This window comes from Lynx rufus, unplaced genomic scaffold (assembly GCF_022079265.1).
Source record: "Lynx rufus isolate CCGP_SWC_20201006 ecotype Redwood Valley unplaced genomic scaffold, mLynRuf1.p SCAF_7, whole genome shotgun sequence".
Lineage (NCBI taxonomy): Eukaryota > Metazoa > Chordata > Mammalia > Carnivora > Felidae > Lynx > Lynx rufus.
In genome coordinates, this window is record NW_025814889.1 from 73,362,453 (window position 1) to 73,497,818 (window position 135,366).

General features: G+C 40.9%; 1 protein-coding gene across 3 annotated transcripts; it reads right to left on the minus strand.

Moving 5' to 3' along the window:
• Nucleotides 1-27,618: 27,618 nt before the first annotated feature.
• SLC38A1 (solute carrier family 38 member 1) lies at nucleotides 27,619-98,230 on the minus strand. Of its 3 annotated transcripts, none has more exons than XM_047065243.1 (17): nucleotides 98,015-98,230; nucleotides 85,097-85,211; nucleotides 81,162-81,375; nucleotides 69,820-69,895; nucleotides 69,416-69,531; nucleotides 47,267-47,340; nucleotides 45,766-45,858; nucleotides 45,378-45,459; nucleotides 44,279-44,361; nucleotides 42,057-42,115; nucleotides 41,818-41,934; nucleotides 40,366-40,445; nucleotides 38,652-38,752; nucleotides 36,454-36,572; nucleotides 35,122-35,263; nucleotides 34,926-35,023; nucleotides 27,619-33,191 (listed from the first exon to the last, which is right to left on the minus strand). In XM_047065243.1, the coding sequence occupies exons 3-17, from the start codon at nucleotides 81,281-81,283 to the stop codon at nucleotides 33,090-33,092; spliced, it is 1,464 nt and encodes a 487-aa protein (XP_046921199.1). In that variant the 5' UTR covers nucleotides 81,284-81,375; nucleotides 85,097-85,211; nucleotides 98,015-98,230; the 3' UTR covers nucleotides 27,619-33,089. The 3 variants fall into 3 exon arrangements, with proteins under 3 accessions (XP_046921199.1, XP_046921198.1, XP_046921200.1); XM_047065242.1 differs by having other exon boundaries at nucleotides 97,678-98,230; XM_047065244.1 differs by lacking the exon at nucleotides 27,619-33,191 and adding an exon at nucleotides 33,220-34,424 and having other exon boundaries at nucleotides 97,678-98,230.
• Between the last annotated feature and the right edge of the window lie 37,136 nt (nucleotides 98,231-135,366).

Sequence of the window (135,366 nt, forward strand, 5' to 3'; positions counted from 1 at the left end):
TTGTAGGAAGGTGTGATTCCTATGAGAAGGAAACGTATGAATATGCAAAACAGTAATCTGATTTTTCAAGTGTCTGGTGGGTTTTTTTTTTTGTTTTTTTTTTTTAATTTTTTTTTCAACGTTTATTTATTTTTGGGGCAGAGAGAGACAGAGCATGAACGGGCGAGGAGCAGAGAGAGAGGGAGACACAGAATCGGAAACAGGCTCCAGGCTCTGAGCCATCAGCCCAGAGCCCGACGGGGGGCTCGAACTCACGGACCGTGAGATCGTGACCTGGCTGAAGTCAGACGCTTAACCGACTGCGCCACCCAGGCGCCCCTCAAGTGTCTGGTTTTGAGGCAGGTACTTTGGACAGGACTGGGATCGATATTATCCTTTACTGGAACAAAAGTTATAAGACCAAGGGGTCCCTCCATCTAGGTTGACTTATTCTGAAATAAAACATCCTTCTAAGGGCTTATTTTCATTGCTCTCAATATTTCAGGTAAATTTATAAAAAATGTATAATCTTTGCTTTCTGAGCACAAGCTTCTTTATATATATTAGACCTGCTTTCTAACCATGGTTCAAATCATATGCAATTTACTTTTGGCCAACTTGCTTTATCCATCTCTAAGAGAAGTATGTTAGAGATTTCCACTATAACTGAGGAGTTTTTTGACATCTCTTTGCATGCCCACCAGTCTTTCCCTTATTTATGAATGCTGTAATGTTAGAGACATAATGGATTTATGACTGCTCTACCCTCTTTGTGAATTGTTCTTTCTACTAATGTGAAATATCCCTTGTTCTTCTTCTTGGTACATTGCATCTTGAATGCTATTTTGCTTTATATGAATGTTGCTATACTTGCTTTCTATTTCTTAGCATTTGCCTGGAAAATGCCTGTATTTTCCCTTTTTGTTTCAAATGTGTCTCTTACAAATAACATGTAGTTGAGGTCTCTTTCTTTGTTTTATTTTGCTTTGTTTTAGACCAGCCTGAGAATCTCTGCTTTTTAGTAAAGGAACTCAATCCATTCAGATTGCTATGACTATTGATTATTATACTCCTTTCTGCCCTATAACTTTATTATTTATTTTTTGTAATAGTTTCATACTTACAGAATACTTGTAAGAATAGTCCAAAGGACTCCAATATACTTTTCACCCAGATTCACCATCTGTTAATATTTTGCCACATGCTTTATCATTCTGTCTCTTGATATATACGTAGCCCTATGTCATGGGTATGTATTATATATTATATAGTTATACATACATCGTTATTTTTCATTTATGAACCATTTGAGAGTACACTGCAAAGATCATATCCCTTTATTCCCGTATACTTCAGCATGAATATTCTAAGAAAAGGAAAATTATCCTACAGATCACAGTACCATTATTAAAATAAGGATATTAAACATTGTTATGTTACTATTCTCTAATCTACAATCCATCTGCAAATTTTTCCCAGTAATATGCATTATGGCAATTTTTTTCCATCCCTGCTTCTATTCCAGGATTGTGCATTGCATTTAGTTATCATGTTTCTTTAATGTTCTTTAATCCAGAACAGTTCTTTAGCCTTTCTTTTAATTTTCATTATTTTGACATTTTATTTATTTTTTAAAGTTTATTTATTTTGAGAGAATGCGTGTGCACACACGTGAATGGGGGAGGAGCAAAGAGAGAGGAGAGAGAGGATCCCAAGCAGGCTCCACGCTGCCAGCTCAGAGCCCCACATGGGGCTTGAACTCATGAACCATGAAATCATGACCTGAGCTGAAACCAAGAGTTGGACACTTAACCGACTGAGCCATTCAGGTGCCCCAATTTTGACATTTTGAAGAGCACAGGTCAGTTATATCCTAGAATGTGCCTCGATTTGGATTTCCTATCACCTTGTTTTGTGGGTTTTGTATTTTCCATTGCTTGTTTTCTCTTCTTCTTGGTCTTTTATTCAATTGTTGAAGTTTTCTGTTTGTTTTGGTTTGGTCTCAGTTACATTTAGTTTCTCTAGCTGCTTGGAAGTTAGAAAATCTATTTCTACTTTTCTAATGGTTATTTTTATATGTTTAATATGCCTATTCAGCATATTTTTAATCTACATCTGGTATGAGGCAGCATTTAACTTTGCCCTTAAATGAGATGAACTTTCATTTACTAGCTCCCTCTGCTCCAGCACTGAGATCATCTGGGATTTTAATTTCTGATGGTTATTTTTTTTATTCCTCCTCCAACAATTATTAAGGTTTAAGTATAATTTATTTTGGTTTCTTAACACACCACCCTTTCTTGTTTTATCTATCCTATAGGTCTTCTCTTTGGGTTTATTTTTCATTATTTGCAATTACATTCTTTACTAATTTTTTCAGAAACGATTTATGGTTGATAAATTTTTTGAGTCTTTACATTTACAAACATGTCTTTGCTTTCAAAGTGAAGTTATACTTTGACTAAGTCAAAATTTGGGGGTCAATTGTTTTCCTTAGAGCTTTGAAGTTGTATAATATCTTCTTGATTTCAGTATTATTGACGAGGTCTGATGTTAATATTATCTTTGTTCTTATGTAGGTTATCTGTTTTTTACTCTCTAAAGCCTTCATTATTTTTTTTTTAAAGTAAGCTCTATGTCCAGCATGGGGCTTGAACTCATGACCCTGAGATCAAGAGTTGCATGCTCCACTGACTGAGTCAACCAGGTGCCCCAACTCTCTAGAGCCTTTAGAATGCCCTCTTTATTATTTTTGTTCTGAAATTTCACAAGAATGGATCTAGATGTAAAGTCTTTTTTCATTTTTCCTGCTTAAATCCCATTAGACACCAATATGAATTTTTTTCTGAGAGAAATTTTATTTTATTAATTCTTCAATTATTTCCTCTCTTATGTTCTCTGTTCTCTTTCTGGAACCCCTATTAAATGGCTATGGGAATCCGTGACTCAATCTTTATGTCTGTTAACTTTTCTTTCATATTCTCTTTGTCGTTTCCTACCATGTTTTTTTTTTTTAAGTTTATTCATTTATTTTGAGAGAGAGAGAGAGCATGTGAGCAAATGAAGGAGAGGCAGAAAGAGAGAATCCCAGTCAGACTCCACACCGCCAGTGCAGAGCCTAATGCAGGGCTCAAACCCATGAAGCACGAGACCACATTCTGAGCCGAAGTCAGATGCTCAACCGACTGAGCCATCCAGGCCCCCCTCCTACTATGTTTTGAGACAATTCTTCAGCTTGGTATTTCAAAATGCTACTCATTATGTGTCCATTCTACTATTAACTCCCAAACTGATCCTTTTATTTTAATTATCAAATTTTTTATTTCTACAATATTCAGTTAATTAACTGTTTTAGTTACAGTTTCCTACACTTTTCCAGAGATATTTTTACACTTATTCTGAAACCTTGTGAGTTCTCTTACATCTTATTCTTCAAAATTCTTTATTTGTTGAATTTTGGCCTTTGTTGCAAGGTGTTAACTTTTCCTGAAATGTTTGCATAATCTTGGTTGTTTGTTTGTCTTTTGAGAATCAGTACATTTGTCTGTTCTGTTCAAACGCTGTCTGTGTGGGACAGGCAAGATGTGCTAGGGGTTCAGGTTGGTGCTGGTAGCCTGTCTTCTCCCACCCCTAGAGGGTGCTCTTTTTGGTTTCTTGCCCTGCTTCTCCAGCTCCAGGGCATAGCTTTCTGATTTAGCCAATGGATTGATACTACTACTTTTGTCCTGATTTTGTACATTTCCCTGTATCTTTCAGACCCTTACTTGGCTCGCCCACTGCCCCTTTCCCGCTATTGGCTGACATTTCCTGAGACGAAGAGAATTGGATGATGAGGTCTTTGCTACCCTCAGATTCATTGTTGTTTTAGCATCTCTTAGGAACTCAGGGAGTTACAAATCTCCACAAATTGGAAGAAAAAAAGAAAGTATGTTTAACCAACAAAGTTGGGATCCCTACCTCAGACTACGTAGTGCTGACTTCTTTAGCCTCCAATGCTAGTTAAAATGCAGGATACGAAATTAGGAAAACTGATAGGAGTTTCACTTCTGCCACTTTTTCTAGGTGTTGTGACCCATTTCTGAACCTCAATTTCTTATTTTTTCATCAAGACATTGAGGATAATAAGATTATCTGCTGCATGTGTTCTGTGAGGATGAAATATGGCAGGAAAGTGAACATACTTTGTGAGTGTCAAAGAGCTACTGAAAAGCCATTATTCATTACACTAAATAATGCCTCCTCAGACTCTGGGGTGGGGAGGAGTAGGAAGTACTACATGAAGGAAGGAGAAGAACATGAGAAAGTAGGAGAGCATGAGAAATGACCAAAACAACCAAGATGGGAGAGGAGGAGACTGCCACAAGGTCTTGCCCCAGACTTCTGTTTTATAATCACTACCCTCAATTCCATAGACTTTTTAAAACTAAAATTTTCCATGTGTCAAATCCAGAAAGCCTACTTTCTTTATGGTATAAAATGTAGTCAAAAGAATCACTGTGAAGATTCTCACTTAATCAGAGTTATGGGGGAGAAGAGGGGAAGGGATGGCTATTGATAATAATCCTAGTAGATAGCATTATAAACTCAGATTAACTTTTCCCTAGGACTTTTTCAAAGTGACAGTTTTATATATATCTTGCTCTCTGTGTAAAAGAACTTGGAATTATCTAAAATATGGATCTGAAAATATCTTCTATGAAGTGAGGACTTTGTAGTGGGGTTTTTTCCCCTCAATGATGAAAAACTGGATAGAACCATAAACACTTCAAACAATCTGAAATCCTTGTGGGCTGGACTCATAACCAGAGTCCCCACGAGGATCTCTCTCCTCAGAGGATTCTCATGCTCTTCCTTTCTTTAGGGAATGCAATTTCTTAGGCACTTCAGCCCAAGATGTGCTACAGTTACAGTACTGACTTTGGGGCTCAATGTTAAGAGGTCCAATGAGAATCGATAATACTACAATGCAATGGATACAGAGATTTCCTTCCAGTGTGCTTTCATATGGGTTATAACAGATGGCCTTAGCTAAGATTGGAATTCTGTGTTTTACTTCTTGGTTAAAATAATTCTTTGCCAAAACGTTTTCTTTACTAGTGTGAAAATGTCTAGCTGAATCAAAATGATGCTGCCTGCATACAGATTTCTTATGTTGGCTGATTATTGTTTTTTTGTTTGTTTTTTTTTTTCTTTAGGAAGGAGAGAATATTTGAATATTTGTTTCCCTCCATTTTCATTCAGGGATTATTTTGTCATACAGGTTTCAGCATGGTTTACCCAGCCCTCACTCACTATTCATAAAGGATGAGTTTGGTCCAAGGTTTCCTGTATTTTAAAGGGTGCCTGGGTGGCTCAGTCGGTTAAGTGTCCGACTCTTGATTTCAGCTCAGGTCATGATCTCATGGTTTGTGAGTTCGAGCTCCACATTGGGCTCTGTGCTGACCGTGTGGAGCCTGCTTGGGATTCTCTGTCTTTCTCTGCCCCTCCTCTGTTCTCTCTCTCTCTCTAAGTAAATAAATAAACTTTAAAAAATGGGTTTTTTTAATTAAGGAACCTAGTGATGGTCAGGATTCAGGGAGGGAGTGGATTTAATAGACCAGAAGAAGGACAAGAGACTGGACTCCATCTGGGGTCATTTTCAGCCAGATCAGCCAGATTGTTATTAACCTAAAGCTGGCAGCTTTTCTGTGGCCTGCACAGTATGAATATACTGAGCTCAGCCAATTCTCAACTGACTGACTCTCATGTTTCTAGGCATTCCAGCAGTGGTTCCCAGAATGTAGATTACATGGACAAGTGCAATTAAAAAAATAAAAGAAATATGGAGATAAATAGAAGACCAAACTCTTGGAATAAAAGTCAGCCCTTTAAATTTCAAATATATAAAAATTTTCACTGTATATCTTCCATTTTCTCATTTTTTTTTTTCTTGACCAATGAAAATCAGATATTGGGTCAGTACTGAGACACACAAACAGATGTGTGGAAACCCCTGTCCCTAGTCCATGGAGTAGCTTGTAACTTTTCAATCTGCAAATCCATTCCAGATGTTTAAACAGCACCTACTAGGGGCGCCTGGGTGGCGCAGTCGGTTAAGCGTCCGACTTCAGCCAGGTCAGGATCTCGCGGTCCGTGAGTTCGAGCCCCGCGTCAGGCTCTGGGCTGATGGCTCAGAGCCTGGAGCCTGTTTCCAATTCTGTGTCTCCCTCTCTCTCTGCCCCTCCCCCGTTCATGCTCTGTCTCTCTCTGTCCCAAAAATAAATAAAAACGTTGAAAAAAAAATTAAAAAAAAAATAAATAAATAAACAGCACCTACTATGTGGGAATATGAAAGTGAACAAAAGCTCTCCATTGTGAATACACTTGTGCAACTAATTACTCAGAACACTTCACCAGTAATGTCTTATTTGAGTTCACTATTCTTTCAAAAATATTTGTGCAATTATAATCACTCAAATAGCTGTTTATGGCTATTACTTCAATCACAAATCTGAATGATGCTGAGGTGAATAAAAGGCTAATGTTTAAAAGTTAAAAGTTTTTTGGGAGCGCCTGAGTGGCCCAGTCAGTTGGGCATCTGACTTCGGCTCAAATCATGATCTCATGGTTCCTTTTGGCCCCGTGTCCTGCCTGAAATTCTCTCTCTTCCTCTCTCTTTGCCCCTCCCCGACTTGCACTCACTCACTCTCTCTCAAAATAAAATAAGTAAACTTTAAAAGACAATTAAGAGTGTTTTTGTATTTGAGCTGATGATTTTAAATATCTGCTTGCTGAAAAAGCAAGAAAGGGGAAGTCTGAAGAAGCATGAAGTATGAAAATGAGTATGTATATCTAAGTGAGCTCATTTCTTTGGTGTTAAGTCTGTGTGCCTAAGAAGCTAGAATTTAGATAAATGAATTGCAGTCTTAATAGCATGCTCCTGGAAAACCAAAACTGCATTTCTCTTTTGTCAGGAATGGAAATATGCGTTGTTGCCCAATTAAGGAAAGGTTAACTGAAGGGGAAGAAGGTTTCACTCTTCTGCCCTTACTGCTCAAGGAGCTGGTTTAACAAGCTAAATGCGGAGCTGGGGTGGGGGGACTGCTTCACTCTCAGTATTATTGGGCAGTTGCCAAACACAGTTTAAAAAATAAACTGAAATAAAATTACTCAAGCATCTAATGCCGTGGAGTATAAGATTGACGTGTTGGGGCTCGCAGTTTTAGTTACAGCCAACTAATTACCACATACGTAATTTCTAGTTATGGATAAGTGGCCATTTGCACAGCATCTAGTACTTTTCATATTATCTCACCCAGGCATCTGCAAATTAATAGGGGTAATATATTATTATGGGAAAAGATTGAATCTGACGATGATCTCAGGCACTGAAGGAACAGGCTGTCCTACAGCACATGTGAATTTTTCATGTTTCTTGGAGACTAGTGTCCTTAAACTTCCACTGGCATTAATTTTTACTGTTAAGCTTTTGCCCTGTGGCCCTGTTTCTATGGCTCAGCAGACCACAGAGCTGATGTTACAGTGTAAGTCTCCCTGTCCTCTGCCAGGAGTCTCTGCTCTGTGCACACTTTCCCAATAAGATTCTACACTGCTTTGACTCTTGACTGCATCAGTCTCTGCCAATTACCCCTGTGAAAAGAACTCCTTCAAAGTGAGCGGTGTGTTTGGCTTTTATACAATGGTCTAGTCACAAACTGTGACAACTCTACCTTGAGTAGCCCATGTGGGAATCCAGAAGAGCTAGGGCTGCATTTGGACTCTCTTTAACTACAACATTCTTTTGGCTTTTCTTCTGGCCTCAAACATGGTATACACAGTGATTTTGTTCTTGCTGAGTAGAGTTTTCTCACTGGTTTCTGCCAAAACGTGGAATGCAGGCCCACAGATAAGATCATCACAATGATAACAGGTAACCTTTGTTACAGGCTTACTATGTGACAGGTACTGCACTGAGCAATGTACAATGTCCCCTCTCTTCCTCACAACCACTCTGTGGAATGGCTATGATTATTCCCATTTTATGACTGAGGAAATTGAGACTGAGAAAGATTAAGGAAACCTGCCCAAAATCACATCGCTTGTATGTGGTAGAGGCCTGATCCCAGCTAAGGTCAGTCTGAGTTCAAAGCCATGTACAGTTTCTCCAAGGCAAGACATTTGTCCTTGTTCTGTGTGGGTAATTCTGGAAGAGAAGATCAGGTATCACACTGACACACACACACACACACACACACACACACACACACACACACACGAGTCTAGGTTTGCTCCCAATCCAACATGGGATTAGTACTTGTAGAGTTGACTGAGGGAGAGTCTCCACTCTGCTTAGGGCACCAACTCTCTCCAAAAGACAGTCCTTTCCTGAAGCCTCTGCTGGTGGTGGGTGGCCCTGATACACCATTTTGTTCAGGGCAGTTCTCCACCCCAAGAATGAAGCTTTTCCCCTACCCAAACCACCTAAGGACCACTTTCCAAGTGGGAGACCCAAGCCAGTTTTCTAAAAAGCAGGGTCTCATGGATGCCTCTTTGGCAACATGGAAGACATGTTTCCTGTGTTATTCTCGTTTTCTGTAGAGGTTTGATCTAAGGCTTCTTTGGAGGCAGTATTGTAGTACTGATATGTAGGCGACACTGCCTTATGAGGACAACCTCCTTTGTCAATTAACAATTCTCTTTACCAACTTGCCATATAAGATGGACCCTGCCTACCAAATTCCTCTCTGTAGTAACTAGTGTTATGCAACCCTAGATTTAATAAATTTACAAAGTATTCAACCACCTCTCCCAAAGAGAGGAAAATTTTGAGAACTCACAACTAAAACGTTATACAGAAATAGGGATGCCTGCCTGGCTCAGTCGGTAGAGCATGTAACTCTTAATCTTGGGGTTGTGAGTCAGAGCCCCACGGTGGGCATAAAGATTACTTAGATAGATAGATAGATAGATAGATAGATAGATAGATAGATAAAATACTAAATAAATAGGAATTCCAAAATGGCAAACATTTCAGTGTACTCTTCTGAAATGGTGATTAAGAGAGCTTTTCTTTCTCAAGACAACTGGGTTCTGCAGAAACAGGGTATGTTGAAAGTTTCCTATTCTCTGAAAGGGTTTTGGCATTCTGCTTGATTGCCAGAGGTAGTTGGAGTATGATTTAGATAGTGAGATAACTCAACACCAAAAATGGGTCTGTTTGGAATTTTCCCAGAATCTGCTAAAGTCTCCTCAGCCTCAAGGATAAGAGAAATGAACTGGGCAAAAAGAGCTTCCTTTGAATGTCTCTTTGATGAAAGCTGACTTGTTTTATTTTAGAGAAAAGCTGGAATGATAGGAATTTTAGTACATAAATTTCTTCTATTGAACTTCTCTTTAAGAAATATTCTGGAGGATCTTAAGATTATCCAATTATTTGCTAAAATAAAATTGAGTGATAGCTTTTGGAGGAACTTTCTTAGATATGACCTTATATCTGTGCTGCTCAGTCCATGGGTTGGTCTGCAAGGGAAGCATAGCCAAGGACTGCGGTTCGTGAATACATTGTCGTAAATAATGGATGATGTCATAGATGACAGGCTGCATAATGACATGCTAGCATAATTTGATCTTGAACTAACTGATATCTGGAGTCATATTTTAGCTTTAGTTTCTTCTGTGTTCTTGTATTTGGTGTGAAGCTGTCCACTTTCTCCAAGAGGCAATCCTTAAATTCAAAGGAAGTATTGGTCTGGAGTTAGGGGCAAGGCAATTTAAAAGTTCAACCAGAAGAAAAGAGTAATTTGTATGCCTGGTTAGTATATGGATTGGTGCTTCTACTCCTCCACCTTCTACTCCTCCACCTAATAGTAAGAAGAGCAGAATAAAATGGGTCACAGAAATTATTGAATCAAGTCAATTTCATCCGTTAAGCTCCTAACTAATCCCAAACATGGGTTCTTTTCAAAATAAATTCTTCTTTTTTATGTTTTTAAAAGTGAAATAAGAAGTGTGAAACACCAAATAAAAAATTAAACAGCCTAGACACATTAAACTAGGGCAAAATAATCCCCTTCATTTATAGCAGTGTTTCTCAAACTTCAGTATGAATCAAAATTATGTAGGGAGCTTATTGAGTGTACATGTTTCTGGCCTTACCACATGATTTAATAAGTTTGGGAAGGACTCAGGAATTTACATTTTTAAGAGACATCCAACTATTCTGATTCAGGCAACCACAGATCATACTTTGAAAGACATTGAAATCATTCAAGAAAAGATTAATGTCTGTAGATGCTAATATAGTCCTTCAGGGAGAGAAGCTTCAGGGAGAGAAGGCTGAGCAGAGAATCTTGGGAGCAGAGATTTAGATTCCTACTCTAAACCAGCAGGATTAGATTCTTGGGAACCGTCTTTGGTCCATTCCCTCTGGATTAGATAAACCACATCCAGGGAAAAATGGGAGCAACATCAATACACACACACACACACACACACACACACACACACACACACACCCCTACAATTTCTAGACTTATTAATATTTTCTACAAATATATTCTAAGGTACTTATTTCATCATTAGCAAAGTCTTTCTTTACATTGAATAAACCTTTGACCTTTCTTACTTTCTTCATATCTGGACCATGTAGAACTCTGCAAACTCCAACCAGGACTGATAAGGGACCTCTCAGCTAACACTTCCACTTCTTCTCCAAGCTTGTGGGGGTGTAAGGGAGCTGCTGACCTTTTTTTTTCCTTTCTGTACACCTACTCTTTTCTTTTTTTTATAAAATTTTTTAATGTTTATTTATTTTTGAAGGAGAGAGAGACAGAGTGTTAATTGGGAAGGGGCAGAGAGAGAAGGAGACACAGAATCTGAAACAGGCTCCAGGATCTGAGCTGTCAGCACAGAGCCGGACGCGGGGCTGGAACTCATGAACCACGAGATCATGACCTGAGCTGAAGTCAGATGCTTAAGTGACCAAGCCACCTAAGCGCCCCTCCTTACACCTACTTCTGCACTGATTAGACTCTCTTGTTCAGATCTGTCATGTAGACTTCATCTATAAGCTCTGACCTGGCCCAGTTCCCGATCCCATTTTGTCTGAAATAAGCAGGATGTTAACAGATTTAGGTTCCTACTCTAAACCAGCAGGATTAGTTTTTAAATCACTTTCAATTCATTCAACAACATATGAGTGCCTACTCAATATCTGACTGCCTACTATGTGCTAGGCATTGTTCTAAACATTTGGGATACATAGTGAACCCAGCAGAAAGATCGCTAATCTTGTAGAGTTTATATTCCAGTACAGGAGACAGACAGCAAACAACATAATTAAGGCAATAAGTGCTATGAAAAAATGAAAAAGTAGAGCAGGAGGTTCGCACATGTGTGTGTATGTCTGTGTGTTTTCACATGTTTTGCATGGAGTGATGTGGGTCAGCCTTATTGAGAAATTGAGAATTGTGCAAGGATTAAAGGATGGGAGGGAGTTAAAGGATATTTGTGAGGAAAGCACTGTAGTCAGAGGGATGAGCTAGGGCAAAGACCCTATGGCAGGGGTGTGCCTGGCCTGCTCAAAGAATCGTCAGGAAGCCAGTGTCACTGGAACAGATTGAATAAGAGGCTAATAGAAGGAGACAAAATAAGAGATAATGGTAGGGAAAGTCAAGAAAAACGTCAACTGTTTTCTGCCAGTTGCTAGAAGACTGGAGTTGACATCAGCTGAGGCAGGGAGGGCTATGGGTAGGAGGGCTGACATGGAGCAAGTTTAGGGAACAGGGAGAAATGAAGAGGTTTGTTTTGGAAATGTCAGACCTCCAAGTGGAGACTTTGAGTAGGCACTCGAGTTCTTGAGCTTGGAGTTCAAGAGCAATGGAAATATGGAAATCATTAGCATATAGTTTTTATTTAAAGACATGGGACTGATTTAAATTATCAAGATAAAGATAAAGAAGAGGTTCAAATTCTGAGCTTTGGGGAATTCAAACATTAAGAGGATAAACTAAGCAAAGCAAACAGCAACAGAAAGGAAGCAATCAGAGAGATAGGACACAATGAGAAAATGTGGTATGCCAGGAGAATATTAACAGAGAGAGAGCACCATAAGCTGCTAACGGGTCAAGGTCTGAGGTCTGACCATTGTAATTAACCACATGAAGGTCATTGATAATGCTGCTGAAAGCAATTTCTGCAGAGTAATGGGGGTAAAACCTGATTGGAGGGGGTTCAAATGGAATAAAAGTAAGAAAAGTGGAGACAAATAAATATACACAATTCTTTCTAGGAATCCTGCTACAAATGGAAAGGAAAATAAATGAGGTAGGAGCTCATATGGGGTTAAGAGAGGTGTTGTTATCACCATTGTTTTCAAGTGGGAGAAATATAAATATGCCTATATGACTAATAAGAACGATCCAATAGAGAGAAATGGGTTGAAGTGTGGGTGAGACAAAGTAAAATTGCTAGAGTAACATCCTTGATTAGATGAAAGGAGTAGGAATCCCAAAGCCAGAGGGACTGGCTTTGTAAGAGAGTTCACGTAGTTCATCTATGGTAATGGGCAGGAAAGCCAAGCATGTAGGAGATGATGCCATTTGGGCACATGAGATGGTATGAGTTTGGGGAAGTTCTCTTCTGATACTTCCATTTTCTCAGTGAAGTAGGAAATAAAACCATCTGTTAAGAATGAAGATGAGGATGAGGTTTTTGGGGTTTAAGAAAAGAAGAGAAGGTGTGAAAATGTTATCTGAGCGGGAGAATGAGTGATCTTGACATATATGGTATGATTGCCTGTAGGTGTCAGGGGCCCAGTTGTGGTTTCTGGGTATGAAGTTAAAGTACAACTTGTCAGGAGTTTGTGGTTTTTCTCCAGTCATATTTAGCTACACAGGTGTAGGCACAGAATAGGCTGATGATTGGGTTTAACCCAGGGGGAAAAGGGAAGGCACTTTCAAGAGGAGTTGATTGAAGAAAATGTAACGGAGGGACAGTTTTCAAAGGCTCCAGCAATGTGAAGGAAATCAGCAAGGGTGGTGCAGCACCTCAGGGTTAACAACAGTAGGAAGCCATTACCACCTCCAGGCTGAAAGGGCAAGAGATGAGTAGTTATCTGAACCCTGTGAGAGGTGCAGTTGCAGCAGAAGGACCTGTCAACCCAGGGATGCGACCTTAGAGCAACACAGCCACTGCTGAACTGCAGCCTGACCTGGAGGGAGCAGAGGATTAATACCTCTTCTCCTTTTTCTCCTCCCCTTTCCTGCTGGCACCTCTCATTGGCTGAACCTAACTGGTAGCTAAAGGGTAAAGGAGCCTCGTGGACCCATCTGTAAAGGGCAGCTCTTAACAGACAGAGCAGAGTGGAGAAGGATGGAGAGTGGATCTGGAGGAGCAAACACAGCTGGACCAGAGTTGTGCTTTCGCTGAATGAGTGCACTGGACTAAGAGAGGGGCAAGTGAGTCAAGCCAATATGCAAGGGAGTGATTTTAAGAGTTGCCTATGGAATTCAGATGGGTAAAGAGGGAAAGGAGGACATCAAGGGCATGAGGAATGGTGAGAATACAGAGGAATTGCCATCAGTGAGAGTAAAAGATAGCTGGCCTCCAGGTAATAGAAGGAGTAAAGACAGGAAGTAAAGGTAGAAGGTGGGTGGCGTTCAAAAAGGTCAAAAGTGAGATCATGGAGGTATTGCAGGTATTGACAAGGAGATGGTCTGGATATTGTGCTGTGAGTGAGTGGTTAGGGTAGGGTGAAAGACGAAGTCATCAAGGGTGGGGATGTCAAGGAACTAAGAGGTCAGACCTGGGATCTGGCGTTATATTGGCCACTGGGCTCAAGAGCTACTCCCAGACCACTGCTTGGTATTATCAGCTATGACAGCGAGGTCCTCCTGTTGCTCTGCCTGCTTGCTGCCTCAACCAGTGTCACCTGTTTTTGCCTAAGTACTGGTTTCTAAGTTCCAACCAGTACCCTGTTTAGTACTCTGGTCCCTTCTTGGAGACTTGCCCTGAAGTCCAGGACAGTTGACTCTGGCTCTGTTTTCTTTGGAAAGTTTCCTGGCCAATGCCCATAGTTGTCCTGACCTGGGAATCACTTCTGATTTCCTGTTGTAGAGTTGCACCACTAGGAGGAACCTAGCCACTTTCCTCTTGGACTCCGTCACTTTGACAGATAGCTGATCATGACTGAAACTGGTACAACACTCCTTCTGGGCCTCCCTCACCTCCCCAAACCTTCAGAGTCAGTTTTGACAGCTGGGTGTGTTCCCTCAAGAGCCTATCCTCACGCAGAACCTCTTAACCTCCCTGCCTGTTCAGAATGCTACCAGGCCATTTTATAACTTGAGTCGGAGGACTGAGTTAAGAAATACTACCAAAGGGGGGATCTATAAATGGACACAGGAAAAATGGCAGGTACTAAACACATAACAGTCTTTTTCAGAGGAATCCTAGATCCAGCTCCAAATCCTCCACACCTAGAAATCTTTCTCATAAATATTTGGATCACATAACATTCCTTTAGTCCATGGCTAAAAACTAAGCACTATGTGAAACCTTTCTGGTAAAGGAAAATCATATGAGTTATATATAAAGCACGTAATATAAAGCAGAAATAGCTTACCAAATGTACTATAGATTTTCAGATCTAGAATAATGATAATGCTAAAAAGAAAAAAAAAATGTCAGTGATAATTTGACAATGCTGGGAATGAGGTGCTTCTAACTGACATAATAAAACAAAGCATCTGGAGTCTGCTAATAATCAGAAATAAGGACAGAAAAATACTCAGTTTAAAATAGTGACAAGGAGTATAAAATTCTTAGGAATTAACTTTTTTAAAAAGGATGGTACAGGACCTATATGAGGCAGACTAGAAAATCCTGCTGAAAGATACAAAATAAGATTCACATGAATTGGGAGATATTTTTGTTCTGGGTGGGAGGGAGACTTACTATAAGAAAAATGTCTATTCTTCCCAAATAAATAAGAGTCAAGTATTGGCATTCCAGGTTGAATCCCAGTAAGTTTTTAAAAAGCTGGGCAAAATAATTTAGAGTGAAAATAGAATCTAAAAGTGACCAATAATGTTTTTATTTTTTTCTTTCTTTTTAAATATTTTTAATGTTTATTTATTTTTGAGAGAGAGAGAGTGCGCTAGAGTGAGAGCAGGGGAGGGGCAGAGAGAGAGGGAGATACAGAATCTGAAATAGGCTCCAGGCTCCAAGCCGTCAGCACAGAGCCCAAAGCAGGGCTTGAACTCACAGACTGAGAGATAATGAACTGAGCCAAAGTCGGACACTAAACCGACTGAGCCACCCAGGCGCCCCATCCAATAATGTTTTTAAAAGAAGGACTGAGGGGGCATGCCTCACTGGTTATTAAAATACAATATGAAACAACTGTGACTGTAGTTAACACTGTATTGTGTAATTAAAATTTGCTAAGAGAGTAGAAATTAAATATTTTCAACAACAACAAAAAGATAAATATGTGAGTTGATGGTTGTGTTAATTAACTAGATGGGAGGACCCCTTGCGCAAAGTATATACGTATCAAATCATCATGTCGTACACTTTAAATATCCTACCATTTTGTCAATTACAACACAATAAAGAGGGGCACCTGGGTGGCTCAGGCGGTTAAGTGTCCCACCTCTTGGTTTTGGCTCAGGTCATGATCTCATGGTTCCTAAGATCGAGCCCTGTGTTGGGGGCTCAGCACTGACAGCACAAAACCTGCCTTCAGTTCTCTCTCCCTCTCCCTCTCTCTCTGCCCCTCCCCTAGTTGTGCTCTCTTTCTCTTGATATAAATAGACATTTTTTAAAAAAAGTACATTAAGTCAATTGAAAACCAAAAAATAAAAATTAAAAAAAGACTGTAATTCAGAAAATTTTAGCACAGGACTACAAACATTGATAGGAAGAATAGAGTCCAGAAACAGATCCAAATACAGAAACTTCATAAAAAATGGACAAATCGTGGTTTATATAATAAATGGTGCTGAGTTAATTACATATTCATCTATAAGAAAAGTTCTAGTCCCACCTCACATACACAAATATACTACAGATGGATTAAAACCTTGAATATTATAAATAAAATGATAAACATGTTAAATGGAATTAGGAGGATATGTTTATTACTACTAAGAGAGAATTTCTTATAAAGACTATAAATATAGAAACAGGAAAACCAAAACCCATACAGTAAAGGTAGCTTTATTTGACTGTGTGAAAGCAAAAAAAAAAAAAAAAAAAAAAAAAAAAAGGATTCCAGATATCATAAAGTCCCAAAACAAACATGATAGACTGGGGAAAAATTAATATTTTACAACACATGCTGTGAACAAAGCATTCCTTTGTCCCTTTTACACAAATTAATAAGAAAAAGACAAACAATCCTATTGGACAATGGATAAAGAATTTGAATAGGCATTTCATAAGAAAGGAAATGAAAATGGCAATGAATAGGGGGACCTGAGTGGCTCAGTCGGTTAAGTATATGCTTGATTTCCACACAGGTCCTGATCTCATGGTTTGTGGGATGGAACCCTGCATTGGGATCTGTACTGACAGGTCGAACCTTGCTTGGGATTTCTCTCTCCCTCTGTCTCTGCCCCTCCCCTTGGTCATGCACCCTTTTTCAAAATGGAAAGGTAAACTTTAAAAAAAAAAGAAAGAAAAGGGCAATAAATGTATGAGGACAGGGGCGCCTGGGTGGCGCAGTCGGTTAAGCGTCCGACTTCAGCCAGGTCACGATCTCGCGTTCCGTGAGTTCGAGCCCCGCGTCAGGCTCTGGGCTGATGGCTCAGAGCCTGGAGCCTGTTTCCGATTCTGTGTCTCCCTCTCTCTCTGCCCCTCGCCCGTTCATGCTCTGTCTCTCTCTGTCCCAAAAATAAATAAACGTTGAAAAAAAAAATTTTTTTTTAAAAATGTATGAGGACAATGATCAATTTCATTGGTAGTTTAGCAATTTAAAATAAAATAAAAGCAACATCCCATTTTTTGGTCATCACTTGACAAAAACTTTCAAAGTGGCACAACTTCCATTTCTAGTGAAGAGGCCGAAAAAGGGGCAGATTGTATATGATTTGTGGGTGTGTGGATTACTACTAATAGTTTAGAAAGTAATTTGGTAATTTCTATTAAAATTCAGTAACAGACCTTTTGGTCCAGCAATCTTAGCTTTGGGATTTTTATCCTAGAGAAATAATACACCAATTTATAAGGTCCTACAGTCATGGATATTTATTGTAGCATATATACTGTAAAAATCTTATGTCTATCTTAGGAAAAAGATTGAAAAAATACACATCCCTGGCTAATTCATACCAGGGAATGCTAATGTACCTATTCATAGAAGGAGTTTAATCTGTAGGTACTGTGTTGGAGAGATATCCAAGATCTATTGTTAAATGGGGAACAAACTAGATAATTTGCTTAGCATTTACATTATGATGTATACTATTGTGAGTTTCTGTTTCTATTTTAATTAAGTCAGTTAATCCTCACAGCAATTCTCTGGAGAGGTTCTGTTATTACTTCCATTTTACAAAGGCAAAATCAGGCATTAAGATACTAAAGTAACATGTCTGAGCTTTCAGATCTGATAAATTTGAATCCACGCAGTCTGACTTCAGAATCCGTGTGTCCAACCACCATACTGAAAGTCATATTTTGGATGTTTAGTATATCAATCTAGTGTTCCAAAAGGAAACAAACAAAGCCAGTCCTACATCTATGTACATCTGTATGAGCATAGGGAATAAAGGTGATAATTTTGGCTACCTCAAGGTGTGGGATTATGAGAAGATTATTACCCATTTAAAAATTTTGAGTTGATTTGATTTATTTTTCTTTAGAGAGAGATAAAGAGAGTGTGCACCCATAAGTGAGCATGAGCAGGGAAGGGGCAGAGGAAGAGGGAGAGAGATTCATTAACCATTTCTTTTTTATTTTATTTTATTTTATTTATTTTATTTATTTAGAGAAAGAAAGAGGGCACAATCTGGGAAGGGGAAGTGAGAGAGGGAGACAGAGAATCCCAAGCAGACTCTGTCCTGTCAGCACAGAACCCTGTGCGGGCCTTCAACTCCTGAATTGTGAGATCATGACCTGAGCCAAAATCAAGAGTCAGACACTTGACTCAAAATCAAGAGTCATACTGAGCCACCCAGGCACCTGTCATTAACCATTTCTTAATACATCTCTGTAATGTTTGACTTGTTGCAAGGAGGGGTTTATAAGTTTTTAAAACCCTTATAAAGAAAAACATCTTAAAATTAAACTAAAAAATTTTAAAGGCTTTTAATTGCTATTTTGTACACTTGAAACTAATATAACACTGTACATTAACTAAGGGGAATTAAAATAAAAACTCAAAAAGAAAATTAAAAAAGGGAAGAAAAACAAGTCTGGGAACATGATGTTGAATCCTGCATCTAATTATTCCACTTACAGAGGGAAAGTAACTTAATGTAATCCCTTTTATTTATTCATTCACTCATTCAACAAATATGTTTTGAACACCTACCCTGTTCCAGGTACTGGGGAATATAGCAGTGAAGAAAATACACATAGACCCTGCTCTGACAGAGTTAAATTCTAGCTAGAAATATACAAATAAACAAGCTACCTAACACATTTCAGATGGAAATAAGGGTTCTAGCAACAAAAATAAAACAAAATAAGGGGTATTGGAAGTGAGGTATGAGTGAGTGCTGTAGGTAGGTGAGCTGCTGTCTGTTGTAGAATGGTCAGAGAAGGTCTTAGGGATAAGTGGTATTTGGGAGGAGAACTGAAGGCAGTGAGGCTAACTGCCATGTGGATAACTGTGGGAATAGTGTGACAGGAGAAAGAACAGCAAGTGCAAATGCTCTGAGGTCAGTATGCTTGGTATATTCAGGGACTAAGAAGATCATTTTGGGGTGGGGGTGGTAGGGAGGAAGAGATCATGGGAAAACCATGTAAATAAAGGATTTAGCTTTTTCTGTGAGTGGTATGGGAAGCCAATTGGAGGATGTCGAACAGATAATGACATGACGTGACTTACTAACCAATGATGGATATTAGTTGGTCATTTCAAATTTGAAGGTAGTACAGTATTTGCCATTTGCACACACAAATGCTGCAGTGATTGTCTCCTGAGAGCATTATTTGAAAAGAGAATTTTCAAATGGCCTGGGAATGTTTTCAGGGTAGTCTGAGAGGGCAACCAGGTGGGATCCCAGAGAGCGATTAGAAATCCCACCCTCATTTGAATGGACCCTACTTGACAGAATGTGCTGTCCTGTGGCTTGTTTTGTGGTTATCCCATTCAGAGAAAGAATCTTGGAAAATTGATAAGGACATTTTATTCCAGAAGGAGGATTGTTTGTTTGTTTGTTTGTCTTTCAGCAAAGGTGAGATGGCTTCACAGGACTTATCTAAGGCCTGAATTCTTCCCCCCAAAACGAAAACAAAACAAATAGCCCCCCCAGGATTTTGATTTGTCAAGAAAGCTCACAATGATATGGGGGAAGTGATTATTTCAAATATGTTTTACACACTGTAGGCCCAGGCAAGCTTAGTGTCTTAGGTTGGGTTCCCCAGAAGCAAATCTTGAGGCTGATTTGTGTAGAAGTTATTTATTGGGGAGTGTTCCTAAGAAGAGCTACAAAAGTGGGGCTGGGAAGGGATGGAACTAAGCAAGGAAACATCTAGTATCAAGTCTGAGGGGAAACAGGCACCATGGCACAGGAGAGTTCTGCAGACAGGAGGCACACCTCCATGTTGGCCCCATCAGGGCAAGTTTGCTGCGCTATTTAGCTCACACCTTAACGTCAGTGACACCTTATGTCATCATTGGTCAAGTGCTGTAGGAAGGGAGGAAATGCTAAATCCTAAGGCATACAGATCACAGAACGGACTCCACTGAAAATCTCTGAGAGAAAAAAGGTCCAGGATAAAGACATCATTTGACTGCCATAGGAGTCTTTGAAAACTATTAGTGGAAAGTATATCTCACTCTTTTCCTTTCATGCACTTCCGAACCATCACGCTTCCACAGGAAAATAAACCTTTGCCTCAAACATCAACTTAGATGTTTGAAGAGTGAAAGCAAGATGCTTCTCTAGCAGAAAAGACAGCTTTTTTTTTTTAAGTACTTAGAAGAGCTGTCTTTTCAAAAGGTATAGACAGTATATAATACTTTCTCTGATGCCCGATATCCAAGTTCATGCAGACTTGGTTGCCAGTTGCCTGACTGAGGAAAAAGGCACCCACTAGTGGTCAAGAACCTATCCTGCTCTCAGACATGCTTTGTTTGGCTGCTTATGTTTAAAAATTGGAATTGCAATATTTGTCTGCATATATCTTGCCCCCAAAGAATGTATCAATTTATTCTGTGTTCGGAGTGTTCATATTATGAATAAAAGGCTGAGAATCAAAGATATAAAAGAAGCAATGCTGGTCTGGGTGGCTTAGTCGGTTAAGTGTCTGACTCTTGATTTTGGCTCAGGTCATGATCCCTCAGTCATGGGATTGAGCCCCAAGTGGCGCTCTATGCTGACAGCGTGGAGCCTGCTTGGGATTCTCTCTCTCCCTCTCTCTCTCTCTCTCTCTCTCTCTCTCTCTCTCTGTCTCTCTCAGCACATGTGTGTGTGTGTGCACACATGCTCTCTCTCAAATAAATTTTAAAAAAATCCTTAAAAAAAAAATAACCTATGCTAGGGGATAGTGAGTATGGCAATATAAAATATCACAACAGAGATAGGAATTTCACATCCTTCGGATAGTTTCCTTAAAAAACATAATAAGCCAGGGGCGCCTGGGTGGCGCAGTCGGTTAAGCGTCCGACTTCAGCCAGGTCACGATCTCGCGGTTCTTGAGTTCAAGCCCCGCGTCGGGCTCTGGGCTGATGGCTCGGAGCCTGGAGCCTGTTTCCAATTCTGTGTCTCCCTCTCTCTCTGCCCCTCCCCCATTCATGCTCTGTCTCTCTCTGTCCCAAAAATAAATAAACGTTGAAAAAAAAAATTTTTTTGAAAAAAAAAAAACATAATAAGCCAAAGGTAACACACAGCCAACCTGGAGTAAGATGGTGAAACCAATTTAAGGGGCATTTTGAGGAACTGATTGTTTATTGGCCTTTTAAAAGGGGTGATAGAATAAGATTGCTAAAGTAGATACTAAGGTTTTGAGGTTGTATTTCACTTGGACAAAATCATTTGCACCTCTATTAGACAAAAAACGAGAAGTAAACATTTAACATGCAAAGTACACATCCTAACATGTAATATTTACATAAAAACATATATGTAATTATGTTATTACATATTACAAACCACATATGTAAATATGTAATTACATATTATATTTAAGTATTACAATATGTAATATCACAACATATAGGTTTATCACAAAACCTGGGCCTTTAGTCAATAGTAAACAGTGCATCAAACAAAAGTACATTCCTCTAGGGGCGCCTGGGTGGCTCAGTCTGTTAAGGGTCCACCTTTGGCTCAGGGCAGGATCTCACAGCTGGTGAGTTCGAGCCCCACATTGGGTTCTGTGTTAACAACCTGGAGCCTGTTTCAGATTCTGTGTCTTCCTCTCTCTCTGCCCCTCCCCTGCTCGTGCTCTCTATCTGTCTCTCAAAAATGAATAAATGTTAAAAAAAATAATAGTTAAAAAAAAAAGTACATTCCTCTAGATGATTAAATAATGTATGGGTGGGATTGGTAAATAATGTCCTGGTCCAATATTATATCCTTCCTTTGTCTTATTTTTAAATTTGGGGGTAGTTTTTAAAACATTTCTGGCCGTGCCACTAGAGATTATAATTTAATTGGTCTGAAGAAGAACCCTGGCATAATTATTTTTTAAAAGCTATCCTAAATTCATAAAATACATAAAACCCTACCCACCACCATTTTGGAACTGGCTATGAAGAGCCAAGCTGTGGTTGAGCAGGGATCTACCAACAAAAATTTTCTGATGCATAAGGCCAGGAAATGTCTCCAGTTTCTATCTATGATATGGAGCTAAGCTAACTGGGAGTCTGAGTATGGAAAATAAGGGCTGGGGGCTGGGTTTATTTGGGGGGAATGTTAACATACGGACTGTCCTAGGGCTTATTAAGAGAAGAGATGAAGAAACAGAATAAAGGACAACAGAAACAGTAGAAGAAAGACCGGAGTATGAATTGAGATAAAGAGAGAGGAAGAGAATCTGACAGTATATTGTTCACATATTTTTGTACCTTCTGAGTTAGAAAAATTCACAGACAGAATTGATAGGGCAAAAGTTAAGAGCATTTACAATATTAATAGATTTTGCCAAGTTTCTCTCCAAAAAAGTTGTAGCAGTTTACACTCCCATTGGCCAAATATGAAAATGGATGTTTCTTAAATCCTTACCAGAACTATAAGAGCAACTGTTTTGATTTTTGCCAATATGAAAGGAATAATTTTAAAAGGCATACACAGATGTTCTAACTTTCATTGATTTGATATAAACTTTTTAAAATGTTTGTTTATTTTAGAGACAGAGAGAGAGCAGGGGAGATACACAGAGAGAGGGAGACACAGAATCCAAACCAGGCCCCAGGCTCTGAGCTGTCAGCACAGAGCCCGACGTGGGGCTCAAACCCATGAGTGTGAGATCATGACCTGAGCTGAAGTTGGACATTTAACCAACTGAGCCACTCAGGTGCCCCCTCTAATTTCCATCTGTTTACCTATGACTTAGACTGTTAGATTGAACATCTTTTCAAGTGTTTCTTTTTCTGTCAGCTTTTTATATCTGTGGATCCCATTTTTCTACTGGGCTTTAAATTGCTTTTTTCTTAGTGATTTTTAAAACTTGATTTATTAAGGAGATTAGCTCTATGCTGTGTAGTCAAGGATTGTGTGGGCAGAACCTTAAGAAGCTTCTCAGTACTTCTTTTTGAAGACAATTTAGTCACTTTTAAACAAGGAAGACTCAACTGAATGGCCCTTCTTAAGTTCTATATAGGAGCCAAACTGGCAGGCATCACCCCTAGGGAAAGATGTAACTGGAACATTTTGTGGTTTAACTATGACTGTCCAAAACCACACATCCCTTGGTGTGTTGACACAGGAACTGTTGAAAGGGTCAGGCAAATTTGCAGAGGCACCAGGAAACCTCCTGGGAAGATAGTGTTGTATCTTCTACCCAATTCCTTCCCTTTTGAGTTTCACTAGTTTTCAAACCCCTCTTATAGATTGAGATGGTCTCAGAAGGGGCAGGAAACAGTCCTAAGAGTCTCAAAGGGAAACTCACCATAAGGAACATTTGGAATTGAGACCTGAGATCAATATCAGGTTTAAATGCCCATGGATTCTGAAAGGGGAAGGGTTGGCTCTGATACAGTGAGCAGCTCTAATTGGAGCCCCTTTTGAGCCAGATGGCCTGGAAGGCATGAACTGGGAGGAGATTTCTGGCAAACTGAGGAGCTATTCATTGCTTGAGCTCTCAAGGTGACAGCCACCATAGCACTGCATGGATTAAAACCATCCTTCCTCCTTCCTATGAGGTGATGGAAGGTGACCTGTGAGGGCACCATTGTTGCAGTAGACACATGTAACAAACTGTGCAGTGCTGGTGTTCAACAGTGACCCCATGTGGCAGCAACAGAAGCTGCACTGCAGTGGGGAAAGGGGCCTGATGTGAACGGATTAAATTCACCAGTTCTCTTTTGCCTGGAATTTGGAAACAGGCAACTCTGGGATCAAATGCCTCAAGGGTTTTTAGACAATTTGGAGGTAGGAATATCAAGAAAGAGATGTTGAATAATCTGGTAATTTGACGGAGGGAATATTTTGAATAATTTTGACCTTAAACTTGAAAGACGTCTTACCTAGTGCAGCATATGTGTGGCGAATGTGTTTCACCTCTAATCTGGGATTTTTGTTTTTGTTTTTGTTTTTGCATTTTGGCACTTTTATAATCGTAGAGAGTTTTAAAATATTTATTAGTCAGTTACTTCCTTTGTGACTCTTGTGTTTTGTACCAAGAAAGGCCTTCCCTTCTTCTAAGATTTTATATATATGAGATACAGAATGATAGTGCCAGGAAAATTGTGAAAGACCTTGAAATGAGTAAAAAAGATTACTGAATGATCTTTCAGTGGCACATTGCCCGGCTTTTCAAGGTGATGTGGAGGAATACCTATGATAGAATGGATGCCCATTAATTATCATAGTATGTTAGCCATAGCATTCAGTCTCATTATCAAATAGGTTTCTGCTTCCTGAAACTTTGCCTGAAGTTCTGTAACTAACTACAGGCCAAAATCTGGTTCTCAAGCAAAGACAGACTCCCCCAGAATCTCATGGAGTTGGACTGTACCAAGTACATTAAATTATTGATGCTTCAAAGAGTAGACCCTTGGGTACAAGCTTGAGCAGCCACAGCTTTGACAACTTTCAGTCTGTACCTGTGGCAGGAGCGTGGACATCCAGGACTCTATTCCAGAAGCGGACAACTTGAGCAGAATGCTGAACCCAAGATCCCACGGAATAGAATTTCACAGGATGAAATGAGCTGATGAGGGAAATTTTATTGTGGTTGTGTTGAGGCTGTTTCAATGCTCTATTTTCTGTATATATGAGGAGGCCATTCCTCTTCTTAAGAGATTTTTAATCTACAATCCAGTAGACTCAGCTTTTGTAAAGTGACATTAAAATTTTTTTCTGCCTCTCACTGAACTTCTTACCACTCCTAAATTAAAAAGCTCTGAGTTCCCTTACTTTTTCACAGCAATACACTTATTTGCATAGGTTCAACAAGAATATTTTCCTTTCTTCTGGTACATAATTGGAAAAAATTGATGGTATAACCATGGCCTTTCTTGGAATGTCATTTTTGAGAATGATGCTCATGTAATCAGTTATGTTCAACAACTCAAAGGAACAAAGGTTGATTTTGCTTATGGAGCCAATGCCTACAAAACCATTCCAGGAAAACTGGCCCAGTACTGCCCTTAAAGGTGGTAAGAAGTAGGGGGGTACTTTTTTGAGGGACTCAAGTAGAGAGGAATTCACCCAAATTTACAGATACTGCAAGTGAAATATGGTAGAGTTTCTTGGGCTTGCTTCCCAAGTCTTGAGCTAGCAAACAATAGAAACTTTTAAAAGTGCAATTAGCTGTGGCTCCAGTAGCTGTTCAATACTGCATTGGCTCTCAGTTTTCAAAGCAAAACCAGGGAATCCTATATGATTAATACTTGTTGCACCTATGAAAATTATCAGGCCAAACCAAATGAGTCCAGCCTTTTTTTATGACCAAAAATAATCTTTGGGATTTTTATGGTCACAAAAGGAGAAGTTGTTAGGAAAATTGGAGACTTTGAAAGGGGCACAAAAAAAAAATTACTGGGAATACTTTGATGGTATACCAGATATCTCTTCTGGGTTATCTGATTCTATACACATTTTGCTTTCTTTTTTTTTTTTTTTTTTTTTTTTTGGCCTTTAAGTTATTTTATAGCCCTGTAAATTACAGAAAATTGATGTAGAAATGAGCATTGCCCAGAGAAGTAAAAGAATTCTGCTGGTGGAGATACAATTGATTTCACTGTGGAGGCCTGTTTTGCATCTATTAGCAAATTCATTTCAGCTCCTGATTGCTTATGTATGTGTCTGTTCTTTGAATTCTCCTTTGAACCATTTTGTTAAACATCTTGTTCTTTCATTAATAATGAGCTAAATAAAATTTCCAATACATGGCCACTTTATGAGAGTCATAGATTTACACTTGTGAAAAGACATATTTAATGCATGTGTTGTGTTTAAAGTCTTAAATATATTTGAGCTCTTTAGATATAAGGGGTAAAACAGGGACCTAGATTTACTTTTCTTCTAAAAGCTAGTCCTTTTTTCAGTATTTATTGAGTAACCCTTACTTTCCCTATTGATTTAAAGGCCACTGTTCTGATGTTATTTGGGCCATTTATGTGCTATTATGATCCAGTCATTTATTTCCACATCAGTAAAAATCTGTTGTAAATGCAATAGCTTTATAATACGCTTTGATAATCTGACAAGTTATTTTGATGTTGCACTGAGCCCATAGAGAAAGAAGAGATTACCCTGCCAATTTGGATTAGTCTAAAATGTAAACCATTTAAAGATAAAACATTGGTATACAAAAAGTTGGCCCAGTTATTTGGGCCTCATAACTCCTTCCAGACTATCCTACTCAGACAGAATACAACTAGAGGTCCAGAAGGTAGGTGAATAGGTCTTCTGAGTTGCAGGGTTAGTAAACCCATAGTTTATTCCCTAGGGGAGGTAGAGAATAACTCTTACCCCAACAATTATATATAAAACAGAGCAGACTAGAACGGTAATGGCAGACATTCATGGATAGTGGAAGAAGTCAGAACTATCAAAACCACTAGTGGATTAGACCTTTTGATTTAGAACAAAACCTGCTCGTGCACTCAATGGCCTTTTGGGTGTTCATACTTTTAACGACTGCTTGAGTTTGAAAAGTAATAATGACTTACACCCTTTACCTTTGGAGTTTTGATCAATTAAGACATAGAGACAAGAGGCTCATATGCATAAAAATACCAGCTTTATTGTTAATGAAGCTAAATTGGAATGCACAGCTTGGACTCCTGTGCCCCAGATTTCCACCTTGAGATCCGCATGTGCTCTGCAGAATTGGCTATCAACCAGGCAGCTCAGGGAGAGTCAAGAAGGGCCTCATACCCAGTTATATGAGGTTGTTTTTGCAGTAACCCTGTCCAAAAAAGGAATTTGGGTATCAGACTCTGGCCATGTTGCTGGTCTGATAAAACTTTCCTAAGATCATGGAGAGGAGGAGTCAGTGATGGACAAAGCAAAGGCCAGGCTGCAGAAGCTTTTGTCTTAATAGTTCCTGGAGAAATGGAAGTACTAATAGAAGTTTCTGTTTTGTGATGGCTACAATATGAGTAGAGGAAGATTAAAGTCTTGATTGCAACATAGCACAGAAATTAATATTCATAAAGAAGAACCTGAGTTTAAAAAGAAAGAATTATGTTCAACCTACTCTGATTACAAGGAATGGAGAAATATGTAATGTTTCAAATCAGATAGATTTCTATCAGAAGTACTTTAAGTTTGGGGAGGTAAATATAAGCTCTCATGAACATACAGTGTTCTAGAACACTGACAAATGTGTGCAAATCTGTCTCCAACAACCAAATGCCCCCATTTTAGTATTGCATCCCAAAAGAATGAAGGCAAGTTCAAAAATACTTTTAGTTCACATTTTTAATGTTTAAAAACTATGTTAACAGAACAATTATAGAACAGAACTTCTTATATTTCTTTATTTACACCACATCCTGGGGGGAAAATAAACTATTTGATTAACCATGAATAGCAAAATTTTGTGACTTGTGACATTCACTTCTATCACCCATCTGAAAGTCATTTACAAGTTTTTACATTAATAAAACTGTGGTGTGCTACATATATTGGACTTATATGAAGTCTAAAATACAACTGGACTCTGGAGAGTGGATTAAGTACCAATGATCAAGATTCAAATGTTTTGGGTAAAAATGGCTTCAGACAGTCTATGTTGGCGTCAACACTGAAAATGAAAGGCAGACATGCGAGATTTTCAAAAACTTGATAAAATGGTCCTTCCCCGCCCCCCCCCGCCCCTTCAAATTCGTGTTCATAGTTAATGTGCAGGTTTTCCCCCCTTTCAAAGATCCCAAAGTTTGGGAAATGCAGCAATTCAATTTTGGAAAAAATTCTCCCCAACTTCTGTTTTTATAAACACTGTATAGTGGTATCAGTGTTAACAGTGAAAGAGCAGTATGAAGAAACAATTTGTCATTTTGAGTATATCTATATGACAATAACTTGGGTTTAAATATTCCTTATTTGTAGCTCAGAGGATTATCTCTTAAATAACTGAGCTTAATACCAGTATAAGAAATCAATACAGCTATTTCTCAGACATTTTGCTTTCTAAAACAATTAAGATTTTTAGATTCCAAGTTTACACTGAGAGAACAATGTTACCTGGGAGAGAATGTAAATTTGTCTAGTTCCCAAACAAAACCACTAATATCTAGGACAACATTTATTCTTGATATGTAGACTAGATTCTTGATATGCAGACTTCTATTTCAGTGTGGACCAACGACTGAAAAAATATACAGCCTCCTGTTTATTTACAACATATTTACATACAAACGAAGTACTTCCTACAATAAACCTCAGCTGCATAGATTCTTCCTTTTAAAAACACAAATTCAAACTTGTAGACAGCCAGGCCCAGTTCAAAGCCCTTCCTCTGAGAAAACCCTAAAGAAGGAGAGTGTCTGAGCCTTGTGAATTTTATAATTTTCAAGAACTTTCCCTTTTAGATTTAGTGATATTTTTCAGTTGTTAGCCACCCCATTCCCAATTTGTACCTGAAAGCCCTATGTCATCATAAATAATCCACTGTGTGTATTTTAGAGGAAGTGTGTTCTTCGCTAAAGGATTCTCAGATCTGCCATCCCTAAGGAAAACCATGTATTAGCATTGCTAAATGATATAGTCTGTACCTTCTTTGTTTTGAGAGCAGCTACAAGTTTACACAACCAGAATGGAGGAATTCTATTCTTAAAGCTTCCGCCCTTTCTAAGCCTCAAGCCATTTACATTGATAAACTGAGGGAAACTAATGGCTTTTGCTCTAAGGCATAAAATCAAATCTGATCTTATCATCAACTTCCTCCCCACTCCAATAAATGTGCCCTTCAGCATTCCGATCTATTGAAATGGAGCTGGGCTCTACATCCTTTTCTGAGCAGCTTGGAGATGCTTATGAAGTGCAGAACTTTCTAGAGAATTCAATTTAAAAGAGGGACAGAATGAGTCATTACACAACGCACACCAACACTGTGGAGAGCTTACTCATGACACGAATTCAGTATCCAAGAATGCATGTACAGAGTGTGTTTTCTTTTCATTCTCCACATACACACACACACACACACACACACACAAACACCTCACCTCCTTCGCAGCTTCAAAAAATGTAATCTTAGTGTGCCTCAGCCCAGATACCCCCGAGTGCAGGTAGCCTTCCTTTATGATTGTACACCTGCACCAGCGTTTCCTAGGTAACATACTCTGAGGTAGGACTAATGGGGAGAACAAATGAAAGACAAAGTGACCTGGAGTGGCTCTCAAACTTGATGTGCATCAAGATTGCCCAAAGGGCTCATTCAAACCCAGACTGCTGAAGGTTTCCACCTTGACAACTTCTGATTTCATTAGTTCTGGGGTGGGGCCCAAGAACCTGCATTCTGACAAGGCCTCAGGTGATGCTGTCGCTGCTCATCTGGGGGCCATACTTTGAGAACCACTGGCTTAGAGGCCTGAGTCCAACTCCAGAAAGAAGTCCGTTGCAGGGCAACTGTCTCATGTGTCCCTTGAGACACTGAGGAATCTTACCACAGCTCCTTGTCCACCCCCAGCCCCATGACCATTACCCATGTGCACCTTTCTCAACACGGTCTGGAAGTATAAAGAAGGAAGGTCAGCAGAGAGCTTTTTTACACCGATCTGATTACTAGGCAGTTAAACAATGGTTTGTTAGCACTAAACCCATTAAAAGTGCTGTGTGCTTCAACGACTGGCATATAGGAGAAGCTGGGCAGCAACATCCTGTTCTGTAATGGGCTGGGAAGGAGACAAACGATAGGAGCAACAGGTCCTACGAACAGAAGAGTCAGGCCAAGCCTGAGAACTCCAGGCAAAAGAAAGGATAGCAGGGGAGGCACGTCCCTGGTGGTTTCCAGCCCACAAGAGGTCCCCTCATCCTCCTTCATCCTCCTTCTACCACCAGGCTCTCTGGTGGCCCTGGATTTGTTCTCCCCCTCCTGTGCTGGACACCCTGCTTCAGGCCACTGTGGTCACCACTAACTGGTGGTGGCTCTACCCCCACCACCCAGCAGCTGGTGTGTGGCTGGCGTGGGAAGTCCAGACTTCATTCACAGGAATGACATATTCTTGGCAACTCTGAAAAAATACTCCTTAGAAACAATATTATTTTTGGTGGTTAGGCTTTTTAGCAATCATGTTACATTATCCTATTCTGCTAAACCATGGGTCTGATCATCTTTCCTAGCTGCTCTGGGAGCCTAAACACCATGTATAACATAGTTCCTGGAGGAAAATACATTCTGGCTTGCAAACAACCAACTAACAGGGCTTTGTAACATGATCTGCTTATAAATTGGGGACAGCCCGTGTTTAACAAGACTAGATTTCTTTCCTGTACACAGTTTACTACTCCACTCCCAGTAAGTAACGTTAAGTAAATTAGGGATTTACAGTATATTGTGTTATAAGAACTAGAGAACAGTTCTAAATCCAAAGTATGAAACTGGCACTGTTCACTAGTGTTAAGGTTCTATCTACCAAAGGAAAACGTGCTGCTCCCAATGGCTAAGGTATAATATTCTTTAGTCTACTAATTTAGCAGAAAAAACTTCTATAGCACTTGACTGTTGTTTAAATTCTACCTAACATCTGTGATACATGTATTTTTGGCTACCAGTTCACTATTCTGAACAAGAATTATTGCAGTACATTGACAGCTAATCCCACACAAATGATGTAATTAATCAGCGGTATATAACAAATGAACAGTGGGGTCTATTATATTCAGTCGATAATGAACTTAGATCACACACAAAGAAGATTTTAAAAACCCATGGTATCACAGACATCAACAACGTGCCTCCTCTAAATAAATATTTTAAATAATAATAAAAATTCCTTGTGCTGACACATAAAATCCAGAGATCCAAAAATACCACTACACATCCCAAGAGTTCATGATAATTTTCTAAACTGACTTTGTGAGTGTAAAAGAAATTGTTATAAATTAATGAGGAAAATACAAAGTAGCCTAATATTGCTTTGTAAACTAAACTGTGTATTTTTTTATGGAGGGTCAGTCCACTACCTGGCTATTTCACTACTCGGTGCTCTAGACAAGCCTCCAAGGGCCAAAGGACTTGCTTTGCTTTTCATCCAATATGGAAGATACTGCTGAAAGGGACAGAGGTGGCTGTGGATTTTACTAGGTTAGGTATTCGTGTATAGGTAGGCATTCATATCTAATTACCTGGACTCTGTCTGACCTAATGTGGATGTAATTCAGGAGCATTACATTAAAAGCTATAATGATCCTACCAGGAAATGCAGGAAACAACCTTTCCTCCTCCCAAAGAGGATCACAACAAGGTACTTTGATGATGCCTTTTCTATGGGACATTAGTCTGTAAAGGGGGAGCGGACAGTTCCTTGTTACTTCCAGTGAATGGTGAGCAGAGGCCTTTGGGGATTTGAGTGAAGGAGGAACAGAACTCAGAGCTACGTGCTTGGAAATCCTGCTAAGAGTCTGCAGTTAGATTCTGATCTCTGGATAAGAAATCCGTGCTCGGTGAACTTAGGTGTTTGAGAAATTCAACCAGAATATAAATGAAATACAAATCCTGTTTCAAGAGACCAGCTCACAGAACACAAACATTTCTTACTGTGTGATATAGACTGTCCAATCACAGGTGATTGTCCAGCTTAGGGAACATGTGGTTCTAGGTTTCCTTACTTTCTCCCAACTTTCCAAGCTGTGTGACTTGTCCCCAACTCTCTTCTTTTTCAGTCTCTGTGGATTTTCCCTCTACCCTGTTTAGGGGACAGTGGGGCTGGGGTAAGAGTGTGAGGCAACTCTGTCCTCTGTGTGGGTCACGTCAGGCAGGCAGTAATGGCCCACTCCTTGGTTAGGGACAAGAAGAAGAAACAGCACAGGCACCAGAGTCCCCATCTGAGGGAAGGAAGGTACACTGATTTTGTCACAAGTTCTTCTCAAAGGCTATTTCTGAGGGTGCTATGTTTCTTTTCTTTTTTTCGTTTTGTTGTTTTTTTTTTCAAGACTCTGGGTGGATTGTTAATGGAGAAGAAATAGGAATGAGGCTTATATTTAAGGTACAAAAATCTTGTATTTGTAATAACCTAAATTTATAGATATAAAACAAATCTTTTAAAGACCCCCCTAAAGTACCCAATATAAAACAGGAATTACTTCTCTTAGATCGTCCTTGGCTAGATACACATTATTCCCTGTGCAAAAAGCTGGTGGACATGAGTAAAAGCTGCTGGGTTCATAATTTAAGAAAATGTTTTTTCTTCTTTCAACAATACAGGTGTAGGGTTGAAGGTTATTTGTATCAGAGGAATATTTTCTTAAGCATTTTGGATACTCTTGCTTCTCAATTTATTACAAAGGTGTCATGGGTCTCCCTCAGTGGAAGGTGACTCAGCTTAGAGTAACTTTGACACAATTTGCCAAGAGAGAAACAAAACTTCACTTGCTAGGTAACCCAAATGTGTGGTTTAATATGTTTACCAAGGTAAGAAGTCATTCTCACCCCCTTCCCAGCTGAGAACACTCATTGGAGAATGTCTCTGCATAAAGCAGGATGTAGTACCAATGAGGCCACTGGACTGCTAGAGCCCCCGGCTGCCGGGTGATCAGAGCCACCTCAAATATTGGGCAGGTTCTGATCCAGCAATGGCACACACCCTGTCACTCTCTTACAAGTATCCCTGTGTGCTATGTTAACCAAAGTAGGCAAAATACTTATGAAACCATTTTTTTTTTCTGTAAAGCAAAATAACTATATACAATTCAAGATTCTTTTCTAAAAAGGTACAGATGATGTGAGTGGAACATCGGCAGGAAAATTATTACAGAATCTGGATGTGTAATAAATAAACATGATTGATGATCATGTTTTCAAAGTTTTAAGGGACCAGGAAGTCACAAAAAAATAGAGTTAGAAGAGTGAAAAATAACTGTGAAGAGCACGGAGATACACAATTGCATGAAACTTAAAAAAAAAAAAATATCCACAATCCTTAAATTGATCTGAAATCTTAGAGGGACTGGAACCATTATAGAAACTGGTTTCTGTTTTGCTACCAAAATGTTATTCCATTTTAAGTATCTTGTGAATTTCTGTTTGCTTCTGTAAACTTGCAAAAGAAGTGATGAAGATTGCTGATGTGGGGTGACATGGCCGAGCAGCGGTCTGGAAATGTCTCCTGTCCTCAGCTGGTCTCAGTGGCCTTCGTCACTATTTGATGAGCAGGCCCAGTCATAGATGACCAATGGGATGCTGACCAGGGAAAACAACACCCCCAGGCCCAAGAAGAGGGCAGCCTGGAGCAACACAAAGGCAAGGGTTATTTTCAGTGAAGCCAACCACATACACCTGGGAAAAAAATAGAAATGCCTTCCCTCTCTTTTTGTGTCCCCTTGTATTTGGGGTTTGTTACAGCCATTGCTGACCTGTGAGAATCATTCCAAGGCTGTATGGATCTGATTCTCCAAGGATGGGGAAACGAGGACTAAGCTATGCAGGGCCATCCTCTCCACTCTAGTTCTTTGACTTCATGGTCACCTCAGAATGAATCCATTCTGTAACGCACTGGGTATCCTTACAGTTTCTTTCACACTCAGACTACAACTAAAAGGGAAAAATGGCCTTTAAAACCATACAGGTCATTTTGTTGCTTTTTACCAACCAACCTAGGTTATCGCTGGCAGGCAAACATTTCTGTTTGAAAAAGTGGGGGGAAAAGATATATAAGAGCAAAGTAGATTTGATCAAGTGAAATAGGAAATGAGTATCCACAACTAAGTTATTTTAAGGGTTGAGGAAGGCCAGAGTGGGGATAGGTTACTAAATCCAGAATCTGAAGAACATGAGGTTAGAAATTGCTTGGCCTTAAAAGTGTCCAATGAGAGCTTTGCAGGGAGAAGGATAAAGCAACAGAAGAGCCAAGGGGCTGGACTGGAGCCTGGAGGACAGAGCTAAGGGAAGGAGAAAAGGTGAATGGTGGAGTTGTACAGACTTCACCGTCAGAAAGCTGGTCTGACTCCCAGTGGGGCCCCACATGGACAGGATCCCTTGTCTAATGCTGTCTGGTAGATCCTATGACCAGCTTTAACATGGGAGCAGGGTTGGGGAGGCCCAGCGAATTCATGGGCAACAGGCCTCTACCATTTTCTGATTTAATCTGAGTATATTTTACTGCTGTGCCAAAGTGACTGCTCCTTCTCTGTCCTTGTGAAACCCCTACTGGGAAGGTTTAGAAGGGTTTGGGACATATGGCTTCGGGGATAATCCTGTTGGGGAGGTAGGTGCTGTATCAGCATCAATGCTGCCTCTCCTAAATGTACAAGGATGATCCCTCCTGCCTACATCTCTGCTGACTCTGTAATACGTGCAGTTGGAGCGCTTACACTATTTGGGAGGGCAGCTGAGAAGCCTTCTCCGAGGCCAAACAAAATGGTGCTCCAGAAGGTACTCATGTAGCAGCCACTTCACCCCTGCTTCCCTCACTTTCTCCAAGTGCACCACCTCCAAGATGCCTTTGAACTTCACCAGACCTGGAAACAAGAATCCCAATATAGAAAGGTAGTTTCTGAATCCAGGTCTGTTGTTCCAAAGCATTTTTGTCAAATCATAAAAAGGCTCTTTAAGCTAACTCAGCCACCTTAATTAAGGTGTCCCATGTTCCCTGGGTTGTCGGAAAGAGTTGCATGACTAGGAATTCTACAGAAAACAGTGGGCTACATGAAATCTTTGAGTCTCTTTCCCTTTCCTGTCTTGATAAAGACAAAGCATTGCCTTACAGAGAAATAGGATGACAGCTGGCCCTAACCCTAGCTCAGAGCAAAAGCTAAGGCACAGTAAGAGTAACACATTTTGAGAGAATAGAGAAGATTCTGATGTGATATTTTAAATCTCCCAAAGGGGAAAACTATAGGACTGGTGTCCCCTTTTCAGGTCACTAACAGTAGGATTAGGTGGTGGAGATGGACTATTAATTTGGTAAATTTAAATGAAAAACTAATCAGAAAACTTAGAGTAGCCGGCATGAGACATACCCAAATTCTTTGAGTCCCTTTATCTCCATCCTGACTTGTGATTTTTAAATAAAGAGATGAAGGAAGAATGAAAATAAGCATATTAGCAGATGTAACTCCTGTAAAATAAGAAAAAAAAAAGTTTGAAGTTGTTACGGTGAAACTGTAGCATTCTAAGCAGCTGTTGTAGAATGAGGAGCATAAAATAAAGCCATACCTACGACTCCAAAAATATCCTTCATGGAGGGTATGAAGATCACCAACAAGTTGATAATAACCAAGAGTATGAAGGTAACCAAGACATGACGACATAAATTAAACTTTGTTTTCTTAGCCAGTTCAAATAAAGATGAACGAACCTACAGAATCAAAAAACAAAGACTCTGTGAGGGCCTCTGGCCCGGCAACCCTCACATTCTCAGCAGAAACGAACATACTGGTGCATGGGAATCTGTGAAGTGTTTTCTAAGACCTTGTGCAGTATTACAACCAGGGGTCTTGATTTCAGGCAGGTATTTTTATTTATAAATAGGTAGTTTTCTTTTGTGGGGAATAATTTCTGTGTGTGTGTGTTTTTTAAGTTTATTTATTTATTTTGAGATAGAGAGAGTAGGGGGAGGGGCAGAGAGAGAGGGAGAGGGTGTGAGCCTCATGAGGGGCTCAAACTCATGAACCATGAAGTCATGACCTGAGCCGAAATCAAGAGTCAGAAGCTTAACTGACTGAGCTACCCAGGGGCCCTGATAAATATATTTTTTTAATGTTTATTCATTTTTGAGAGACAGAGTGCAAGAGGGGGAGGGTCAGAGAGAGAGGAAGACACAGAATCTGACAGGCTCCAGGCTCTGAGCTGTCAGCACAGAGCCTGATGTGGGGCTTGAACCCATGAAGCACGAGATCATGACCTGAGCTGAAGCCAGACACTTAACCGACTGAGCCACCCAGGTGCCCCCCACTTTTAAAAAAAATTTTTTTAATGTTTGTTTATTTTTGATAGAGAGAGAGACAGAGCACAAGTGGGGGAGAGGCCGAGAGAGAGAGAGAGAGAGAGAGAGAGAGAGACAGGGAGGGAGAGGTAGAATCCGAAGCAGGCTCCAGGCTCTGAGCTGTCAGCACAGAGCCCAACACAGGGCTCAAACTCACGAACCATGATGAGATCATGCATGACCTGAGCCGAAGTTGGACACTTAACCGACTGAGCCACCCAGGCACCCCTGGGTGTTTTTATCTATGACTAAGTATTCTCTTCTGGTCCTTTTATGTTCTCTCATCATGGACAATCAAGATTCAAACATTCTATCTACATTTCTCTGTAAAGGAGGAACAGATTAATTAGAATTAAGATTCATTCCATCAAAGGCTACCCTATCTCACTGATCCTACTTTCTTTCTGAAGAGCCTCAACCGAGTCTCGGGGTCCTTTCCTGATACAGTTTCAGTGACACAGGATAGTTACCTGCAGCAGGCTTTCTCTGGAACAGCCTCCTTAACACAGAAGGAAAGGCGAGACCTCAACTTTTCTCATATTGCACCGAGGCCTTTTACTCACCGTGAAGAATAACACCGGCACTGTGAGGATGACAGCAACAATTACAGCCAGCCGCACTGTCAGGATGAGAATGTCATCTTTACTCTGGTACTTGTGAAGGAGGTCTGATTGCACATTTTCTAAACCGAGGAAAAGAGAGTATTAGAAAGAAAGCACATGGCCGAATGACAGTTTTTCTGAACATCAAAGAATTTATAAACTAAAGGGCAAGGAAAGCAATGTTCTGGGTGTTGAAATAACTATTAAAACAATTTATAAAGTTGAAAAGAAAAATCCCCGGTGTGAGACATGCTCCACCTGTCCATATGTAACTTCAAAAGGAATTTATAGTAATCACTAGAAAGAAGCTACACAGTGTAGGGATGCTTAATTTATACTAAATTCAACCTAGGTGTGAATTGGGATTAAAAATAACATACAGCTGAAGAACAAAACCCTTCTGGAGCACCTGAGTGGCTCAGTCAGTTAGGCGTCTGACTTTGGCTCAGCTCATGATCTTAGGGTTTGTGGGTTTGCGCCCCGTGTTGGGCTCTCTGCTCTCAGTGCAGAGCCCACGCCAGATCCTCTGTCTCCCTCTCTCTCTGTCCCTGCCTCACTCACACGCACTCCCTCTCTCTCAAAAATTAGTATTTAAAAAAATGTTTTAAAATGCTTTAAAAACCCTTCTAATAATCTAGATTTTCCCTCCCTTGTTGCCACTCATCAAACAATGCCAAATTGCTGCAGTCTTGCTGAGGGGACTATGGGCTACATAGAGCGTTTTTCAAACCCTCCTCTTTTCACACAACTTCCAGTGGCCAAGCAACAGAGGTTCTAATGGAACTTCACCACAATCAGGAAGTAATTCTCTTTCATGTATGGTTTTCTTATTTAAAAAAAGTATTTAGCTTCTGTACCACTTTGAACTTTTTCTTAACTCTGAGCTTCTGAATGTTATTTCAAAGACAACCAAAGCTAGAATGAACCAATCTCAAGAGTCTGGGGGTGGGATTCCAATTCTATGCTGGGCCATAGACTGGCCTCAGTTTTGGAAAAAGGAGCCTAGGTTGTAATAAAAATCTCATTGGTTTTAATTTTCTTGATTTAAAACTCATAACCATCTAAAAATAGCTGAGCCTTTCGCTTTAACCTAAGAGTATGAAAGGGTTTGTATTCTACTTTATGTGGAAAAAGAAATGGATTTGCAAAGAAAACTCAAAGCTTGAACAAGATAACAGTGAGACTGTTCAACTAACATGAAGCTCTCCCTCCCTCCCTTTACCACCCCCTCTCCCAGGCCTGCAACTCTGCAGGAAACTTAGAAACACCCTTTTTATGCAAAAATTTAATGTGGCATTTATGGATTCATCAGACAATGCTGTCTGCCACTGCTTGTGAAAATGGTAATAATACAACTATATAATCAGGGTAGCCTTTCTCTCCAGGCTGAATTAATCATCTCTATACATGTTTAAATTTTGAGGCGTTTGTGTTTATGAAAAAAAAAATGCCCCAGAGAAATATTATTTAATAGAGAACAATGTGAAATATATGTATTCAAATTTAAATCAGGTCCCAAATTATAATAATAATGAAACATGTTAAATACAGCTGGAGGATAATTTGAATAGGAGAGGATGAAGACTTAGTAAAAGAAGGTAAACTATTCATACAAGGTCAATAAATTACAAATGAAATACAGTATATCTCTTTTTCAGGTTTCATTCCTTTTAACCTTCTCTTCCATTCCTTCAAATCTTTGCAGGGCTCCAAATTGCAGTGAACAGTCAGGCGTTTTATTTTTAATTAACACAAGTGTCAGGAGGGTAGCACCCTGCTCTTTCTCACTTGCAAAATCTGTCTCTGTCTCTTTTCTATTAATGGAATCTGACCCAATTCACAATAGCAATTAAGAAAGCCTCCTCTGGTATAGTTTTAAACTTTCCTCGGTAAAGGTGGAATACTTATAAAATGCAATTTCTTTTAAAGACAGTAGTAGGAGAAAAAAAAATACAGTATCTTGTTTCAGTAATTATTATACTGTGCAGTCTGCACAGATATATAAAGGAGTCATCACCATTTGTATAAGGAAAGACCAGCAAAATCAATGGGTAGATTTGTGGCTTTTTTGGGCTATCACGTTAAAAGTTATTTGGATACTAATTTTCGCTGATTTATTTACAAACACCTCTATTTATGTGCTAACAGAAGCCACTTACCATAGAATGTCAAGTAGCCAAAAATGGCAGTCAGGAAGTACATAACAAACATGGCGAAAAAGGAGATGTTGGAAACCATCTGCATCTTTTTCTGTGATCGACTATGAACAAAGATAAAGGAATTTTAAAAATTAACAACCATGTTACTGAATTTAAGCGCCAGTGTTAATACTGAAGAATAATAACAGCCTTCTATCAGGCTAGGACAGATCTGACCAGCTGAAATTACCTCCCTTTCCCGAACCCTCCCCTGCCCCCTGCAATTTCGCCAGCTTAGAATAACTTCTTTTATACCAAATGGGTATTGTGACAGAGAGATTCATGGAACTAACAATCCCTTGAGTGTTCTTCCCCATTCTTTTGAAAGAATATCAGGTTCTCATCTGAAGGGCAGAGAATATTTTTTAGTATTTGTTTTTGATATTATCTCCATACTCAGCATGTACGAGGAAAAGGGCAGAATAAATTCAGATGCTGTTCTCCCAGCCCCAGAAATCAGGGGCAAAGCTGGAACTTGACCTCAGGTGTTCTGTTGCTAAAGCTGCAGTTTAGGTTCCTTTTTCCCCACTGAGTAGCCCAGGATGCACCAGAAAGTCTCCGTTTCCAGAGCGATTAGTACACAAGTGGTCATGGATACGATGATGAAGGGCTCCTAACTCTTAGGTCAAGTTTACCCTGAGAGTTTGGACAAACCTGTAAGTTGCTTTAATGGCCCAAATAATTAATCTACAAGACTTGTGCTCAATAAGAGACCATGACAGTCCTAACTTTTGTTTGTGTCATAACAGGAAATACGGCAAACAAGAAAAATTAAGAATTACACACATCAGAAAATTACAAATTAAAAGCTGGACTATTAAATTTAAAAGATGTTAAACACATATGTAAATACCCTAAGTATAGGATCATAAAGTATGATTGATGTACATTATGATTGATGTACACATAGGTAGCTGTAGGTATTTCAAAATTTACCCATATATCAATTAAATATGAAAGAGTCCTGAGTGAATCAATGCTAAATGACATCTATTTTATTTTTGTTTCAAAATGGAAATAGACAGCTATATTGTATACATTTGCTGAGCTTAAGACTATGCCATGATGACTATTTTTGTATGGAAAGTCTGCTGACAGTGGGCTAAAAAGAGAACCCAGGATGGAATTTATAAGCAGGACTTTAATTTTCTCAAGAAAAGCAATCAAAAACATATCTATAGAATCATCTTAAGAGTTTAAAATGAATAATAATATACTTTTGTCCAGTTTGTGGCCTTAACATTAATTTCTTTCTGCCTGATTGAGCAGCCTTTTCCATCTAAACCAAGAGGCAAATCAGACACAGCGCATTTTGCAACCTGATTATTATTATACACTTATAAAATAAGCATAAGTTACGTAAAGCAACACAAATACTTGAACTCGCCTAAGTAACACAGTATCTGAAAAATCAATTTAACAAAAAAGTCCACACACTTGGCCGCTTTATATATTTATGGTCAAAATATGCTGCAGCTTTCTGATGTTTCTTGCTCTTTTTTTTTTTTTTAAATATACTACTTGCTCAAGAATGTGAAAAAGTAAATGCTGAAGCTGGGTGATTAGTCTGTGGGGTTCATTATACAAGTCTATTTATTTTAATATAGGATTTTCCCATTAATGAGGGAGATTATGGGGAGAAAAATGATTAAGGGGAGAAAAAAAAATCTCTTACTCTTTAAGTTCACTGTAAATCGGCAGGACTGATGGGTGGCAGACAAAAGCAAACGCAATGGTTGGCAAAGCATACACGGTCTATTGGGAAGAGAGAAATAAACATTAAGAAAAAGCATTCTTACCATAAACATTATTCAACTCCAGTATTTTTTATTATTATTAATATGTTTAGTTATTTTTGAGAGACAGACAGAGAGTGGGTTGGAGAGGGGCAGAGAGAGAGGGAGACACAGAATTTGAAGCAGGATCCAGGCTCTGAGCTGTCAGCACAGAACCCGACCCGGGGCTCGAACCCATGAATCGTGAGATCATGACCTGAGCCCAAGTCGGATGTCTAACAGACTGAGCCACCCAGATGCCCCTTTCTGAGCTGTCTTTTTGTCTGATAGCTCTTCAGAATCCCTGGATTATTTGGTTATTAGGAGGGCTTTGATCTCTAAAATAGAAGCAGCTTTTCTAAGAGGTCTTATCTAGCTGGAGACATTAGGCACTTCGCACAGAGGGGTTCAAGGTTCACCTCACCTATAGCATATTTCACATACTTCAGGCATAGCATCGTGCTGGCTGGTCACACAGCATGTTTCCTACGTTATTTCACTGAGTCTCTACAACCACACTGATTAGTAGACAGACCACTGCTTTTCTCCTTACTCCCTCCAACAGGTTAGGTGACATGCCCAGGACTTCCGCCTCTATTTCACTGCTCTTTGCTTTATAGGGCGTGTCAATCAGACATAAAAGATGGCTCTAAAAAGAAAACTACTTCCACATTCACTACTTTGGCTGTATCATTAGAGTTGAGAGAGAGAGATCTATTTAGTTTTCTTAGATAAGACTTTTTAAAACTCAAACTCAGTGAGACTTCTTATGCAAAAAGAAGGAAGAAAAGTAACAATATATCATGCTCCAATTCTGCCCGAGCACTATACCAGGCACATTCTAAAAAATCCCATAAGATACAGAACAGAATCCTGTTTTTCACAGGGTTTGGTAACTTGCCTAAGGATTTAGATCCAAGCCTGCCTGGTTCTATAGTCCACTGTTCCCCCATACTATTAACAATATCTCAACAGTAGGCAAGTTTCTTAAGCGCCAGTTTGTGGTGGTATCTGTATTTCTGCCACCAGCAGATAAGGCGCAGTCGGCTAAAGATGTTATTTATCATTTTTAAAGATCTACAAGCAAGAGAGGAGCTGAGACAATTATCCAGAGAGAGATTTTCGCAGAGAAAGCTTAAAGTTGCCCTATGTGTAAACTGGACAAGACGGAGCATGAAATATAATATTTGTCTATTTCCCAAAGGTCTCTAGATTGTGGGAATTTGGAAGTACTGGTATGCTGTTCTATCGAGAATGAATATTTTCATCAAGGCAATTTAACTACAAGTATGAAAAATATAATTCCCTCAATAAAATGCTCTTTATTATATTTAAAAGATAGGGAAACTTACCTTTGAATTGAAGGTAACATATTTTGGTGTACACATGTCAGGATTGGTTAAATTAGCACTTGTTGTTGAATTTAGCTCTGGAACAATGCAGGGAATTTGAAATTTCTTGTAGATAACCTGGTATTAAGAAATATGGGAAAAACAATATAGACTTTATCAAATAAAGCCAAACAATGAAAAATTGCTGTGTGGCCTTGTACTATGGCAAAACCAAGCCAACCATTTTCGTCAGCACTTACCACTATTAGGAAAAAAACCATACAGCTCAAAGAAAAGCCACTGGTATAGCCAAGATACCCTAAAAGAAAAGTTGAAAAAATTTATTGTTATTATTTCACACATCACCTTGTTTCCTCCAATGCATCATTTCAAGCATAGTTCCAATAATATACAAATATGCTTATGTAAATATAAGACTTATTACTTGAGAGTGCTACTTGATTTGGCAATATAATGGTGACTTTAAATAAAAACATCATATTAATGTTCTGATTCCAGTTTTCGCTGATAACACCAGACAACGCAGATTCCCAGATCTAGGGAAAAAGAGACTCCCAAATGTGGCCATTGCTCTCTTTTGCTATACTCTGATGGATTCCTATTGCCAAATCCATTTACTCTTTGACTCTGATCTACTCAATAGTTCTTTACTATGCACCTATTGTGCACGTACTGAATATCAGCTATAATGCTTCTCTTCTCTGATGAGGGGGATGCACAGAGGAGATGAAGTGATTTCTAGGAATAAACTGAGCATCTGGGGATCTTCACACTGGCTGCCTTGGAATCCCCCAACCCCTATAACCTCCACATGGGCAGAGTTAAGTTGTTTCTGGGAGGATGCGCTATTCTTATCCCTGGAGAAGAAGAGGCCTTCCCTCCTTAAACTGCAAAGAGCTACGTGTATATACATAGAAAAGCCAAAACACAGACCTCAAAACCAGAAAATTAAGTCATTTTTTAAGAAATATACCTATTTATAGGGGCACCTGGGTGGTCAAGTGGTTAAGCGTCCAACTCTCAGTTTTGGCTCTGGTCATGATCTCACAGTTCTTGAGATCGAGCCCTGCAGTGGGCTCTGCGCTATCAGCAGATTGGGATTCTTTCTCCTTTCTTTCTGCCCCTCTCTGGCTTGTGTTCTCAATCTCCCTCCCTCTCTCTCTCTCTCTCTCTGTCTCTCACAACAAATAAAAACATTTAAAAAAAAAGAGAGAAATATCTATTTATAGATTTTACAGAACAGCTACAGAGGCTTGATATTTTTCATACAAAACACTATGGTTAGCAATCATTTGGGGAAGAACGTTAATCTAAAAATGTCTGCCTTGAGGGGTGCCTGGGTGGCTCAGTTGGTTGCATGTCGACTTTGGCTCAGGTCACGATTTCACAGTTGGTGGGTTTGAGCCCCGCGTCGGGCTCTGTGGTGACAGTTCGGAGCCTGGAGCCTGCTTCAGATTCTGTGTCTCCCTCTCTCTCTGCCCCTCCCCTGCTCACACTCTGTCTCTCTCAAAAATAAATATAAACATTAAAAAGAAAATGTTTTTAAAGGCAAATGTCTGCCTTGAGTTAGCCCAGAATTAAAGGAAATGCATTTTGGATTGGATAGCAGTTTGGCCATATAACTCAATGTGTAAAATTCCCATAACATCAGGCACGTTTGTCTCTGAATACACACAAAAAAATGTCAGAACCAAATGGATGGGACTTAGTGATTATCTATTGAGTTTGACTTCGCTTCTCCCTTCCTCCTCAGTAAAGCAAATAATTGAAAATGGTTAGACTGATAATTTAAGAGTGATTCATAATACTTTTGGGGATAAATATAAGCAACTTTCTGTCTTGATAACAGATTTTTTTTTTCTTAAAAAATTTTTTTAACGTTTATTTATTTTTGAGACAGAGAGAGAGACAGAGCATGAACAGGGGAGGGGCAGAGAGAGAGGGAGACACAGAATCGGAAGCAGGCTCCAGGCTCTGAGCCGTCAGCCCAGAGCCCGACGCGGGGCTCGAACTCACGGACCTCGAGATCGTGACCTGAGCTGAAGTTGGGCGCTTAACCGACTGAGCCACCCAGGCGCCCCTTGATAACAGATTTTAAAATCTACGTATCTATATTATCAGGATATATAAGATCTTGTGTAAGGAGAATTCCATTTTTGGAACTTTTCTCAGAGGAGCCTGTAGGTTATGCTATTGGACATAGCACTGTGTGTGTTCCTGACCCCAGAACCTCCCTTTTCCCTCCACAGCCTGGTAGAGGGATTGCTGAGGAGGTCACATATTGACCAGTGTTTTTATCTCATATTAAAGTAAAGCCTGATTAATACTTGTAATTTATCACTCACTTAATCTTGACCCTACAAGGGAAAGTAGAGGGCAAAGTTGTTCATTTGTATTAGGTTTCTGATTCATCTGGGTTGGGCACTGTAGAGACTATGATAAAAGCAAGATCTTTCCTTACCTAAGTTCTTCAAGAGACACAGAGGGAGGATTATGCCAAAGGTAACTACCACCACCAAAACACGGCCATCCACATACCAGGCTCTGAAAAAGGCGTTTAAGTGGTTGGGTCATATTTTCTTAGAAAGTATTATTTTTTCTCAAATGTAACATTTCACAATTTTACTAATTTTTTTGCTATCATTATTTTCTATTATTGCTATTATTATTTTGCTATTTTTTGCTGTTATTAATTTTTACCATGAATTTCTATCATTATTCAGGCTTACCCAAACACTATAACCCAACCAACCACTCCTGTTTACTACAGTCTCTCCCAAGTGATGGAAGAAAGGGATTATTTCCCGTCCCCCCATCCGCTAACTGTGGCATTCCTTTGAATTATTTACCTGGTTTCAAAGCTGAATGCATACACTGCATTCAGTCAGATTACAACATGTCTGATCAATTATTTAAGGAGAAGTTCCTTTTTGTTGTGTTTGGCTAATACCATTGAAAAACAAGTCACCACAGGTAGGCATTGCTTTCTCCCTAATCTCTTGTACTTGACCTTGAGCCCTGGTGCTACACCACTAGGAACTCTGGCTTCTAGGATTCTCCCTTGAAAGAAAACAGAGAAACTAAGACTAACAAGAGCAATCAAAGAGGAAGTCAAAACAAGGGATATGTCAGGTGCAGCTGTAGCGTTTTCCGGTTGGCTCATGTAAATTTCGCTCTCCAAGACAGAGACTAGGGTCTTCATGTTGTTCCATGTTCCACTTCTGTGTTAAATATACTTCTGTGTTAAAAATACTCCCTATCTGTTCTATTTTCTAGAAACCAGACATAGATTTTAGGCACTTGGGGAGATGTAGCATCTATTGTTTGCAGCATGACAGATAAATCTACCTTTTAAATGTTCATATTCAAATAGCTTTCCCTGCTTCTTTCATTTACATAACCCCAGGGAAATTTGTTGGAGCTAGGAAGAAAGAGAAAAACAACCTAGGGAAAGCTAGGGTTTCTGCGGTTTTCAGAAGACACAAACTTTGGTCAGTCCACATTTAAGTTAAAAATATTTTAGTTATCTCACAAAGGAAAAAAAATGGTCCGTAACTTACGAAAACGCCTCTTCCTTTCCCATCAGAAACTTTATGGCAGAGGGTAGTTCATTTTTGACGATGAAGAGGTAGCTCAGCATTGCTAGAGGAAGATGAGAACATTTTTAGAAAGGAGATACTAAGGCTCACGTTGCAGGCTGCATAAAAGGCTAACAGCCTGTTCTTACACTGACCTTCAATAGGACACAAAGACAGTTTTAGATACTCAGTATACTTGGTTTTGAGTAAGTGATCTCTCTGCTTCACTTTCCATGTGCCATTTAAGCAATGAGAAGGACACTGCTTCCATTTTGTTAAAATTCATGTGGCCACCCAACCACCAGAATTAGAAAAGATAATAATATTCACATACTTCAAAGTTATGTATAGAAAAGCGAGTTCTTTTTACCTCCAGTGTTCTGTAGAGAGGTGGCTCCGAAGATTACGAGCTTCCCTGTGGTGCCAAAGACCTGTTCTCCCAGCTTCTCATAAACCATGCAGCCTATTTAAAAATCATAGTTGAGGACACAAGAAATGACAGCGTTCTAAAAGCTAAAGAAAGCCAAGATTTCATCGTTCTATTGACTATTCCCCAAGTTATTCTGTGTCTTTCTCAAAATTACACAAATGGCCTTTATGGCTTTGCAAGGGTTAAGGTGTTGCAACCTCTTGACATTTTAAAATGTCAGACATGACCACTATTTCTCCTTTTTCAGGTTGGCTACAAAAGCATTCCACTTAAATTGTTAGGTCGTAAGGCTTATTTTTGACTATCTCAAAGAGTCTTCCTACTTTACTGGGGGGAAATTCCTACTCTGACCTCATTCTCAGGTTTGGTGCATATCATTAAAATAAAGATTTGATTTAAAAATAAAAATCCTGATGACTGGGATGAAAGTTTCCTTTTGAATTAATTACATGAACTGATTAGGCTAACAAGGAATTATCTTAATAATATTCCATGAATGCCTCATGTGTCCTAAATAGAGTAACAAACTTAGAAACATAATAGTCAACACCAGAATTTTGATCATTTGTAAAATTTACTTCAAAGATATGCCACTCACAAAAGAGACCAATAGATAAATCTGTCAAAAGAATAATTTGGCTACAGCAAAATCCTTAAGTGTTCAACTGGCTCATCTCAGTAAATACTAAACTGTTAAACCATTCATTAAAAAAACATGTTTATATTTCTTTATGACGGTTCAGCTCATGTTTTCAAAATGTTTACAGAAAGCAATATGGGTCAGACTATAATTAAAACTTTGTTTAATCCTTCATAAGACTGGTGTTTAAACTAGACAATGGTAGATCCTCCATCTATTACAAAATGTCCCAGTTAAATGGAGCCGTCTATGTACAATAATAGCTGGCCAATGTGGCTTTAGCCAATGTAAAAGTCAGAGTATTACAAACAGAATCCATTCGTCCCAGGAATAGAAAATAAACACTTCAGGTAGGACACTGCCCAGAACTTGGAGCCTTTCCACAGTACCCTCGCTCCCACGTTGCCTTGGGAGTAACATTTTCTCCTTGGAATATACACAAAAAAAGAATGAAAGCTCTGTTTACTTTTAAAATCATGAAGGTTATAATATCAAAACATGGGATCCTTGTTCTGAATTTACAAAGAACTAAGGAAAAACTGAAGCCTTTCACATGGAGTCATCTTAAACTAGAAAAACAGGTATAATTGAGGGTTCACTTTAAATGGCAACGCTATTTTCTCAATGTTCATGACAATTTAATTTCTATGGTGCTGTATCTATTTCTCTGGGTAAATACCACTAGAGGTTTTCGAGTGACTGTAGGCCAAAGTGCTCTTCAATAATCAGTGGCTGAACTGGGAGGGTATCATTTGTTCACAGTACCCTGGCTTTCACAAAATAGACGTATTATCAGCTTACCTGTTTCCTTTGAACAGATCAAAAGAAGGTTTATTGAATATATAGACAGCAGTGTCACAGAAGTCAAAAGTATCCTAAAGCAAAGAAAATAAGTCTTGTAATAACTATAAAAGAACATACTCTGACCTTACATTTTTTAGAAGGGCAAAGGCTTGTTTATATTGTTAACACTATTCGTTAGTAGCACCCAAATTTTGGGAACTATTAGTCATGCCCTCTTTAAAATCCTGAATAAAAATGTTCTACCCAATAAAGAACTGCTATTTAGAATCAGAGTAGCCCTAACAGTGCAAATCCCCTACATAATTCAAAGTCTAAATAGCTCTCTGAGGTCATTTCAGTTGAGATGACTTTCAAACAATATTATGAAAGATAGCTTTTATGGTCTATGATGCACTTTCCCTTACATCCGAGTGAGAAAGTGTGAGAAAGGGGTGAGGGGATAGGGTGAGGGTGGGGGCTGAGGAAAAGGCTTTTGTGACTCTTAGGTCAATGACCATGTGACTTTAGGCAACTTGCTCAATTTCTCCCATCCCTAGATTCCTTACCTATAGCATAGACACAGGCTCAATGATGTCTAAGGTACTTTTCATCTAATTACTCTAATGACTCTGTGGCTACTTTTGAATCTATACACTGGACCACAAAGATAATCCACTTTTTTTTGCACCTGGTACCTTACTCTTAAAGAAAAAGCACTTCTTTTAACTGATGGGAAAACTTTGATAAGAAAAATAAAAAGACTTTTTTGAATGACGACCTCATGTTTTTGTTTTAGTACATCCGGCTCATTATCAAACCCTCCTCAAGAAAAAGCACAGTTAAAATGATGCAGGAGATTACACAGATTATTTCTGAATCATTTGGTTCATATTTAGTAATTGAAAATAAAGCCTATTTACTAAAAAGAAAAAAAATTCTAGTCCCCGTAGTGAAACCACTCACTTTCCTGAGGTAGGGAAATATAACCTTAGAACAATACGTTACTGCAGTTGATTCAACTTTTGAGTAATTAAGGCAATGGTTTTTCTAGCAAGTGCCATTGAGAGGTACTTGGCACATCATGTGTGGGCTCTCTCTTCCCAACCCTTCCCCCACCTTGCACACCCTCTGAACCACTGCCCTTGGGCCCAGCTCAGATGTCACCTCCTTGGGTGCCTTCCCTTGCCCCAGGCAGAAAGACAGCTCTGTGGCTCTCTCTTGTCTTATATCTCTCATGGCAGTTTGCTTCTCTTGTGTGCAGTGTGGCCATCAGGAGATAAGTGGGGACTACAGAATGGTTAACTGCAAAATAGATGGAATGCCAGAGATTGGCCACAAAACATAAAAGAGGGACAGAGCTCAGTAGAGGTAAAACAAAACACTGGGAGAAATAATAGAAAAACCTAACACTTTGGGTGAAGACCAAACTGACCAGCTAATAAAAAGGGGAATTTAGATTAAGATAGGATTGTAAGAAAGTGCATTCAGACACAGATTGACCTAGCTAAGATCCTTGAGTAGGAGGGTGATTAAGAGGGTAAGTCCCTTATTATCTATTCTGGCTGAGGGACTCGAGAAATAGATAGTTTCTCAAGAAATGAGAGCAAGCATTTATTAACCAATCCAGTAGTTTTGAGATATGGTAATGGAACATGATTTTATATGCTCTGTCAGATAGGAAGATATAGGACACAATTGTGGTATGACTTTTCTTTCATCTTGAAGAGATAAACAATATTTATTTTAAAGAAGCAAGCTATGAAATTCACTCAGAGCTCCCTCATACTTTTTGGGACACTGAACACACACTGGCAACTCCTACATGAGCATGCAACAAGCCACAGAGAAATTCTGTGTGACACAGAATAGCATGGACTTCCAGTTGGGGACAGGATAGATGTCATTTTAGGAATCGCCATGGAGTGACCGACATGTCCCCCATTGAGTCTGTTCTCCCGCAACTGACCTGGGGAGGAGAGGGGATATTGCCACTGAGCCCCAGGCTAATGAGTAAAGAGCATGGCCTTGCAGGAACTATGTGCCTAGCAGGCGAGAGACTTACCAACGTCTACATAATGATAAACCAAAGGCCCTAAGCCTAGAAGAACTGGGTATTTATTAGCAAAAGAAACATTATCCAGGAAACATCGGTTACTCAGCTAAGTAGCCCCTGGGACCACATGGTTTTTACACATTGTTGCCTCTTAACATGTTCTACTTGGTTGAATCTCTTTGTAGGTGATGCTCGGCTGGCCTGTGGCCCTTGGCAAGAAGAAAAGGATTTCTTCATAAACTCCTATCACCTCTTTTTCTTTTGCAAGTGGGAGAAAAGTGTTGGTCAGGGAAGATATTAGCAGGGAGTTCACCTATTTTTTTCCCCACACTGAACAGCAGCACAGCAAGGTCCTCCCATGGTGAAGGAAACGACCCTCCCACTCCCATGTTTAAGAGACATAGCATTGCACCCCCACAAAAGGACCTGTAGTAAGAGCCTGACAACCTCTGCCTTTAACCACCTAGTCTCTAAGACTATCTTCTCCATTCCTCCCAAAATATAAATCTGCCCTTCGAAAACTGAAAACTAACATAAAACAAAGCCCTTTTTCTATCAGGTCATAAGAGACAAATTCTGTATGTAAAATGTTAAGACTGCTTTAGGCTGTAAGAGAATCTGGTGGTATTCACAGAATTAAAATTTAGAGAAGGACACCTTCTTGTCTAGATTCTTAGAAACACTGAGTTGTATAATTGGCTGTCATAGATCCTAGAATAGTGTAAGGGGATCCAGAGATGTCAAAGACACAAAACATAACATCAACAAGAGTAGGAAGAATGAGTTGGGAGAGAATGTAATGACTTACTTGAACATTTCTCCTGTCTTGAGCATTGTGATTGTGCCTCTGTTTGTCCAGTTAGATATTTGTATACAGTTGTGGTTTGTTGGAAGAGAAATATAAGCTGGAATTCGTGTTCTGAGAGGAACATGTGATGCATTGTTTTCGTCTCATGTGGATATCTAGACACACTTCTCATATTGACCAAAAGTTTTAACATGGTTATGGCAAAAGCTGCATGCTGAAAAAGGTGTCCCGGTGGGAACTAAACCTCAGCAATAGGAACAGAGCTGTCAATGTTGATATTTCAGTCTTATGTTTAGCCTTGAAGAGAAGGGGATTCAGAACATGTGACCGGCTGGACATGGGCACTGGGGAAGCAGTGGCAGGAGAGTTCTCTTGTTAAGAATGTGGTCAGGAACTTCTGAGAACCCTTGTGTCATTAACACTTTGAAGATATGTATGGTGTGGGGACATCCTCGGAGAGGATGTTTCCTGTTAGGAAACAATTCTAGACTCCTGGATCAGGGAGACAGCTTAGAGGCCACCCTGTCCAGCTTTGCACCCAGCACGGGAAACATCTATGCTCCATCCAACACACAGACATCCAGATCTATAGAGTTATCTTACAGGGGACACATATGCAACCCATCGTGTTTCTGGAAAGTGCCATGCACGGGAACTGAGGCTGAGCTGAAACTACCGCTGCTATTTCTACCCTTGGGTCCTCATTTCATCCTGTAAACCTACTTGAATCTGCTTGAAACCCTCTCCCACCAAACGGTCCATCTGATGGGCACTCATTTTAAGACTGTACCCTTTGACCCAAACCTCTCCAGTTCTTCCAGCTTTTGTCCTGTGATGGAGTGCTCAGGCTCTACATCTCAGTCATGGTCCAGTTCCTCCACTGTACTTTTTAATGGCTGTATGCCAAGAAAAGCACAATGCTGTCACCTCAGTTTCGGGCCCAACAGTACAAAGCATGTTAAGATTATTAACTTGAGTTGGACATCATGCTTTCTTTAAGGCAACCTATTTCAGTGTTTGTTTTTATGGTGGCCATGCCACATTCTTCATTCTTGAGCTTCTGCTGTAAACTGCTATTAGGCTACTCTTCCTGGTTCTATCCTATGTACTTTTTTTGAAAGCTAAGTGCAGGACTCTGCACTTATTTCCACTACATTTTAGCTTTCCAGTCTTGTGACATCTTTTAGAATCGTTGATCCTTTCTCCTTATGTGCCAACTACCTCATCAAGCTTCATATCTTGAATTTGCCTTCATCCAAGTCACTGGTACCAACTTTGAATAGAACAAGACCATCTAGAAAATGGCCCACCATCCAGTCAACTGCTCAAGCCAGAAACCTGGGAGTCACCCTTGATCTTTTATCTACCCTCTTATCCCTCATACCTAATTCACTGGCAAATGTCCTATCACTTCTACCTCCAAAACATATCCTAAATCCATATGCTTTTTCCCCCCAATCTCCATGGCCACTACTCCAATCCAAGTCACTATCACCCATAATTTCTGGGCAATTACAGTAGTCTCTATCTGTCTCCTGTTTCTTGCCCCAATGATCCATCCTCTACCCAAGCACCCAAGTAATCTTTTTATTTCATTGCTTTATTATGTTCCTCCATTACTGGACAGGCCATGACAGTTTAATTTGGAGTCATGGCCTATCCTCTTTGCCTGTTTACATACAATACCAAACGAAGCACACTCTTAGCTAAGAATAAGTGCATTTACAAAATATTAGAATCTCATTTGTAAGTCATGTGAGATTATGCCAAATGTCCTGCTAAAATCAAGGTACACTTTGCCTAAGACAGTCCTGTGACCTACTAGTTCACTGTTGTCTCAAAAGATGAAGCTAGTTTAACACAACTATTTAGGAAAACACTACTGGCCTCTGTGGAGCAATATTTTCTGCGGTATTTGCACATAAACAAGCTATTTAATAAATTGCCCTAAAATATTACTTGGGATCTACTTTTTACCACTTCTGAAAGCTGGGATGAAACTTGCCTGTTTCTAGTTCTCTGGCAATACTACTGTTCTCCATGGTCCACGATATATTTACTGTATTTGGTGCAAGAAAATTTTGACTCCTACCTTAAACAGTAACATCTAAACATCTATTTCAAAAACATTTATTGATTGTTTTGAATCACATTGATAAGACAGTAATTCTTTGTTCTTCCATAACTTACCCAAAGATTACATGGGTGACCTTATAATAATTTCATTTCTTAAAGCACTGTATGCTTAGAAAATGGAAAACCATGAGAATAAACGGAACCAAAACATTCAAGGCAATTGAAATGTTCTATCCCATGACTGTGGTGGTGATTTCACAACTGGATTTGGGCAAACTTATCAAATCCTATCCTTTAAATTGGAAAATTTTGTTGTATATAAACTATACCTAAAACAAAACAAAACAAAGGACCAACGCCACATCACTTTAAGGATGATGAGATTATCTTTTAAAAGCCTAGCTGAGGGGCGCCTGGGTGGGGCAGTCGGTTAAGCGTCCGACTTCAGCCAGGTCACGATCTCGCGGTCCGTGAGTTCGAGCCCCGCGTCAGGCTCTGGGCTGATGGCTCGGAGCCTGGAGCCTGCTTCCGATTCTGTGTCTCCCTCTCTCTCTGCCCCTCCCCCGTTCATGCTCTGTCTCTCGCTGTCCCAAAAATAAATAAACGTTGAAAAAAAAAAAATTAAAAAAAAAAAAATAAAAAAAATAAAAAAAATAAAAAGCCTGGCTGAATAACAAGAAATCATATGACACACTCCCCACCCAGCACCAGAGCCCTGGAAAGAGGTGGAGATGAGGCAGCAGTCACTGCTGCGGATCCAGAAATAGCACTGATGGGGGTGTGCAGAAGGGGGCGTTCGGGGCTGCCGTGCAGGTGAGCGCTTTCAACTCCTCCAGGACCCACCCACTCCTCTTAAAACATAAGGGAACCCTTCCCAATTACTCTTCCCACATTACTCTCCCTGTCCTCTTCCCTTGCCAAAGTTTAAAGCAGCTGTCCTCAGACTTTAATGCTCTATACAGATCTCCTTAGGATCTTGTTAAAATGAAGGTTCTAACTCAGTCGGTCTGGGGTGGGACCTGAGATTCTGCATTTCTCCCAAGCTACCAGGTATTGCGGGTGCTGCTGGTCTAGCACGTATCTAAATCTGCAAGCTCTGGCCCTGTGGCATACACCATTCAGCGCTTCTGTTTCTCACAACCGCTGAACTGGTGCCGCATCGCCTGCCACACTGTCTGGGTGAGGGGCCGTGCCAGCACCACAGCGTGATTAGCTGTAACACGGACCCCATGGCTGTCCAGGTGAGACTGCAATGAAGGGAAGCATTTACAGCTGTATCATTATTGTTCCCGTGGGACACTGACTGGCTCTCAGTGTGAATGCAAGGCCTGGTCGACTTCCTCAGGGCATTAGGGCATCACTTACTTGACCAACGTGTATATATATATATTTTTTTTTTAATTTTTTTTTCAACGTTTATTTATTTTTGGGACAGAGAGAGACAGAGCATGAACGGGGGAGGGGCAGAGAGAGAGGGAGACACAGAATCGGAAACAGGCTCCAGGCTCTGAGCCATCAGCACAGAGCCCGACGCGGGGCTCGAACTCACGGACCGCGAGATCGTGACCTGGCTGAAGTCGGACGCCTAACCGACTGCGCCACCCAGGCGCCCCAGACCAACGTGTATATTTTTAAGTGATTTTCAATGCCAGACCTCTCCCCCCGACCCCACCCCCCAGCCAGGTCTCTTTCCTTCCAAAAGGATCTGAGGCTCACCACACTTTTTAATTCTTCCTCTTCTAAACCAGGTTAAAAGTATAAAACTTTTGGGGCACCTGGGTGGCTCAGTCGGTTGAGCGTCCGACTCTTGATTTTGGCTCAGGTCATGATCTCACCTTTTGAGTTCGAGCCCCACATCGTGCTCTGTGCACTGACCATGTGGAGCCTGCTTGGGATTCTCTCTCTGCCCCTCCCCTGATCGCACTCTCTCTCTCTCTCTCTCAAAATTAATTAATTTTTTTAAAAAAGCTTAAAACTTTTACTGTCCTCATGGCTAGAACAGTCCATATAAAAACTCCCAGCACTGGAAGAAAAGTAGTCTTTAGTATTAGTCTTGCTTTTACCTACCATCATCTCCCGCCAAATCCACAGCCCCTCTCTCCAAAACTCAGAGACATGTAAGCTGGTTGAGGCAGAATACTTACAAGAAAATTTAAAACTCCAATACAAGGGAATTGGACAAACTGTAGGAAACATATTGTTTTCTGGCCTGCCATCTTTCTCCAGTCCTTATCCTTATTACTGGTCTCTCCCTCACTCTCTTCTACCCCTTCCCTTGGTCCTACCTTTCCAAACTGTCTCCCCCTTCCTGTCTTCCCCCTCTCCACTTTTCCCTCATCTCTAATCTCCACTAACTCTCCCTACTCTTCCATCCCCTCCCTGCCAACTCCTCCGAAGGGAAGTATCAAAATGAGGTGAGTAAGGATTTAAAAACACAGAGAGCAGAGCGCTAGCTGGGGATGAGGGAAGGGTTGGGCAGCATGGAGAACCCAACTGAGGAGGAATTGAAAGTGTTACCCATCTGTGTGGTGAGATAGAGCTCAGTTTCGGGGGGTTTCCAGCTAGTGTGACAGAGAGCCAGTGGAGAAGGGAATTTTAGCGTGTGGGAAAGAGAGGGGTTTTCAAGTGAAGGGCTTGTGACAGCTACATGGGACAGGAAAAGCAGCACAGTCCAGAGGTTCTCCATGACAGTAGAGGACAGGCACAGTGGCAATATCCAAGGGAGGAGCCTGGAACTGGAGGGGGCTGTGGTCAGTAGTAGGATGTCCGGCGGGTAACTGCAGAGGTAGGGTGGTGCATGCCAGCAGAAGGAGACAAGAGGAAGGATTGTCTATTTAATGAGAGCCCAGATGGAAGGAGACATCCCTGAAAGTGAGGAGAGAAGAATGAGGTGTCTGAGTCCCTAATTCAGTGAAAATTTTAAATATTTTGGAAAATTCAAAATTATCTTTTGTATACAAATGCATTTCCTAGAACTTTAATAGGGACTCAATATAATTACTAAAACACTTCACTGATCATTACCAATAATAAATTTAGCATATTTCCACTATGCCAGGCCCCCACTAAGCCCTTTTTTTATTAAATATTTCACTTATGGGTAGTACTATTACTACTTTACAGATAAGGAAATCGAAGTTCAGAGAGGGTAAATATTTGTCTAAGGTCACACAGCTGGCATCAGAGCCCCAAACCCTCATAGTCTGATTCCAAAGTCCTTACCCACTATGCTATATTGTCTGCCAAAGTCAAATGTCCACAGAAGAATGAGAGTATAAAAGGTAAAACCTGGGGCGCCTGGGTGGCTCAGTCGGTTAAGCGTCCGACTTCAGCTCAGGTCACGATCTCGCGGTCCGTGAGTTCGAGCCCCACGTCGGGCTCTGGGCTGACGGCTCAGAGCCTGGAGCCTGTTTTGGATTCTGTGTCTCCCTCTCTCTGCCCCTCCCCCATTCATGCTCTGTCTCTCTCTGTCTCAAAAATAAATAAACGTTAAAAAAAAAATTAAAAAAAAAATAAAAGGTAAAACCTAAGCAAAGACAAAAAAACTTGGAATGAAATACGCCACAGTGTTACCAGAGCCTGTTCTAACAGTGAGACTCTAGGTGATTTCTTTACACTTAATTTATTTTATGTACTTTCAAAATGGTCTTTAATGATTATCTTACTTTTACAGTAATAGTATTAAAATGAAAAATATTTCAAATGATAGTATTATTATTCGAAACTTTTTTTGTGGGGGAGGGGGAAGAGTTGCATTTGTTTAAACCCCCAAGGTCATTCATTAATATTGTCCCTATTTCATTTAAAGAGCTCACAAAATACTTTAAAGGAGCAGAGGGGCGCCTGGGTGGCTCAGTCAGTTAAGCATCCAACTCTTGATTTTTTCAGCTCAGGTCATGATCCCACAGTTCATGAGTTCGAGCCCTGCACTGGGCTAACAGAATGGAGCCTATTGGGATTCTCCCTGTCTCTCTCTCTTTGCCCCTTTCTTGCTCATGTGCTCTCTTTTGCTCTCTCTCTCTCAAATTAAATACATAAACATGAAAAAGAAAAGGAAGGAAGGAAGGAAGGAAGGAAGGAAGGAAGGAAGGAAGGAAGGAAGGAAGGAAAGAAAAGAGAAAAGAAAAGAAAAGAAAAGAAAAGAAAAGAAAAGAAAAGAAAAGAAAAAGAAGCAAAAATGTAAATATTCAATCCCAAAGTGCACTTTTTATCATTAGATCCTGATTGACTTTCAACATTCTAAGGAGCAGAGGACCAGCACACCAGGTCTGATAGCATGCAATTATTTGTAATATTTACACATTAAACTAGGGAATGAAAGGGATGGTTTTTAAAGGCTGAGCCAGGAACAGGCAGGGATAAATTCTTTGTACAATTCCTTCCATTTATTTCCTCGTAGGTAAGTCTAAATTGGTGCAAAGTTGCTCTTAAACTAACCTCACTGCTGGTTAAGTATTTTGTTTTGTCTAATGAAAGAAATATGTCTCACTGATGACCAAATCAAATAATATCTAGTATAATCCTAAAAAAAAAAAGTATTGAAAAGAGGTATGCAGATAGAACTTGTTGGTTTAGTTAGTGCTTTAAGAGGTAAAAAATTTAGGAGGAGGTCTGACTTTAAATGAGGAAGCTGTACTGGTAAGAAAGAAAACTGTGCACCACCACCACTTCCTGTTTTTGCCTCCAGTCCTTAGAGGGGGTTGTGGGTTTTATGAGCTCTCCCTTTATAACTTGACATGTCCTCCTTCCTCTTCTTCCACTCCACAAGAATAACTAGCTTCCTTTCCCCTCAAACCTAGATCCTTACTTTTCAAAGTGATGCCCTCTTTATCACATTCTTAAAATGTATCTCCTGAGTGACAGAAAACGCCATATAACCATTAAATAAAGGTGTGTGCTGTTTGGGGTGGGTATTTTGGACTTCCACTCCAGCAGGAATGGTGGATCTGGAGCTTCATTCATACTTTCCTACTCTTTTTTTTTTTTTTTAATGTTTATTCACTTGAGAGAGAGAGAGAGAGGGAGGGAGGGAGGGAGGGAGGGAGGGGGAGGGGCAGTGAGAGGGAGACACAGAGTCCCCAGCAGGCTCCAGGCTCTGAGCTGTCAGCACAGAGCCCAACATGGGGCTCAAACCCATGAACTGCAAGATCGTGACCTGAGTCGAAGTCGGAGGCTTAACCTACTGAGCCACCCAGGCGCCCCCCTCTCTCGTTTTTTTTTTAATGTTTATTTCTTTGTTCTGTAACGTGGGAGATGAGGGGCAGAGAGAGAGAGAGAGAGAATCCCAAACAGGCCCCACATTCAGGGCAGAGCCCTATGTGGGGCTCTATCCCATGACCATGAAGTCATGACTTGAGCGGATGTCAAGAGTCAGACCCAAAATAGACTGAGCCCCCCGGGTGCCCCCCCATTATTCTGTTTCCTTGGTAACAATTCACATTTAAGGAGAGATGGAAGAGTTCAGAGGACTACACCAGGGGCTTGTTCCCCTCCCTCCCCAGCCCCACCACCAATCACACTGTCATCCTAACAAGTTCCTTAGCCTCGTGAGTCTTAAGTTTCTTTACCTATAAAACAGGAATGATAACTAGGGGTTGTTCTAAAGATCCCATGACACACGTATACTTTATAACTAGCTTCTTTTTTTTTCTAACTCTTAAAAAAAGTAAAAGCTATTCTCAGTCAGCAAGCCACGCAAAAAAAAGAGGCTGCAGGTCAAAAGAGGTTTTGGTCAGTATGTTGTAGTTTGCCAACCCCTGGGTATAGACGTAGATCACTGATACGACGTACCTGATGTGAGGTGAAGCTTGTGGTCATAGAACAAGGCAAAACTAACTGGCCCACACCAGGGCGGTTTTCCACTCTACTAAACCAACTACCACTCTGAGTAGTAAAAGTTCAAGCTAACTCGGAAATCCCAATTTCTGAACTATGCTGACCTGCAGTGCGGATACACATCTGGGCTACTGCAACCCAGGAAAGTGAACGAAAAGGCCGTGTGCATCATGGAGGTATTAACACCGGTAAGACCTTAGAGAGTACACTTAAGTTGCCTCTTGCAGGCTACGAAAAACACAGTGCTACAAAATAGAGGCCATGCTCTTCTCCTTGGGTCCTCGTCCTTGCCCGACAGCAGGTGCAACTCAGTGTCGATAGGACGGAGCCCACTCTCCGCACATGCTCTTGCGCCCGCGCGCTGCACACACACGCCCACCTCTCTGGGGGCCCCGAGAACTGCCTTCTCGGAACCCCTTATCAGACACATCTTAGATGACTCACCAACTAAGCATAACTGCTCAACTTTTAAAAACAATGGGTGGGACTCCTCTCCTACGCTTGCCAACGCTCTCCGTTTAGAAAAGAGGCACTCGTTTTAAGCACAACATTAACCACTTTCCTATTTCCCTATTTCTGAAAAGCTTCTTAATCCAATGCATTTCAATAGAGTTCAATGGCACTGCCACTGTCCTTTCTACATGTATTTCAAATGTTGGCAAGCCTGAATGTGCCACTTCTCCCCTTCCAGCATTATTATTCCCAAACAAGAGGTTCTGATGCCAGTGATTTTCCCTGCCAGCTGAAGGGCAACAATTTTCTCTTCAGATCATTTCTAAGGAACGGTGACTATAACTCAAAGAATTTTAAAAACAAGTAACTGATTGACAAGAGGGTAGATGAGTGTGACTATACGGATGGGCCTCCCAGGATCACTGGAAGAGCAGGGCTTCCCTATTGACTTCCTCTTTAATCGCATCATTTTTATATCACAAGATCCAGCGTCGTCTCTCCTCAAGAGGCAAAGAACTGCCGGCTTAGGAGCGCACAGGGGAAGACAACTTAACATTTACAAGGAAGAACCTGATAAATAGCCACACAGACCATCTTCATTACTGCTAAGAGCAAAGTGACCCTCTTGGCGAGTGTGATTCATACTTTTGGGAATCTACATAAAGTAACGAAGCAATGGCGGTTCTTGAACGTGCAGAGTACATATTTGTGAAGCTGTGCTGCAATCTCACCCGACCTCATAGAATTTGCTGGAAAAGATGCAGACTTCAGAGCTATGCTGAGGCACTTATGTAAGCCTTATGCAAGCCTCCTGATATCAGGAGAAGCCCATTTTTGGTGACAGGATAATAATGATGAAATACCTGTAAGACATGAACAGGACTTAGGGCACTGTGCTGATGGGTCTCTGGTTCCAATTCCATTTCTGTCTTCCTTTATGTAGGCGAAGGCCCCTGGAAGTCTGATCTTGGTTTACAGAGATCCTTATATTTTTGATTTACCCTTACTGGCATGGCTATTTACTGGTATGTTTGTAAACACTGTAATTATAGGTAATACAATGTTGCATCTTTTTGGTGGAAGGATAATGAAAAAAACGCTCCACAAAGGTAAATATTAAGAAATAGACAGAGAGAATTCACCTACAATTGAGGCAAACACTCAACCACAAAGTGAAGGTAATTGCTGTAAACTAAAAATGACAATTACTGTCCTTTTTGCAAGTAGCAATTTAACAACAAATGCCCTTTTAGCAACGCAATACCAACCTCTTACAGTATTTAACAGCCTCTGAACTATTTAGAATTTTCACATGAAGGAGGCAATCCCAGGAAAGTAACCAAGTAATCACTTGTGGTGAGTCCCGTGCTAACCTTGTTATTATCATTACATCTCCAAAGCCCATTTCAAATTTGAGGGTGAACTAAGGGTTTTGGTTGATATTTTCCCTCTGATAAGTCTGCAATAATTATGAGAGCCCTTGTTTTGCCCTAAAGCCTTGTTTTTTGTTTTGCAAAATCTAATTCTTATATATTCATTCATTCATTCATTCATTTCAATGAAACTTTATTGAGCATCATCTTATATGCAAGCAACTATTCTAGATCTTGTCGGGGCAGAGGGGATGTTTGAACAAGGAAGAATTAGACATTAGTCCTGCTCTTGTAGGGCTCAGAGTTCAATTGGGAAGGTAAAATATATGCCTAATTAATGGAAGTAATACTTGTAATTAGAAAGGTAGAGATTACACTGGAAACACAAGAGAGGGAGAGCTTCCCCTGCACGTAGGAGGATCAGGAAAACATTTTTGGAGATAGAATCCAACTGGGCTTTACAGGCCTATTGGCATTCAGCAGCAGAGACGGGCATGGGAATAGAGAGGTGAAAAAATCAAGGTGACGAGGACAGTGCAGGTGACCTTTACAGAAAAGAAGGGGATTAGTGTAGCTGAAAGGGAGGCAATCTAAAGGGAGATGGGGTTGAAAATATAGTTTGGGGGGCGCCTGGGTGGCGCAGTCGGTTAAGCGTCCGACTTCAGCCAGGTCACGATCTCGCGGTCCGTGAGTTCGAGCCCCGCGTCGGGCTCTGGGCTGATGGCTCAGAGCCTGGAGCCTGTTTCCGATTCTGTGTCTCCCTCTCTCTCTGCCCCTCCCCCGTTCATGCTGTGTCTCTCTCTGTCCCACAAAAAATAAATAAACGTTGAAAAAAAAAATTAAAAAAAAAAAAAAGAAAATATAGTTTGGAACGGGTGTCACAGCACCAACGGCTTATTCTCGCTCTCGTGGTCTAAACATCAACACTGAAAATCTGTTTTTCCTCAAGTTTTCTGTAGGCAAGAGGGAAGAAAAAAAGCCTTATTGCATTGGTTTTAAGTTCTCTAAAACACAAGGTTTTTTTCCAACTAGATTCGTCCCCAAAAACACATGGTAGAAAAGAGAATACAGGGGCACCTGGGTGTCTTAGCTGGTTAAGAATCCAAATCTTGGTTTCAGCTCCAGTCATGATCTCATGGTTCATGAGTTCAAGCCCTGCATCAGGCTCTGTGCTGACAGCTTGGAGCCTGCTTGGGATTCTCTCCCTCTGTGCCCTTCCCCCACTAGCATTCTCTCTGTCTCTCACAGGATAAATAAACTTTACTTTAAAAAAAAAAGAGAGAGGGGCGCCTGGGTGGCGCAGTCGGTTAGGCATCCGACTTCAGCCAGGTCACGATCTCTCGGTCCGTGAGTTCGAGCCCCGCGTCAGGCTCTGGGCTGATGGCTCGGAGCCTGGAGCCTGTTTCCGATTCTGTGTCTGCCTCTCTCTGCCCCTCCCCCGTTCATGCTCTGTCTCTCTCTGTCCCAAAAAATAAATAAACGTTGAAAAAAAAAATAAATAAATAAAAAATAAAAAAATAAGAGAGAGAGAAAGAAAATACAAAGAGTGTAAACTTTGCACTTCTGCTCCACCCTAGACCCCGTGTCACTCTCCAGAAGTATCCACTGTCCACAGCTTGCTTATGTGCCCTCCCAACTAGTCTGTAGGGTATATACATATACAGTCTCCCTCTCTGCTCACTTCCACCCAGCATTCAGGTTTTTTCACATAATAATATTCCGGGGAAATTTTTCCACACCAGTACATATAAATCTAGTTTACTCTTTGACATAGTAGCCTAATATTTTATTTTATAGAACTACTATGATTATGTAAGCAATTCCCTAATAATGGACTTGGCATCATCTGACATTGCTAGTACTTGTGTTTTAATTCTCAGGAAGAAAATTTAAATCTTTGGAAGGAATTAAATCCAAGGGCTCACGAAGACAGTGGGAAATCTTAAATAGCCACATGAGACCAAGTCAGGTGTAGATATGACAAATATGAAGCAGTTCAGAAGTTATATTGGTTTTATAATATACTTTAGGCATATATTTTACTGGCTGTGACCAGGAACTTGACCACTGCTGATCTACAATTTGGTGCATTTGATATTGCAGAACTATTTCCATTACAATGGTTCTTTTCAAAACAGTAAAATAATCCAGGAATACTGACAGATTACACAAGATGACTTTATTTTTTTTTTTTCTTCCAAGATTTTATTTAAATTCAAGTTAGTTAACATATAGTATTGGTTTCAGGAGTAGAATTTAGTGATTCGTTACTTACATATAACACCCAGTGCTCATCACAACAAGTGCCCTCCTATACAAAGTGATTTTAAAGCTAAAATATTAACTTGCTAGTATCTATTGATAAGAATAAAATTTCTCTTGTGATGTACAGTAATAATGCAAATTTGGTTATGGAAGAGGCATCACTAAAAGGCAGTATAGTGTTTTGTCCCTTTTTCTTTTTAATGTTTATTTTTGAGAGAGAGAGAGAGAGAGAGAGCACACAAGGAGAAGAGGGGGGTGCAGAGAAAGAGGAGGACAGAGGGTCCAAAGCAAGCTCTGTGCTGACAGGAGAGAGCCTAATGTGGAGCTCGAACTCATGAACCATGATATCATGACCTAAGCCGAAGTCAGACACTTTAATAACTAAGCCAGCCAGGAACCCAAGCAGTATATAGTTTTAGTTTTATAGTATATAGTTTTAGATCACACAGGTTCTAGAGTCAAGAAAGCCTGGATGGAACCCTGGTTCCCCAACTTGCTAAGTAGTTATTAAGCCTCAGTTACTTCATCTGTAAAATGGAGCTAATACTTCTGACTGGTGATGAAGATTAAATGAGATAATATGGCAAGTAGAATAGTGTTCAATAAATGTTAACCGTTATTTAGTGACTACCTAATTAATACTTCAGCAAATACTTACTATATAGTGCTACTGAATACCAGGTGTTACATTACTGGTACTCTCTTCGTCTCTTTCTCTCCCTCACACACACACTCACAACATACACACCCACACCCACACACCCACACACTCTCTCATAGCAGCCCTATAAGGTTGGAACAGTACATAATCTTCTTGCGTGCCACTTTTCAAAGTGTTTTTAGCTATTTATCTTTTGTATCCTTACAGCCATAGAAAATAGAAAACAAGACTCAAAAAAGTCTGGAGTTGTAATGAACCATAATAAAATTTAAACTATTGTCTACATAGATTGTTATGTTGTTTTAGAATTATATTTCAAACAGATGGTTTAAAAACGCACTGTTTACAATAAATGATGACATCATTGAGCTCTCAGAAGTATCCTGAATTACATTCTTCTTTTTCGTGGTTTTATACCTAAGGGCTACATTATTAAAATAATAATAAACAATAACACCTGCTAAGAAGTTATGGGAAAACATAAAGCATTTATTGCTTTGTCAGATTCTGTGTAGTTTAATAAACCTCTCATTTACCTACTACTATGAGATGATACGTTCTAAAGACATTAACTTTCTATATAATGTATGCCTTTAATAGATATCTTTAGAAATATGGGGCGCCTGGGTGGCGTAGTCGGTTAAGCGTCCGACTTCAACCAGGTCACGATCTCGCGGTCCGTGAGTTCGAGCCCCGCATCAGGCTCTGGGCTGATGGCTCAGAGCCTGGAGCCTGTTTCCGATTCTGTGTCTCCCTCTCTCTCTGCCCCTCCCCCGTTCATGCTCCGTCTCTCTCTGTCCCAAAAATAAATAAATGTTGAAAAAAAAAAAAAAAAAAAGAAATGTAACTTTCCCGTTTTGGGCCAGAGTGAGGGAGATGGTAAAGTGAAATAAAAACAAAACCTGCCATTTTTACATGCCAATATTTACTTTTGATGCCACTTTGGCTATGACAGAGTTAAGGAGAAACTATGTAAAAAAAAAAAAAATCAGTGGTAGAACAGGAAGTTACGGTGGAAGATTCTTCAGCACCCATTGCATTTTCCTAGGATAACCACTCTTAGGAAAACTCAATTCAGTGGGTGCATTTTACCCTGAGATACTTGTGCCTCAGCACATCCCCAAACGGCTGCCTCTGGGTACGGCCCCGTTTTGTTTCCAACAGAGAACACCTACTGTCAGAACAACGGTCAGCTGAGATTCCCCATTCCCATACCTCCTGTTCCTCAGATGGAATTATAGGGCTTCAGAATTCAGGAAAACACAAAACTGAACTGTATTCTTACAACAGGGCAGAGTTCACCGAATCCAACTGAATCAGATGTGTGTTAAACAGGGATGACAGCCATTATGGTTAGGTCAAAAAAAAAAAATGAGCCCCAAACTCATCCAAGAAAAAGAAATCACTCCCGCAAGTTTTCAGATGACTCCAGTGAAGAGCTCCGCACCCAGCCTCAGGGAGACTCGGAGGAGCCTTCCGGCTGCTTTTCTAAAGAAGTTTGGACAGGCTTGGACTCTTTTTCCATGTTGGCTAATATGAGTCTGGAACAGGGCCTTGTACCAGATGAAATATCTTGATCCTGCCAACTGCTTCTTGGCTTTGAGCAGCTGTAGGAGCAGCTGGTTTTACAACACACAGAGTGAGTCCTTGTTCTACATTTTGTGAAAAACTTTAAGTTTGGGTCTTTATACAGCTACCTTCGTGAGCTTTCACTTGATGATTTGTTGCGCCCGCTTTTCATGCATCTTGCAAATAACCAAATGATCTATAATAATTTTATGTGGGGGAAGTCTTCCTGCAACCATAAGAGTCAAGTTTTTCCAGTTCTTTGCTTCAGTTGGAAACTAAAGAGTCATGAGACAAAAGATCAATTATCCCTGAATCACTATAATTAAAAGTCAACTGAATTCTAGGAATGGTAGATTGAATACAAGAACTTACTCCTGCTCCCTCCTAAGAGCATGAGAGGACAATAATAACAAAATTTCAGAACTGGAAAGCAGACAAAGCTGAACCTTAAATTAGCAGTGGAGAAAGCCAAGACCAATCTAATTTTCACCACAGAATTCTCAAAAGGCCCTGAGGGCATTACTGGAAATAGGGAACACTGGAAGGGATGAGCTAGAATAAAGGGGATCTTCAAGAGATAGTGAGATTCCCCAGACCAGGCCCCTGTTCTGTAAAGCTATGATTGCTCCCCCTCCATCTGGCAGAAGTATATATGTGAAGATACATTCTCTAGAAAGTATAAAATATAGGTCTCTGGGTGAGGGACTCAATACAACTTGTTGGGGAGTGGGTACTGTCATGAAAGCTGGGATTCGGTGAACACATGCAAGTGAGATATTCACCACAAGCCCTACCCCCACCTTGGTTCCCAGAAAGATGGCAGAAATGCTCAGACCCTCCGGCAGGAGACAGGAAGATGCTGGGCAATCTGAAACAGCGAAAGAGTTACTGACACTGGTGGTTCCCCAAGTAAAGGGCTGTAGACAACCCTTTTAAGTGAAGCTATTGCCAACAAGCTCCCACTCACCTGTGCCGGGCTTGAATTAGGCTGGTTTCCCCCATCCCTTATTTTTAAATATAACAGACAAAGAAGGACCACCTGATATCTGAGGAAGGATTCCAAAATGAAAGATAGAGTCTAAAGCCAACAAACAAACCAAAAATGAACTTGCAACAGAGATACAATCAGCACAATTCAGACTGTGGGACCTCTATAGGACAAATGGCCCAGTTTCTTCAACAAATATATGGAATAGAATACAAAGGAGAGAGAGAATTGGGGGAACCTATAGATTAAAAGAAATTAGAACACATGTCAACCAATTGCACTATATGGACTTTATCTGAGTACTGATTTGGAAAATCCAATTGGTTTTTTTAAAATGAGATAAACAGGCGATTCAAATATTGTTTGGCTATTTGATGATATTAAGGAACTGTTGATAATTTTTAGGTACAGCTATTATGGTTATGTTTTAGTAGTCTATTATATATGTATGTATATATATATATACATACATACATATATATACACACACACATATATATGCAATACATATATATATGTAATAAATATACATATGTATACATATGTAATACATACATATATGTAATACACATATATATATATAATGAGAAATATACTGAAATATTTATGGATGAAATGATATGAGAGCTGGGATTTGCTTTGAGAGAATCTAGGTGAGGTGGATGATTAAATAAGTGAGGCCAGGAGATGACGGGAACATGGGAATCTCATACTATTCTTTCTACTTTATGTTCAAAATTTTTCGTAAAAGAGGAAAACTGTCATTAGAATCCTTGGAGAATACACTGAAATCATAAAACAAAATAATAGAATATCAAAAAAGAACATTCCAAGAATTTTTTAAAAGCTCCTGTAGGGGCGCCTGGGTGGCGCAGTCGGTTAAGCGTCCGACTTCAGCCAGGTCACGATCTCGCGGTCCGTGAGTTCGAGCCCCGCGTCAGGCTCTGGGCTGATGGCTCAGAGCCTGGAGCCTGTTTCCGATTCTGTGTCTCCCTCTCTCTCTGCCCCTCCCCCGTTCATGCTCTGTCTCTCTCTGTCCCAAAAATAAATAAACGTTGAAAAAAAAAAAATTTAAAAAAAAAAAAAAGCTCCTGTAAATAAAAAAATAATAACAGAAATAATATTCAGTAAAGAGCTGGGAAAAAATTTTCCAGAAACTACACATATTCCAGAAACTACAGAGAAAAATTATCAAAATGAAAATTTAAGAAAAGAATAAAAATTAGAGGACAAGTCCAGAAAGGTCCAGAATCTGGGGAGTAGTTCCAGAAAGAGTAAAAAGGGGAAAGAGGAGGAAGAAATTCATTAACACAATAGTGTATAAGAAAATGTCCCCTGGGGCACCTGGGTGGCTCAGTCAGTTAGGCTTCCTACTTTGGCTCAGGTCATGATCTCACAGTTTTTGAGTACAAGCCCATGTCAGGCTCTGTGCTGACAGCTCAGAGCCTGGAGCCTGTTTCAGATTCTGTGTCTCCCTCTCTCTCTCTGTCCCTCCCTCCCTAGCCTCTGTCTCTCTCTCTCAAAAATAGATAAATGTTAAAAACATATTAGAAAATGTCCCCAAACTGAAGACCATGAACTTCCAAAAGAAAAGGATGTACCAACAGCCTGACACAATGGATGAAAACAGGCCCACATCAAGACACATCACTGTAAAGCTGCAGAACATGGGGGACAAAGAGATTCAACAAATTTCCAGAAACAAAATAAAATAAAACAAAAACCCTGGCTATACAAGGACCGGGAATCAGGAGGATATGGGACTTCACGCCAGAAGAGACCGGAAAACAAGGGAGCAATACGTTCAAAATTCTGAAAGGAACTTACTGCCAATATAGAGTTCTATATCCAGCCAAACTGCCAATCAAAGGTGAAGTCAGAATAAAGTCATGTTGCAGACATGGAGGCCTCAAAAAATTATTTCTATTCATCCCTTCTCAGCAACAAAAGGAAGAACATTCAGAAAGAGGAAGAAATGGAACATGGGGAACAAGGGAAGGGATCTAGCAGAGAAGAGAGGTGAAGGGGATTCCCAGAATGGTGACAAAGAGAGATTCCAAACTAAAAGTCTGTTCTCTCTGTCTTGGTTCCCTCATCCATCAAGCAGGGAAGTACTAATAGGACCTATCTCACAAACTTGCAAGGATTCAGCAGAGAACACTTAAGAATAGTACCTGCTACAAAGTAAGAGCTGCAAGAGTTGCTGTTGTTACCACCATCAAAGAATGGACGCTTCACTATGTTAAACATAGAACTAACTACTTGATATACTGCAGTAACTAAAAAAAAAAAAAAAAGAAAAGAAAAAGTAAATCAATGTAAAACACATTTCTGAGCTGAACATATTTCCAGCTTTGGAATAACTAAAATTAGTCACAGAACCATAGGGTTTCGGAGGTTGGCAGGGTTCTGAGATTTTTCTAGGGCAATTTCCTTGTTTTACAGAATAGGAAACTGAAGCTCAGAGTGGCCAAGTCACTTGCTTAAGACTACACAGCCATTTAGAAGAGGAATTGGGACTAGCAGTCAGGTGTCTCCTGCCACTGCTCTGAAAACCACAAGCGCAGCTGCACAAGCCACCCCGTGGCATCGTCAGAGAGTCAGAATTCCACAGATACCAATAAAAAAATCGCCAGAGAAATATTTTGTCCAACTCTTATCATTTTACCCTAAAACCTGGCACCTGGCTCAAGATATACATAAACAGAAAGGCTACATAGAAAGATCCACCCAGGGCAATAAAGAGAAGAGGCTACAGTTGGATTTACTGAGTTGGATGGACAATAAAGAAGAAATGCATTGAATTTACTGTCCTATACAGAGTTTTAAGTCTAGGAAGGACATCTTTAGTGATTTACACATAACAGTATTAATCCCTAGAGGCGCCTGGGTGGCTCAGTTGGTCGAGCGTCTGACTTCGGCTCAGGTCAAGATCTCGCAGTTCACGAGTTCCATGAGTTTGAGCCCCGCATCGGGCTCTGTGCTGAGAGCTCAGAGCCTGAAGCCTGCTTCGGATTCTGTGTCTCCCTCTCTCTCTGCCCCTCCCCAGCTAGTGCTCTATCTCTCAAAAATAAATAAAAACATTTTTTTTTTTAATTTATAAAGAGTATTAATCCCTACTGCTACTGACCAGTATGGCACAGCATGGCTGGACATCACTGATCCCTGAGTAATGGAATGGGTAACAATGTACTTTCACTGCAGTTTTCTAAGTCTTTCTAAAGGTATATACACAATTTGTAGGATTACTAGCCATTTCGGTCACTGCTTCCAAGCATAGATGATGCTCCTATCTAAACGACCCAGGGATACAGACTACTCAGCAAGGCCAACAAAGACGTGAGTGTAGTCTTGTGGGGAAAAGGCTGGAAGAAGAGAATGTCCTCCTTGCCTCATCAGGCAAAACACCCCTGACACTCCTTAGAGGTTTGAGAAGGGAATCAGGCTGGGTGAGAATTTTCCTGGTATAAATTCTATGTCTGTTTTCATCTTGTTCCAACTAAAAATAAGCTCTCTGTACATTTGCAGAAAATCCCATTCAACAGTGTGAGAAAAAGTTATTTAAAAACAAAATTGCCTAATTTCTTTTAACTAACTCTCAGAGAAAAGTACATGCTAATTTCTCATCTGTGCTTCTTGGCTATTTATTACAAACAAATTTACAATCACCTTTGGATATAGTACATGTTCCACTGCAATCCAAACACCGAAGTGGTGAGTGGTTGGATTAAATACCTCTTAATATTTTGACCTTTTAGCTGAGATTTAAAATGACAGGTAAAGAATCCAAAAATACCAAAAAATGCTATCTTGAAATCTTTTAATCCTTTTTATAAATGCTTATTTTGGTGTTTTTGATTAATGAAAAGATTTTCTCCTTCCACTTTCTTATAAACATTAGGTGCAACTTGGAAAATCATTCCAATAAACAATATAAAAGTATGTACTCACAACTTAGCCAAGTTAGTAAAAACATAAAATGAAATAAAAACTACTTGGAAATATTTCCAGTGTCTTCTGTACATGAACAGGAACATACAGAAAATACAGTTTTAAAATGGAAATTACACCACTGTCAACACTCACAGAAAAAGTAGAATTCCGGTGTTTGCCAGGGCAAAGGCGAGTCCCAAAATCCCACTGCCCATAATGGCATTGCTTAGGTTAAAAACAGACATGCCTAAGGAGGTTGTTCCTGGAATCTAAACACAGAGACAAACATAAGCAAAACCATCCCCAAGAAAGTTCATCATGTCAAAGTCTTTAAAGCACTATTAGGAACCAGTGCAGAAATAAAATTCAAGAAATACTTGTTTAGTGGTCTGGTTATTTTCCAAAATGGGTTTCAGGAGAAAACACACAGGGTCCATGGAATATCCTGGGGAATATAAATAGCTATACTTTTGGTAGGATGCTACGTGCATTAAAAACACCTGTCCCAATTTATGGGATTCAAACAAATAAGCAAACTTTATTATAATGACACTTACATAGTCATCACATTTCTTTTTTTCCAAGTGGCTGTTAGTGAGACTTCTTCTACTTTCGCGATCAGAAATAAATTTGCTGTAAAGACATGCAGAATAATTTAATTTCACAATAATTGAAGGTTAACATTATTACTTATCAAAACATCACACAGGGAAAGTTATCAGTCAATTACTTAAGAGTTTACAGCCCTATTCAACCACCTGTTTTATTTTGCTTTGTCCCTTGCCAGTATTAGTTGTTTACACTCTTGTTTTACCAAGTAAACTATGAGTGTCCCAAGGGCAGATACTTTGCCTCATTTGTTTTTAATTTTTTTTTAATGTTTATTTATTTTTGACACAGAGACAGAGCATGAGCAGGGGAGGGGCAGAGAGAGAGGGAGACACAGAATCCGAAGCAGGCTCCAGGCTCTGTGCTGACAGCTCGAACTCACAGACCACGAGACCATGACCTGAGCCGAAGTCGGACGCTCAACTGACTGAGCCACCCAGGGGCCCCACCTCATTTGTTTTTATACCCCTCACTGTACTTACTACAAAACACTATTAACAGCAGGTGCTCATCCTGAGATGAAATGAAAGACAACCCTAAATCAAAAAGAACTATAATCTCGAATCATTCAGATTCGAATCATTCAATACTAATAAATGACTATACACGATACAAGTTAACTTTTATGTAGATTTTTCTCCAACTGAAAATTAGGTAATGTCAAGGATACTATAAAGCTGGCATTTATTTTTTTAAATGATTATTTATTTTTGAGAGTGGGGGAGGGGCAAAGACAGAGAGAGAGAGAGAGAGAGAGAGAGAGAGGCAGAGGAGACAGAGGGTCCAAAGTGGGCTCTGCACTGACAGCAGAGAGCCTGATGTGGGGTTCGAACTCACAAACCATGAGACCATGAGTCGGATGCTTAACCAACAGCCACCCAGATGCCCTATAAAGCTGGCATTTAAAAGAATACTGGAGCGGCGCCTGGGTGATTCAGTTGGTTAAGCGTTTGACTCTTGATTTTGGCTCAGGGCATGATCTCAAGGTTTGTGAGTTCGAGCCTTGTGCTGGGCTCCTAGCTAACAGCCTGCTTGGGATTCTCTCTCTCCCTCTCTCTACCCCTCCCCCACTCACACACACACTCTCTCTCTCAAAATACATAAAAACATTAAAAATAAAAACAGGGGCGCCTGTGGGGCTCAGTTGGTTAAGCGTCTGACTTTGGCTCAGGTCATGACCTGGCAGTCCGAGGGTTCAAGCCCCATGTCAGGCTCTGTGCTGATAGCTCAGAGCCTGGAGCCTGCTTCAGATTCTGTTTGTGTCTCTCTCTGCCCCTTCCCTGCTCATGCTCTGTCTCTCTCTTAAAAATAAAAAAAAAAAAACTTGACCCTCCCCCACTCATGCTCTGTCTCTCTCTGTCTCAAAAATAAAAAAATAAAATAAATTAAAAAAAAAAAAAAGAGGGGCGCCTGGGTGGCTCAGTCGGTTAAGCAGCCGACTTCAGCTCAGGTCATGATCTATGACGGACTCTTGGTCCATGAGTTCGAGCCCCGCCCTCGTCGGACTCTGTGCTGACAGTGCGGAGCCTGGAGCCTGTTTCAGATTCTGTGTCTCCCTCTCTCTCTCTGACCCTCCCCCACTCATGCTCTGTCTCTCTCTGTCTCAACAATAAATAAACGTTAAAAAGTAAATAAATAAAACTTTAAAAAATTAATAAATAAAATTTTAAAAAGTATGTTTTAAGAAATTGAAGCAGAAATTCAAAAAGCTCTAAGAATCATCAAATATATTCAGGGTTAATATGAGAACTTTATGGCCTAAATTTCTAATTAAAAAAGAAAATTCTCCATTAAGAAAACAAATGTTATTATTGTCAAAGAAAGGGCCATTCATAGGTAAACTGTTGTATGTATTAGTAAAACACGTTAGGGATGCTTTTAGGCTCTCCTGAAAATGTCATTGTCCGGTCTCAGCAAGAACTAGTCACAGTGAATTTTTTCACTAATAAACATGAAGCCGCTTGAACTGGACTATTTTCAAGCAGGTATCTTTAAACCGTACACTAGATTTTCATAAGCTGTTTTGAATGATGTGGTATTTCACAATAAAACATTTTTAAATGAAAGACAGATATCATCAATGTTGGTTTACTATAGCTACCTACCTTTTTGATCTTTAATCTAAGAGGTCTGGCTTTTCCCTGGCATTACTTCTCCAAGTTTGCTTCATTTTGCCCTGACAAACTAAAGACAAGCAATATACATACTATAAACTTCCTCTGGGACCATCACCTCATATAAGCAGCACAATCTCTGGCTTATTCCCTTCAGCATCTGCCTGTGTCTACAACCTGTCCAGTTACCGTGAGAGAGCGAAAGGAGGTAGAAGGAAACCTCGGTCTCCTGAAACTCAGGAGAAACTGTGCCACTAAAACCAGAATAGGTTTGACTGTGCAAACCTGAGATGAGATCAGGAATCCAGAGAAGGAAGCGCTTCTTCTATTGGGTGGGACTAGCCAGAGGAAACTTAAAGGCAGACGCCTAAGAAATAGTATTGCAGGCTCTTAGCAAGAGAACGACATAATGAAAGTATCTTTGGAGACCAATCTGGCAGCTGGATAGCATTGTTATTAATGATTGGTGTGGCCCTTCTTTTGTCCTTAACATTTTAAATCTTTACACAGAACTGAGGTTTACGGATCTGGCTGAAGAGGGGCAAGGGAAAGGTGTCTTCCTTTTCACACAGGCAGCCCAAAGAAAGTGGGTGCTGGACTTGCCAGGGTGAAATGGACTCCTATTTAGCGTTGCTATTAAGTAAAAGGCTCTATTTAATCAGGTTAATTTTAATAACTCAATTCTAACCAAATCTTCATCTAGAAGCATTCTCATTTGCCTTTCTTGTGGAGGGACCTGTTTTCCAAATAGAATTTCCATTATTTTTTTAATGTTTACTTATTTATTTTGAGAGAGAGAGAGAGCGCGTGTGCGCAAGTGAGCACACAAGCAGGGTAGGGGCAGAGAGAGAGAGAGAGAGAGGGAGAGAGAGAATCCCAAGCAGGCTCCGTGCCATCAGCACAGAACCCAATGCAGGGCTTGAACTCACAAACCATGAGATCATGACCTGAGCTGAAATAGAGTCAGATGCTTAACTGACTGAGCCACCCAGGTGCCCCCAAGAATTTCTATTATTTTTAAGTCAAAAGAAAAACCCCAACATTTTCAAAGAAACCAAACCAAACACCGATAAAACACCTGTGACAGCAGATCTAAGTTCCTAGCCTGGCGGCACTCAGAGCTGGTGGCAGAGGACTGGTGGGCAGGGGATGGGCCGCAGACACCTTGACACCAGGGGCCTTCAGTAGGGTCAGATATTGTGCAACGTAAAAGGATAAAGAATAAAGTCCCTGCATGATTGCTGGGTCTTTCTTACGGAACTTCTACAGGGGGAGTATGATAAACTGACATACAGTAGCAAGTAACCATTAAAAAGCACATTAGAAAACACTGTGTATCAAGTGTCTCCCTGATTCTGCCTCTTCCAGTCTACTTTCTGCGGAGGTTAGGTTTAATAGGTTTTCCCAAAAATCTTCACTGGCTCCCCCACTGAAAAAGCTTCAAGTACAGATTCCCTGTACTGCTTAATTTAATTTTGTCTCAATGTCCCAATCTTAGCTCCCCCTGCTTCTCAAAATGATCTTCCCAAGAGGGGTGAGGCCTGAGACAAGACCAGTGCATTTTGAGAACAGAGACTGAAAACTCTGAAAAACAAGTACAGTTGACCCTTGAACAACACAGGGGTTAAGAATGCTGACCTCCTGTGCAGTTGGAAATCTGTGGGGAAACAGGTTTTGCTTACATAAATGGGTTAGAAGTTTAGGACAGAAAGCCGCCACCATGGGGCAAAAGCACCCAAGGTTAGCTAGCAAGATACTATAATGGGATCACGAGTAACTTGTTATATCACTTGCAGGAAATTACTTTCCATCTGATGCCAATATACTATTGTGCTTTGATCACAAACTCCACTTGCCCCCCAGACCCTTTGCTTCTTACACACATAAGTTAATGATTACTGTCTGACTGTTTTCTCCATGCTCACGTGTGTAATATCTGGTTTTCTTCATGCTCACCATGTGGGTAATATCCTGTGACCTCAATAAATACGGAGACAAAACACCTGTTTGGGGCTCTTGTCTCCTCCCTGACATTAGCCTCTCTTGTATTCAATTCTGCATCTGTTCTCTTTCTGGACAAGAGGGCACTCCAGACTCATAGTCTGCAACAGAAATCCACGTATCACTTTTGACTCCCCCAACACTTAACTAGTAATAGCCTACTGGAAGAATTACTGATAACACAAACAATTGATTACACATACTTTGTATGTTACATGTATTATATACTGTATTCTTACACTGAAGTGAGCTAGAGAAAAGAAAACTGTATTAAGAAAATTATTTCCGGGGTGTCTGGGTGGCTCAGTCAGTTAAGCGTCTGACTCGTGGCTTTGGCTCAGGTCATGATCCCACAGTTTGTGAGTTCGAGCCCTGCATCAGGCTCTGCACTGACAGTGTGGAGCCTGCTTGGGATTCTCTCTCTGTCCCTCTCTCTCTGCCCCTCCCCTGCTCTCTCTCTCTCTTTCTCTCAAAAACAAATAAAAACTTCTAAAAAATAAAAAAAAAAATTATTGCCAGTACTGTACTGTATTTGCTAAAAAAATTGGACCCGTGCAGTTCAAACCTGTGTTGTTCGAGGGTCAACTATAGTCGGAATCCACTCTCTCTTCAGGAGACCCTCCTCTCAGCCAGTGCAGTTCTGCCTGTTCAAAATACATTTTTTTCTTTTTTTAAGATTTTAAAAAGTTTATTTATTTATTTATTTAGAGAGACAAATAGAGAGAGACTGCAGGAGGGGCAGAGAGAGACAGAGGCAGAGACAGAAGCCCAAGCAGGCTCTGCACTGATAGCACAGAGACTGACACAGGGCTCAAACTCAAGAACCTTGATATCATGACCTGAGCTGAAATCAAGAGCTGGACACTTAACTGACTGAGCCACCCAGGCACCCCTGTCCTCCCAGTTCAAAGCCCTCATCTTCCATGAGTCTTCTTATACTCTGGTCTGAATGGAGTTTTCTGACTCTGACCTATTTACTATTTTTCTGTGGCACAGACTGAGCCATGAGGTCACTTTTCATCCCGAGCGGTTATGTGGTGTCCTCACTCCCTCTCCTTCCAAATGTACCTGCCCATGCAGTAGCAACTCAGAAGACCCTTCACAAACCAAATATGCATCTTCTTTTTAGGAATTATGGAGTAGCTTAGGCTGCAGGGAAATCTAGCTCAGTAAGAATGAAGTACTGAAAGAACGCCTCTTTATTCTCTTTGTGTTGTTCCAAAATGTTCTCCTCTTTCTCTTTATATCTTTGTATTTCTGTAAACTATTTTCTAAAAACAAATAAAGCCAACCTTTTTTTGTAATGGAAAAGTCTATTCAAAATAACTAGGTCATGCAGCTTATCACAAGTTTCTGTTATCTCACCATTTAAAAAATGCAATTGCGTGTTAAAAAGCACTGACCTCTGGCAAAGAAACTGAAATAAAATTTCTATTTACTGACTTAAAAATGGGCTATGGGCAAGGGTGTCTTTGACATGTGGTCTCAGATGATAAAGGTATTATTTAAAAAAGAGTTTCCACAGGGTCGGTCTGTACCCACAAAGCAGAATTCAACCAACTCTTAGGTAGCCAATTGTTCTGCAAACAAAACAAAACAAAACAAAAACCTACAGTGTCTGTCGTGGTGACCTTCAATAGACAAAGCCTTAAAGAGGATGTAGGCGTTATACTGAGGTAGTGTGAAAGGACGAGAGAAACATAGAACAGTTATTTAAAACCAAAAATAAATCGGCAACAACAACAATCCAGTTAAGGATGGGTTGTACAACAAGAAGAAAATCTTCCTATTGTAATCTCCACCAATCAGGTTCTTACTAGATTATAGTGTTTCATTTGAAGATTCGTCACACAAAAGGGATGAGTGGTTGAACTTAAATGACCTTTGTGAGTTCCTTCCCTGAAATGTTAACAATCTATTAAAAAGGAAAAGAAAAAAAGAACAAGAGCAAAGAAGCAGGTAACAAAGAGACTGGAAAACATGAAAGAATGAAAGACACAGGAAGGCATTTCAAGAGAAGACCGATACAGATGGTCAACGACACATGGAAAGATGATCAACATCACTCATCATCAGGGAAATGCAAATCAAAACCACAATCAGATATCACTCCACACTTGTCAGAATGGCTTAAATTAAAAAACACAAGAAACAATAAGTGTTGGTGAAGATGTGAAAACAAAGGAACCCTCTTGTACTGTTGGTGGGAATGCAAGCTGGTGCAGCCACTGTGGGAAACAGTACAGAAGTTCCTCAAAAAGTTAAAGATAGAAATACCATATGATCCAGTAATTCCACTACCAGGTATTTACCCCAAGAATATGAAAACACTAATTTGAAAAGATATACACACCCCTATGTTTATTGCAGCATTATTTATAATAGCCAAATTATGGAAGCCACCCCAGTATCCATTCACAGATGAATGGATAAAGAAAATGTGGTATATATCTACAATGGAATATTTCTCAGCCACAAAAAAGAATGAAATCTTGCCATTCACTGCAACATGAATGGACCTAGAGGGTATTATGCTAAGTACAACGTCAGTCACTGAAAGACAAATACCATGATTTCACTCATGTGGAATTTAAGTAACAAAACAAATGAATAAAGAAAAAAAGAGACAAAAAAACAGACTCTTAACTATAAAGAACAAACTGATGGTTACCAGAGGGCAGGTGGGTGGGGGGATAGGGGAAATAGGGGACTGGGATCAAAGAGTGCACTTACTGTGATGAGCACTGAGTAATGTACAAAATGTATACAATCGTTGAATCACTATATTGCACGCCTGAAACTAATATTACACTGTATGTTAACTATACTGGAATTAAAAAATAAATTAATGAAAAATTAAAAATAAATAAAGAGAAGACTGAGAAGTAAACAAAGCCTTACTTGATGGGTAAACTCTACTGAAAAGAGAAAAAAAGGAGGGGAAGGAGACTTTAACTGGAACAGGATCCATTAAAGAAAGGAAAGAATTTTCTGACATGAAAACTGAATTCAAGAAGTTATGGAATCTCCTTCCCTAAGGTTTAGACAAGATAATTAAATTTTCAAGGGTCCTTCCAAGTGATACATATTTAGTACATAAATTCTGAAAGATACAGAGGGACCAAAACAAAGGCTAGTACAGGGCATAGTGACAAGAGTTGTCCCAGATTCTTTTAAGAAAAATCTTAGTAAGACACTCAAATTTTGTTAGATGCTTCTAGGGTCATAACAACACTAACTCTACATCGAGATGAGAACAGCAGTAGATAGATATTAAAATACATGAATATGTGCATGGACACAGAATAATCTACTAATATTTCGACAACTTTAACATTTCAACAGCTTTAAGGTAACAATAACCGGCCACCATGCAAAACCTTAAGCAATGCTATTATTCCTTGGGGTGGAGAAGATAGACGTGCTTACCAAAGAAAGAGGGTTGCACTGTTATTGATACATACTTTTCTCATACTAAAAGGCTTACTATTGCCGGACACTGCCAAGTACTTTACATGGGTTTTCTCATCTGTTTTCACAATAATTACACGGGCTAGTACTATTATTAGCTCCATTTCAGAGAAATTAAGTAACTTGACCGAAGTCACATTGCTAACAACTAAAACTGTTGAGCCAGGATTTAAATATGAGCTGGCTGAATGCAGAGCCTGAATTTTAACCTACAAACAGTATAACAGTATTGCATTTAATATTCCCCAACGATCCCATGAGGTAAGGTATTATTATTATCCCTGTCCCACAGGGATGGCACTAAGGTTCGAAGCACCAGACCACACAACATCTATTGATGGAGCCAGGATTCAATACAAGTCTAAATCCAAACCATGCACTAACTGTTCTGTGTGTGTGTGTGTGTGTGTGTGTGTGTGTGTCTTTGTCTGTCTCTCTCTCATTTAATAGATATTTTGTAACATCCACCCTGTACCAGGCACTATTATCATACCATATCATACCATTACAAGGTATAAGAAATAGAAAGATGATTAAGATGGCTCTTTCTCTTAAGCTTACACCTAGAAAGTTTAGAGCTTGCTACTACTAAAGTGTAGTCCATGGATCAACAATAAGGCATCACCTGGGAGCTAGCTGGAAATTAGAATGTCAGGACCCATCCCAGACTTCCTGAACCAGAATCTGCATTTTAACAAGGTTTCCAGGTGTCTCATATGCACGTTAAAATATCACCACTACTGGTCTAGTGGACATTTTGAAAGGAATTGCTGTTTCAGGTATAGTTTTCTATGACTACAACCCAAAAATTAGGGCATGAAAGAAAACAAATGAACTGGAATAAGGGCAGGTGTCCTAATACCAAAATGGCTCTACTCTATTTTTAACTAAACTTAAAAAGACTAGTCTTTTTTTTTTTTAAGTTTATTTTTTTTATTTTTTGAGAGAGACAAAGACAGTGCTAGCTGGGGAGGCGCAGAGAGAGGGAGGAGACAGAGAATCCCAAGCAGGCTCTTCAATGCCAATGCAGGGCCTGATGCAGGGCTTGAACTCATGAAACCATGAGATCATGACCTGTGCCAAAACCAAGAGTCGGATGCTTAACCAACTGAGCCACCAGGTGCCCCAAAAAAGATGATTCTCATAGTATCCTAGTGGGGAGTTTCTGGGCAAAGTTACCAGTTACATGCCAGGTAAGGAGAGACCAACATTTGTTTTCAACATTCTCTCTAGCTTCCTAAAAAGAGGCAGTGTGACCTAAAAACTCACTCCCTTGGGAGTTGGCTCTCTTAGATTCATATAATTGAGCCTACTTTCCTCTCACCAATGTGAAAAAGCCACAAGAAGTGTGAAAGGTATTTAGGTACAGCTTTTGCAGGAATCATGATGGGTGTCTTTTTTGTTTTTTTGTTTTTAATTTGCCTTTTTTTTTTTTTTTGGCTTCTCGTTGTCATATCCTGTTTTTAATTTGAATTGTCCTAGAGCCAGGAATGAAGCAAGATTCATGAACTGTGTCAGTGAAAGAGAGGATATTAAAGAAAAGAAATGCCTCACACTGTATTTGCAGCAGCGGAACCAAATTCCACAAAGCAAGTGGTCAGCACCAGCCAGCTCTCCCGCTGTAGCTGCTTACTGCCTGAGTCACAGCCTGTGAGGAAGTGAGCTCACCCAGGCAAGGTGCCCAAGCCACAGGCGAGAATGGATATTTCCAGTCACTGCAAGCTGTAACCTCCTCAAAAACTTAGTATTTTCAGTTTAGTAAGTACAACATTTAAAGATCTGGCTCAGATTCTAAACTGAATATTATCAATGACTCACTTGAAGGTCCTCCAGGTTTGCACTGCTTTGGGAATGAAGCTTCATTATCAAACCAAAGTGTCCTAGTTGTGAAATGGTTAGAATCCCATGCACCATTAAGTGGAGGTCAGCAGTGACTGCGGGACGCTCCAGGTATACAGAGCTTAAAATAGCACTGGTAGAGTTAAATAAAACCAGTAAAGACGATCTTTTTCATTAATGCCCCAGCATTATAGTCAGAGGCGGCAGGAGAGGAGCAGAACGACAGGGATTTCTCACAGTTCTGCGTGTGCCCTTGGGCAAGTTACTTTATTTCTCGGAGCCTGAGTTTCCTTATTTGTAAAAGGCATTTTTAAACCATCCTTATTTGCAAAAGAATGCATTGCATGATGTTATAAGGAAAAATGGCAATATATGTAAAAACACCTGGTGCTCAAGAAATGGTAATTATTATTGATAATTACTCAGAAGAGGTGCAAGAAGCAAATTTACATCCAACAATAAGAAACATCATAACACAGTGAACTTGGATAATAACGAGGAAGTGTCTGGGTTGCAGACTTAACCTCTAAGAACATTTAAGGAAGGGAAAAAGGGAGATGAGGCAGGGTCGGAATTTCTGAGTTTGTAAATGATGGCAGCTGAGTCCTTTGCTGAACTTCCAACTGTACACCGTATCAGAACACAGAGCAGATTTCCAGAAACACTTTCCACAAAGATGCCTGGTGAGCTGACATGTTTTCATTTTCCTCAATCCCAATTTCCTTCTGACCACCCCCCAAATGTATAGATCGGTGGTGATCCCAATTTCCTTCTGACACCCACCCCCCAAATGTGTAGATCGGTGGTGTTCTAATAAGGGGTCGTGTCTACTCTGCTCTCTTCCCCTGGTCTTTTAGGAGGGCTGCATTCTTCAAGCAAACCACAACACTGAGCCCCAAGCTGGAGAGCGTCCTGCTAAGGGATCTACATATGCTGGCTATAAAATCAGTATGTCAGAGAATGCCTCAGATCACTTTTTTAAAAAAGACACTGGTCCTGGGACACCTGGGTGGTTCAGTTGGTTAAGCGTCTGCACTCAGCTCAGGTCATGATCTCACAGTTCGTGGGTTAGAGCCCTATGTCAGGCCCTGTGCTGACAGATTCTCTCTTCTTTCTCTGCCCCTATACTGCTTGCACTCTCTCTCTCTCTCTCTCAAAATAAATAAATAAATAAATAAACAAACCAAAAAGAAAAAAGACACTGGTCCTACTCTTCTAACTTAAGAAACATAGGACCCGAGAGCTGCAAGGATATGCTGAGGTCACAACTGGGGCCGAGAACTCTGAGGGCAGACTCTTCCCATCTGCCTCCCTACTTTCTCTCACTCGTGCTCTGTTTTCTTTCTGTTTCATGTACTAATTCTCTACTACATTTTCTCAGAGAGCCACTGGGGCTAACCCATTGTTATTATTATTTAAAAGCTGTGTCATAAATGATGCTTGCAATAATGTGTTTGCAGTTTTAAAATGGGAACATTGGCAAATAAGACGTGGACCATTGTTGATTAGTATGTGGGTGAGGGCAGACGAGAGTGTTACACACTCAGATACGGGATGCGGCGAAATTCCAGTAGTCTGTCTAATTCACAAGCACAGAGCTTTGAAAAGTTAGGGCTGGTTGGGGTCCAGTGTATTGACATTTTTTTATTAGACTCAATTGAAAGGATGAATAAATTACTTTCCTATTTGTTTCATCTGCTATTGCATACTGTGCCCAACAGATGTCACATAAGAAATTCAGATTAGATTTTCAAATGGAGCATAACTTTAGTAATGAATAATTCAAGGGAAAAACTGAAAACCAGAATAATATTTTAGAGACATTTCTTTCATTGGATAGAAAGTGTTAGTGGAAAAATACTCACCTATTTATCTGACCATTTTCTACTTCAGTGAAGTCATTGGAATCGTTGCTAATGTTATCATCTTCAGGCACAGTCATGTTTTGCAACTCTGTTAATTCGAGTCCACTTTTGAAATGCATCATGTTTAGAAAGTATCTGTGGTCAAAAAATTAGTCCAAATTCTGCTCTGAGTGTATTACAAAGGGATAGCAGCAAAAATAGAAGCTTGACACCCCTAAAATACAACACAAGAAAACATTATTAAACATATGAATACTGCCACTGATTAAAGATAAACTATTACAAGCAAAAAAAAAAAAGTTTACCGATAATTTAACACATTTTGCTATCTAATGCATTAAAGCAATCTTTGTACATCTAGTTATAGAGGCTTATCTCTAAATTTTATGCCTGTCATAAATCTCTCTCCATCTCAACTACAGAGGGAATCATGTGCTGTAATCTTTGTGTTCACGTTTATAGGAACACCATGTCAGCTGCAGGCAATACCGATGCCCTTTTATGAAACAGTGTGTTTAAAATGAAAGCGACTCAGTTATTTTAGTGCATCTGATCACAGGGCACACACATCGTGGGTGCAGACGACAAAGACACAAAAGCACCTCTGATTTAGCAATCCCAGTTTAATAACAATGCAAATCCTCAATAAATGGCATCATGAGGGATCAACTACCCAACCTGGAGGTCAAGCAGCAAAGGACAAATCTGTGTTTTGAAATTTAGCAAACACTTTATCCATCAACTGCAAGAGATTAAATCAATCTCTTCAATGAAATCACTCCATGTCAGGGAATTAGGGAATTAAAAACTCATACTCTGGGGATTTAGGTTAATCCACCTAAAACTATATTTCCTCTCCAGAAACGAAAGACTTGCAGAGTTCATATTCTCCCCCACATGGATGAGCAGAACTTACATTTCAATGGTGTAGAAGAAGGAAAAGAGTTTCAGACACACAACATCACAAATTAAGAAGCAGATGGCAGAGTGCCTGGGTGGCTCAGTCGGTTATGCAGCCGACTCTTGATTTCAGCTCAGGTCATGATCTCGTGGTCCACGGAGTCAAGCCCTGTGTTGGGCTCTACGCTTAGGATTCTCTTTCTCCCTCTCTCTCTGCCCCTCCCTCGTTCACTCTCTCTCTCAAAATAAATAAATAAACGTTAAAAAAAAAAAAAAAAAAAAGAAACGCAACCTAAAAAGCCAGGTCTATGCACATAGAGGAGCCTCAGCAGGATCATCCCAGTGAGGGGATAGAGACCATGGAATGAAGCAGAATGCCACTAAGTTTGTTCTTCTTTTTACCTCCAATGGTAAACCCTTTTGGATGACATTTTGTCTGATCCTGAATCCTGTAAGATGACGGTAGCCTAGTTAAGAGTCAAAACTCTAGGGGCTCCTAGGTGGCTCAGTTGGTTCAGCGTCTGGCTCTTGATTTGGGCTCAGGTCATGATCTTGCGGTTTGTGGGTTTGAGCCCTGCATCCGGCTCTGCGTTGACAATGTGGAGCCTGCTTGGGATTCTCTGTCTCTCCCTCTCTCTCTCTGCCCCTCCCCACTCACACACATACTCTCTCTCAAAATAAGTAAATAAACTTAAAAAAAATAAAGGGTCAAAACTCTAATGTGCCCAGCTAAGCATCCTAGTATATCCCAAGAAGCATTTTGCGAATTGATAAAATTTTCAGGACCCATAGAAAGTACCTTAGAATGATACCTTTTTTAGAAATTTTCTTCTTCTCTTTCCCACAACCAGGCCACACAGTATTCCCGTTTGTTCATGCAGACTCACATCTAGAATGAAACTTTCCTGGCTCCAGAATCCTTTACAACTTCCAGCAGGGAGATTCCCCCAGTGCTGGGGACCTTCTGTTCCCCTTTGCACCTGTCCTCTTGAGCCTGGACCCCCAAAAGGATGGGGAGAACCTTAGACACCAGGCATGGATGGGGATCCATGGGGCCAGGGTAAATGAACCCCGGAGTGGGGGCCTGGAGCTTCCTCCCACGCCCCCAGAGAGAGGGGGACATCTTTGTACTCTGCTTGTGAAGACACTCTCACTGCCCACTAGCAGTGAGACCGGGGAAGCTAGGCTTCAAAAAAAAAAAAAAAAAGGAAAAAAACATTTCCTAATGCCTCATGTTTTGAGAGCCTCACCTGCCTGCAGGGCAGGGCCTCTCCTGGAAAACAGGAAGCCAGGACAGGGAGAGTTGAGTGCCATGTCTCCTGGGCTAAGGCAAACCTGGCAGCTCAGGGCTGATTCTTCTAGCCAGCTAGCAACAGGGCCTCTCTGTTTTCTGTGCCTTCACACAGCAGCAATGTTTACAACTGCCTTTACTTCATAAAAGCTGAAGTGCGTTAACATGTGCTCTTACTTGCTGACCACCTTAACGAGAGCTGCACGGATGGGCTAGACTGGGCACTTCCCAGGAGTCTTGCCACACTAGCTGTCTCCTGTGCAACTTCCTCAGAGTCTGAAGTGACATGAAGTGATACCAATTCAGATACTGAAGTGACACTACAGGGCTGGTAGAAAGTTGATTCACTGGATGGCGTTTCCAATTTGGGTTGAGTCCTTTTCTCTCTCCAAATTGGTAGAAAATAGGACACTGGACAAAAATTTTCTGGAGACAGGAAAGATGGACTGATAATAGATCTAAAGTCTCCTGTTTGAATTTCAACTTTCATATCAATATATATGTGTGTGTGTGTGTGTGTGTGTGTGTGCATGTGTGTATACAAATCATTTAATAAATGGGCATAAAAGCAAAAGAAGAAAAAGACGAGAGGAAGTCCTGGCCACGAAAATATGTATTAGGCAAATCCCAGTACAAAGTTAATCACACAGAATTAATTCCCCCCCCCCCACTTTGGCTTAAAGAGAAAATATTTTTTCACAGTTCTGGAGACCAGAAGTCCAAGATTAAGGTGTCAGCAAGTTTGGTTTCTCCTGAGGCCTTTGTCCACGGCTTCTGGCCAGCTGCCTTCTCTCTGTGTCCTCACGTGGTCTTCCCGCTGTCTGTGTGTTGTCTGTGTCTTAATCTCCTTTCTTTCTTTTTTTTTTTTTTTGGAATAAATTTTTATTGTTATGAAATAACCTATCTGAAATCTAACTTGTTCTTGAAAATGAAAACTGGAAAATGGGGTAAATTAACAAAGTTAGTGACACCTCTCACCAAGGCTGAGGTCACATTTAGAAATTACTCTCTATTCAGTTTATTTATTGAGGCTAGATGATTAAGGAATTTAAAAGGTTGAAAAAGGTCAAATTCAGGGATCTGAGGCAGCTTTGTAGAAAAGTCACATTTGGACTGCCTCTTGAAAAAGAATTTTTTCTTTTTCTGATTCTAAAACTAACACATACTCATTGTATAATCTTTAGAACAGAACTTGCAAAAGAAATCCCACCTGCGGGGGAGCCTGAGTGACTCAGTGGGTCGAGCATCCAACTCTTGATTTCAGCTCAGGTCATGATCTCACAGGCTTGTGAGTTCAAGCCCCTCTGTGCTGATCTCTCTCTGCCCCTCCTCTGCTCTCTATATCCCTCTCTGCCCCTCGCCTTGCCCTCTAACTCTCTCTCAAAATAAATAAAAATAAACTTAAAATAACATTAAAAAAAAAAAAAAGAAATCCCACCATCCAAAATTGGGCCACTGTTAGATACTGGTGTGTTTCCTCTCTTCTTTTCTTCTTTTTTATTCCCCTTTCCTTCTTTTTCTTTTTCCCTCTCTAGCTCCCTCTCCTCCTCTTTCTCTTTTATTAACATTGGGATTTTAGACTCTTTTTAACCTACTTTTCTTCATGTAGCATTACATTATAGGCATTTTGGAGAATAGAAATGTTTTTTTAAAAACATTACTTCCTTATTAACGAATAATATAAACCTTTATAGAAAAATTAGAAAATACATGTTTGTTACACAAGTAAAAAGAAAAAAGTCACCTCGTATCTCAGCAAACAGAGATGATCACTGTACATATACAGGAGTATGACCTTCCAGGGCTTTTCTATGCACATAGATACAGTGCCTGGCATACAGCAGGCACTCAATAAATACCTGTGAAATGAAAAGAATGAATACAAATAAAAAATAGGTATACATTTACAAACATGGAAATTGTACCAGAGTTTTTAAAACGTATTTTTTCACTTAACAAGATATGATCTCCTACCCTGAGTTATGTCGAGAAAGTAAACACGGCCTACACCATTACTGCAAATGCTTGCTTATCTGCTTGACTGTGCCATAAACTGACATCCAACCTTTACTGCTGGACAGTCACACTGCTTGACAGACAAGTGACTGACTAGAGATGGGGCCTGAGCTGAGACGTCTCAGTAAAGGAGAACATGGTCAATGGCACAGAGGCAGGAAGTGCAAGTTGAGCTCAAAAAGCAAAAAATTACAGTTTCACTGAAATACAGACGCGATTATCAGATCACATACAATTAATTAAAAGACCTAATAGGATTATTGTGTGAAGATCATGATGTTAGCCCAACCATAATTACTATCTCTCAACTTTTATAATAGCTTATAAATTAAAATTTACTCAGCACAGAACATCTTTTATCCTTTACCACAATCTTGTGAGGTACTCTTAAGCAAGCATTATCTTGGTATGCTTATTGGTACATTTTACTAATAGTACCAACATAAAATACATAAACTTATTCTCTATTCTTCATAGTGTTATATATCAAAGGAGAAGATCTACAGAAAAACTTGTCTGGCCTTACACTGCTTAGACCCTGTTTAAGCAAGCAAGACCATCCCATATAAAGTGACAGTATACTATAAAATATCTGCATGATAGAGACCAAACTATAGGGCAGAATAAAGAAAAAATCCAGAAAGATTTCAGAGATATACAGACATACCGATGTACAGAAGGAAGGAAGGAAGGAAGGAAGGAAGGGAGGAAGGGAGGAAAGGGAGAGTTAGAGAGTGGGAGGGAAGGAAGGCGGCAAGAAAGAGAGAGGAGAGAGGAAGGAAGGAAGGAAGGAAGGAAGGAAGGAAGGAAGGAAGGAAGGGAGGAAGGAAGGGAGGAAAGGAGGGAGGGATGGAGAGAAGGAAGAAGGAAGGGAAGGAAGGAAGGAAGGAAGGAAGGAAGGAAGGAAGGAAGGAAGAAGGGAGATGGGAAGTTGGGAAGGAAGGGAAGGAGGGAAGGAGACAGGTATGAAGGGAGGGACAGAAGGAGAGAGGGATGGAGGGAGGGAGAGAGGGAGGGAGGGAAGGAAGAAGGAAGGAGGGAGGGAAGGAAGGAAGGAAGGAAGGAAGGAAGGAAGGAAGGAGGGAGGGAGGGAGGGAGGGAAGGAAGGAAGGAAGGAAGGAAGGAAGGAAGGAAGGAAGGAAAGAAGGAAAATAAATGGTTGCCTGGAGAAATTGCTAAGGTTTTACAAAGAGTTAGAACTTGAACTATGTCTAAAAACAGGTGGATTTAGACCAGGGGGTTGGGAAGGCATTGCTTGTACTGGGAACAATACAGGCCAAATGTACACAGAACAGCCCTGAGTGACCATTTAGATGAACCTACCTAGAGTAAAGGGAGCAAGGTACATGTTCTTAAGTAGTAGAAGTTTTATAGGTTTGGTAAAAGCCAAATGAAAGAAAACCAAACCAAAGAATATACTGTAACTTAAACAATGTCCAAAGTCATTTTTAGGGATAAATACAATTTCAATTGCTCATGTACTTTGTGGTGGATCCTGCTCAATATTTGCTCCTACTTCTTTCTAGTCTAGTTCTGTAGATGATGGAAAGTTGATGGCATCCATTCTGCTGGTACAATTCTAACAGATGCAGCAGAGAGTTCTGGAGCCAACAGTGTGGCTATGGATTCCTGATCACTGGATGTGGCTCAAGCGATGTGTTCCTGGAGCACGCGGTTGAGACAATAAGAAGCTGACTTCATGGTTTCCTGCCTTCCTGACAGAGGCACAAGTAGCAGTTTTAGCAGACTGTTTTTAAGTGGTGGTATTCTGGTAATTATTTCTAAAGACCCAGCCTCAGGCTATCTGCCATCTCTTCTAGCCATCTTACAGGTATTTAGTTGTCTGTATTAAATCTCTTTCACTTAACATACATAGGAAGATCTCTGTTACATGCAACTAAACCCTAATTGATATTCTTATTTTTATTTCCCCCCTTTAAAACTTTTATGATGGGAACTTCTAAATACATATACAGAATAGTAGACAGAATAGAATAATGAACCCTCATGTACCAACTTCAACAATTATCAGGTCAGGCCAATCTTACTGAAGTTTTACCCCCAACCATCACATAGAATTATTTTAAAGCATTCTGATATCGTATCATCTGTAAAATATTTTAGCACATATTTGTAAAAGAATGCTTTTATAAAACAATACCAACAGATCACTATCAAACCTAAAAACTAACAATAATTCCTTGGGGCGCCTGGGTGGCTCGGTTGGTTGAGCGTCCGACTTCGGCTCAGGTCATGATCTCACGGTCCGTGAGTTCGAGCCCCGCATCGGGCTCTGTGCTGACAGCTCAGAGCCTGGAGCCTGTTTCAGATTCTGTTTCTCCCTCTCTCTCTGCCCCTCCCCTGTTCATGCTCTGTCTCTCTCTCTGTCTCAAAAATAAATAAATGTTAAAAAAAAATTAAAAAAAAAATAATAATTCCTTAATATCACTAAATGTCTGGTCACACATACTTAATTCTAAAATTGTTATGAATCCCTCTTGTTTTTTTTATTATTATTATTCTGAAAAACTAATAAGATCAAACCTTTCCTAGTTCAGCTCCTGAGAATCAATTATAATAACTGGGCCAATAGTTTTGAGAGAGTGTTAGGCCTTCAGGCCAGTGATGATCCTCTTCCTCCTGCCGTCTCTTCCCGGGCCTGAGCCAGTTTACCCACCTGGGATCCTTGGATCACCTGGCTCTTAGCTGGTAATAATGCAAACCCATGAGCTGCTTTTGTGTATCTCAAAAGGCCTCAAACATGCCAAACAGGTTGACTAAATGTCAGGTGTCCTTGCTTTTAACTAGATTGCATTAACTTGGTGTGATGATCCTAAATTCTAACTGGCAATTTTATGTTTCTTTGAATAACAAAAATAGGAAATAAATTCATATATTAAGGTTGTAGTCAAAACTCATTAAACGGTATCCTTAAGATCTAGATATTGTATCTCATATAAATTATATTTCAATTAAAACAAAAGCTTAAAGGGGTGCCTGGGTGGCTCAGTTGGTTAAGCGTCCAACTTCAGCTCAGGTCATGATCTCATGGTTTGTGGGTTCGAGCCCACGTCGGGCTCTGTACTGATAGCTCAGAGCCTGGAGCCTGCTTCGGATTCTGTATCTCCCTCTCTCTCTGCCCCTCCCTTGCTCGCACTCCGTATCTCTTTGTCTCTCAAAAATGAATAAATATTTTTAAAAAATTTAAAAAAAGAAAAGCTTAAAACTGATAGAATCTTTGAAAACCTGTGATCTTTGGACCATGGGGAATAATACAAGTGCCTTTTGGTAGTGAACAGGCTGGGAGCCAGTAAGCAATCTCAAACTGTAGATGTTTTCTCTCTTTCTTATTCAAGACTCACGTCTTAACCAAGTGCAAGTGGCCTCAGCCGTGCCAGCACTTTGAATCACCACTTCCTCTCCGCCGGTTTCCCTGACTTCCGCCAGTTACTCTCAGCTCCATATCTGGGAAGTGACTTTGTCTATAACCTTGAAATACCACCCCCACCCCCTTTACTGCCAACAGTCTGAACAACTTGCTCCTGTCTTCATCACTCCCCTGAAACCACATTCAAGTGGCAAATTCTGGCTCTACCAATTAGGAGCTGTGGACCCTGGGCAAGTAGGTTTTCTCTTTGCCTCAGTTTCTTCATCTGCAGACGGGAGATGCGGAATACCCACCTCATTCGGTCGTTATAAAGATTCTAGGATACGATTGGCGGGGGGGGGGGGGGGGGGGGGCCTGGGTAGCTCAGTCAATTGAGCGTCCAACTCTCAGTTTAGGCTCAGGTCATGATCTCACGACTTCATGAGTTCGGGGCCCACATCGGGCTCTGTTCTGAGCATGCAGAGCCTACTTGGGATTCTCTCTCTCTCTCTCTCTCTCTCTCTCTCTCTTCCCCTCCCCAGCTCACACTGTCTGTCTCTCTCAAAATAAATAAGTAAACTTAAAATTAAAAAAAAAAAAGGAGATTCCACTATCGGGCACATGGGCAGCACATACACCAGTACCTGGCCTGGTGCCTACAGGCTACTGTGACTATGCTTGCTACCACTGCTATGACTTCTAGTCAAGGCAGGTGGCCTTGTCTCAGTCCTCATTTTCCTCAACTCCTTCCACGACAGGGAGCACTGCTTCCTGACCTCCACCAACATGCTCCGGAGCACTGCCTCCAGGCCTCCTTTACCAGCCCCCTCGCTCCTCCCTTATGCGGGAAGAGGGGTAGCTCTTCGGGCACATGCTCCAAATTCTTTCCTTCTTAAGGTTTCAAGCTCGTAGTGTCAGGCTTCATCCCACAAAGGCATCTTTCCGATTTCTTTCCCCAGTCTTTTTCATCTTATAAAACTAGCATTCCTTTGCATTACGCAATAGGATCTCCCTTGTAAATACTACTTGATAATGATCGAGTCACTTAACATGTCACATGTTTCTTCATCTGTAAAATGAGAAGGCTGGAGGGAAAGTGGATCTCTCAAGCTCCTTCCTGCTCAGAAAAATTTCCACAAGTTCTTTGTAGACTCCAGCTGCCCGCTGGACTTCTCCACGTGGATGTTTGCCATTACCTCAAACTCTGCATGCCGAGCTGAACACATCACTGACCTCACGCATCAGCTGTCCTATTCCTGTTAAAGATAACGTTCCCTCTCCTCATCACTCAGACTTGGAGTCTGGGTATTACTTTAATGCTGCTGAGTATCTAATCAGTCACCAGCCCCCATCAACATTCTTTCATACATGCCCCCATCCTCTCTGCCCCTCATTCCTCTCCGCCCACAATCCTAACTTGCAGAGTTCAGTGCCTCTGTGCTACCTGCTGACTCTACCCTCTCCCTGCTGCAGACACACGTTCTGGCCCACTTCTCTTCCCCTCTTGCCAACTGTAACTTCCCAATGTCTACAGGATGAAGTCTAATCTCTGGACCCTTACAATGCAACACGGATTGCTCATAACAATCTTTTTAATTTTCTCTCCCGTGATGTTCCTCCTGAACTTTCCGTTCCCCACCGCGGATCTAGTTGTACGCAGTCTTCTGCTTTGTTCACACCATTCCTTTGGCCCTGAACATGCTTCCTTCCCCCTTCCCGTGAAGCCCATGCTTACTTAAGGACAACATTTCTTTCAAAGCCCAGCTTGTTGACTTTCATGCTTTTTTTTTCTTTTTAATTTCAAACCAACCTTCTCTGTGATATCTTTTTCCCATGACCAACCCACGACAGATTGTTTACCTGTGATGAATTCTTTCAGGACTTTTGTATAGATTACTCATTGGCTTACACAAGGATTCTTATATATCTTAATAGTCTTCTTGCATTCTATCATCCTTCCTAATTATAATCTCAACTCCTTGAGGCAGGGACCATAAACCTCACAGCTCCCTAGCACATGGTAGCAGCAAATATGTTAACAATAATAATGATAACTAAATTTAAAAAGCAAGCTATGATCATCTGTCTGCAGATAATGTATCAGTGATCCCCACAAACACACTTTCTCAGGAAAACAAAATAACAGGTTGACCCCTGTGCATCCTACCTTGTTCACAGTATCCCAACCCTGGCTCTCACGGCTCCCAGAATTCCTCTTCTGTTCTGGTTCCTATATGCTCTTTCAAATGTCTGTTTTCAAAATGCCCAGCCTATAATGTCCGGGAATTAACCTAATCCACATTCAGATGTTTTGAAACTACTGTGATTTCTCTAAGACAGAAAATATTGATAAACTTCAGAAGTCAATGAAGTCTCTGTATTTAACTGTAACACTGGATTTAAGAGGACAAACTGTATGTTACATTAAGAAAAATCCACTTGAAACTTAATTTAATGAGAACAGCGAGTGTATCTGAGCAGTGTGTATACCACAAAATTAAAAATCTTCCTCAATGGGTTCCTGGGTGGCTCAGTAGGTTAACATCAGACTCTTGATCTCTGCTCAGGTCATGGATATCAAGCCCCGAGTGGACTCCATGCTGACAGCACGGAGCCTGCTTGGGATTCTCTCTCCCTCTCTACCCTTCCTCCACACGTGTATTCTCTCTCTCTCTTAAAACAAATAAATAAACATTTAAAAAAATCTTCCTCATCTACTGAAAATTCATAGATGTAAGTAATTCCTAAAAACACAGAGTTGAAAGCAACCTGCAATAGTTCAGCCTTTGAGAAAATTCTCTTTCTTTGCACATGTATATTTTTGCTCTAATGATATTTTTGATTATGGTTGAACTAAAAACACTGGATGGGATTTTCTTTGTTATTAAGGCTTACCTAAGCTATGACAGCTAGCTCCCAACAAAAATACTCAAGAAATAATAGAAATAAGGAGAATTTTAAAGCATCACAAAGTGGTACATGTAAAAAGGATCATTTGTAAAAGAAAAAAAAAATTACAAATATGCCTTTACATGAAAATAGAAAATGGAAAACACACTATACCCTAATACCAAATGATGTAATAATCCTTGGACAAGTTTTTCTTCCCTCTAGGCCTGTTTTCTCACTTTAAAATAGGAAGATCACATTAACTGATGCTCTCTCAAAGATATCCTCCAGTTTTAAAACCCCCTGGATTTATGATTCTATAATGTTTCTTAATGGATCACTTTCAGAGATAAGAAATGGGCTTGTGGACAAATCTTCTGAATAGGTGACTTAGGCTAGAAGTTGTCAGTTCTAGACAGAGAGGAATCACCTTGGGAGTTTTTTTTATTTTTTAAATAACCTAACACACACCAGTTTCTGATTTAATTGGTCTAGGGTGGGATCAAGCATGGATATTTTAAATGCTTCCAGGAGAGTGTAACGTGCAGCCAGTACTAAGGTCTACAGATGCAGACAGGGGTTGCAAATGCAAACAGTGCCCAGGTCCACGAGAAAATGGGCAAGACAGACTGGCATAAGGAACTGGAGAACATGTACCCTATCTAGTTCAGTGGGAATAAGCCAGATCGTCCCTTTTTTTTTTTCCAACAGATGCAGATTTTAAGTGAAAATCTGATGTTTAAATACTGACAACTAATTCCAAACAATTTTAAGAGAAAGTGTAGGTCACACAAAATGTACTCACAGATTTTATTTGGCTTTATAGTCACCAGTGTACAAACTCAACAAAATGAGTCCCATCAATCAAACACAACTTTTTCTCTGCACTCTGTCCTGTCTCTCCTGCTCAGAGCCTCTTCCTCCTATACCTGGGTCAGAATCCCTTTCCTTTTCCTTTCCATTGTCTCTTTCTTTTCCAATCTTCTTCATCACTCCTAAAACAAGGAAACTGAGATCCACACATTTAATCTTTTATGTGTGGCCCTGGCTGTATCACTGGACAGGATTTTGTGCCTGGGAAAATTGAGGTTGTAAATTGTAACCTAAGGCTATGGTCCCAAGATGTCAAAACTGGTTGGGTTAGTCAAATCAGGGAAAAAGTCAGTCAAGCTCACAATTCTGCATCACTTAGACTTTATCAAGCAACATACGGAGGTCTTCATTTGATTTCTGACTTTGTTTTGTTTGCTTTAAAATCTAAGCCACTCAGTCAACTCAGTCAGTTGAGCATCTGACCTTTGATTTGGGCTCAGGTCACGACCCCAGGGTCGTGGGATCAAGCTTTGCGTCAAGCTCGCGAGGAGCATGGAGCCTGCTTAAGATTTTGTCTCTCTCCCCTCTGTCCCTCCCCTGCTCGCGCATGCATTCTCTCTCTCTAAAATAAAAAAAAAATAATAATAATAATAAAATAAAATCTAAGCCACTGTGATTAGAATCATCCTTGGTGTTTTTAAAAAGCTCCTAAGTCTGGGCTCCACCCCGGGTCAACTAAATCTAAAGATCTAGAAATGGAATCTGGGCATTCACTGGTAGCTTTTCAAAGACCCCAAGTAGGTCTAATATGAAACCAGAGTTGAGAATCACTAATCTAACTCATCCCCTAAAGCGGTAGATTAGCAGCACATTTAACTCCAGATAACTGGTCATCTTGGATGACATCTTGAATAGATCTTTTAACTTGTTCAAGGGTTTCCTCAGCAATATTTTCATTGTTATCTTCACAACTCTGCGAGTCAGGGAGCTCAAAAACTATTACTAGCATTGGAGAGATGAGAAAATGAGGCATAAAAACGTTAAATGATTTGCCCAAGTGTGCCCAGCTAGTTAATTGGCAAAGACACATTGTAACTTTACTTGAGGCAGAGTTCCTGGATTGTGAACTTGGTGCTCACTAAATTTCCCCAAAACATAGTGCCTTCCTGATCACCAAATTCCTTTACTCTCAGTAGGTAACCCTAACACATAGGTGGGCACTAGAAAGTCAGTGACTATAATGTGGTCCGATTTCAGAAATAAGTATAACAACGTTTTTAAAAGCCTCGGTCTAGGGTCAGTGGTCCAAGGTGTCTTTTTCTGAAGTCTATGATGTGATTTTGAAAGTGCTTACTTCTACACGCACCCTTCCCCCACCCCCACATCCCCTCTCAGAGTTTCCATTAAGGTATTATTTTGAGAAAAGCATTTTGAATGATTAACTATGCACACAATTTCAGAGGTAAGGGGAGCTTTGCTGATCAACTTTCCCAGCACCTCTGATAGATGACAAACCGAAAGTCCCTTTTAATTCAATACATACGCAACACTAACATGGTGCCAAGCACTTCACACCCGTTATCTTAACTACATCGTCAGGCTAACTCAATGAGATGGGTACCACTACCACCACCATTGTCATTCTCTTCATTCCCATTTAACAAACAGAAAACAAGGCAGAAACCCTGAAGTTTAGAGATGCTAAACAAGCTGCCCAATATCCCTGGGCGGGTACGTTGGGATCTGGAATTCGTATCTGACTCAAAGCCTCTGGCCTCATCCCCTACCTTCCATCACCAGGAGTGACAAAAGTGCAAGAAGTAAAAGATAAATCCTACGTAAAAAGTAAAAGGAAATGCTAAGAGATGATCAGTGAACACTTATTTGAAAGGGCAGAGAAGTGGTATTTGGGCTAGGCCTTCACAGATCCGTAGGATTTTAGTAGGCATTCCAGTCCAGAATCAACACCGATATTGAAGCAGAAAAGCAACAGGAAGAGCATTGGGTGAACTGAGAGAAAGAGAGGGAAAGATTCAAGGAGTCAGATCATGGAGGGTCTGAGTGTCCGGCTAAGGAATTGAGACTGATTTTAGGCAATGGGAACCGCCTGAAGGTTTCTTTTTTAATTTTTTTTAACGTTTTATTCATTTTTGAGACAGAGAGAGACAGAGCATGAACAGGGGAGGGGCAGAGAGAGAGGAAGACACAGAATCAGAAGCAGGCTCCAGGCTCCGAGCCATCAGCCCAGAGCCCGACGCGGGGCTCGAACTCATGGACCGCGAGATCGTGACCTGAGCGGAAGTTGGACGCTCAACTGACTGAGCCACCCAGGCGCCCCAAGAACCCCCTGAAGGTTTTTAGAAGCAAAGTCATTAGGAAAGCAAACTGAGTTTTAGAAATACAGATCTCATGGAAATGTGGAGATTGAATTAGGGGAGCAGAGCTTGGTACTGGAAGAGAGCAACCAGAAAGCTGTTAACACCTCATTCATTCCCTGCTTCACTTTTAACCACGTGTCGCACTTCCATGAAGCACTGGTTTCTTCAGGGCACCTCCACATCTGTTTCATGGTCCTCATACCCCAACACACTACTCGAATTGCCATGTCTAGGTCAGGTGACAGGAACCTGAACTTGGGCAAGTGGGAATGGAGATGAGAAGACAGGTTGGAGAGGCATTTGCAAGGGCCTGGTAACCCAGGGGAAAGGGGAGTGGGTAAGAAGTAGGGAGACGGTAAGAAAGAAGGAGAAGCAGGGGAGCCTAGTTGGCTCAGTTGGTTGGGCATCCAACTTCAGCTCAGGTCAAGATCTCACAGTTCGTGAGTTCAAGCCCTGCGTCAGGCTGTGTGCTGACAGCTGGGAGCCTGGAGCCTGCTTCAGATTCTGTGTCTCCCGCTCTCTGCCCCTCCCCCACTCACGCTCTGTCTCTCCCTCTCCCTCAAAAATAAACAAACATTAAAAAACCTTTTTTTTTAAAGAAAGAGCAGAGTTTAAAGAAAAGAAGAAAAAAATCTCTCATATTTAAACTTGGGAGAAAAGGGAAAAAATGAGATAGAAAAAGGAAGGGATGGTCACCAGTAGCATAAAGAAATGAATGAGGTGGCTAAGGTCTCAATCCAAGAGGCATTTATTAAGCTGCTGCTCTGTGCTGGGCACTAGGGGAACAACAGTGAGTAAGATTGGTTTTTGTCCTCAACTATCACCAGGAGGGAGGAAAATATAAAACTAGAATAGCCAGATGCCTCCTAGTCTCTGGACAAATGTCACCCTCCCACACAGGCCCCGCTAGAGGGTTATCTATTTCAAGCACCCATCCCTATCATGTGATCCTGTTTTACTTCTTCAATGCGCTAACAAAGATCTGAAATTCATTGTATGTGCGTTTATTGTATGTTTCCCCCACAGAAGCAGGAACTTTATACGGTTACAAATAGTTAAGTCCTCAGTAAGATATATTTATTGAATGTGCTGGGGGGTGGGGAGAGTAAATAAACCTCATCAAGGTTTCAAGACCTCAAACCAAACTAGGCAAGCCTCCTAGATGCCGAGAATTGAAGCCACTCTGAAGAGTAAAACCCGTTTTGAAGTTGGGACCCACAACCGGTCGGTGCCCCAGCTGGACTGTTTCACATAGCTTTCAACCCACCCCGCGTGAGATGTTTAAGAATGAGGCCGGCCGGTCACCTAGCTCAGGTTTTATTTCCGTTGTTCCTCTGACGTCAGAAAAAGCACGAGTTGCCGCACAGTTTCTTCTATCAAGGTGACAATTACAGCCTCGCTGTGCCCCGCAGTCTGCAAACCATACATTTATTCTCTCCTCCCCCTTATGTTAAAAAAAAAAGAAAAAATTTTAAACTTCACTGCAGAGATGTCAAATCCCCATTTGCGTGTAAATAAATACCGTTTCTTAGTGCTGGGGGTCTTTTTCACTCTTAACTACCTAACATCGCCACGGATTCGTCAGAGAAAGTACGTGATCCTGGCGGCTCTAAGGTTTCCACGGGAGAAGCAGTGCTATAAAAACCGGGTCCGCGCCGCAGAGCGAGACACAAAGGACTCTCTACTGTAGCACCACCTTCTCAAGCCCCAGACAGCCTGTGAAAGGCATCCCGAAATGCGGTGACGCTGTGACCGCGAAATTCCTTTTGCCGCCATAGGCTCTTGTACACCCTGATTACAGTTCACCCCAAACCCAGGGGCGGACGATTCCGCAGGGAAGCAGCGCCCATGCAGCCGCGTAACCTGTGGGGTCGCAGTGGGTGCTGAGCAGTTCGACGCTAGGGAAGCGGATTATGGGGGGGTGGACGGGCGCCCCAGGGCGTGCATTAGGACCGAGGAGCGCTTTCCTTCCGGCACCGACGCGGCGAGTTCAAAGGCCTTTTGTGGCAACATTTAGGAACGCGAGCGAGGTGCCGGGGACTGGGGGGAGGCGGGAGGAGAGGAGGCGAGGGCAGTCCGCGCCCGGGCCCCGCGCGAGCGGTGGCCTTTTGTTCGCCAGCGGAATCCAGCTCTCAGAACAGCACTTCTCTTTCTCCCCTTCTTCATTTAGGAAAGCACCTCTTCGGGGCGGGAAAGGGCAGTGAATCACCGCCGGCATCCTTTAGTAACCTTCCCCCCGCATCCTCCTACTCTAGTCTCCCTACAGAGAGAGGCAGACCTGGAGGAGAGACTGCAAACGTGCTCCTGTTTACTCGCGCTCGGCGGCTCGGTTCCCCGGCGGCGCCCAGGCCTCCAGCCCCAGCCGGACGCACGCATACCCCCGGGGCCATCACCTGCCCTCCTCTGGGCCAAGCGGACGCAGGAAATTCCCCCCAAAAGTCCAGGATTCGAGCACTTCTCGCGTACGCAGCAGCGCCCTCACGCCCGCTATACTCCTCGCCGCCGCCCCCCCCCCAGACCCGCGTGGTCCCTGACCCCTCGTATCGTTTAACTAGATAACTAGATCTGGAGCCACACTCTCCCGCTATGAAAACAGACCCAAAAAGTAAGCCACAGCTCACGCAAAGGTGAAATCAGAGGCCCCTGCGCCTCCTTACGCTGCCGAGTGCGTCTGAAAGAACAGAGGACCTGGACTTTTCCTAAAGGCAAAATCCGAACGCATCCGGTAGAGCCGCACACTCATTCCTTCCATGCCCGCATGGGTGCCTTGTACGTTACCGCCTCCTCTCTCGCATCTAAAACATCCCTTTCCTTCCCGCCGCCGCTCCCTCAAGCTCCCCTAGAAAAGCAAAATCGCCTTACCTCGGGCAATAAAGGGAAAAGTGGCCAAAGGAGACCAGGTGTCCGCCCTTCCGGGATTCCCCCCCGGCCGTGTGATGTCCTTTGTATCAAGGTCTGGCTGTCTCGGCCGGGAAAAGGTGGCCTCCGTCAGCGAGGGCTGGGCGGGGAAGCTTGGCGTGGCGTGGCGGATTTCCGAGGAAGGTGAAGGGCGGAGGTTCCCGGCGACCTTCAGGCAGAGCGGCGTGGCCACCCCAGCCCGCGCTCTCTGGCTCTCCTCCTCCTTTCTGGGCCGATTGCATCAGAGTCTCCCCCCACCGCCAACCCCCACCCACACTCTGCTCGCCAGCCTCGCACTTACATCCACACGCTAGGGCGCGGAGGGTCTCGAATCGCAGTCATTCTCCTACTGGGGGGCGCGTCGCCTTTGCGCATCCATGGCTCGTGATGGTTTAAAGGGGGAAAGTCAGGCCATTCCTCCGCGTCCCGCGTCCCGCCGCCTCCCCTCCCGCGCGCCCGCTCTTTAACCAAAGCTGCGTGTCACTGAGCGGTGCCCGTCACATGGTGTCTCCGCCGGCGGCCGCGCCTGGCGACCTCCCTCTTGCCGCTCTCAGAGGATGCAGCGAATGCGACTGGCGGAGACCGAGCATCGGGGAAGGGGCGAGGGAGGGGTTGCGGGGCGTGCGTGTGCCGGGCGCACTGACGGCGGCACCGGGAGCGGAGGCTGCGTGCAGCCTGGACACCTGCCCCACGCCCCCCTGGGGCCTGGCAGCGGGCCCAGGACCCGGCTGCGGGGCCGGCTGGAGACCCGGAGCCCTTGGGAATGGAAGTGGGGGCGGCTACGAGGGCGCCGGCGGAGGAGGGCTGTGTTAGGGGGCCGCATTTCGGGGTACGCCAGAGAGCAGATGGGCCGAGGGAGCCAGGGGAGTTGCATTGTGGGAAGGGCGCAGCGTGAGGATGGCCGCGGGAGTGGCTGGTCCGCGCGCAGCCCTGCAGGCGGCTGGCAGCATCTGGAGCTGCGGGTGGCGATGGAGCGGTGTGTTGGTTCGGGGGACCGCACCGAGACGGGCCGGATCGGCTGGGGACGGGGGTGGGGGGCAGCAAGGGCACCTTTGGAAACCCTTTGTCCCTACCCCGCGGTGGGAGGCGCCTCCCCTCTTCCGGATCCAGCACCCGCAGACCTAGCCAGTCTTCCCTGAGACCTGTGCTTTGGCGCTCTGTTTGGGGGTCTGGGTGTGACGCGACCCCATAGATTTGCCGAGCTCGCAACGCGCACCTGCCTGGGCGCGAAGGGGCGCTCTTAATTCAGGGGCAGTGGGGAGCGAGGGATCAGGATGCAGGGGAGTGGGCAATTCGGCCAGTTTCCCTTTCTTTTGCTTCCTCTTTGTTTCAGGCACAGACCCTTTTAACTGGGCACTTCCCTGCAGGGGAGTTGTGTTTCCTTAAAATGGCGACAGGAAATCCCACCTGCGTCCCAGCCAATTAGGCTGTCATTATAGAGCGAAGTTGCGGGGTGGAAACTCGAGCTTTTTATTGACAGGAATCGTTCAGTCTCCGTGTTCCATCAAAACAGGAAAGGGAAGGTGAATCATAATTCAGAAATTAATCTACCTGGAGCGTTTCAACCGGGCAGACTGAATACGCCCTTATAGTAGTGGAGTGGCTATCACTTTTTTATTTTTTGTTTTTTAATCACTGCTGCAAAAGTGAGAGGACAACCAAATTTCAGACTCTTGACAACTAAAATCCTTTTTCCCTTCGAGCGGCAGTAAATGGGTTTCGTTAATATAGCAGTAGCCTCCTGAGAACCCTGTTTCGAAGGTAATGTTCTTGCATAAACCCGAGAAATTGAAAATGCAGTGCAAACAGAAGGGGGCAGAATGATGGCCGCTTACCTCCCATGGACCTGTGTTCAAATTCTGCCTCTGACAGTGCTGCCCTCCCAGGCCTCACTTTTGTCCTAGCCCTGTTTTCCCAACTTGTTGACAGAGGGTTAATTGTACCCACATCATAGTAATGTTCTACAGGTCCTCAAAAAGTTGATTTCTTTCCTACAGGAAGCTAATTTAGTATGGACTTACTAATTTGAAGTAGTGTGTGCGTCTTGCCTGGCAAAATAATTCTGATAAATAAGGAAAGAAATCCGAATAGGCAAGATAGGTTAAACTGTGAGCATGGTTCTGTAAGTCTCTTGAAATCTTTACTGTATGGGACAGAAGGTATATTCACCAATATTTGTTTGGAGAGCATATGATCTCAAGCTCATCCTTTGATTAACTTATTTGCCAGTTTCAGGGTACCAAAAATGCTGCAATTACCTGGCATTTTTTTGAATTGGATTCAAGAGTGATGAATTGAATTCTACTCTTTGCCAGCTTCTGTGCTATGCACTTTACACATAAATATTATCTCATTTAATCCCTTCAACCACTCAATTAATTGGGTATTATCCTCTTTGTATAAACAAGAAAGCAGGTTCAAAGAGGCTGAATTGGCCTTGTTCACTGAAGGCAGAACAAGGTGAAGGTGGAAACCGGGAAGTGATCCCTGGTCAGGTCTCAACTGAAAGTCTGTGCTCGAGTCTTAGCCTTTTGCAACTAGACACTCTTGGTCCTGGAGTTGAGAAAGATCTTTGGCCTCATCTGGATGTTAGTTGACAACCTGGAAGGGGAGTGCGGGCATCAACATGGAAGCTGAGGGGCGCCTGGGTGGCGCAGTCGGTTACGCGTCCGACTTCAGCCAGGTCACGATCTCGCGGTCCGTGAGTTCGAGCCCCGCGTCGGGCTCTGGGCTGATGGCTCGGAGCCTGGAGCCTGTTTCCGATTCTGTGTCTCCCTCTGTCTCTGCCCCTCCCCCGTTCATGCTCTGTCTCTCTCTGTCCCAAAAATAAATAAACGTTGAAAAAAAAAAATTAAAAAAAAAAAAAAACATGGAAGCTGAAATGAAGGACTTCTGCTGTGTGGAGAGCTTGGGGAAAGGAGGGAAGAGGTAGTGTTCAGGACAAGCGACCAGTCACTGCAGTTAGTGTGTTTTTCTTCAGGACTGCTTGTAGGTGAAACTTCCTTTGAGTAGCTTAGCACTTAAACCCAAAAGCTGTGGCCTCAAATGGGGACCAAGGGTGTCATGGGGACAACTCCCCCATTCACTTGATGCTTACTGAGAGATCAGCATCAGGGTAAGCACTTTACAGATGGTTTCTTATTTAATCCTCGAGACATTCCTAAGACGTACAGACCATCTGAATCTCTGATTCAGATGTTCAGCAAATCATCGCAAGTTCACACAGGTCTAATTGGCACATGTAGCTCTAGAATCCCAAGCTGACTCCAAAGCTGATTCTCTGTGTGTCTGGCTCTAACATGTTCCCCGACGTGTGAACAGCTTTCTTTGGAGGGCCAGGAGGTGGGACAGGCCCCAGGCCACTCCACCTTCAGGTCCTTATGACGGCCCTGTTTCCAGAGAGCCCAGGGAGTCAGTTTGCTCTGTGACGGCTTTCTGAGTTCCAAGGGCATTGTTCCCAAACGGTACTAAGGTGGTCAGGACACATTAACAGTTGTATTGTGGGCTGCCCTATGCAACTGAGAAAATAAAAATTCTCTGTCTGCCCTGAATGTAATGCCGGAGAAGGAATCTATATTGTGAAGGGAGAGTTTAGTCCTCTCGGGTCACCTGGGAGTTTTCTAGTACCCCATGGGTCCTTTCTGGACGGTTCCAGGAAGGAGGGGTGGGTTTGTGAAGAAAGATCCCCAAAGGAGATTCAGCCTGAACTTGAGTCACATCTGCTCTCAATCCAGCTTCACCCCGTACTCACCTGGGCTGCAGGTTGCCCAGGAGGACAGTGGGAAGGGTCACCACTAGCTGCTCACTTACAGAGACACTATGCCTTCCTCCATGCATTTCCAGAGCTTTCCAATATTTCTTGTGGATGAATTTTGAGTAATAGGATAAAAACTGTCTTCTGAATATGTAGTTTTTCTTTTCAATCTATAAAGAACTGTTCTAGGACAGTCTGCATTTTAAGAATGGCGAAACCAGAAAAGTCAACTGGTGAGGTTAATTCAGTCTAAGCGTCCTGTACTTTTTCTGCTTGTAACAGAAGCAGTACAGCCATCTGTGAACAAACCTTACCTTGTTAGAAAATAAGTTATTTATTCTGAAATCAGTTTTTTGTTCCTATGTATAGGGTCCACTCTAAAATAACAGATGGTCCTTAACATTACTGGTCTTTCTTTTGACTGATGTAATCACATTTCTTTGCCTCATTAACCCTTTTTACCATCGTTGGTCTTTGGATCTTATCCATAGATGACAATATTTTGACACTAGGAATTAGTTAAGCAGCCACAGCAAAAAGCAATTTGCAACTGAAGTTCCCAGTTGTCTTAGCCATCTTTCTGCAGATACATAGCACTGTGTGTTCTAACCCCTCTCCACAGCACTGTGACAGGGCCTGCTGTCACCTCTTCCAGCAGTGAAATGAACATTCTACCTCATTGGATTTGTAATTGATTGGTCCTGGCAGGAGGTCAACAATCCCCCTGACTCTAAACTGAATTTAAATTAAAATCTCTGAGTGGGCCTCTTTCAAAGTGTGTATTGTCTCTGATTTTGGCCCAGGGCACCTTAGGGGGGTCCTTTGTTTGTTTGTTTGTTTGTTTGTTTATCTTGGGGAAGCAGGGAGTAGGACTCATTAAGTATTGTGACTGTATGGCAAGCTGATAGAGAACCAGGGCTGAGATCAGTGTAATTGATGTGTAATTTACCTGACACTTATGCATCATTGTACAGGTCAGCCGTGAGTGTATCTCCCTAGCTTGTTGCCAAATGGGGTAATGATACCCATCTTATGGTCAATGCGTCAGTGTGTACAGAGTACTTACCATGATGCTTAGTACATAGTAAATGCTGAATAAATGGTATCTGTTATTATTTTCACACTTTGCAGAAAAAAGCATGGAGCAATGACTTTTCAAAGCCTGAGTTTAGAGGCACAAACTATCAAGCCCACACCTCTACGCCCATTTGTCCCACTGTGGGAATGGGGAGGCAGACGGTGTCAGAGAATAGTTAGCCCTCCGTTTCAACTCTCAACCTTATCTTTAAGGTGAGAAAGCAAAGTTTAGGATCTACCTAATAATGTATTAATTAAAAAGTAGAAGTGTTCCCAAGCAGTATGGTCTCTACTTACTAATGGTGCCGGTGTAAATTGGTACCACTTTTTGTAAGGTAGTAAGTTAGGTGGTTGAGGGTAGGCTCTGGGCCAGATTTCCTGTGTTCTAATTCTGACTCCATAGCTTACTAGCTCTGTGACACTGGGGAAGTTACTTAATGTCTTTGTGCCTCAGTTTCCTCTTCTTTAAAACAGTAATGAACAATAATACCTATCTCACAAGGTTATGTGAAATTTGTATGTTAATAAGTGTAAACACTTAAAATAGTTCACCACATATCTTAAGTATTCAACAAATAATGAAAATTGTTAGTGGAAAACAGTATGGCAATAAATAGAACTTGGATTTCATTGGTGTCACTTCTGAGACCCTGTATCCTAAGAAAAATGCACAAAGATGTTCACTACTAGCACAGAGGGCACGGGCACAGGCAAGTAAAGGTTAAAAGCACGTTTATAAATATTCATTTAAAGCAAGGATGACATAGGGACGCCTGGGTGGTTCAGTCGGTTAAGCAACTGACTTCGGCTCAGGTCATGATCTCACAGTTTGTGGGTTTGAGCCCTGCTTCGGGCTCTGTGCTGACAGCTAAGAGCATGGAACCTGCTTCCGATTCTGTGTCTCCCTCTCTCTCTGCCCCTCCCCCTGCTTGCAGTGTGCCTCTCTCTCAAAAATAAATAAACACTAAAAATTTTTGTTTTAATAAAATAAAGCAAGGATGACATAAATTCATAAATGACCTATTGAAATAAAATACTCTACTGGCTAGGCTTGGACAGAGCTATAAACCCTCCATAAGCCCTTAGAGATACTTTGGGAAAGAGGATACAGGGCTGACCTGTCCTTTATCCTGATCCAATGTGATCCTTCTTTCTTTCTTATCAGTTTGGGTGCCCAAAGGCAATAGACCTAGAGAGAGGATCTGCATCCAAGAGTGAGGGTTGAAAGGCATCAGGGAAAGATTAGAAAGATAAGAAAATGAGAAAATGAATGACAAGGAGACGGGAATGTCTGAAACAAGTCACGTGGCAGGGCAGGACTAGAGCTGGGCTCATCTCAGGATGTTGGAGGCTTTCATGCTGCTATTTGATGCTACAATCTTACTGGGGAGAAATAAGGGTTTTTGTCTTTTCTGATGACAAGATAGCTTTGAGAAGGAGGGGCTGTTTTTGTTTTTATTTTATGTTATTTTATTTTTTACTGCTGGCAGTACTTAGGGGGAAGAGTCCTATTCATTACTTGAGTAGAGTAACACGCTTTACTAAAATAAGATTCTATTCTAAATGATTGTTCTTAAAATAGGAAATACCCAGAAATATCCATTTTGAAGGACTCTTTATTCAGTTATATTTTAGGCACACGAAGCTACTTCATAATCACAAAGGGGATAATTTTAACAAGAGATTTAAAACCGATAGTCCTCTGTTGATAAGTATTTATAGTTTTTTATACCAACATATACTTATGTGCTTCTAAAATAAAATGCTCAAGGTTTTTATTCAAATGTAACATGTCCGAGATTGAACTCATCACTTCTTTCCCCGACCCAAAGGGCCTTCTCCTCCTGTAGATGCCACCTTGGGAAACAGCACCACCATGGACACAATCACTCAAGCTAGGAGAAGGGGAGTATCTTGGCTGTCTCCCTCACTCTTCATGTTAAGTTAATTAATTCTTCGAATTAACATTTACTAAGTGTCAGGCATTTTGCTGGTCTATCATGGAGCTTGGAGTTAGAGTGGGAGGCCAATATTCCTGAGGTGGTTTTGGCAGTGGATGTGAAAATTACAGATGGAAAGGAGTGCTCAGAGGAAAAGAGCATGACCCTGTGAGCATAACAGAGGAACATGTACTGGCCTGGGAGTCAGGGAGGCTCCCCTGAGGATATGAGCCTTCTTGGATTCTGTCCTCTTCTTACTAAGGTGGGTGTTTTTTTTTTTTAATTATTTTTAGCGTTTATGTATTTTTGAGAGAGAGAGACAGAGCATGATCGGGGGAGGGGCAGAGAGAGAGGGAGACACAGAACCTGAAGCAGGCTCCAGGCTCTGAGCTGTGGGCACAGAGCCCAACATCGGGCTCGAACTCACAAACGGTGAGATCATGACTTGAACCAAAGTTGGACACTAAACTGACTGAGACTCCCATGCGCCCCTTTACTAAGGGTTTTAATAGGGAAGGGGTGATGAACATGGTCCAGTGTGCATTTTCAAAGGAATAATTGCCAGTCCCATTGCTCTGCTGCCTAAATACTTCTGGCATCTGTTCCTTTTTCTCTATCCTCATGGCCATCACTAGCGTGAGCTTCCATCAACTCACTCCTGGCCAAGTTCCTTCCAAAGAACATTGATTATGTACTTAATCATTAAAAAGATCTGGATTATACTTACTCAACACAATATGTACATGTACGTATTTCTCAATAACATATATGTATTACTGTCCCATTTATTATGTACCTTAAAAATGTTCCCCCACATTTTTAACAATTAAATAGGATTTTACATTTTGTATTTATTTGTTAACAATATTTTATTCTATTACTAAAAAGATTCCTAATGGTCATTAAAAAATTAACATTTAACTTTAAATTTTTTTTTCAATCTTTATTTTTGAAAGAGACAAAGTATGAGCTGGGGAGGGGTAGAGAGCGAGGGAGATACAGAAGCTGAAGCAGGATCCAGGCTCTGAGCTGTCAGCACGCAGCCTTACACAGGGCTCAAACCCATGAACCGTGAGATCATGACCTGAGCTGAAGTCAGACGCTCAACTGACCAGGTGCCCCAAAATATTAACATTTTAATTATGTAAATTGATTTGTATACTTTATTTTTATTTTTTAAATATTTATTTATTTATTTTTGAGAGAGAGAGAGCAAGCAGGGGAGGGGCAGAGAGAGAGAGAGGAAGACAGAATCCCAAGCAAGCTTCGTGCTGTGAGCACAGAGCCGGATGGAGGGCTCAATCCCACAAACAGTGACATCATGACCTGAGCCAAAATCAAAAGCCACATGCCCAACTGACTGCACCACCCAGGCACCCCAGTATACTTCACTTTTTAACTTGTGTTTAACACTCTGTGATACAGCAATTCACAAGTCTGGTTCCAGATTTGATTTATTTTGCCTCTGAATTTAGTGGCTGTGGCAGCTAGAAAAGAAACCTCATAGACACATGTGGACCCAGTGGAGACAGTGCAGAGATGGCTGCACTTACCAGATGAAGCCAGTCATTTCTTCATCCCATCCGCTAATTTACAAAGATGTATTTTATTCATTGTTCATCTACAAATGTATGCTTAGATGAGGGTCATCATTAATAACTATGGAAGTGAGACCATAAACCCTACTTGATACTTCCGTATTGGTTTTAATGGACTTCTTAACACCTTTGTTTAGATGGGCATTTCTTTACCTTGCAATGTGGCCAAAGAGCCCTTATGAGAAGTGAAAGTGTCAGCTCTACTTTTTCTTATTTCCTTATGCTTGTATTGTCCATTTTTGGAAGACAAGTTAAACTAAAACGTAATTTAAAATTTTAATCAACTAAGCACACAGAAATGCAATACATCACAATATGCCAAAAGGTGACAAATTAACAAGGACATCATTGTCACCCCCCTGGGTTCCTTCCTCAAGATACCCTGAGTGCTGCAAGTGACAGGGGGCCATCTAATGTGTGGGCTGAGGGAGGGTCACCAATGATCTATGTATTAATCTAAAGAGGAGTTCCAATATTTTCTCCCTGCAGTCTACTTTGTTACTCCATGTCAGCCTTCCCCCAGAGCCTTCTAGCAACTCCCTCTCCCCTCTCTTGATCACCTAATCTCTCCACTGCAGTTTAGAAGCTATTGCCATTTCTGAAATCCAAACTAGCTTAAATGCTTCTCTGAAATTATTTATTCAAAGACCACCTTCCCCACTAGTTGACAAGCGTCATAAAGGCAGATAGCGTGTTTTCAACTGTTTTCAAGTTCCTCAGACATAATGGAAGTTCAATACATATTATTTGTCCAATTAATGAATGTATGAATGACTAAATAGAATATCTCTATAGCTAAATAGCTCTAATTCTTTCATATTAACTTTAAATGTCAGGTCCCTAAAAGGACAAGGAATATAACAAAAATACAAAATATGTATCAAATGTACATTTAACTAAGTTTTGAAAGTTTAGCAGTCTGTATATGTGTATCAAGTGAATAGCCTTATTTATTTATTTATTTAGATTTATTTATTTAGATTTATTTATTTAGATTTATTTATTTTCGAGAGAGTGAGCATTCAAATGGGGAAGGGGCAGAGGGGGGTGGGGACAGAAGATTCAAAGCAGGCTCCGTGGTGACAGCCGCTAGACCAATGTGGGGCTTGAACCCACGAACTGTGAGATCATGACCTGAGCTAAAGCTGGACACTCAACCGAGTAACCCAGGCGCCCCTGAAGAGCCATTTTTAGAATCTTGTGATGAATAAATTGCAATTTTAAAATGCCAAGGGTGTCTATTGAACGTCATTCTTAAAAGGGAAAAAAGAAACCTCAGCCTATGTTTAAAAAAAATAATATAGGGGCGCCTGGGTGGCGCAGTCGGTTAAGCGTCCGACTTCAGCCAGGTCACGATCTTGCGGTCCGTGAGTTCGAGCCCCGCGTCAGGCTCTGGGCTGATGGCTCAGAGCCTGGAGCCTGTTTCCGATTCTGTGTCTCCCTCTCTCTCTGCCCCTCCCCCGTTCATACTCTGTCTCTCTCTGTCCCAAAAATAAATAAAAAACGTTGAAAAAAAAATTTTTAAAAATAAAAAATAAAAAAAATAATATATTTAGGGGTACCTGGGTGACTCAGTCGGTTAAGCATCCGACTTCGGCTCAGGTCATGATCTCACAGTTGGTGGGTTCGAGCCCCGCATCTGGCTCTGTGCTGACAGCTCGGAGCCTGGACCCTGCTTCATATTCTGTGTCTCCCTCTCTCTCTGCTCCTCCCCCACTCATGCTCTGTCTCTTTCTCTCTCAAAAATAAATAAACATTAAAAAAATTTTTTTAAGTAATATATTTGGTTTAACAGTTTTCTAGTTTATGTGAATTATCTGGGAAATTCAGAACCCCAACCACTTCCTTAATAATAAGTATCGTTTTTACTTCCAGAATTTTCTGGATATGTGCCAGTGTTCTCCAAGTCACATTCTCTGCATGATATTAACATTTGTAAACGCAGTCTAATTAAATTTTGTGCTAAAAAGAAACAGTTACAGTTTGTTCTGTTTTTCCTTCTTGCTTTTCATATAAAAATGAGAATTTAGACATAATCCTATAGTTAAGATAGAAACCATTCAGCAATATCAATTTAATGATGAATATGATAGTTCTTTGTCTATATTCAGATTCTCATTTTTAATCTACTGATCTCAATTTTGAAAAGGAGCAGAATTATAGAAAACAGTCTTATTACTGCTTGGCATTCGTTCGTTCATTCATTCGTGTGTTCAACGGATGTGTTCAAAGTTACTTCCTTTTAAAGGCAGCATTCTTTATTGGGTTCTCTCACCTCCTTTGGAAACTTGCTCCTGAATTTATTTTTTTTACTACTGTATTTTCATTCCCTTCTCTACTGAGAGGGTAAAACATTCAAACCTCTCATCATTAAAAAAATAAGATAGAAAGGAAGGAAGGGCGAGGAAACAAGAGAAGACAGGAAGACAGGGAAAAAGAAAGGGAGTAAATGTCCCTGGATTTTACTTCTCTCTAGGTACAGCTTTTATCTTCCTTCTCTTTAAGAACAAGTTTCCCCCAAGAATAGCTAACAATATGTTTCCAAGTTTTTACCTCCCATTCATTCTTTAAACACACACACGTAGGGGCACCTGGGTGGTTCAGTTGGTTGAGCGTCCGACTTTGGCTCAGGTCATGATCTCGTGGCCTGTGAGTTCGCAGCCCACTTGGGGCTCTGTGCTGACAACTCAGAGCCTGGAGCCTGCTTCGGATTCTGTGTCTCCCTGTCTCCTTGCCCACCCCCCCCCCCCCCCGCTCATGCTCTGTCTTTCTCTCTCTGTCAAAAATAAATAAACATTAAAAAAAAATTTAACACACACATGTACACGCACAAAATTGCAAAATTGTTTCTCACTGTAAAAAAGTTGGAAAATGCCGTAAAATCTAAAAAAACCCAAACTCATCTCTAAGTTCATAGACCATTAAATAAACACTATTGATATTTGGTTAATTTTGTGTATGTGCCCATCTTTTTAAAATTCAGAATCATGTCCAGTTTTGCATTTTTTAGCAACATTAAATTATGATCATTTTACTATACCATTAATGATTCTTCAAAAACATAAAGTTTAATGACTACAAAATATCCTATCATATGGTTTTTGCATTCTCATTAACTTCAGATTTTTATTTTATTTTATGCACATAATACTTTTCCCCCATCTCTGATTATTTCTTTTTTTATGTTTATTTATTTATTTTGAAGGGGGGATGGGAACATGCGCATGGGCAGGAAAGGGACAGAGGGAGAGGGAAACAGAGAATCCCAGGAAGGATCCATGCTGTCAGCACAGAGCTGACACCAGGCTGGAACTCAGGAACTGTGAGATCACAACCTGAGCCAAAATCAAGAGTTGGATGCTTAACCGACTGAGCCACCCAAGCACCCTTGACTATTTCCGTAGATAAATTTCTAGAAGTGGAATCAAAGGGTTTAAGTGTAGCAATATTTTAAAATATTTGATATAAATTTAAAATAACCTTCTAGAAAAAGCATGCATTAAAACATTGATAGTATGTGAAGGTGCTTGTGACGTTGCATCTTTAGCAGTCTTGAGTACTATAATTTCACTCATTTTTATTAACTTAGTAAGTGAAAAAGAATTTCTGGATTGAATTTGCATTTCTTTTGTTACTGATTTTATTGAACTTTTAAAATGTGCTTATTAGACCTTTTATTTCTTCTATGAATTGTGTATCATATGCTTTACTCATTGTTCTAATATTTTGATGTTTTTAAATCTATTTGTGCAAGCTTTTTATACTTCAAAAGACATAATTGTAGCTAATTATACATCTTTTCAATTTTTGCTTTTTATTTTTTATCTTCAGAAGTTTAAACTTTTTATGTCAATGAACTGTTGAATTTTTTTTGTACATCTACAAGTTTATTTCTCATACAGACACAATATTCACCAGAATTTGGCCTTAGTTCCTATGACTTGGGTTCCCTTCCCCCATTTGTTTCATCCACCTAGGAGTAAGAGCTAACAATCTAAATTGATTTGTTCCAAATCACTAACCAATTATTCCAGTACCAGTTGTGAAAATTCCTTCTCTTTTCCCCTCAGCTGTGGTGCTTCCTTTACCAGATTTTATTGTATTTTAATATATATATATATATGTAATAAGTTTCTACTCCTGATCTAACTATTCTGTCTGCTGATCTGTCCACTCTTTTATCACCTATATGTATTTAGTAGACCCTTCTTGTGTGTTTGAATATCAATTAGGGCACAAGTCTTTTTATATTTTTCTTAGCTCTTCTTCTCTGTTTATTATTCTGGGTGAATTTTAGGATCATTACGAAGACAATAAAACAAAACCCCTAGATTTGGACTTTTATTATGTCTATAAGTCAATGCAAACATACACATAAAACATTTACAATAAAAACACATAAAAATCTAGGAATTCCCTTGAAAAGAAATGTGTAGGCTCTCTTTCTGTAATTTTGAACATATAGGGGTGCTGGCTCAAAGCCAGCTGGCTGGCTCAGTTGGTAAGGCATGTGGTTCTTGATCTTGGGGTTGTAAATCCCGGAACCCACATTGGGCCTAGAGATTACAAACAAACAAACAAATAAATAAAATACACTTTAAAAGGTGAACATGAAAATTGTCTAATATATAAATGAAGTACTGCATACATTGAGAAATATACCATACAATCAGAAGGTAACGAATTTTCCTAAATTAATTCATAGAAAATTAACTTTGCACCAAGATACTTTTTATTTTTTTTAGATTTCATTTTTAAGTGATACGATACTCAAAGGTGGGGCTTGAACTCACAACCCGGAAATCAAGAGTTGAGTGCTGTACGGACTGAGCCAGCCAGCCCCCCCCCGCGCCCCCAGCCCCATAAATACTTTTAAAAAATAATAATAAAATGAATTATGTTAACCGTTCTCAACTAAGGCAGCCAGTTTTAGGTAAATTACGTTTCTATATTAGGAAAGCATAAATCATAAATAAGAACCTTATGTGCATGGGTTTTTTCTTTTTGGTTTTTGAGTTTTGGATTTTGGTTTTGTTTTTGTTGCAAAAAGCTTCATTGTTTCCCCTCAATCCACGGTTGGGGGGGGGGGGCTACAAGTGGCTGAAAAGCTGCCTCGCAGCTGCCCAGAGAGGCTCAGGCAGAAGCCCAGGACCCAGGCGGAGGCCCGAGGGGCCCCCAAAGGCTGCTGGGCTCCTCGTCGTGCTCGGGGGGCGCCTGGGGCAGGGCCCCGCGCCCAGGCCCGCGGTCTTGCGGGCAGCGGGGAGCCGGGCGCGTGCGCGAGCGGCCCCGGGCCTGCACGAGCCGCACGAGGGCCTCCGCGGGCGCTTCTCCCGGGCCGCGGGCGCTCCCACGGCGTCCAGGCTTCGGGCCCTCGCGGCTCGGGGAGCAGGGGGCTTCCGCACGCCCTCCGGGTCTGCACGCTGAGGGGCCGCGGGCGCCGTCGCGTTTCTCCCGGGCCACTCGGGGGACGAGGCGCCCGCCGTCCGGAGCCCGGGCCTGGCGGCGGACGGGGGCCCGAAGACCCGTGAGTAGGGGGCTGCGAAGATGGTGGCGTGGGTTGTGACCGGAAAGGAGGTTGGAGGGTGGTGGGAGGCTGGATGAAGGGGCGTCCCTGGGGTCTGTTGACCCAAGAGACAGATCCGGGACTGCCAGGGGCATAGCCCTTAAATATGCTTAAGTTTTAACCATCTACAATACATTTGTTGCCATTCTTACTATATAGGTTGAAATGAAAGACACCCCTTGTGTTTGCTGTATAAAGAGAATCTTGGTCCAAGTTACCAAAAATGTTTAATAATCAACCAATTAGGTTATCTGTCGAGGGTTGGGTTCTCTGGGGAGGAATCCAAGACCGAGATTAATGAGCAGAAAGTTTATTAGGGAGTGCTCTTGGGATCCACATTTGAAGAAGGTAAGGAAGTAATACTAGGGAACAGATAAGTGGGACTACGGCACAGTCTCAGAGAGGGCCTAAGCAACCCCTTAGGGAGCCCTAAGGTTGTGATGGCCCTTCAGAGTTGTCTTGAGTTAGGGTGAGGGGCTATCTTTTTACCAGCTTGTGGCCCAGTCATTGGATGCCGAACGTGGCGGGAACAGCGTGTGACCTTGGGAGAATCCGCTTTCTGTAGCTGAGCTATTTCTGTAAGACAGCAGATAAATGAGGGCTTCTGCGGGCCTCTAAAGGGGGACATGGATAGTGTCCCATGGTGTCCTCTGCAGTACGGACTTAAAGTAGGCCTTACAATTCCACATCATGTATCAGTGCATACTCAATAAATATAAATATAAATATAAATGCAGAAGTAGCAAATCCTTGGGAGAATTATTTTTAAATACAGCCCAGTGTGCTTCATGTCATAAACAGGAAGGAATATAAAAGGAAGGATTCTAGGGTTCTCATCGTTCTGACTTGTCCGACTCTTGAGCTTGAAAAACTAGAATGGAAGAATTTGAATCTCATTTCCTTTGCTTTCTAGTCTTTCCTTTCTTTAGTGAAGCAGCAAAATAAAAAGAAGCCAGGAGACGTAGTGAGGGATCAAAGTTCACCATACATTCTTAAACAGGCAGGGAGGGGTTGGGGCAGTCAAGATTTCCTAGACAGCAGCTAAGCTGAATTCAAACTCAGACCCGTTTGCTTGTACTGCCTGTGTTTCTTTTTCTGTATGCTATAAATATTTGAAATAGAACAGGACAAAACAATTAGAAACTATTCCTCCATTCTAGCATAACTCCGTTTTGTCATTCACTGGTTTAATAAATGTTGATGGAGTGCTTACCAGGCACTCTACTATTTGTTTAAAAAGAGATATAATAGGCACTTTACTGCTTGATTAAAAAGAGATGGATGAAATACTGTTTTAGTCATGAAGATCTTCTGAGCTTATAAGTCCCGTTAGTTATTAGAGTGTTTGTTTTGCTATTTTGTTCCTATGCAAGTGGCAAAGTGACTGAAATAGTTATCCAGTTAATTCCTTTGATAGCTTGCCCGAGTTACCTAAATCCATGTTGAGTGGGCATCTGAAAGCCATTAAAAACATAAGGTACACGTTGAAGTAGATTTTTGGAGATGAAAGGTGGATATGCTAGCATGGGGAGGGGGGACACAGGCAACCCATTTTTTAAATAGAAACAAAGTAAAAGAATGTCCTATAATGGGAGTAAAAATGCCAGCGAAGAGGGGCATTCCTGAATTGTTTGTTGACTTTAATGAAGAACTTAAAATAGTAAGTTAGATGCATTTATTCTTTCTTTTTGTATAGGGTCCTGCTTACAAGCATGGGCTTTGTTAACTAAATATACCCAAATTCTAGTCTTACCCACGCAAGATGCATGTGTGGGCAAGTAACTTAACCTCCTCAGTCTTGTATCATCACTTGTAAGACAGGGATGATAGTACCAATCTCATAGGATTGTTGTGTGGATTACATGAGATACAAGCTTAAATAGAGCCTGGCACTTACTGCTTACTACTTCTTAGCTCTTGTTAAGGATTCGTATTCTTGGGGCACCTGGATGGCTCAGTAGGTTAAGCGATGAACTCTTGATTTTGGCTTATGATGGTCTCATAGTTGGTGAGTTCAAGCCCCACTTCGGGCTCTGTGCTGACAGTGTGGAGCCTGCTTGGGATTTTCTCTCTCCCTCTCTCTTTGTCCCTCCCCTGCTCATGTGTGCGCACTCTCTCTCTCTCTCAAAATAAATAAATAAACTTTCAGCCAAAAAAAAAAAAAAATTGGTATTCCTTACTTGAACACCTACTTAACTCTGTTTGTAGTTAATATAGGAGATGGTAAAGCCTGATGGTTACAAAAATGGTCTCTAGAACCAGACAGCCAGAGTTCGAACCCAGTTTCTGCCTTTGGCAGGCTGCATGACTTTGAACAAGTTACTTACCCACATTGTTCCTCAATTCCATTGTCTGCAAAGTGGAGATTATACAGTTCCTACTCATAGCATTGTTGTGAAGACTGAGTGAGTAAATGTCTGTAAAGCCTCTAGCATACTACCATGTAGAAAGAGCATGTAGAGGAGCCTGGGTGGTTCAGAGGGTTAAGTGCCTGACTCTGGGTTTCAGCTCAGGTCATGATTTCACGGTTTGGTGAGTTCAAGCCCCACATTGCTTGGGATTCTCTCTGTCCCACTGTCTGTCCTGCCCCCACTCTCACTGTCTCTGTCTCTCTCAAATAAAATAAAATAAAACTTAAAAAATTTTCAAAAAAAGAAAGAGCCACGTAAATATTAGCTATCATCATCACCATCATCATCATCATTATCACTGCTTGGGTTGTTAAAGACATGTGCTTCTCGGGGCGCCTGGGTGGCGCAGTCGGTTAAGCGTCCGACTTCAGCCAGGTCACGATCTCACGGTCCGTGAGTTCGAGCCCCGCGTCAGGCTCTGGGCTGATGGCTCAGAGCCTGGAGCCTGCTTCCGATTCTGTGTCTCCCTCTCTCTCTGCCCCTCCCCCATTCATGCTCTGTCTCTCTCTGTCCCCAAAATAAATAAACATTAAAAAAAAAATTAAAAAAAAAAAAGACATGTGCTTCTCTAAACAATAAACAAAACTAAAAGGCAAACGATGGAATGGGAGAAGATATTTGCAGAAGCTATATTGGGTAAAGGGTTAATATCCAAAATCTATAAATAACTTATCAAACTCAACACCCAAGAACAAATAATCCAGTGAAGAAATGGGCAGAGGACATGAATAGACACTTTTCCAAAGAAGCCAGATGGCTAACAGACACATGAAAAGGTGCTCATCGCCACTCATCATCAGGGAAATACAAATCAAAACCACAATGAGATATCACCTCACACCTGTCAGAATGGCAAAAAATGAACAACTCAGGAAACAACAGATGTTGGCCAGGATGTGGAGGAAGGGGAATCCTTTTGAACTGTTGGTGGGGATGGAAAACTGGTGTAGCCACTCTGGAAAACGGTATGGAAGTTACTTAAAAAGTTAAAAATAGAACTACCCTAGGAGCCAGCAATTGCACTACTAGGTATTTATCCAAAGGATACAAAAATGCTGATTTAAAGGGGCACATACCCCAATGTTTATATAGCAGCACTATTGACAATAGCCAAATTATGGAAAGAACCCAAATGTCCATTGATGGATGAATGGGTAAAGAAGATGTGGTATGTATATACAATGGACTATTACTCGGCAGTCGAAAAGAATGAAATCTTGCCATTTGCAACAACGTGGATGGAACTTGAGGGTATTAAGCAAAATAAGTCAGAGAAAGACAAATATATGATTTCACTTGTATATGGAATTTAAGAAACAGATGAACATAGGGAAAGGGAAGGAAAAATAAGATAAAACCAGAAAGGGAGGCAGACTCTTAAATATAGAGAACAAACTGAGGGTTGCTGGAGGGGTGTTAGGTAGAAGTTGGGCTAATTGGGTGATGGGCATTAAGGAGGACACTTGATGGGATGAGCACTGGGTGTTATATGTAAGTGACAAATTACTAAATTCTACTCCTGAAACCAATATTATATGCTATATTATATGATAACTGCAATCTAAATTCAAAAAATAGAATTAAAAATTTAGAAAAATTTAAAAAAAGACGTGTGCTTCTCTAGATTAGTTGATGTTGCAAGACACGCAGCCCTCAGACATCCACCAACACACTGGAATGCACACAAAGGCAACACACCCCAGCTACAAATAATCCAAGCTGCTACACACCGTTGCTCTGGGGAGACTAGCAGAGCACTTATCCTCTACTGAATTTCTCTGGGAAAGGGAACCAACTTCTCTAACAGTTTAAGGGCAAGATAAGACAGGAGGAATGAACTGCCAGCCCTGGGGCAAAGGGTAACCCTGGTGCCCTTCTCACCTCCCTTATCAGCCTCCTTTCCTTCCTTCTGCCACTCCCACCCTCTACTGCCCTCCCCCCATCCCCCCAGGGCCTCTCCTGTGTCTAGTCCTCAGTTTCAGTGACTTTCAACAATGAGCTCTTGCCAAAGCGTGAACTCTATTTAATGTATTTGCTGAGAAGTTCAAGTACAAAACCTCCCAGAGGGCCTTTTCTTTTTTTTACAGGAGGAAGGGGCAGTCCCTGCTTTGTTTCTTCCACCTCTCCAACTCTCCCTCTTCGTAACATCTGTTAGGGTCTTAGTGAGAGCCCACAGCAGGTGGAGCAGTGGAACTGTTCATTCAGAACAGTGCCGGAGGTGCTGGGTTATGTGTGCAAGGTTTGCTGGACACAACCCACGTCAGCTCTTCCACTCCCTTACCAGATTATGAGTCAACGCAGGGGTTCCTACCTTTGGTTCAGAAAATGTTGTCATCAGTCAGTCTCTCTGACTTGTCTCCCATAAGAAACGTTCCCACTTTTAGTTGGAAAAAAGAAGGGAGCCATTAAAAAGAGGAAGGAGAAAGAAGTTTAAGCGAGGGCTTTGACAGGTTCCTCAAACCAGCTAGACCTGCCTGAGTATGCCAGTGGCCAAGCAGGTGTCGCTGAATGTGTGAGCAGACAGATCTTGGAAGCATCATAGAAACACAGCATTCCAAGCTGGGACTCTGGAATTTCCTTTATAACATCCCTGATAAGTGGATAGGTCTAGCCAGTTGGGTTATTTATTTTGTTTTCAGGTTATTCTGTTTCTCCTGACTCTGTCCTTCACCACCCCACTCCCCTCTTCCCTCTGCCACATGACAGACACTAGAGCAGCCTCTCATGCATTCTTTCTTTAGCCACCATCTCACCCAGGCCAACCCCACCCCAATCTGTCTTGTCTTCCTCTTCCTCAGCATGAGTATTTCTAGTTCCCTTGATCATCCCATATATGTGTGTTGACAATATGTTCTGCACTTAAAATTTTCCAATATGTGATCTGTGCTCACTTTGGCTATTCCATTGTCAGACTTCACATGTTCTAAATATTGTTTGGAGAAGATGTTGCTCTGGACCACTAGGCTATTCCTCCAAATCCTCTAACTCTGACTCCTGATCTTGCTCTCTTCCTCTCCCTTCAACACATTACAGCTTCCTAAATACTTTGCACAGGTACCTGTAAAAGTTGCTGATCCCTAAAGAACCCTAAACATTATCTGAAGGTAGTGGTGCATGTGCAATTCAGGAATGACCAGGATGTATTACAAGTAAATCTTAGATGGTGGAGGGGAACACAGAATTAGGGTCTAAAGCTCATATAAAAGAAAAAAAAAAGGACATCTAGTCAAGCTTATACTCCCTTTAAACTTTGGGTCTTTCTGTTCCTTAATAAATATTTGCCTTTTGTAAATGATTTTTGTTTCTTTATCTCTTTATTCGTTGATAGTTTTCTATGGGCTTCAATTAATTCTTCATTTTCTTCCTGGAGAATATCTACCCAGCCCTTGCTACACAAGAATCAACAATGTGGGCATCCCGTGGGAGTTTGTTAGAAATACAGAACCTTAGGTTCTTCTTCAGACCTATAGAATCAGAGTCTGCCTTGTGAACAGATCCCTAAGTGGTATTACCTTGCACACTGAAGTCTGAGAAGTGCTGTACTAAGCCATCACAGCCACCTGCAAATATACTACTGTTCTTTGTCAGTGGCTAGAAAGTCTTAAAATAATGATACTTTGTCCCAAAATTCCACCAGTATACACTCATCATTTTATCCATGATACATGCATTGGTTTTTTTTTTTTAAAGGCGAGCACAGTTAAATTCAGGGCCTTCACTATAATTCTAGGAAATGATAGACATTTAAATCCTTGCCTTTTGATAAAAATGGTGATGAGGAAAGAAAGGGGTATGAGTAGAATCAAAAGCAACCTCAGGACTGGAGCTGTTTTCAGGAGTAGATCTGGGATGACCATGTTTGCTTGCAATGAGAATGAGTTAATGGGCACTAACACAATCCCCGTGATTGGAAAGCTGAAGCCATGTGGGGGCAGTTAATAGAACATCTTGTGGACAATTGAGCAAAGAAATCGTGTGACTAAAAAGGGCTTTGCCATTTTTTTAGGGGGCTGTAAAGGATGGGCTGGAACTTCTCTAAGCCTTAGTTTCCCCATCTGGAAAATGGAGGGTAATTTCCAGTGTACAGATTGTTGTAAACCATGCAAAGAGCTTAGACCAGGATCAGCACATAGGAAGCCCTCCACAGGCACAGAGGTGGTTGTAATTATTCAGGCATGGGGGATGAGAGACTGAAAGCAGAGAATACATATGGGAGGCTCTTCCAATAGTAATAATGATAGCAACAGTGCTTAGGTGCTCCCTGTGGCAGGGCACTATTCTAAAAGCACTTTACAGGGGCGCCTGAGTGGCTCAGTCGGTTAAGTGTCCAACTTCTGCTCAGGTCATGATATTACAGTTCATGGGTTCGAGCCCCGCACCGAGCTCTGTGCTGACGGCTCGGAGCCTGGAGCCTGCTTGGGATTCTGTGTCCCTCTCTCTGCCCCTCCCCTGTTCACACTCTGTCTCTGTCTCTCTCAAAAATAAATAAACATTTAAAAAAGCGCACACAGGGGCGCCTGGGTGGCGCAGTCGGTTAAGCGTCCGACTTCAGCCAGGTCAGGATCTCGCGGTCCGTGAGTTCGAGCCCTGCGTCAGGCTCTGGGCTGATGGCTCAGAGCCTGGAGCCTGTTTCCGATTCTGTGTCTCCCTCTCTTTCTGCCCCTCCCCCGTTCATGCTCTGTCTCTCTCTGTCCCAAAAATAAATAAACGTTGAAAAAAAAAATAAAAATAAAAAAAATAAAAAAGCACACACATACTTTTCACCATAGTCCTATGAGGTGGAGATTGTTATTCCCATTTGTCAGATTGGAAACTGAGGGACAGAGAGTCTAAGTGACTTAAGTTTCCATAGACAATTCAAATGCACAGTGTGACTTTTCGTCTGACACTCCTGACCACCGTGCTATTCTTTTCCTGGTGTCTCCGTGAAGACAAGGAGGAGGGGTGTGATGGGAGAACTAGAAAAGAAAGGGAGGAGCAAATGCCCATTGGTGAGGAGAGATGGCAGTGTGTGAGCAAACAGCCCTGGATGAGTAAAGTCCAAAATAACTCTGAGCTGGTAAGCAGAGCCGGAAGGAAAACGGCACCAATGCCAGAGATGGAGGCTTGTTTTGTTTTTGGCTTACTCTCCTTGAAATGTTTAAGGTTTGATTTAAAATGCTGGGATCCTTTTGGGGCTATAAAAAATTATTTCTGAAAAATAGCATTGCTTTTGTTTTTTGAACAAAGAACACTTCATTCACCTGAAGCCTGTGTGTTCAGTGATTAGTTCTGTACACAGGTGAGAATTTCTCTCAAGTAGCTTATATTTAAAGAGCATAAGTGGCTTTTTTTCACACCCCATTTAATTTACACTGGTTTTACCTTCCTGCACAGATGGCCTGCTTTTCCTCTTCCTGTGCTTAATTCTCACTGAAGCCAGAGAATGCTAAATGCCCATGAGGATTCAGCGGAGTTAAGGAATACAGGAAAAGGAGTCATATAGTGCTAATATTACAACACAACTGCAGGGAATGGTCCCTAACGTTCCGATTTTATGCATAAAGCATTGAAAGCATTTTTGCCACACAGTCAGTAAAATGGCAGAGATATAAGTAATGTGAGATAAAAGAGAAAACTCAATAGTATCTGCAGTATGATTCTCAAATAGTAAAATTAAAAAGCGTTTATAAGTGTATGTATTTTTTAAAGGCCAGGAGTTTATTTCAAAAAACCATTAGTGGTAATTTTGGTCGAAAAGACTTAGGGTGATTTTATTTTATTCTTTAAATTCATTTTCAATTTTCCATGCTGAGTATGTATTCATTTTATAATCAGAAGAATCCCATATTTTCAAAAAAAGAAAAACGGCATTTAGAATCTGTTTTTACTGTTAGGTGTTTGAATCTAAATTAAGGCTGCAGTTTCAGCTGAGTTTCAGCTGAGTTTTTTGCCTGGTGGGGGCAGTATTGGTCCCCAAGATTTCTGCAGTTACCATGTTCTCTGTGCGACTGGGAGAGCCTGAAGTGCAGGGAAGAAATGAGGCTCCTCTTCCATCACCAGCTGTTAATTGATTAGCAGCGCTAAGTAGAATTGTTCTTCCTATTAAGGGGAAGAGTCAGCCTAGAAGAACAGAAAGAGGGGGTGGTGGTGAAGGAAGAACCTTCAGGAGAGCTTCCTCTTCAGCATTTTTCAGTGATTACTCCAGGGTCTCAGCCAGCTGCAGCATGCAGCTGTGTTTCCAGCTGTGCCTAGTGGGGCTGGATAATGTATTTGGCAAGTGCCCCAATGGCCCTTCTCAGGGGCATGTAGACCAGCCAGTAGCTATGGTAGAGCTGTGACCACACTGAAACTCTAGGGAGCGAGCTCTCCGGACAGCCCTCTTAAGGTTGAAGGTGTACCTCTCAGGTGTCAGAAAGATCAAGTGAGCCGATATACATAAAATTGAAACCTACAAAGCACAATTGTGATGTGTTTGTATGAGGTTACAATTATTTCTCTCCTTAAGCTCTAAAACTTTAAAGCTTAACCATTGTTATTTTCATAAGTGGAATAGACATCATTTTTTATTACTAAGCATATTTTAAAATTCCGAAAACAATATTATAATGATCATAAAGAATGCTTGAGAACAAGAAAAGGATCCATGATTTAAGAATCCAGTTAGTTTGGGGCTCCTGGGTGGCTCAGACGGTTGAGCGTCTGACTGCGGCTCAGGTCATGATCTCACAGCTTGTGAGTTTGAGCCCCGCGTCAGGCCCTGTGCTGACAGCTCAGAGCCTGGAGCCTGCTTCGGATTCTGTGCCTCCCTCTCTCTCTGCCCTAACCCACTCGCATTCCGTCTCTGTCTCTCTCAAACATAAACATTAAAAAAAAAAGAATCCAATTATTTTCATTTGGGGGGGCCTTGAAGTATTTATATGCTTATAAGAATAATGAAACTATAGGGGCGCCTGGGTGGCTCAGTAGGTTGAGCGTCTGACTTTGGCTCAGACCATGATCTCAAGGTTCCTGAGTTCAAGCTCCACCATGGGCTTGCTGCTGTCAGTGAGGAGCCCCACTCCAGATCCTCTGTCTCCCCTTCTCTCTGCCTCTCTCATTCAAGTGCACGGTGGGTGCGCATACATGTTCTCTGTCTCTCAAAAGATAAACATTAAAAAAAAAGAATAATGAAACTATATTACAGAAAATTTGGGGGGAAAATGTTATTCCCCTGAGATTATACTACCCTAAGACAGCTGTCACCAATTCTGTGTATTATTTTTTTAATGTCTTTTTATTCATTTATTTATTTGAGAGAGAGGGAGAGCATACATGAGTATGTGGCAGGGGCAGAGAGAGAGGGAGACAGAGAATCCCAAGCAGGCTCTTCACTGTCAGCACAGAGCCCCACGTGGGGCTCGATCTCATGAACCATGAGATCATGACCCAAGCAGAGATCAAGAGTTCAATGCTTAACCGACTGATCCATTCAGGCTCCCCCAATTCTGCCTATTTTCTTCCAAGTTTTTTTGTAGAGGCAACATCTTTAAGTTATAGTGTATATAATAATTTTGTAACCTGATTTCTTTTTGCTTTTCTGTTTAACACGATATTAAATAGGAGATAGTTTAGGGTAATGGTTAAAAATGGTTAAAAATCCATGCTCTGAAGTCAGGTGAGACCTTCTTTAAGGAATTCTCTGTTAAGTAGAAAGGGAAGTCAGGGTGGAGAGATAATGGAAAGAAAAGGGGGGATAAAAAAGAACCTTCAAAAGAACTGTCAATAGGAGTAATACCTACATCACAGAATTATTGTGAAATAGAAATGATATCCACAGTATAGCTACTATATGGCCTGGGACATACTGAGTATTCAGTGAATGGTAGCTATTGTACTGTACATATATTGTTTTATAGACTTCATAATTATTTTAATACCAATATCATTATTTTAATTTCAATATGGAATTTCAGCAGATACATAATATGATAATATCTTTATTGGTAACCATTAATTTTCTTACAATTTTTCAGCATAATAAATAATGCAAGACATGGCTTTTTTCACATTTTAGATTTTTTTTGAGACTATATATAATTTAATAGAATTATTGTGTCAATGAACATTTTTATAGTTCTCAATACATTTTGTTTTATTGATTTTTAAACATGTTCCAATTTACAATGCCATCATCAATATTTAAAAGCAATAGTTTTAGCGTACCTTTGCCAGGATTGAATATTAAAGTTAATGTATGTGTGTGTGCACATGCTTGCATGCATGAGCACACATTGTGTGTTTGTGTATGCTTACTAACATGGTGAAAAGCTAATGATGATACAGGAGTATTTTTGCTAAGCCACAGCAAAGCCTCTGATAGGCTGGCACGTGGAATTAGGAAGCACTATTCCCCTAAAGGTACTCTGCAGGATCTGGGTGAATTAACTTTTTAACTGCATTAGAAAGTTCCAGAAATTTAACTCCCACAGGATATGTGGGACAGATGCCCAAGTATATTTCCCAATTTGCATTGGTCCAGGAATGTAATGGGAATGAATTAAAATTTAGCTTACAAATGGGGCTCAGATGTAGAAAGTTTTAATGGTAAAAGAGAGATTTTCCGGGGCGCCTGGGTGGCTCAGTTGGTTAAGTGTCTGACTTCGGCTCAGGTCATGATCTCGCGGTCCGTGAGTTTGAGCCCCGCGTGGGGCTCTGTGCTGACAGCTCAGAGCCTGGAGCCTGTTTCAGATTCTGTGTCTCCCTCTCTCTCTGACCCTCCCCCATTCATGCTCTGTCTCTGTCTGTCTCAAAAATAAATAAACGTTAAAAAAAAGAGATTTTCCAAAAAAATGAAAGATATATCACAGTTCAGGAAGATGCAATGGAGAGTTTGAGGAAAAAGTTTCTTTGAATAAAGATATATTCTCACAAAGTGGCTCGGGCTCAGCAGCAGGAACTAACTGCTGAAAGGAGCTGGCGTGCTTCTGAGCTCTTAGAAAGAGAAGATGATAATAAAAAGAAAAAATATCACCTAGGGTACAATATCTCTGCTGTGGCAACCTTTCTCTGAAACAGCTGGTTAGGAAAAGCAGGTGTGTCCCACTAGCTGGAGAGTTATAAAAGCCCTAGAATGGAAGGAGAGGCAATGTGTATGTGAGGGGGAGCAGAGCAGTAACCATCAGTGGAGCAGTGATAGCTGAGACCCCAAACACTGAGTTGGTTGGGGGGAGCAGCAATGCTTTGGCACCACTGAAGATACGTTAGACTGTGGGCCTGCCTGTAGCTGCTCACTTTCCTCTTTCTAAATTGCTGCTGCTTATCTACTATGGGCTTGGAAACCAGATACCTAATCTTGTCAGAATTGTGGGTAAAATAACAATAAAAAGTTTCTGGGATGATGGTGGAATACCAAGTGCCAGAAATCTGTTTCCCTACCTAGACAAAAATTGTACTGGCAGAATCTGTGTGATGTAACTATTTTGGAACTGTGGAATCTGTGGAAGACTTGTAACTTTCAGAGGAAGGCTTGGATGGTAAATTGCAGTAAATTTTGGTCACTTTCAGCTCTTAGCACAGTATCAGCTACCCAGCCCTCATCCCCTAGATCCATGACAGGCAGCCATGTATGCATTCCAGAAGAAGTTTGTATGCAGCTTACAGGAGCCAGGGTAGGCAAATGTTGGGGATCTGCACTCCAATTGCTAATTACTGCTCTGATCACACAGATGCAGACAAAGAAGGTGATGGCCATTGTTGTTGCACCTCCCCCCATTGTTGCAAGCCCCTCCTCCTCTGGCTGACATGACTTCCAGAGAACTTAAAGGGCCAGTGACCTTTTTTGCCTTCATTTTTCTTTTTCCCCTTCCATGAGCCAGACATTAAAAACCAAGACATTAAAAAACAAAAAAGACCCCAAGATTTTTCAAAAGCAACTGCAGGGGTGCCTGGCTGGCTTAGTCAATAAAGCATGTGACTCTTGATCTTGGGGTTGAGTTCAGGCCCCACGTTGGGCATAGAACTTACTTTAAAAAAAAAAGGCAACTACATATATGGGGACATTGGAAAGTCACTGCACACACCGAGGAAAGAGCACAAGCTCAGAAAAGACCTGAGAAGACATTACTATTACTCCTCAGGTCGATCCCTGGCATAGAGATAGCTCACATCAATCGAAACAAAAACAAAAACAAAAAATAAAAACAAAACAAAACTGAGCAAACCCTGGGCAAAGGGGAGAATTTGATCTTCAGAGTTACTATATTATTAGATTCAAATGTTAAGTTTTCAGTAACAACAAAAAAATCACAAGACTACAAAGAAACTGAATAAGGCCCGTTCAACGGGGAAAAAAACATAAATCAAAGAAAAAATTGTCCTTGAAAAAGCCCTGATGGAAGATCTTCTAGACAAAGTCTTTCAACAACTGTCTTAAAAGGCTCAAAGAACTAAAAGAATATGTGGAGAAAGTCACAGAAACAATGCATGAACAAAATGAAAATAAATCAAACACAGCAACATATACATTGTGGGAGTCCCAGAAGGAGAGGAGAGAAAGAGGCAGAGAGAATATTTGAAGAAATAATAGCTAAAACTCCCCAAATTTGATGAAGGCATGAATATAACCAGCCAAGAAGCTCCATGACTCCAAATAGGATGAACCCAAAAACACTCACACTAAGATACATTATAATGAAACTATCAAATTATCAAACTATCAAAACACAGGTATCAAAACCCAAGAGTGAGAATCTTGAAAGCAGCAAGAGAGAGGTGACTTGTCACATATAAGGGATCCTCAATAAGATTATAAGCAGATTTCTCCTCAGAAACTTTGGAGGCCATAAGGCAGTGGTCTGATATAGTCAAAGTGCTAAAAGAAAAAAATTACCAACCAAGAATCCTATCCTATCCAGCAAAACTATTTGTCAGAAGTAAGGGGAGAAATTAAGTCATAGCCAAATAAAATCTAAGGGAATTTGTTACCACTAGACCTGCTTTACTAGAAATGTTAAAGTGAGTCCTGCAGGTTAAAATGGAAGGACAGTAGACAGTAACTCAAAGCTGTATGAAGAAATAAAAAAGCGCAGTAAAGGTAAATACATGGGCAATTATAAAATCTAGTATTTTCATAACAATGGTATGTAACTCCATTTGTTTTCTGCGTGATTTAAGAGACTGATATATTTTAAAAAACAACAATTATTAGTCTAAATGCTAGTATCATTGTGACTTTGCTCTATAACTTCACATTTTGTTTTTTACATAATTTTAAGAGACTAACACATTTTTAAAAATTGTCAGTTTATGTTTTGGGACACATAACATATAAAGATGTAATTTTATGACATCAATAACTGGAAGGGCAGGAGCAGAAATGTAAAGGAGCAGTTTTTGTATGTTAATGACATTATGCTGTTATAAATGCAAATGTCATAAATGCTGTTAAAAATGCAAATAAATGACATTATGCTGTGTTGTAATGTTAGGATGTTAAATGTAATCTCCATGGTAACCACTAATAAAATAAAACAATTCAAAAATAGGCAAAGGACCTGAATAAACATTTTCCCAAAGAAGATATACACATGGCCAACAAGCACTTGGAAAGATGCTCAACATCACTAATTACTAGGGAAATGCAAATCAAAACTACAGTGAGATACCACCTCAACTCACTAAGATGGCTACTGAGAAAAAAAAAAAAAACAACAGAAATTAACCAAGTGTTGGCTAGGGTATGGAAAAATTGGAACCCTTGTGCCCTGTTGGTGGGAATGTAAAATGGAACAGCGGCTGTGAAAAACCATCTGGCAATTCCTCAAAAAATTAAAAATTAAATTTCAGTTTGATCCGTTAAACCCCATTTCTAAATTTTTTTTTTAAGAATTCAATTACATTTTATTCCACTGGTGGTTTCATTCCCCCCCCTCCCCCACCCGCTCCTTCATTTCCTCTCTAATTCTTTGCGGCACTGCAGGGTGTACTGTGTCTTCCAAAATGATTAAGGAGGACTATTCCATCCATCCCCAGACTGGCAGAGTTGGAAGGGATCTTGGAGGTGATGTCAGGCTGCCATTTACAAGTTCTAGTAGATGAATCAGTTGTGCTTCAGAACCACAACTGGAAATTCTGATTGTGTGGGTCTCAGCAGGGCTTGGGAATCTGTATGTGCCTCTGTGAGTTTCTCTACCAGTTCCTGTTCAGTCCCTGTTCGGCCTTGCTGTCCCCTGAGTTGTCCGATCTCAGTTACTCCTTGGTAAAAGTGATGCACCTGAGGTACCCAGAAGAATTCCCGGCAGGGCTGTGACCAGGACTCGCCTCTCTCCACCCTGATAGCAGTGCTCCTGGTATTGGAGCCCATTTCTAAATTTGAAGGCCGAGTCTTGAAGAGATGTTTGTTCACCATGTTCATAACAGCATTATTCACAATAGCTAAAATGTGGAAACAAACCAAGTGCTCATTGACAAATAAATGGACAAAAAGAATGTGATATATACATACAATGGAATATTAATCAGCCTTAAATGGGAAGGAAATTCTGACGCATGGTGCAACATGCATGAACCTTGAGGACATTATGCTAAGTGAAATAAGTCGGTCACAGAGAGACAAATACTGTGTGAATCTGTATATGAGGCACCTAGAGTAGTCAGATCATAGAAACAGAAAGTAGAATGGTGGTTTCCAGGGCCTGAGGGGAGGAGGGAATGGGGAGTTACTGTTTAATGGGCATAGAGTTTCAGTTTTGCAAGATGAAAATAGTTCTGGAAATGGATGGTGGTGATGGTTGCACAACAGTATGAATGGACTTAATACCACTAGGCTGTACACTTAAAGATGGTTAAGATGGTAAATTTTACACTATGTATATTTTAGCACAATAAAAAGTCTCTGAGAACCTGAGGAATTATCATACAAACAATGTGTGTGTATTTTAGTGTACAAGGTTTATAAATTCCATTTTGACTACTTACTCTTTTTGGTTTTTTCCTTGATTCTCTGCTCTGTTTTATGCAAAAGAGTTTGTCTAATAGCTGAGTTCGATATAGGTGAAGTCCTTTGACAAATTTTATATAGGGTTTTTTTGCCCTCATTCAGGTTCATAATATATAAAGGCACTTTAACGGAATGGGTAAAATTTTAGGCTCTGGAGTCAGAAAAAGTCAGGAAGACCTGGGTTTGAATATGAGTTCCACAGTGACTACTTAAGTGACTTTGGGAAGTTATGCAGCCTGTGTCAAAGTTTATTCATTCATGAAATGGAGATAATAAGTTACCTGTGGGGTCCCTTGGGAAGATTAACGAGAAAATGGTTGTGTAATGGTACAGTGCATGATGCTAGATACCAGTCAGGGTCAAGGTGTATTAACACTATACTGAGAAGCTCCAGCAGGATGAGGGTGAGGCAGGGAGTCTCTCTTGTTCATTCTGCTTGGTGGTGAGTGACCATTTCAGCCAGTTCACTTTACAATGTGGAGGGGGAATTACACCCAGAGCATTGCTTTATTATTAGATGTTATCAACAATATGCGGATTTGTAATGATAAAATTTGTAAAACTTCTTTTATAAAAGAAAAAAATGATTTTTCAATTAAATTTAGAAAATGGGCAATGAGAAAAAAACTTATTTCACATGAGTTTACCCTATGATCACAAAGTGGGCCTGAGTGAGCATATGGCCTCTTAGAATAAGGGTAAAATAAAGTCTTTCAAGACCCAGTGGGGCACATTGGTTTTCCCTAAAAGGCCTAGGGACCAGATATTCAAAAGAGACATAACCATATTTAAGTTTGAAAGCCTTCTTTCTCACTTTTTATTTGCCTTTTGGATGGAAGCCTTTATACATACACATACAGGTGCACACACACACACACACACACACACACACACACACACTGTGTGTGTGTATTCTTAGTTTTCCTACTTGTATTTCTTTTTACAGAAAAAAAAAACATACAGTTGCCAGATAACCTTGGTGAATACACTTCTTCATTTGGAACCAGGAAAGGGATGTTTGGGGTTCCAGGTCACCCTCCTTTTACCTCTCTTACCTGTTCTCTTCTTTATTCAGACTTAAAGACAATGTGAGAGCATAATTGATGATAAAGTGTCTTTCTTTCAGAAGCAGGCACGCAGAAGGAAAAAAGCATATGTCAATAAGCTATACAGATGTATACTGGGATTGAAAGCATATGTCCAAAGACTTGGACATGAAAGTTCACAGCAGCATTATTCATAATAGCCAAAAAGTTGACATAACCCAAATGTCTATTCCCTGATGAATGGAGAAAATGTGGTGTATCCGTACAATGGAATATATCTGTGTATATATAAGTATATACATATTTGTATTTAGTTTATTCAGCTTTGTTGTATTCACCGAGTTGTATACCTCAAAAGTGTAAATCTTAACAGTATGTGGATTATATCTCAATAAAGCAGTTTTCAAAAAAGGAAAAGCCTCAAAAAAAAAAGGAAAAGAAAGTCATGACTAGATTCTCATAGAACTGTTGGTTTTATGACATCTGTATGTAACTTCACCATAGCAGAGTTATAACATTTTCATGAATAACCTGAAGGTTATTTACATAGAGCCAATTTATTCTGAAAAAAAAAAAAAAAAAAAGAGTTTCCCAGGAAAAGCAGGCAACATTAATGGTAAATTAGCTCCAACTCTCTTGGAGGATTATGGAAATATTTGCACTCTGTATTCACATTCATCAGTTGAAGCTTTTGAGGCAGTGTTTGTTTTCTGAATGTTTCACGCTTCCTGGAGAGGTTGAAAAATTCTTATTATTAGGAGTAATACCAAAACAGCATTACGCATTTGACGTGAAAAATTCAAGAGAATGACTAACAAAGTTCTAGCAAAGCTGCTTTTACATTCTACCTCTGTTCTCTGCTAATGTGTGTGTAAGTCTTGTTTTCCGATGCCTGTTTATTTAAGCAATGAATTTCTTCCAGAAATGGAAAACCCAGTAAGCAATGATAAAGTCCACTCTAAAAACAAAGTTGAGAAGTTGAGTTTTTCATTGCTTTTCCATTTGATCTTCTTTAATGATTAAAATGAACAATGTCCTCAATGTGCTAAAGTAAGGAATTAGATGGAAATAATATTACAGGCTTTAAGTTGTGCAATGCTTTTAATCTTATAGGGATGGCAACTGATATTTTGGGGCTAGGGATCATTCCTTAACTATCAATAGAAAAATTCTTTTACAGAAGAAACGTACATTATGTGGTTAGATTTAGAGCTTATTTGGATCATATGTTTAATTATGCTTTTTGAAAAAAAATAAATTCTAATCTATAAAACAGATTAGAAATAACAGCGCAAGTCCTTTTAGCCTGCAAGCCAGTTTTATTGTCAGTTATTATCAGAAATTATCTATAACATTCAGTGAGCCAGTCCACTGCCAGCTCCTCTAAGAACATAGATTCCAAAATAAAACAAAAATAAATTAAATGAGAAATAGAGACAGAGTCTTTCATTTGCAACCTCCTTAAAGTCAAATGAAATGATTCCTCCCTGGGTCCAAACAGCTTTCTTTTCAGCTGATGTCACTAAAGAATTCCACACCCAGCAATGCCTGAGGGTTATAGTGGAAGTGAAGGGCAAAGATACCCTGGTTTCCAGGGACAGCTTCCTGGACTAGAGACATTGGAAAAACTGCCCCCTAACAAGTCTTTATTACACATTTTTAAAGTCCTGAAGTCATTCTTGGTGGCCCTACTCTTGATATGACCCATCCAGCAACGAGGCGCCCATGGCATCTGATCAGGAACTAGGGACCACTGCACTCACATCTGATACCTTGGGAATCACTACAGTAGACTTACGTTTTCATCAGTGTCTCTCCCATACCATTTTAAAATCTGTAGCTCACCAAAGTGATACACTGTTCCTCTACACAGCAATCCCATTTGCCTTAATTCTCACTACCTCTGCTTTGCTTGTCAAGGCATACATTTTCTCTCCATGTAAACAATCTCTGTGTATGCCAATTTTGGAAAAAATTCCAAATCTCCATTGAACACTCACCACCCACAGATTGGTGGAACATATTAAGCTGGACCTAGCAGAACAGCTCTATCTGTTGCTAGACATTCTACAGACAGCTGGGCTAGCAGAGTACTGAGCCACTGTGGTATTTACAAACAAGGCACCACTTCTCCCACAGTACATCCACTTCCACACCAATTGTCTGTTCTCTCCACCTGACTCCTGAGCTTCCCTGCACCATAGTTTCTCCAGCACCTGGCTAATGTCTGAAAGAACGACAGGCAAGTCATGAGAACTTTCAGAAGAACTTCCAGTGGCCCAAAGAGCACAAAGAATACAACAACTGGCTGAGAATGTCCAAATGGGAGAGACTATTAGGTTCTGCTTCCAGCACACATGTCCTCTGCATATATCCTGCATTGGAAAACCAAAGCATGGAAGTCATCAGATTCATCACCTCCTCAAGTCATCTATCCCAGGCTATTTGCAGTGACCTCTCTGCAGGTATTTTCTCTCTGCAGGTACCTCTCTGAGGTATTTTCCCCACCAAGACCTCTATCCTTTCATATCCCAGGGCCCACTTCAATAATCTGATAGTAGAAACCCAAGTACCTTATCAAAAAGATTCTGAAAGAATGACAATAATAAAAAACATGGACAACAAAAAGTGTTGCTGAGAATATGGAGAAATCGGAACTGTGCTAATGGTGTAGCCACGTTGGCGTACGATTTAGCAGTTCCTCAAGAAGGTAAAAGTAGAATTGCCATATGACCTGGCAGTTTTACTCCTGGGTACATACCCCAAAGAACTGAAAACATATGGCCACACAAAAACTTGTTAACAAATGTTTACCACAGTATTATTCATAATAGCCAAAAGGTGGAAACAACCCAATCATCCATCAGCTGATGGATGGATGAACAAAATGTAGTAAGTCCATGTGATGGAATATTGTTCAGTCATAAAAAGGAATGAGGTACTGATACATGCTACAACATGTATGGACCTTGAAAACATTATGCTAAGTGTAAGAAACTAGTCACAAAGGACCACATATTGTAGGATTCCATTTATATGAAATGTCTAGAGTAGGCAAATTCATGGAGACAGAAACTAGATTAATAGTTGCCTAGGGTGAGAAGAAATGAGAAGTGATGGGCTCTGGGATATGATAAGATAGAGGTCTTGGTGGGGTTAATGCCTCAGAGAGGTGTTAGCGTTAGGGTCATTGCACATAGCCTGGGGTAGTTGGCTTGGTGAGGTAATGAAGCTGATGACTTCTATACTTTGGTCTTCCAATGTGGGATATATGCAGGAGAGCAGGGATATATATGTGTTGGGAGCAGAGCCTGATAGTGTCTCCCATCTGGATATTCTTAGGGTGATGAAAACATTGTAAAACTAGATAGTGGTGATGGTTATACAATGAATTACTTAATTGTATACTTCAAAAGGATGACTTTTGGGGCGCCTGAGTGGCTCAGTCGGTTAAGTGTCCAACTTCGGCTCAGGTCATGACCTCACGGTTTGTGGGTTTGAGCCTCGCATTGGGCTCTGTGCTGACAGCTCAGAGCCTGGAGCCTGCTTCAGATTCTGTGTTTCCCTCTCTCTCTGCCCCTTCCCCAGTCATGCTGTCTCTCTCTCTCTCTCTCAAAAATAAATAAGCATTAAAAAAAAAAAACAAAAGGATGAATTTTATGGTATGTGAATTATATCTCAATTTCAAAAAGATACTAGATTCCTGGTGAAATGTCCAGTTCTAACATCTGGTTCACTGAGAAGCATATAGGCCAGAAGAAATGGGAACTTGCCTTCTACCTCAGGAAAGTCTTAAGTCTAATTTATTAAGACTGTCCACCCATGATGAGATGAATCAGAGAAGTGCCAGTGCAGACAGGGCAGAGGTTGCATTCATGTAAAGCCAGCTCCTAGCTGTCTTTGCCCAAGTTTATCTTCCTCTTTGTTTCTTCAACCCACCTATACTTGTTAGTCTGCATTTGCCCCACCCCCAACCTCAGCCCATTATCTATTCTTTTCCACCCTGAACTGTGCTTTTCCAGATTGACCTTCACTGATGCAGCTTCTGGGTTTTTGGCTTTTTGGAGTCCAGTTGGATTTGGCCAATGGGAGGCACCAGAAGTTAGATTGGAGGGTGAAGGTGGAGAGGATGGGATATTAATTCTTCTGGTCTTCCTTTCTCCCCAACTCCCATTCTTTGCCTCCTTGGGATCCTGGTAATGGCTTCATCCCTCTATAGCCATAGACCCTTCTTCCACATCTCCTGCTCTCAGTAGGCATTTCCCTCCCTTTGCCTTTTCAGACCGCGTTGTGATAATGGCTTCCTGCTAGTGCTTGCTGCAGATGCTTCATCTTCCCTTGTTAGTTTCTTTAATCCTGCCCCAACTGTTTCTTGTTGGGACAGTGGCTGGTATCCTACTCCTCTCCCTGTGTATCTCCCTGATTTCTAAGTCTGAGGCTTCTTGGTGCAGCTCCTACTTCTGAACGCCTTCCTTATTCTCTAGGAATAACCACATTGGTGATGGGGAGTGGAGAAAGAATTGCAGATTTATAATTCCCTTCCTTCTATTTTATTCTCCAAATATTATTGAGAGATGGCAGCTACCTGTAACACAGTGCAGGGCTTTCCTGTATCCAGAACATTAGTGTCTTAGAGGGATAGGGACAGAAGGGGGCTCAGTGGACAGTCTGGCTGTGCACCAGTGGAATTTTTAGAGACAGCCTGGGACCCAAGTTGCCCTGAACCATTAAGGACTTCATCCATTTTTATTTCTAAACTCCGCAGCTTTTGAATGAGGGTTTGTGTTATATAGACCCTGGCTTCATTTTTCCAGGAAAGGGGCAATCTTTAGAAAGTTAAGATAGTTTTTAGAGTCAAGGTAGGGCCTGACAAGAACCTCTAATTGTTTCATTATATAAAATACAGATCTTCCAATGCCAAAAGTTTATAGTGAGTTGAACATTTTCTCTTAGTCCGATCAGCTCCAAACCACTAAAACCAAATCCTTTATTAGACAAATCAGGTTTTTTTGACCCATTGCTATGGGGCAAACTACAAGGCATCTCACTAAACAAAGGAAAAAGAGTTAGAATTGATAGAATTTTGGAAGAGTAGAGTTTAGGTAAAATTTAAATAATTCAGTGTTTTGATGGGTTCCAAGCAAAGCAAGGCTGCATAAAGTGATTAATATCAGATCCCGAATGCAAAGTAGACCAAGGGCCTTATTTCCTTGCGGGGGGAGGGGCAAGGGGAGGGGCAGGGGGAAGTTGAGATAGATGTGGAATGTTGTGTGTTAAAATCCTTATCTGAAGGTCTGCACCTGGGCTGTAAATCCAGATTGCTTCTCTGTGTCCAAGTAACTTACCCCAAACCCTGGGCAAGTGGGTTGTTTCATTCTTACTGACATCATTTCAAACAATTTAAATCAAAGTATTTAAAATTTCGATAGTCTCTGATTGCAGGCAATAGTTTCTCAGTGAGTGAGAAAGCAGTAGTCTTTTAAAGGAGGAGGGTGTTATGACAGTTTACAGCTGCAGTGTGTCCTCGGGGGAAATATTGTTTCCTGTTAACTCTGCAGCTGGCTTTATCTGTGTCTTTTATTCCAATCTGATGAATGGCGGACAGATTTTTACAGTCCTAGCTATTTTTACTTTCTCATTACCTTGATGAACTGCACTGGACACGTAGCATAAGAAAGAAATAAACTTTTGTAAGATTAAGCTGCTGACGTTCTGAGGTTTTGCTTTGTTTTGTTTTACCAGAGCATAACCTAGCCTACTCGGGATGTTATAGAAATTTCTATTTTAATTAAATTTCCATAAAATGAAGTATTGGCTTAGGGGTTGGTAGCAGGTGGTAGAAAACTATCACTGGAAAATGGAAGGATGTATATCCGTATTATGCAGGAGCAAAACATTTGGTACAGTTGTCAGCTGAAGTAATTTGTAAGGCACATTGAATTTCTAATAATTTGAGGTTTGAGAAGAAGAGGTTGGAAAATAGAATGTTTATAGCCTGTGTTGGTTGCTGATGATTATGTTTGGCAAAGTGTTATAAGAAATAGATAAGCTCAGGAAAGAATTGGCCAGTTTGCAGACAGGAAAGGGAATAGTGTCCACAAATTTGGGAATTTATAAGGGTTGCAGAGGGCAACCATTTTGGAACCTCAGACAGCAAAAAGCATTGAGAAATGCTCTAATGACAGAGTCTGATTAAAACTCAAACCTGTGGCAAGGATCAAATCAAGGTTAGCCATGGGACATATTGTTAAAATCTCTGTATGGGTCGAGGTGGCACTTGCTATATCTTTTCAGTTGGGCAGATTAGCTCTGGGTAAATGTGGCTGTCCCACCAAAGACAGGCCCAAAGTAATTGCAATTGAGAGCAAGAGAGAGAGACACACAGAGAGAGAGAGAGAGAGAGAGAGAGAGAGAGGAGCGGTATGTGTGTGTATGTGGTGGGGGGTGTCAATAAAACAAAGAAATGTGGAAAATTCAAGAAGTATGACTAAAGAGAAATGAAAACATATGTCCATTCAAAAACTTGTACACAAGCATTTATAGCAGTATTCTTCATAATAGCCAAAATGTGGAAACTACCCAAATGTGTGTCATTTAATGAATAAATCAAATACATGTATCCATACAGTGGAATATTATTCATTAGTAAAAAGAAATGAAGTACAGATACATGCTACAACATGGATGAACCTTTAAACGTGCTACGTGGAAGAAGCCAGTCAGTAATTGACGGTCCACTTCTCTTTTTTTTTATTTAATTTTATTTTTTTAATTTAATTTTTTAAATTTACATCCAAATTAGTTAGCATATAGTGCAACAATGATTTCAGGAGTAGATTCCTTAATGCCCCTTACCCATTTAGCCCATCACTCCTCCCACACCCCCTTCAGTAATCCTCTGTTTGTTCTCCATATTTATGAGTCTCTTATGCTTTGTCCTCCTCCCTGTTTTTATATTATTTTTGTTTCCCTTCCCTTATGTTCATCTGTTTTGTCTCTTAAAGTCCTCATATGAGTAAAGTCATATATTTGTCTTTCTCTGACTAATTTCACTTAGCATAATAGCCTCCGGTTCCATCCACGTAGTTGCAATGGCAAGATTTTATTCTTTTCGATTGCCGAGTAGTACTCCATTGTATAGATATACACCACATCTTCTTTATCCATTCATCCATTGATGGACATTTGGGCTCTTTCCATACTTTGGCTATTGTTGATGGTGCTGCTGTAAACATTGGGGTGCATGTGTCCCTTCGAAACAGCATACCTGTATTCCTTGGATAAATACCTAGTAGTACAATTGCTG

Bases quoted from the DNA above. Each gene is read 5' to 3' on its own strand.
- SLC38A1 (XM_047065243.1), bottom strand. From the start codon at position 81,283: ATGATGCATTTCAAAAGTGGACTCGAATTAACAGAGTTGCAAAACATG. The intron at 42,116-44,278 runs GTAAGGAAAGAT...CTTTTCTTTTAG, and splicing joins GTGTCTCTTGAAGAACTTAG to GGTATCTTGGCTATACCAGT. The intron at 33,192-34,925 runs GTATGTCTCATG...GTGTTGCTCCAG, and splicing joins AAGGGACTCAAAGAATTTGG to GCTGCCCTCTTCTTGGGCCT.